At 39.7% G+C, this 129766-nt stretch overlaps 1 protein-coding gene across 6 annotated transcripts; it reads left to right on the forward strand.

Annotated features, from left to right (window-relative positions):
- Positions 1-8695: 8695 nt before the first annotated feature.
- Positions 8696-94169, forward strand: TAB2 (TGF-beta activated kinase 1 (MAP3K7) binding protein 2). 6 transcript variants are annotated; one of them, XM_049904725.1, is made up of 9 exons: positions 38428-39900; positions 44799-44891; positions 45646-45923; positions 57346-57535; positions 64771-66271; positions 88060-88220; positions 88733-88826; positions 90136-90216; positions 92227-94169. In XM_049904725.1, the coding sequence occupies exons 4-9, from the start codon at positions 57434-57436 to the stop codon at positions 92367-92369; spliced, it is 2082 nt and encodes a 693-aa protein (XP_049760682.1). In that variant the 5' UTR covers positions 38428-39900; positions 44799-44891; positions 45646-45923; positions 57346-57433; the 3' UTR covers positions 92370-94169. The 6 variants fall into 6 exon arrangements, 5 of the variants coding, with proteins under 5 accessions (XP_049760851.1, XP_049760682.1, XP_049760768.1 ...); XR_007519762.1 differs by lacking the exon at positions 38428-39900 and having other exon boundaries at positions 40349-44891; positions 92227-93029; positions 93120-94169; XM_049904811.1 differs by lacking the exon at positions 44799-44891.
- Positions 94170-129766: the final 35597 nt, after the last annotated feature.

Genomic DNA, 129766 nt, shown 5'->3' on the forward strand with positions numbered 1-129766 from the left:
CTTCCCCGCTGAGACAGCCCACTCCCTCCGTCCACTCTCTCTTTTTGTGTCCATTTTGCCAGCCTCTAAGCCCCTCTACCCTCCCATCTCCCCTCCAGGCAGGAGGTGCCAACATAGTCTCAAGTGTCCACCTGATCCAAGTAGCTCACTCCTTACCAGCATCCCTCTACTACCCATTGTCCAGTCCAATCCGTGTCTGACTAGTTGGCTTCTGGAATGGTTCCTGCCCTGGGCCAATAGAAGGTCTGGGGGCCATGACCACTGGGGTCTTTCTAGTCTCAGTTAGACCATTAAGTCTGGTCTTTTTATGGGAATTTGGGGTCTGCATCCCACTGTTCCTCTGTTGTGGTCGGGCACCATCTAGATCTTCTGCCTCTTATCCTCCTGCAGAACTGTCCAGTGGGACAGTGACCCTACACTGCCAACTGCAGGAAATTGAGGTGGTCCTGAGCAGCTGCTTCCTGAAGACTCGCCACTGGATCCTGACAGGGTGCCCTAATGTCAGCAAGATGGAGCAGGGCCATTGTGGCCAGGCCTTCCTGGTAACAAAGAAAGAGGACACTTGCGGACTCCACCTCTCTGTAAGTAAGCTGGGAGGGGCTGTCTGATAGGAAGGGGGTTGTGTGTGTATCAGAGGGGTTTGGGAGGGAGTGACTTTCTTTCCACCTGACTGAGGAATTCTCTAGAGTGGAGTCAAGTTTTAGCCATCAGACCAAACTTTTTCCTATAGCTCCAATACACAGTTGTCCTCCACCAGACAGGGAACACCTTATAGGTGGCACTATGTTTGATGGATTGGGATAGTGGTTTCCAAACTGTCGTCAGTCATGGAACACTTTAAAATAACAACAACCACAACCACAATCAATATTTAGTCATATCTTACCATATGCTAGCATGATGCGGGCCAAATCCTTTTTTACATGCATTATCTCATTAAATCTTCACAATAATCCCGTGAGGTTCCTATTTTACAGATGAGAAACTTGAGGCTCAGAGAAGTTGTGAGATTTTCCCAGGTCACACAGCTAATTATTAACAGAGCTCTCCCTGGGTGGTACATACCCATTTGTGTTGGCAGTTTAAACCCACCCAGAGGCGCCTCGGAAGACAAGCCTGGCGGTCTGCTTCCGAAAGGTTACAGGCTTGAAAACCTTATGGAATGCACACACTGGTTTCCCATGAGTCGGAATCGACTTGAGGGCAATTGATTTTTTTTTTTTTTTTTTGATGTGGATGGTTTGTGATTCTAATGCTCACTGATGCTACCCCCTCTTCTTTGGAAGGGATCTTATATAAAAACTGAATACAGTAAAAGCAAATATAGAAAAGCAAAGCAGCTCTGACTGAGTTGGGGAGAAGGAAGAGTGCCCTGCAAGGCCAGCTTCCACCAAAACCAAGGTCAGGTCTCATGTTCCTTCAGGGAGGCTCTGGGGCTCCCCAGCCTCAGTTTGAAAACTAGAGGTTGTACTGAAGAGGTGATTTAGTTCCTCCTGGCTGTCTGACATTATCTCTAGTCCTGCCACCCAGGGATTCACAGGCCTCTCCCGTGGGTTATAGAACTGAGTCAACACTTTCCACATGTGGCTAAGGCCACAGCTATACCACTAGAACTCTCTACCAGTATTCTTTTTTTTTTTTAATAATTTTTATTGTGCTTTAAGTGAAAGTTTACAAATCAAGTCAGTCTCTCACACACAAACCCATATACACCTTGCTACACACTCCCAATTACTCTCCCCCTAATGAGACAGCCTGCTCTCTCCCTCCACTCTCTCTTTTCGTGTCCATTTTGCCAGCTTCTAAACCCCTGCACCCTCTCATCTCCCCTCCAGGCAGGAGATGCCAACATAGTCTCAAGTGTCCACCTGATCCAAGAAGCTCACTCCTCACCAGCATCCCTCTCCAACCCATTGTCCAGTCCAATCCATGTCTGAAGAGTTGGCTTTGGGAATGGTTCCTGTCCTGGGCCAACAGAACGTCTGGGGGCCATGACCACCAGGATCCTTCCAGTCACAGTCAGACCATTAAGTCTGGTCTTATGAGAATTTAGAGTCTGCATCCCACTGCTCTCCTGCTCCCTCAGGGGTTCTCTGTGTGTTTCCTGTCAGGGCAGTCATCGGTTGTAGCTGGGCACTATCTAGTTCTTCTAGTCTCAGGATGATGTAGTTGCTGGTTCATGTGGCCCTTTCTGTCTCTTGGGCTCATAATTACCTTGTGTCCTTAGTGTTCTTCATTCTCCTTTGATCCAGGTGGCTTGAGACCAATTGATGCATCTTAGATGGCTGCTTGCTAGCATTTAAGACCCCAGACGCCACTCTTCAAAGTGGGATGCAGAATGTTTTGTTAATAGATTTTATTATGCCAACTGACTTAGATGTTCCCTGAAACCATGGTCCCCAGACCCTTGCCCCTGCTACACTGGCCTTCGAAGCATTCAGTTTATTCAGGAAACTTCTTTGCTTTTGGTTTAGTCCAAGTGTGCTGACCTCCCCTGTATTGTGTGCTCTTTCCCTTCACTTAAAGTAGTTCTTATCTACTATCTAAATTAGTGGTTAGATGCCACAAAGTAGGTACTGGGTATCTAATTAGTGAATACCCCTCTTCCACCCCCCATCCCTCCCGCCTTTCATAACCACAAAAGAATGTTTTCTTCTCAACTTAAACTATTTCTCAAGTTCTTATACTAGTGGTCTTATACAACATTTGTCCTTTTGCAACTAATTTCACTCAGCATAATGTCTTTCAGGTTCCTCCATGTTATGAAATGTTTCACTGATTCCTCACTGTTCTTTATCAATGCGTAGTATTCCATTGTGTGACGATACCATAATTTATTTATCCATTCATCTGTTGATGGGCACCTTGGTTGCTTCCATGTTTTTGCTATTGTAAACAGTGCTGCAGTAAACATGGGTGTGCATGTATCTGTTCGTGTAAAGGCTCTTATTTCTCTAGGATATATTCCAAGGAGTGGGATTGCTGGACCGTATGGTAGTTCCATTTCTAACTTTTTAAGGAAGCGCCAAAGTGATTTCCAAAGTGGTTGTACCATTTTACATTCCCACCAGCAGTGTAGAAGTGTTCCAATCTCTCCACAGCCTCTCCAACATTTATTCTTTTGTGTTTTTTGGATTAATGCTAGCCTTGTTGGAGTGAGATGAAATCTCATTGTAGTTTTGATCTGCATTTCTCTAATGGTTAATGATCATGAACGTTTCCTCATATGTCTGTTAGCTACCTTCCATCTTCTTTTGATGCTTCGTGCTTCGTCCAAAATTTTGCCCATAGAATCCTTCAGTGTTGCAACTCGAGGCTTCAATTTTTTCTTCAGTTTTTCAGCTTGAGAAATGCCAAGCATGTTCTTCACTTTTGGCTTTCTAACTCCATGTCTTTGCACATTTCATTATAATACTTTGTCTTCTCAAGCTACCCTTTGAATTCTTCTCTTCAGCTCTTTCATGTCATCGTTTCTTTCATTTACTTTAACTACTTTATATTCAAAAGCAAGTTTCAGAGTCTCTTCTGACATTCATTTTTGGTCTTTCTTTCCTGCCTTTTTAATGAACTTTTACCTACTTCACGTATGATGTCCTTGAAGTCATTCTACAACTCATCTGGTCTTTGGTAATTAGCGTTCAATGTTTCAGATCTATTCCTGAGAAGGTCTCTAATTTCAGGTGGGACATACTCAAGGTGGTACTTTGGTTCTTATGAACTCATTTTAATTTTCTTCAGCTTCAACTTCAACTTGCATATGAGCATTTGATGGTGTGTTCTGCAGTTGGCCCCTGGCCTTGTTCTGCCTGATGATATTGAGCTTCTCCATTGTCTCTTTCTTCAGATGTAGTGTATTTGATTCCTGTGTATTCCATCTGGTGAGGTCCACTTGCATAGTCATCATTTATGGTGTTGGAAAAAAGGTATTTGCAATGAAGAAGTCGTTGGTCTTGCAGAATTCTTACATGTAACCTCCAGTGTGATTTTGATCACCGAGGCCATATTTTCCAACTACTGATCCTTCTTGTTTCCTACTTTCGAATTCCAATCACCAGTAGTTATCAATGCACCTTGACTGCATTTTTCACCAATTTCAGACTGCAATCATTGGCAAAAATCTTTAATGTCTTCATCTTTGATATTAGTGGCTGGTGAGTAAATTTGAATAATAGTTGTATTAACTGGTATTCCTTTAGGCATATGGACATTATCTTATCACTGACAGCGTTGTACTTCAGGATAGATCTTGAAATGTTCTTTTTGATGACGAATGTGATTCTGTTCCTCTTCAATTGTCACTTCCAGCATTGTAGACCTTGTGATTGATTCAAAACAGCCAATACCAGACCATTTCAGCTCACTAATGCCTAGGATATCTATCTTCAAGCATTCCATTTCATTTTTGACAACTTCCAATTTTCCTAGATTCATACTTTAACAGTTCATGTTTTGATTATTAATGGATGTTTGCAGCTGTTCAGAAGAATTTTGAGTTGTGACACATCAGCATGTGAAGGTCCCAAAAGCTTTACTCCATACAAGTAATTAAGATCCACTCAAATTTGAGGGGAACCCTGGTGGCATAGGAGTTAAGAGCTTAGACGCTAACTAAAAAGTCAGCAGTTCAAATTCACCAGCAGCTCTTTAGAAACCCTATGGGGCAGTTTTCTGTCCTATAGGCTCGCTATGAATTGAAATTCACTCAAAGCCAATGGGGGCTACTTTAAGGAGGCAGCTCTTCCCCAGTTGTATTTTGAGTGACTTCCAACCTGAGGTACTCATCTTCCAGCACTACATCAGACAATATTCTGTTGTTATTCATAAGGTTTTTCACTGGTCACTTTTTTTTAGAAGTAGATCACCAGGTCCTTCTTTCTAGTTTGTCTTAGTCTGGAAGCTCCTCTGAAACCTGCCCATCATGGGTGACCCTGCTAGTATTTGAAATACCTGTGGTGTAGGTTCCAGCATCACAGCAGCATGCAAGCCTTCACAGTACAACAAACTGACAGGCGAGTGGTGGTCTTTACTAATAGAACACTCTATATCGACACCCCGTTATTTCTCATTTGGGCTACTGAAATGTTATCTGGTCTTTCTGACTTCAGACTCATCCACTCTAGTCCATTTCATATACCTGCGGCTTTTTTTTTTTTTTTTTTTTGAGTATACTTCTAAAGAACTATTTCCACTCAATGGCAACTGTTTTTTTTTTTTTCTTTTTAACAGAAATATTTGATCATCCTTTTGTCTAGATTCCAACTCATGGCGACCCTATTGCACAGAGTCGAATTGCCCTACAGAGTTTCCAAGGAGCACCTGGTGGATTTAAATGCCGACACTTTGGTTAGCAGCTGTAGCACTTAACCACTATGCCACCAGGGTTTCTCAAAGACCGTTAGTGACCATAATAGCTCAGAATCCATGGTTTTACACAGCCCCATCCTCCCTTGTGGAACCCCAGTGGCACTGTGGTTAGGCGTTCAGCTGCTAACCAAGACATTGGCAGTTCAAATCTACCACCCACCCATTGGAAACCCTACAGGCAGTTCTTCTCTGTCCTATAGGGTCACTATGAGTCAGAATTGATTAGACAGCAACAGAGTTTTATCCTCCTTCACATACTATGTGTATTAGTCTCCTAAGGCTTTTAGCCTTCTTTACATGCCACGTGTATTTGTCTCCTAAGGCTGCCGTAACAAAGTACCACAAAGTAGGTGGCTCTAAATAACAAAGTTATTGTCTCAGCTCTGGAGGCTAGTAGTTTGAATTCAGGGTATTGGCATAGGCTCTAGGCGAAGATACTTTCTTGACACTTTCAGCTTCTGGTAGCCCCAGGTGTTCCTTGGCATGTAGATACATCTTCACATGGCTTTCTTCTTCTGTCTCTCTTATATAAGGAGTCACTCCATATTGGATCAGGACTCACCCTACCCCATCAGGACCTCAAGTTAACTTTACTGGTAACATCATCAAAGACCCTATTTCCAAACAATGTCACATTCATAGGTATGGGGTTTAGGACTTCATCAGATCTTTTTGCTGGATACAATTCAATCCGTTACGCCACTTGTTACAAATACACAGAAATATGCCTTTCCCTTTCCTGGTTTTTCATGTTTTCTCTGCCTGAAATACTCTTGCTCCACCTCTACCTACCTGCAATCTTCTTGAAACTTTCCCTAGTTCCCCAACTCCCACCCCTGCAAAGTAATCTTAATCTCTCCTTCCCCTCAGCTTCTATGGTATCTATTATGATCTACCTTTATTGATATTATTTATATAGTACAGTACCTTGTGCTATTACCACTGTTGACTAGAACTTTCTGTGACACTGGAAATATTCTACTTCTGCTGTCGTCTACAGTAGCCACTAGCCCCATGAGGTTATTGAACACTCGAAACGTGACTACTGCAACTGAGAAACTGAATTTTTTATTTTATTTAATTAATTGAAATAGAGGTAGCTACTGGCCACTGTACTGTACAAGAGAGTACTAGACTAAAAGACTCTTGAATATAGTACAATGATATCTTATTTCTATTCAGGAAATTTAACATTAATACAATTCTTTTATCTCATATACAGTTCATATCCCAATTTCATCAATTTCCACGTTTTTTTTTTTTTCCAGTAAAGGATCCAGTTTAGGGTCACATTTTGCATTGTCATGTCTCTCTTTAGTTTCCTTTAATCTACGGTCTTTGTCTTTTGTGACATTGACAGTTTTTTAAGAATACAGGCCAGTTATTTCATAAAATTTTCCTCTATTTGGGTTTGTCTGATGCCTCACGATTAAATCCAAGTTAATGCTCTTCAATATTGGTGCATACATTTTCTGTTACATACATTTTCTCTGCCACTCACTGTTTCTTACACTTCATCTTTGACACCTATTATAGTCACACATTTAAAAAAACACATTTATATTAAAATCTGTACATACACATTTCATAAATTTCTAAAAGAAAGTATTTTTGTATAAAATACATAATTGTACCATTTCAAAAGCAGTTATTGGTTCTGTGATTTATAGGAGTTTCAAAGACAAGTGCAATTTACTTAATGGATTCAATTTGTTATCTAAAATCATTTCATCAATTGTTTATCATTATGGGCATAATGCCTCAGAGAAGACTACTGTAAAGCTTCAAGGTTCAGTGATGTATTACCAATGAATAAATTAGAACTATAAGGTGTTTCCATTTTTTATATCCTAATTTACTTTTCTTAATGAGTCAATGGAGATGAAATATTTAAATTACGAAAATGTAAATCTAAGCATTTTTGGAAGTGGTACAGTGTTTCAATTGCTTTTTCCCATGACTTCCGGTGTTTTTAAAGGATGAGGGAAAAGTATCTTAAGCTGTAGAAAAGAACGCTGTACTTAAAAGACGCTTTAAAAAAATTTTTTAAAAAGCACTCACTATATGAGTTCTCATGCTGGAAATGGAAGAATAAAAATAGTCCTTCAGGATTTTTCTGGGGAGTAAGTAAGAATTGTTTCAAGGAAGAAATTGGCAGGGATATGGACATTTTGGACAGGGACAGAAGAATGCCGTAGTGTTTTGGATACCACGAAACTGCTAGAGTTTTTAAATAAATATTTTATATCGTGAGAAATGTCTGTCTGTTAACCTTTTTTTCCTAGGGGGAAATTAAACCAGTATTTCTTCAAGGAGATAGAAACTTGAACTCTTCGCTTCTCCCCCTAAAGTCAGTGTCTTTGGCTCTGCTTCTAGGACTTCTAGGAACCTGCAATTAAAACCGAAACAACAAAGCTCTGGCAACACTTCTTTTTTTTTTTTTTTTTCCGAGAGCCCCAGAAAACAAATCGCTCCACGGTTTCTTCAAGTCTCGAAGCTGCGAGAGCTGAGGCTTCCTGGTCGTCTCATGCACACTCGGACGACTGCGGCGTCCGGCGCGGGTCACCCCGTGCGCCGGCTGCCTCGCGCGGCCCCGCTCCAAGGGGGTGTGTCCCCCGCTGCCGCCCGGCCCCAGCCGCGGGCCCACCTGCTCCCCTCGGTAGTCCTGGCCGGGCCCCGGCGCTGGGCTGTCGCTGCGCCGCGGGGTCGGGCCCGCCCCCCGCCCCGGGTCCGCGGCCCCTACCCCGTGCGTCCCTGCCGACCACCCCGCGGCCGCCGCCACCCGCTTCCGGATGGGACGAGCCCCTCCGTGACGTGCGCCTGAGAGGAGAGCTGGAATTCCTTTCTTTTTTCAGCGCAAAAGAATGTCGGTCCCTCCGGGGGCAAAAACCTGCACCCAGCCCGCTCAGCCCCAGGGTAGGTGCACGAGATAAGACAGTAGGACCTCGGCCCTTTCCGCCCCGGCCGTCGGCGCGGCGCCCCCTCCGCATGGCCCCGACGGCGCCCGCGCCCGTCTCCGGCCGCGGGGCAGCTTTCTCCCTGCAGCCTCCGCCAGCCGGGCGTGGAGTCTGGGCAAGCGCCGGGGGAGGGGTGCAGGGCGGAGAAAGCGCATCCCCGCGCCCCGCCGCCGCGCCGCTCCCCTGCCGCCCGGCTGGGGGAGGCCTCGTCACAGCCGCCGCCTCAGCAGCGGCCGCAGATCTCGCGGTGTTTGCTGGCTGCCGCGCCGCCATATTGTGTGACAGTATTTTGGTTCGGACTGGGCTGGCGGAGCCGCGGCGCAAGCGAGCAAGAGCTGGGGGGGTGGGGGGAGGGCAGGCGAGCGCGAGGGGGGTGGGGGCAGAGGCAGGGAGCCGAGGATCGGGGAGCGGCGACGCCACCCAGCCATCGTTTTTGATCTGCTGCAGCCGCCGGCGGGGCGACCCAGCCCGGCCCCCTCCCCTCCCCCTCAGCCACGAGCGGCGGCGGCGGCGGCGGCGGCGGCAGCGGCAGCAGCCGGAGAGAGTTGGCGGCGGCGGCCGATCGGAGGGGGCTGAGCGGGGAGGGAGGGAGGGCTGAGGTGTCCCCCCTGCCGGGTGGAATCGGAGGCGGCGGCGGCGCTGGCGGCGGCCGTGGTGGCGGAGGCGGCAGCGGCGACGGTGGAGACGGCTGCCCTAGTGGGAGAGGCGGCGGCGGCGGCGGCCGAGGAGGAGGAGGGGGAAGCGGCGGCGGCGAAGGGTAAGCGGACAGCGCTGCCGGGCCTCGGCGGGCTCCCCAGACCCGGCTCTCCCTGCGGCTCCCCGCACCCCTCCTTCGTCTGGAAGGGGCTCTGCAGACTCGCGAGGCCCTTGCGGGGCGTCCGCTCCTTCCTCTCACTCTACCTCCCTCCGCCTCTTTCCTTCCCCCAGTGGCGAGGCAGAGAGGGGGGCCCCCAGGTCCTCAAAACCGGGTGGGGGTGGGGAGCATCGGGTCGGGCCTGGGCTCCGGGGAGTGAGTGTGGAGGGGGAGGGGGAGATTCATTGGAGGCGAGTGCCGGCAGAGCCCCGGGTGGGGGAGGGTGCCAGGGGTGGAGTGGGCCCCTGCCTGCACCCATGCCCCTGACCCGCCCCTTAGGCATGTGTGATCTGGGGGTGGAGGGAGGGAAACTGCGTTTTGGGAACCGAGGTCCGGATAGAGAGGCCTCGGGGGCGGGAGTGTTGGGGGGCGACACAGAAGGGGGTTACGTGTGGGTTGGGTGGAGAACATCGTTCCCTTTCCAATCTTGGCTTTCCGAAGCCTTCTTTGAAGTGGGGAGCGACCCCAACTATGAATATGTGGCCCCAAGATTTCAAAGGATAATTCTAGTTTTCTGACCGGTGAACCTCAAACCCGAAGATTATGGTTGAGGCAGGGAGGCTGAAGGGTCTCTTGGTGTTGCTGAACAGGTGACAGGTGGATCTTTCTGTTGCTGACGCTGTGGGATTGTGCAGGCAGAGTCGTATACCAAAGTGTCAGAGACCGTGCGAGTTTGTATTTATGTGTTGGGCCATGTTTCAGGCCATATATAGTGTATTTGAGATGTTAGGTTTCCATTCTTGAGGTCAGCTTAATTGTTGGGGAGAAATTCTTCAAATGTTTCTGATAAGAGGGGTTTCCAGGAGAGGGGAGGGAATTTGCAGCCTCACAGGGGTTTTTCAGTAGTTCATGAAATTTAGGTCTCCAGTGCGAAGGCTCTTTTCCTTGCCTTTATTCATTGGAAAGTTCTTGAACACTAAGGTCGTATTCAAGGCAACAGGAAGGCAATACAATTTTGCATCCATTTTGTCTGTTTTAGGTAAGTTGTAAAGTGTGAAATTTTAGGGTCAGGTCGATTCACGTCTTACAAAAGGAGTTAGTTTCTCCTTTAGCTCACTCAAAAGAGTATGTTGCTCATTTTGCAATTTTAGATTTTGGCTGGGAATTTTGGTGGGTATGGAATAGAATTTTTGCTTTCAGTTTTTACACTACTACTTGCCACTCTTTTTGTACAGTAGCAGAGTATTGATCCCTTTTTAAAAATAACCTTTAAATTCTTTGTAACAATGAAATCCTGATGATTTAATCCTTGACAGTTTGAAATTTTAAATTTTGAAACCATTGCATTTTCTAATAAAGGAAGACTTACTTTTCATCTTAGTGTATGGTGTAGGCTGAGCACTTTAATTAGAGAAGCTGTGGAAAGAACTGTCAAGTACATGAGCTACAGGCTAGGTTAGGACCAAGTTAGTTTAAAAAGACTCCTGTTGTCTTTAAAAAATGGGTATAGAATGAATATGTTGAATGATGGTACTATCAGTGTATTAACAGGAAAATAGAAAATTCCACTTTCCCCCTCCCCTTAAATCTAATCAGTTCCTAATAAAAGGTGCTTACATTTTAAATCTTTAAAGAATCGAACTGAAAGTTGAATGTGTTGATTAGTAAGTCACCCACTGGATATATTCCATTATTTCATTTTTGTTTTGGGTGCGTGGAATAAATTTTCTTGAGTTTAAAAGTATTCCCAAAAGAACACTGGCGAAAGACAGCCGTGGAGAGTGTTTTGAACTGTCTCATAAGTAGAACCTGTGCTTTTGTACCTAATTACGAAGTGGGTAAGTGATGGGAATGTCATCTGATGCAGGTTTTCTGAAAAATAAATTTTAACTTAAATCAATCCCATTTGGTTGAAGTAGCACCTATATTTGGTCCTCTCTTTAGTGGAAAGAAGTGTTGCCTTCAGCTTAGGGTATTATAAGATTTATATGCAGTGATTACATCTAATGAAATGAGTGGGTTTTTAAAACTGCACAGTTAAATAGGCACCGCTCAGATCCCCAGCTGTGTGTTGAGCATTGCTTCTTCAGTGTCAGTAACACAGTGCGCCCTGGTAAATGTCTCAACACGATGAGTCTTATGTCTTGACAGACACTGTGTTACTGACACTTATTCTACTTCTGAAGAGTTGCAGTTCTGAAAAGAAAATTCTTACCTTAAGTTAGTATTTAGAATGAAATGTATGTATGTATTTATGAACGTACTACGTTTGAGGAATTGGTAGATATTTTACTCTACGTATATGCCCCAAGCCTTTGAGGAATGACTCGATTTTCTACAGCAGCATTTTTTTGTTACATAAACAGATCAAGACTAAAAGCTTATATTTTGTTTTGATCATTAACATGCTTTAGAAGGAAATTTTTGCCTTGTTATAGAGGCTTTGAAAAAAAGTTCTTGATAATCTTTACAATATATAAAGTTCACAAATTCAGTTACAGCTCCACCTGGCCAGGTTCCCGTGCCCGAAAGGAGAACAGTAGTAGCACCTAGCCTTTGTTTCACTTATGTCGTCTTTATTTGACCAGCTAATATCAAGACTTTCTAAAATAGAAGGATTATGAGATAATAACAGAGGCAAGTGTGAAGATTAGGGACAAAACAGTAATGAGAAGAGGTGATGGGGGTAAGAAGCTGATAGAGGATGAAATGCACCATTTTAGGCAGTTAGGAATATGGAGATGTGGTTAGTGGTGGCTGCCAAGCGCAGGAAAATGATCATATTATAAACTGTACCGAGGGATTTGCTCTGAATCTTGATAGGCTCTGACAGTCTCTATATGTCATCTTTTTAAAAACTCTTTGTATTAAGATGGTAAGGATTTGGAGACTAAAATTATATGGAATTTCAGTTTACGTATATTCAGATTTATTTGTCTCTGGCTCTTATTTCCAATATACTTAACAATATTTTGACTTTTTTTTTTTTTTAATTAATCATTCTGATCCTAAAAAATGAAGGACACTTGTTTACTCAGAAAGCTAAAAAGCTGAGTGAGTACTCTTAGGGGTTTCCAGGTACTGTACTTTTTGCATTCTTTTGAGCTAATCACTGAAGTTGACTGATCTCAATAACCAAATAGCTAGAGATTAAGAATGGCTGTCGGTTTCTCTGTTTTTTAAGTATCCCATCTCTCAAAACAGCACGCTTAGTAAGTAGTACTTTACTTACTTTTAGCCTTCCAGCAAAAAGGTGCCAAGGCACAATTACAGTCACCAAGCTCCTGCACTGAAGTTAGACATTTTGCTTAGACTTTTAACCTGGATTTTTTTTGACTCATTTTACAGAATATGCTTAGTTTCTAATTTTCTAATCCTTAGAAAAAGAAAGAGCTACTGTTAAAAGAAGCACAGTGAGAAGTGTCAACTTAGAAGTTGATGTTTCAAAAAGAGACCCAAGTCAGAATTGCCTCAAAGTAAAACTGTGGCTTTTAATATTAATAAAAGGATCTGTATAAAAATTGACTAAAGTTTTGGCATTAACAGTACATTCGCTCAAAATTTAATTTTTGTAGACCCCTTCTTTCTGAGGAAACCCTGGTGTCATAATGGTTAAGAGTTACGGCTGCTAACCAAAAGGTTGGCAGTTCACATCTACCAGGCGCTCCTTGGAAACCCTATGGGGCAGTTCTGTTCTGTCCTTTATGGTCGTTATGAGTCGATATGGGTCGGAATCGACTCGACAGCAGCGGGTTTGGTTTTTTTTTCGTTTCTTATTCCCGATGATGCTAGGCAGAATATGACTATTTTTGACTTGCCTTTTACATCTTAAGTGTAAAACTTTAATAAGAAATTCTATTACATTTCTAATCATCTATTCCAGTTCAGAATTTGGTATCAAGGGAGTGTTACCCTGCCCAGTCAAGAAAAGAGAAAGGAACTAGTGTTTACTGAATGCCTACTGTGTTCTAAGCTTTTCATCAATATTAATTTCACTGAGTAGTTACTATGTGCCAGACATTCCTTGAGATGCTGGCGATACAGCAGTGAATAACATAGACAAGAATTTCTGTCCTCATATAGTTTATATCCTAGTGAGGGAAGACGTAAGAAATTAGTAAAATGTAGTGTGTGGGGGGGTGGGGGAAGTACCTGGAATGGGGAATGGACATTACATGCTTGATCTTTTGAAAACTGCATAATGGGTGTTATCCTTGGTTTCAAAAAGCAAAAACTGTCCTGTACATAAAACTGTCTTTGGTTAAGAATATACTTCATAATTCTTGGGAACTCGAATATGTTTGTACTCCCATCCATTGCTGTTGAGTCAGTTCCGATTACATAGGGCTGTACTCTTTATGAAAGCAGACTGCCACATTTTTCTACCATGGAGTGGCAGGTGGGTTCAAACCGTTGACCTTTTGATTACCAGGCGAGCACTTAACCACTGAAACACCAGGGCTTCTTATGTTTGTACTTAGAAACTGGAATTTCAATTAACAGATTTCCTATTGTTAGTACTTAAGAAAGCTGCTTTCTCAGTAGATTTTGGAGTCAGCTACCCTGGCTTTGAATCCTGGTTGCCACTTACTAACTTTGTGATTTGGAACCAATTACGTTGCTGCTATGAGTTTGTTTTTTTCTCTGTAAAATGAGGATTAATATAAGGTTGTTGTGTTTAAGCTATACCTGTAATGTAAATTATCTGATACATAGTGGAGGTCTGTAAATTGTAACCTTTTTGTTTGTTTATTGCCACTCTGGAGTTCTATAAAATAAACACAGCTGAAGCTGGTGACCCTTCCAAGAAGTTGTTGTAGCATTGTATGGTACATTGTTTAATATACAGTTCATTTGAACAACTAAAGTAGTCTTGTCTAATAGCAGAAGAGTAATTAAAACACAATTGTGAATTAAATCACTAGGACCTTCTCAAGAGTCCATACGCGTTATCTGTCTAGTCAGTGTAATGTCAGAAGTAAATCTACAGTCTTCCTTTTTCTAGAGACAGAACATGTGGTGTCTTGTCTGATAGTTTGATGGTCTGGACCTCAGATTTTTGACAAACTGTTGTTGTTAGGTGCTGTCTAGTTGATTTCAACTCAAAGTTAGTCGATTTCAACTCAAAGTTAGTCAATTTCAACTCAAAACAACCCTGTGCGATGGAGTAGAACTGCCCCCACAGGGTTTTCTAGGCTCTAATCTTTTTTTTTTTAATCTTTACTGGAGGGGATCCCCAGGTCTTTCTCCCATGGAGCCAGTGAGTGGGGTTGAACCACCAACCTTTTGATTAGCAGGCAAACGTTTAACCATTGTGTCACCCAAAAAGACAAAATCAAACCCATTGCCATCGAGTTGATTCCAACTCATAGTGACCATATAGGACAGAGTAGAACTGCCCCATAGAGTTTCCAAGGAGCAGCTGGTGGATTGAAACTGCTGACGTTTTGGTTAGAAGCCAGACTCTTAACCACTGTACCACCAGAGCTCCATTGTGCCACCAGGACTCCAATATTGTGTTATTTTCAACCAACGTTGTTTAAGTTTCCAATCCATGTAAAACATTTAGAACAGTGCCTGGCACATAGTAAATATTCAATAAATGATCATTTTGCCATTATTTATTATTCCTTTATTGGGTGAAGAGGGATAATTCAAAGAATTTACAAAGATTAAGGGACTCTATAATAAAGGTGAAAGAAAACAATGCAAACTGAGTGAATTTTCTGAAGGAAGAGTTGAATGGCTATTGAAATTGCAACACTTGTTTTTCATTTGTAGACTGGGGGATCACCAAACTGAGCTTCTCAAGAACAGACCATGACTTATTTTCCTTACAGCCATTTCTTCACAGTGCCTGGCTTGTAGTTAGCAGTTAGCAGCTCAAGAAAGATTGCATGTTAAATGCTGAAAGGTTCTTAGTGTGTTACAAACCTTTTTGGTATTAAGCACCTCCTGAGTCTGAAAGGAGACTACATTGGACTGAAGTCTTTGAATCTCTAACTCTAAGCAGCCTAGGATGTCATGCAGTTTTCTGAATGCCATTTTTGAAACCAGCCAAAAATTTGAAAAAACACCCTAGAAATTGAAAGGAAGAAACCAGTTATTCACAGCCAGATTAGTGCTTATTAACCTATTCTATTAAGTTGTAGATAGCAAAGTAAAAAGTGATACAGCAGTTTTTAAAAGCAAGAGCAGAAAAAAATAATTCTGTGCATAATTATATGCTCTTAAGTAACTGTTACAGGACAAGTTTATCTTATCTCTTTAAGACAACTTCAGTGAAACAGTAGATTTGTACTGGTTTTATGAATTGAACGGCTCCTTTACTTAGATTTCAGGGACCTGGAGGGGGGTTACTGGTATTTTCACAGAAAAGAAACCCACCCACGCCTTAACAGTAACTGTTCTTCAGTTGTTCAAATCTTGACTTTTTCCTGTTCTGTGGCAAGTTATGCTCTGCCTAAAGAGTAATAATTCTGGTTTTCCTAGAGTTGCTAAGACTTCTGCCTAGTTCTAAGACCTTTAGTTGTTTACCCAAAATATTTCTTGAATTTTTAAAAAATTCCCCACAAAGATGTATAGAAACAAATTTCCTTGCTTTATATTCAGATTTATTATGGCACAATACTGTTTTGGAAATGAGATAGAAATATGTACAATTGAATACTTTGATACTCTTGTGGTGTTTTGCTTGTCTGCTTATTTTGAACAATAACAAAAATCTACCACTGAAAAGGAACATTACTACAAGGTGTCAGTTTGAGTGACTACAGAAAGGAAGTCTGATTTATCCACAAACAGGTACAACACATGACGGCAGTATAAGAATTTGTAGTATTTTAATTGCCTTGTTAAAGAAAATGGCATTCTTGTTTTCACTTACGAAAAACAGAACGGGCCTAGTACCAGTACTTCAGATTTCAAGTCACGGAAGCCAAATAATAAAGCAGAGGTTGGAAAGGTTCTGCAGAAAGAGAGAAGGCAAGAGTAAAGACATGTGAAACTTAGCAGAGATTTTGGTGGAAATAAGTGAACGCTGATTGTTAAGAATACAGTTACTCAGAAGAATTAATCTATGAAAGTATACTTATTGATTAGTAAATCTACTTACTCTTTCCTTTATTAACAGTACGTTCATCTGAATTACTAAATACTGTTGTTTTTTAGTTTTAACCTAAAGTTTTCCTCTGGCATTTATAGTCAAGAAAATTTCTTTTGTTTTCTAGTGCTAGCAAAATTGATCATATTGCAAGCTTTGCCAGCCAGTCAGGCCAAAGATATTGCTTGTTTCATTAGTGCAGTACCAGTGCTAATTCAGTGGAATGACTTTCCATTTGCCATCAATGAGAGAAAAATATTTGCCAATGCAAATGAAAACTTGAAATCAGTAGCCTGACCTTGCAAAACATGGTCTCACACCAGGCAAGTTTTTTTTTGTCAGAGAAATCAACAAAAGTAGTAATTCTGATAAGAACTGGGAAAATAGTAGTTGAAGGAAGTTTACCTGGTTTTAATTCCCTCAAATTACTTTTGATTTTGCGGGATCCTCCTTGTTAACTTATAGTTGCCCTCACCCTTTAAACAAATACCTTAATTTTACCATGTTGGGAGTCAGTGAGGTGTCATAAGAAAAGGCCTGCGTTTTAAAGTCAGATGAGCCAAGTTCAAATTTAAGCTCTATTGCTAACTGTAGCTTTGTGGTCTTAGGCTAATCATTTAAACCCTTTGAGCCTGGAGCTTTTCTTCAAAAAAAAAAAAAAAAAAAAATGCATGTAGTAATACCTACCTTGCATGGTATTCAGTCTCTATGCCGAACACATAATCCTTGAAACTGGACTGTATGAAGAAGAACACGGCATCAGGTTTGGAGGAAGACTCATTCACAACCTGTAATACGTAGATGACACAATCTTGTGTGCTGAAAATGAAGACGACTTGAAGCACTTACTGATGAAGATCGAAGATTATAGCCTTCACTGTGAATTACACCTGAACGTGAAGAAAATGAAAATCCTCACGACTGGACCGATAAATAACATCATGGTAAATGGAAAAAAAGTTGAAATCAACAGTTTCATTCTACTTTGATCAACAAGCAGTGTCCATGGAGGCAACAATCAAGAAATCAACATACTGCATTGGGCAAATCTGCTGCAAAAAAACCTCATTAAAGTGTTGAAAAGCAAAAATGTCACTTTGGTGATTAAGCTGCAGCCCACCCAAGCCATAGTCTTTTCAGTTGCATCATATGCATGGGAAAGCTGGACAATGAAAAAGGAAGACAGAAAAATTGATGAATTCACATTGTGGTGTTGGCAGAAAACCAAAAAAAAACAAACCCACTGCCGTCGAGTTGATTTTGACTCATAGCGACCCTATAATTTAGTTCATTTGTAGGAAAAACATTAGCAAATTGGAAAGGATCAGATTTTTAATCATCTCAAATATAGAGTTAAATTTGAATACCATAAAACTTGTGGCACTTTATGTAAAATGATCCTTGTTCTTTTTCTGTTTTAAATTACTAACTAGCATTTTTTCCATTATTTTGATAATACTCTGTTCTATGTCCATGTTCTACATTCAGAAGGGAAATGGTGCTCTTTCCCTGTGTTTACCACTTGATTAACTGAGTGTCTTTTGTGTGTAGTACATGTTTTATGTGTGTGTGTTTGTTTCTGGGATTGCCTTTTGCTTTGATTTTTCTAAAAGGTTTTTGTCTTAATCCATTGAGTGCAACTGATATGATTGTTGTAGGATATATTGCTCTACTAAGTAGTATCAAAGAGCCTGAGTGGTGCAGGCTCTTTGTGACTGGCTGCTAATCCAAAGGTTGGCGCTTAGAACCCACCCAGCACCTTTGTGGAAGATAGGCCTGGCAAACTGCTTCTGTAAAGAGTATAACCAAGAACACTCTATGGATCAGGGGTGCCGACTCCACAGAACCAACAACAGCAACAACAATTAGCTTTAAATGCTATTTGTATAAATGATCATATTTTAACAAATTAATAATACAGTTTGTAGTTATTGATCACTCAGTAAATTCCAGAACTCTTCTTGGTATTGTAGTAATACGAATAACTTATTACTGAAATATGAAGGCACTTTGTGTAATTGAAACAGTAAAAAGAAAAAAAAATTCTGCCATCGTTTTGTTAAGTGTGTTTTAGAATATTTTGTGGCGTATATGTGAAATCTCTAATCTTAGAGATAATAAATACTTCAGTCTTATACACATGCAGTTTTTATGCAGTTGGTGAAATAAAGCCAGATGTCAAATAGGGATGGAGACCCAGCTATTAATCATCAGATATATGACATGTTATTATTGCAGAAAGAATTGTGATGTACATTTTGGTTTTTTTCAGTCTTGTTTTTATAGCTGGGTAGTATTGCTGTTAGCAAAGTCAACATGTAATGTAAAGAATTATTTATATGTGTGTGAGACAAACATTTCATTTTCGTTTTGATCAAATACCATTATTTTGAAAACCTAATTAACAGATTTTCAAATCCTTTCAGTTGGATCATTTAATGCCAGTAATAATTAGGTCAGCAAATTAATTTTGCTTTTTCACATTTGAAACAGTTTACATGCAACAAAGTCAATAATAGATGGCAGAAAAATTTAAATGAAAGAAACCTCCCTTTAAAAGTTAATAATAATCAAACCTATGGTATAAAGCCTATTACGTAGATACTTGCTTCCTTGTTCTTGACATTCTATGGACTATTCTGTCTTTGATACATTCATACTAGTATGTCTTGATCATAGGTTTTTATTGATGGCTAAGTCATCACTGGAAGGTAATTATAGAGAAGATAGTAATATAGGCAAGAAAATTGTTGCTTTTTAAAAAGAATTCAGAACAAATTATGTGTTCCATTCTAATCCATGGAGCACAAGTTGTGGTGTAGTTGCTTGGTTAATTTTTTTTAAATAATATTTTATCAAGTTTTTGGTGAAAGTTTACACAGCAAGTTAGGTTCCCATTTGACAGTGTGCGCACAGATTGTTCAGTGGCATTAGTTACATTTATCACAATCAGTCAACATTCTCTCTCTCTCTCTTTAAAGTTTCTACATGTGCAATTTAGTGACATTGATTATATTCTTCAAGTTGTGCAACCATTCTCATCCTGCATATCTGAGGTGTTCCTCCTTCATTAACATAAACTCACTACCCCTAAGGTTCCCATCTAATCTTTTTTGAGTTGTTGTTGTAAATTTGATCACATATAGATGGATCTTAAGAGAGCATAAAGCTAAAGGTAGGCCTTTTTTTTACTAGTTAAGTTAAACTATTTGGTTTTAAGACGACTTCAGGGGAAATTTTTGGTTTAAGATGTAAAGATTATCTCAGGGCATTGGTCTCAGGGGTTCATCTGCCTTCCATGGCTCCAGGAAGTCTGAAGTCCGTGAGAATTTGAAATTCTTCTCTGCATTTTTCCCCTTACGATCATGAAATCTTTGACCAAAATGTTAGGTAACAGTAGCCAGGCACCATCCTGTTTTTTGGTCTCATGGCAAAGGAGGCAGTTGTTCATGGAGGCAGTTAGCCACACATCCATATTCTTCTCCTATTCCTGACTGTCTTTCTTCCTTTGTTGCTCCAGGTAGATACAGACCAAATGTTGTGCCTAGAATGGCTGCTTGCAAGTTTTTAAGACCCCAGGCACTATGCAACGAACTGGGAGGTAGAACAGAAGCATAAACATGTTATTAGGCCAAAAAAAAAAAAGTTACTGGGCCAATTAACTGGGATGTTCCATGAAACAATACCGTAAACCTCCAAATCAGGGAACCAAATCCCATGAGGTGTTTGGTTGTATGCTTGGTTAATTTTTAAAAGGCAGTTAGTGACCCGATAAACATTGGAGTCTGCCTTTTAGAACTTAAGCAGATGTGTGTAGGCATCATGGTTAAATAGTTACTACAGTTGAGGAGAGAAAATGTGTAAGGAAATATCTTAAGAGATCATTGTCAAATAAAAGTTGCTGGATATACAGGTTCTGTGTATTTGCATTGAGGGTAACTGTGACTGTTTACAAGTACCTTCATTTTACTTGACTGAGGTACTGTTTGTCACTTTAGTGACCAGAGTAGGTGATTTTCTAGGAAATGGGAAAATAAACAAGTAGAAATGAAGGTTTCAAAAGGAAATTTCCATTTCTACTTACAGTGATTCTGCTATTTTTACATATGAAAATGTATTGACACATATCAGTAGGGCTTTTGTGTCCTTCGAATGTTTTCTAGCTGAGATGATTGGTTGGCCCAAGTGAGGCATCCTCATTCTCTTCATGAGACTTTCCCCTCATTAACAGTGGCATGCCCTTATGGATGACTGTCCAGGGTCATTGCTTTAGTTCTGAGAGTAGAATAAGAATTACTCTTGGGAAAGTTACCTGGTTCGTGGGAGAATTGAACTGGTAATCTTAACCGAAGTAAGCAAAAGAATGAGTACTTCCGTTTTTATAGGAAATTCCAGGAGTTTCTTTCACGGGTCTTCAGTGACACATCTGTGTAGAATAGTCGGCTAACCCAAGAAATATTGCCCAACTCATTCTTCCGTTGTGTCTCATCTCTGTATTCTTTGGTTTTCAATCTGATTCACTTATCCAATAGTTTTGAGTTCCTACTGTGTGCCAGGTACTTTGCTGGGTGAAGGGGATGGAAAGATGTGTTCTTGTTCTCAAGAAACGTGTATACGAACAAGTATGGCATGCTATGACAAATGCTGTGACAGGGTTGCAAAAACCATTTTAGGAATCTACAGGAGAGAGTGTCTGACTCAGTGAGGGAAGAAGGGATGTGGCAGGGAAATTGTCATAAGAAAGGTGACACCTAATCTGAGTGTGAGTCAGATAGGCAAGGAAGAAAGGTACAAGTTGGGGATGGAGAGGCCGTTTCAAGCAGGGAGAACACGTGTAAAGGATGTGGGTGGTTAAGCACTGCATTAGCCCCTGGTGATGGATTAATAGGAAGAGAGGTGGAAAATTAGAAAGAAGACGGACACTGAACATACTGTATGCTATACAAAGGAGATTTTACTTCATCCTATAAATGCTGGAAGGCACTGATTAAATTAACATTTTAGATCTCTCTGGCTGCAGTGTAGAAAGTACTTTAGAAAAGAGGCAGGCTTGGGTGGGAGGGGCAAGCCTTATAACCATCTATTTGAAAGTTGATAAGGACCTGAATTAAGGTTGCAAAAATGGGGTAATTAAGAGTAGGTGACAGATTTGAAAAGAGAATACCAAATATGAAATAAAGAGAGGTAAAGAGTACACATGCCTGGTTTTGTGGTGCATAGTGGTGTTTGCCGTTTAGCCATGCAAAGACATACCAGGAGGAAGGAGTAACTAGGTTAGGAAGATGTTTGAGTTCTGTTTGTTGGTTTTAAGGCTTCTATGGAGGGAACCTTAATGAGTGGTGGATAAGGAAGACTGGAGAGGAATTGATGCCTCTGAATTACGGTGTTGGCGAAGAATATTGAATATATCCTGGACTCCCAGAAGAATGAACCAATCTTGTTGCACATAATTTGGACGTATTATTAGGAGGAACTAGCCCATGGAAGAGGACATCATACTTGGTAAAGTAGAGGGTCAGCGAAAAAAGGCGGACCCTCAACGAGATGGATTGACACAGTGGCTGCAACAGTGGGCTCAAGACTTAGCAATGACTGTGAGGATGGCACAGGACCAGGCAGTGTTTCGTTCTGTTGTACATGGGGTTATGAGTCGGAATCGGCTTGCCAGCACCTAACAGCAGTGGAGAGAGAGGGAGTCCCTGGGTGCTGCAGATGTTTTGGTGTGGTGTGCCCATGTGTGTACTGCACATGTCTTGTGACATTTCCAGAAACGAATTTCGGCCTCATTCACTTGTCCTCCCATATTACAGGTAAATTATATTCTGTTCATTTTCTTATTGCTTTTGGTCATAATTATATAATAAAGGTATAAGCCATGAATGGTCAAGAAGTCATGGATCAAGTTTGGTAGTCCCCTCGTAATCGAAAATAAGCAATCAGAACTGCGTTTGTTTCTATTTAAGTTGATAATTATAGCGCATTAGCTCAACAGTTGAATGTGAAAACCTTACGCGATTGTCTTAAGTGTGAAACCATTAAGTTATGTTAAAACCAAAACCAAATCTGTTGCTGTCCTGTCAATTCTGACTCGTAGCAACGCTATAGGACAGAGTAGAACTACCTACCTTTTGGTTAGCAGCCTGACTCTTAACCAACCACTGCGCCACCGGGGCTGCTTATTTCATATTCTAATTAATTATGTCTTCTTAGTGTCAGCTGAAGTCAGCAACATGTAAAAAAGGTTGGCATAGCGTGCTTTTGAAAATTACATGTGGGGGTCGCATGATTGGAAAAACGTACAACACATGGGCTATTTGCGTAAAGATACGGTACTAGCCGAAAGGTTGGCAGTTTGAACCCACCCAGAGGCACCTCAGAAGATAGGCCTGGCAATCAGTCTACGCCTGAAAGGTCATAGCCCTGAAAACCTTTTGGAGCAATTCTACTCTGCACACATGGGATTGCCCTGAGTCAGAATTGACTCAGCGACAAATAATGACAACAAAAACATGGAGAGAGAGGAGTCCCTGAGTGGTGCAAACGGATAATCTGCTGGGCTGCTAAAGAAAAGGTTAGAGATTTCCATCCTACGCAGGGACACCTCAGGAGACAGGCCTGGTGATCTACTTCTGAAAAATTAGCCATAGAAAACCCTGTGGAACAGTTTTATTCTGGCACACGTGAGGTCTCCGTAAGTTGGAATGGACTTGATGGCAACTGGTAACTAGTATGGAGGGAGAAAGAGGACTTTGCTTTTTATGCAGATGCAGATGCAGAGACCTTAAGGTATCTGGTGGGAGCATGCTTGCAATGTTCCAACATCTAGAAGTCCAGTGCAGTTGGAGCTGACTGAGGTAGGGGGGCAAGGGTAGATGAAATCTGAGTGTGGAGGAGGGGAGAGGTACTTTTCATATACGGTCTTACAGACCATGAAGGACTTCAGATTTTCTTCAGGGTGAGAAAGGAAGTCACTGAAAGGTTTTAAGACATGATCTGATGTACTCTTTTTTTCCTCATTTCTGAAAACATTATTTATTTATTGGTATTTGTGTGTGTGTGGTTCTGTGACATTGTATCATGTATATAGATTCGTGTAACCATCACAGCCAGGATGTAGAACTATTCTACCACCACAAGGAGACTCTTTATGTTACCCCTTTATAGTGACACCTTCCTTCTCCCCAACTGTACCCCCTGGGTCACTGATTTGTTCTCTATTACTATAATTTTGTCACTTTGAAAATGTTCTATAAATGGGATCGTGCATTACCTTTTGAGATTGGCTTTTTGCACTCAGAATAATGCCCTTGAGATGCATCCAGGTTGTTAGTATAGCAATAATTCATTCCTTTTTAATGTGGACAAATATAGCATTGTATGATGTACGACAGTTTGTTTAATCATTCCAGTTCGGAGCTATCGAAGTAAAGTTCCTGTGAACATTTGTATACAGGGTTTTGTGTGAAAATACATTTTCATTTCTCTAGGATAAATACCCAGGAGTGTGTGATTACTGCGTTGTGTGGAGAATACATGTTTAACTTTATGAGAAACTGCCAAACTTTTCCAAAGTAGCTGTACTATCATATGTTCCTACCAGCAGTACATGAGAGATCTAGCTTTTCCGCATCCTTATCAGCACTTGGTATTGTCAGCCTTTTATTTTAGCCATTATAGTAGTTGTGTATTGGCATCTCATCCTAGATCTGTTCAAGTCTTTTGTATATATTCTAATTGGATTTTGTTATTTTCTGACTATTAGAGAGTTCTTTATATAGTTTGAATATAAATCCTTTGTTGAGTACGTCGTATGCAAATATTTTCTCCTGGTCTTTGGCTTGTCTTTTCATACTACAAATGGGGTCTTTTGTAAAGCAAAATGTATTAATTTTGATGAAGTCCAGTTTATCTATATTTTCTTTTATGGATTGTGCCACTTAGTGTCAAGTCTTGAGAACTCTTTGCTTAACCTTAGGTCTCAAAGATTTTGTCTTGTTTTCTTCTAAACCTTTTTACAGCTGTAGGTTTTATATAAAGATCTATGATCCATTTTAAGTTAATTTTTATAAAGGTGGAAGGTTTAGGTTAAGGTTCATTTTTTTAGCTGTGGGTGTCTGGTTCCAATACTGTGTGTTCAAAAGACTATCCTTCCTCCATTAAATTACTTTTGCACCTTTGTCAAAAAGCAAATGGCGGAATCTGTGACGGTTTCTTTCTGGATTCTCTGTTCTGTTCCATTGATCTGTGCCTTTCTTTCCACCAGTACCACACCATCTTGATTACTGTAGTTATATAAAACCTGTTACCATTGAGTCGATTGCAAATCATAGCAGCCCTATAGGACAGAGTAGAACTGCCCCATAGAGTTTCCAAGGAGCGCCTGGCGAATTCGAACTGCCAACCTTTTGGTTAACAGCTGTAGCACTTAACCAGTACGCCACCAGGGTTTCCCCATAGCTGTATAGTAAGTCTTAAAATGTAGCATCCAACTTTATTCTTCTTCAGAATTGCTTTAACTCTTCAAATTCTTTTCTATATAAAATTTAGAATCTATAAAAAAACCCTACTGGGATTTTGTTAGGAAGTGCATTAAACCTATAGATCAATTTGAGGAAAATTGCCATTTTTATTTTGTTGAGTCTTTCAGTTTATGAACACAGTGTGTCTCTCCATTTATTTAGGTTGTCTTTGATTTCTTTCGTCAGCATTTTGTAGCTTTCAGCATAATAATCCTGTACATGTTTTGCTAGATTTATAGCTAGACTTTTTTTTTTTTTGGAGCAATTTTAAGTAAGTAGTATTGTGTTTTTAATTTTGGTTTCCACTTGCTCATTGTTAGCATGTAGCAGTATGGTCGATTTCTGTGGGTTAATCTTGTATCCCGAGACCATGCTAAACTCAATTCTCGGAGTTTTTTTGGTAGATTCCTTCGGTTTTGTAATGTGTCTGTGATGAATAGTTTTGTTTCTTCCTTTCAAATCTATTTCCTTTTCTTGCCTTACTGCCCTGGCTGGTACTTCCAGTATTGTATTGCATAGGAGTGGTGAGAGCAGACAAGCTTGTCTTGTTCCTGATTTTAGGGGAAAGCATCAGTCTTTCACGATGAAGTATATGTTAGCTGTAGGTTTTTTGTAGATGCTGCTTTTCAGGTTGAGGAAGTTCCTTTTCTATTCCGAGTTTTCAGAGAGTTTTTTTTGTGAATGGGTATTGAATCTTGTGTAAAGCTCTTTCTACATCAGTTGATATGATTGTATGGCTTTTCTTCATTAGGCTGGTAACTGTTGGTAACTTTTCTTTTTAAAGGTTCACTCTGGCTGGTTTGTGTGGAATAGACTATAGGGGTGGTACAAAGATGGAAGGAGGGAGACCATATGGAAGTTACTGCAATAATCTAGATAGACTATGCTGCTTTGGAGGGTGAGAAGAGGTCAGATTTTGGGTATGTTTCAAACCTTGTGTGGGCAGGAATTGCTGATGAATTAGATCCAAGGCCTAAAGGAGAAGTCAAGGATGATTCCAAGATTTTTGGACCAAGCAATTAGAAGTATGGAGTTGCTGTTGACTGAGTTAGGGAAGACTAGTGAAGCAGAAGGTTCGGGCTGGAATGGGCAATCAGGAGTTTCCTTTGGATATGGTAACTTTAGATATTTAACTGGAGATTCCGAGTAGCTGATTTGGTATCCAGAACGGAATTCAGTCAGATGTTCTGGCTAGAAATATAAATTTGAGAGTCATCAGCTGAGTTGATATATAAGAAATTATAGTGATATTTGTTAAAACTATGCGTAGCCTATTTCTGTTTGTTGTTGTTCCTAGATGCCATCGAGTTGATTCCAACTCATAGTGACCCTGTGCACAACAGAACAAAACACTGCCAGGTCCTTCTCCATCCTCACAATTGTTGCTATGCTTGAGCCCTTTGTTGCAGCCACTGGGTTCTTCCTCTTTTTTGCTGACCCTCTACTTTACCAAGCATGATGCCCTTCTCCAAGGACTGGGTCCCTCCTGATAACATGTCCAAAGTATGTGAGACATAGTCTCGCCATACTTGCTTCTAAGGAGTGTCCTGGTTGTACTTCTTCCAAGACAGATTTGTTCTTTCTTTCGGGAGTCCATGATACATTCAGTATTCTTCACCAGCATCACAATTCAAAGGCATCAGTTCTTCTTCTGTCTTCCTTATTCATCGTCCAGCTTTCGCATTCATATGAGGCGATTGAAAACACCATGGCTTGAGTGGGGGGTGGGGGTGGGGGCGGGCACCTTAGTCCTCAAGGTGACATCTTTGCTTTTTAACACTTTGAAGCGGTCTTTTGCAGCAGATTTGCCCAGCGTAATGCGTCTTTTGGTTTCTTGACTGCTGCTTCCATGGCTGCTGTTTGTGGATCTGAGTAAAATGGAATCCTTGACAAGTCCAATCTTTTCCCCCATTTATCATGGTGTTGCTTATTGGTCCAGTTGTGAGGATTTTTGATTTCTTTATGTTGAGGTATACTCCTTACTGAAGGCTGTGGTCTTTGATCTTCATCAGTAACTGCTTCAGGTCCTCTTCACTTTCAGCAAGCAAGGTAGTGTCATCTGCATAATGCAGGTTGTTAATGATTCTTCCTCCAATCTTGATGCCCCGTTCTTTTTCATATAGCCCAGCTGTTCTGTTTACTGTAATTTAAGGTTTATTAGCAAAAAGCCAAATTGTCTTAGTATGTAAAGAACTTTATGAAAGTTTAGATTGGCTTTGTTTATCAACAGACTATTGAGTATCTAACTTTAAATGCTCTAGAAATTTTGTATTTGGGAGACATTTGGAGACTGGTTGTACTATAATATGTATTTAATTATACTTATTTGATAGGAAGATGACTGTAATAGTGGTATAGACACGTGTGTCTTACTAATTTTAAGAGCTCTGTCCTAAATTTTATAAAATGAAGTAGCTTTACGAGTACTGTGAAAAGGAATTGACACTATTTAAGTGCCTGAATGGCTTTCTGTGTCAACATTTCTCTAGTAGTTAAAACAGAGAGGCAGATCAAAAACAGATGAAATAAAAAATAAGAATGCAAAATAGCTAGCAAGGAGAGACTTAGATTTCTTAGAGCCAGAAATAAATCAGTGAAAAAATTAATTTTCTGAGTTCCAGTCAGGAGTATTTACTTCATATTAAGGTATATTGCAAAATATTTTTAAAACATCACTGTTCTTTTCTTTTGTAACCAGTTTGCTCTAATGACATTTGTTTATTGATAATTTATATATTTCTAGCCCTTTGTTTTATTTTCCCCTATTGCAGGATTAGGGGCAGTGGCAGTGGCAGTGCCTTCCACACAGGAGACCCAGATTTGGTTCCTGACCGATACACCCCACGTGCAGCCGTCACTCATCTGTCAGTAGAGGCTTGCGTGTTGCTATGGTGGCGAACACATTTCAGCGGAACTTCCTGACTAAGATGAGCTAGAAAAAAGGGCTGGTGATCTGCTCCCGAAAACCAGTCAGTGAAAACCCCATGGCTAACAGTGGTCTGGTCCACAGCCAGTCACGGGGATGGCACAGGATCGGGCAGCCTTTTGTTCTGTTCTGTGTGGGGTCACTGAGAATCGTGTGTCAGCTCCATGGAAGCTAACAATTACAGGGTTGACCACATTGTATTACAAATTATCTGTTTACCTTTCAGTTTTTACCATTTAAGTTTTTTCCAGCATTAGTATAATGCCTTGGCACTGAGCTCTCAGTAAATGTTTGTGAATGAATGGATAAATGAGTGAATGAATACACACTCTACTAAAGGTCTACTAAAGCTAGTAAACTTGCTGCTTTTGGAAGTAAATGAGTTTTGAGATTCCAGAGTACTGATTATGTTCAAATGTCTTTTCTAAGTAGTACCAGTACCTTGACATTTTCAAAAAAGCATTCCACTCGTAGAGAGTTCACCCATACATAGCAACATTACTAACCCAAGGTCAGGGAAGCATACCCTTTGCTTTTTGTTTTTGTTCTTTTTTTCCTAGTGGTAATGGATTTACACAAATTCATGTAAACTTTGGCCCAGACTTCCTGTGTCCAACAGAGCACCAATTGCAAATGGTAGCCTGGGCTTGGAGTTTAGTCTAAATGTAGTAGCATGTCTCATGCCATACCCATTACCATTGAGTCGATTCCAACTTATAGGGGCCGTATAGGTCACGGCAGAGTAGAATGTTGTGTAAGGTTTCCAAGGCTGTAACCTTAAGGAAGCTGACTGCCACATCTCCTCGCGCAAAGTGGCTGGTGTATTTGAACTGTCAACCTTTCTGTTAGCAGGTGAGCACTTAACCACTGCATTACCAGGGCTGTTTAGCATGTCTCATAGGAAATTCTTTGCCTGCTTTTAAAAGAAAGAAATGTTCATCTATTTGCAACCTAGTCCTTCTCACAGTTTTCAAGTAGACAGAAATATAGGCCATGTTTCTTGTCAGTAGTAATTATACTTACAAAAGCATTTTCGTGTACCTTTTCTTCTTTGAGCTTTACAAGATGAATATACTCTGAACCTTTACTATTCCAGTGCCTATTTAAATGCCAGGAGAATATTTTTAAAGCCGTACTGTTATTTCCAAATCCCTTTTGTGTGTGTTTGTGTTAGTTCATGACAAATTAATAAAGTTAATAGGAAGAATAGAAGGCCTTGGTGGTTCAGTGGTAGAATTTCTCACCTTCCATCCATGAATTGGGCAGCTAACAACAACATGAGAATGGCTTTCTGTAATCTGAATAGGTGTGGGATGGTTTAAAAAAAAACTGTTGCTGTCAAGTCGATTCCAACTCATAGCGACCCTATAGGACAGAGTAGAACTGCCCGATAGAGTTTCCAGGGAGCACCTGGTGGATTCAAACTGCCAACTTTTTGGTTAGCAGCCGTAGCACTTAACCACTATGCCAGCAGGGTTTCCCATGTAGGTTTAGCAGAGTATATTTTTACATATGTATTTGTATGTGCTACAAGATATCCATGTATATAGTAGAGCATACAGGGGGGCAAAGTTATGATAACTCTTTAGCCATAACCAAACACGCTGAGGGACTAAGTCACTGGGCTTGAGGGCTCAGGACCATAGTCTCGGGGGCCATCTAGATCAATTAGCGTAACGTAGTGCATAAAGACAGTGTTCTACAACCTACTTTGGTGAGTAGCAACTGGGGTTAAAAGCTTATGAGCGGCCATCTAAGATGCAACTATTGGCCTCTTCCCGTCTAGAACAAAGAAGAGTGAAGGAAAACAAATCAAAGACTCAAGGAAACAATTAGTCCAAAGGACTAATGGACCACACAAACCACAGCCTTTACTAGCTTGAGACCAGAACTAGATGGTGCCTGACTACCACGACCAACCACTCTGATCAAGACCACAATAGAAAGTCCTGAACAGAGTTCATACTCATTAAAAAGACCAGACTCACTGGTGTGATAGAGACTGACTGGTGGAACCCCTAAGACTATGGCCCTTAGACACTCTTCACACCTGGAACTGAACCCACTCCTGGAGATCACCTTTCAGCCAAACAACAGGCAGGCTGATAAAGTGAACAGTAACACCTGTGAGGAATGTGGTCCTCAGAACAATCACCCATGTGAGACCCAAAAGGCAGGATTTGCCCAAAAACAAAGTTCAGAAGCAGGAAGGGGCAGGAAAGATGGGTGAATGGAAATGGGGAAGCCAGGGAGGAAGTAGGTAGAGTACTGTCACATTGAGGGGATTGCAGCTAATGTCAAGAAACAAAGTGTGTATAAATTGTTGAATGGGAAATTAATTTGCTCTATAAACTTTCACCCAAACCACAATAAAATGTTCAAAAAAAAAAAAAGTCACCCCAATTTGTAAATCATGTATTAAATAAACTTCTGTCGATTTTTATTATTGGTGTAATATATTTTTATTTTAACAAGCTTGATGAGGAAGAATGACTTAGACAAAGAATTAAGAAACTTGAGCGCTAGGAAAGATTAGATAGCCTTTGAGGGGCAATGAGTTTATGTTAATGGGGTAAGAACAACTCAGAACGGTGAGAATTGTTGCACAGCTTGAAGAATGTAATCAGTGTCAATGAACTGTACATGTAAAAACTGTTAAGTTGGCATATGTTTTGCTGTGTATATTCTCAACAAAAAAGTGAAATAAAAATTAAATTATATATTTAAAAAAATGACTTTCTCTGAGATTGTTGACACCAGCATAGGAAGAATGTAAATTGTTCAGTGCTCTGTTTTAGGCATCATGGGGAGTAAAGAAGGGGGTCTGTATAAATTAATCCTTATTCTAGTAGGAGAGAATAATATGTAGACAACTCATTCAGAGGTACCTACATCACATGGTTATTGGGTGCCTTAAATTAGTGATTCAATCGTAAATCACTTGGTCTACTGCTTAGCACATAAATGCTTAACAAATGGTAGCTTTTAATAGAAAATTTGTTGTTACAAAATTAGTATAAAAATACTAAACTTAAAACTATAATAATTATTACTCTTACAAGTTTTCATTTGACTTTCTTGATACCCGTTCTTTCCTACATTTTATCTAACTTTTCTGACTCCTTTGTTGTAAGTTCTTGGTGCTCGAGTATCCTCTTTTCCTGCTTTGCCTTTTTTCCATTATTCCCTAGCTCAGTGAGCGTCACCATCTTCTACTGAAATTCAGTACAATATAACTCTATAAAATCTCTTGGGTCTCTTGGGGAGGAAAGTGGCATACATGATCCGTGTTTTAGAAAGCTAGTAAGTTTGTTACTGCTATGAAATATAGCTTCGAAAGGCTTCAGGTGCCTAAACCAGGACCTTGTAGTGGGACTAGAGAGAGGATGAAGGCAAGAGATTTTTGTAGGAGTGATAAGTAGAATTTTGCCACTGATTTTATGTGGAGAAGAAAGCAAGAATTGAAGACCCTGAGATTTCTAGCTTCAGAATCTTGCTATTAATAATTAATACAGAAATACATTATTAGATACAAAGCAGTGAGTTGCGTTTTACACCAGTTGACTTTAGGTTGCTAGTGTGGCTGGGTCAGGCTATTTACTTGTTAGAGTTTCCTTCCTCCCCTCTCCCTTTCTCTCTTGCTCTCTCTCAGTTCCAGTTATTAGTCTGAAAACTTCTATTTAGGAAAAGTAATTTCTTTTTGGTCACAATCAGTAGTAGAGGTTGAAATGTGTGGAGAGCAATTCCTTGTTTCCTATCCACATTCCCATTATCCTCCACTTTTGGTCCCCCCGCCCCCTGGTGAAAAAGGCTATGTGGAGTAATATTTACCATCACCATTATTGCTGCCCCACCTCTAGGGTACTGGTAGATGTGTTTTTATATTTTTACATGAAATGAATAAGGTAACTTGGCAGAGCACTTTGAATAAAAACAAAGCTTCATGAAGTGTTTGTGATTAAAATATTAATCAGTGAGTAGAGTGGCACCTCATTCATCTAGCATCATCAGATAATAAGAATTCTACATAAGATAACTTTCTAAACAAAGCTTTGCATTTAAGCTTCACATGTATCTCTTTATAATGTTTTATATGATTTGTTGCCTTCTGAAATAGAGAACCCCACACATACTTATCCTTTTTTGGAAGATAAGAACAGCTGCTTCTTTCAGAGCTTCAGAATGGGAGTCAGGAGCCCCAGATTCTAGTCCAGATTCTGACACTGAGTAGTTACTGTTTGAGATACTTTGTTTTCAGCATTGAATCCCTAGCAGCTAGAACAGTGCCTGGCACAAAGTAGGTGCTTAGTAAATATTTTTGGAATGAGTCATTATTTTTATGTCTACTGTAGCACTCCTTTTCTCATTTGTTACTTGTAATTCATTGCTACCTAATAAATCAGCTCCCAAGATTTGAATATAATAGGCTTCAGACTAAGGCGAACTATACGCTTAATTTATAATGTCCGTTTGGGCTGCTTAGTGGCATTTCTGGCCTTCTCTTTAGATACTTTCTGGTGCTTAAAGTTGCCAGACAGTTTTACAGTACGTGATTTACTGATTATTGAGTTGTTGTTGTTGTTAGGTGCCATCAGGTCGGTTCTGACTCACAGTGACCCTATGTGTAAAGAAAGAAACATTGCCCGGTCCTGTACCATCATCGTAATGAGTAGGTATGTTTGAGCCCATTGTTGCAGCCACTTTGTCAGTCCATCTTGTTGAGGGGCTTCCTCTTTTTCCCTGACCCTCTACTGTACCAAGCATGATGTTCTTCTCCAGGGATTGGTCCTTCCTGAGAACATTATTATTGAGAACAGTTTCTTTACTGAGCACATTTTATGTCCGTGTATTTTGTGTAAGCAGTGTCCTATATGTAAGTACTTGGCCCATCCATGTTCCCAGAGATCTCATAACTTAGATGAAGAGGCACAGAAGTAGAACTATAAGAAAACAAATGTTGAGTCATAAAGCATTGGCCTACATATACATTAGGAGTTCTAGGAATAGAGAGATCTCTGTGACTTCAAGAAGGAGATAAAACCTGAATTGGCTTTGAAAAGCATTGAGGTCGAGAAATGACATTCTAAGCAAGGGCAATAACAAGGAAAGAAACCAGGTTGAACATGTTCAGACAAGCCTGACTGGATTCCTGTGGGTGCCGGGAGTAGCGGGCAATAAAAGTAGATGGATTTTAACCTAAGGTCTGCAACCTTGAAGGAGTCTGAGGATGGAGTTAGAGGGATCTGTGCATTCAGATGAGAGATATATTACTTCTTTATTTTCCCTAACTTCTTACTGAAATTTAGCATTTCCTTCCATTATGATTGTAAGCAATAAACCACCACAGTAATGTTAGCAGTACCTGTGACTTGGTTGTTGTTGTTAGGTGCCGTCTAGTCAGTTCCAACTCATAGCAACCGTGTGTACAACAGAATGAAACACTGCTCGGTCCTGTGCCATCCTCACAATCATTGCTATGTTTGAGTCCATTGTTGCAGCCACTGTGTGACTTCTTACTTGTAGAAAAATTGCAGATTTTTCATATTACACTACAGTTATGAAAAAAAAAATACCCCTATAATTACACATATTACTGTTTCAAAATTATGGTTGTTATTGGACTACCCTGCTAGATTTTGTTATGTTAAATGTGATATTTTAATATATCACAAATACAGGTTTTAAGAAAATATTTGGTAACTATATTTCAGTATAACTAGTTTTCTTTGTAATCCTATGTATTTTATGCATTTAAAACCATTCTGGGGCAATCTGTAGCTTTCTCCCAGACTGTAGCTTTCACTTTGACAGCAAAAAAAAAAAAAAAGCAACAACAGAGAGTAGAGGGGGAGCTAAGAACCTTGATCTAGTGGAAGCAAATTGAAGACGGCCTTGAAAACCATACTGAAGAGTTTTAGTTGAGCTAATAATCAGGAAAGGATCCTAGTAGATTTTGTTTGTTTTGTTTTAATTACAGAATAAGTATAAATTAATTTAGGAAATCTTTAAGTTTCAATAGGTTAAAAAAGGGAGGCACTCTTGGCTCATAACTATAGCTAAACTAAGGTTTAAAAAGGTAAGAAAAATTCACCTGTAATCCTACAACTACTGCTTTTAACCTTTTAATGTGTATCTGTGCCAGTTTTAATAAGTTCTTACGCAAAGGGTGAAATATTTAAGGTGGCTATGTAGGAACATTTTTTTTTTTATATATAGGAACATTTCTTAGTCTTTTGTGCTATATTTAATAGCTTGTAGTGGAAGACCTTGGTAACAGTGAGTTAAAGCAATGGGTCTGGCAATTTAGATGTTGGATGATCAGGGATAGCGTGCATGGTAGCAGTAGGGATGGAATTGGTGTTAGTTGCCGTCAACTTGATTCCTACTCATGGTGACCCCGTGTGTGTGTAGAATAGAACTGCTCCATAAGGTTTTCAAGGCCGTGACCTTTCAGAAGCAGATCGCCGGGCCTGTCCTCTGAGGCACCTCTGGTGGATTTGAACCACCATCCTTTTGGCTAGTAGTCAAGCGCTTAACCGTTTGTGCCACTGAGGGACTCCTGGGAATGAAGTATAATTGGCAATTCTAAGAGATATTTATTTGGAAAGAAGAAATTCTAAGACTTGATGACAAATATGGGGTCCGAAATGCTTAAAGTGTTGTAGGGGCGAGTATCAGGAAGAAAGTTAGGATAAGAATGGGTCCCTAAGTTAGGATTCTTGGAATATTTTATAAGCCGAAATACCTTATCTGAAATCCTGGGGCCAGGTATGTTTTGAAATTCAAAATTTTTTGGATGATAGAAAGATAACATGATTTTATACATGTAATATCCCAAGCAAGGTCTGAGGCACCAACCTGTAATTAAAAACACTACTATTTCTGCAGTGAAATGTGGAAATAATCACAGTATATGGCCTAAATAAAGCCTATAAATAGCCTCGCATCAGTTCAAGTAAGATTTTTGTTACCAGATGAGTTTTGACATGAAAATTCATGAAAAAATCTTTTCAGAACTTTGTAGACTTCAGAACTATCTACTGACTGGAACATCCAGTGAGTAGAGGCTTAGGAATTGTATGAGATTTGAAGGAGTTGGGAAAGGTCAAGGCACAGAAGAGTTAAGGTAACTTCAGTCTTCAGGCTAAAGAGAGTGTTGCTATTGGTGACAGAAACGGAGAAGTTGAGGGAGGCTAGTTTAAGGAAGAGTTTAATTTTAAACATAAGTACTTATAAGAGGAAAAAACCTCTTTTGCTTCACATTAGACTCCATCTTATTTTTCGTGTATTCTGTATCGTGGTTAAATCAGCTTAAAAATTCCAAAAGCTTGAAATGTTGGAGTAAAAATTTTCCTTTTAAAATGAGCGCTTGATTTTCAGCAATTATTAAGGAACCTACAGACTCAGATGTTGAGATCTTAAAGTACATGTTGGTTGTGAGTGGATGGAAAGGTATTCCTAGATAAATAATTGTCTCTGAAACAAAGTATATTTATATATCATAAACCTTATTTATATGCTTATATAGTTAGAAGTAGTAATTGTTGCACCAGCAGTGGTAGCTAACGTGTTAGCAGTAGTTACTAATGTGTTTTGAATACTTATCATGTGCGGGGTACTTTTCTAAGTGCTTTACAAAAGGTGATGTTAGACTAGGTCATGAATGACCCCAACCCAGGTGGGAAGCATTAGCATAGGCATGGTGTGATTTTGAGTTCCAGTTCACTTTGATAATCTAGAATAGAGATAACTAATGCACGAATATATAGGATTGGGTAGGTTTTGACTTTATTGCCATTCTGTGATTTTTTTTTTTTTAATCCACTGTGATAAATGGACTCATACGTTGAAATGGTCATATAAGTAAAATCTCTTAGAAATAGGAGCAACTCTTTAACAAAAATGAAGCAAGGCCCAATAATACTCTAAAATTTGTTTAATTTATAATTACTGTACATAAATGTACAGTAATTATAAATTACTGTACATTTATTAGTTTTATGAGTCATAAGTAATATGGAGACAAGCTTTGTCTTTATTAAACTTGTATTTGAATTCTGCTACTGACTTGTATGGTTTGAACTTTTAAGTTTTTCTTTTATTAATTTAAGGGTGTTAGACTAGATAATCTGTAAAGGTCCTTTCAGCATCAGATTCTGATTCTGAGTGTTTAAGTTTCATCAAATAGAATTGAAAATTTAAATTAAAATTTAAAGGAGATTCTCCTTAGATTGTGCTATAAATGTAGATAAGATGCCAGAAGAACAAGTGAAAGAATGAATGTCGTAACTTTGTGCCTATGCCATTTGACAGACGCTATTGTAAAGAAACTTAGAAATAAGGAACCTAGGGAACTAGAAGAATGCACAGTGTTGACCAGAAAAGGAGTTTTCAAGAAGAGAAAGATCAGCAGTGTCAAGCTAGTACAAAAGAGAGGAAGGAACTCTGGACCAGGAGCAAGAAAGCCATGAATACATTTCTGGCCCTAACTCTGCTGCTTATTGGAGGTTTGATAATCAATAAATTAGTTAATTATCTGAACCTTGCAAAATGGTAGCAATAACTAGAGCCTTCCTCAGTGGTTTTTCATGAGAATCAAATGAGGTGATGAGCTAGAAAGTGCTTCAAATATTTTATGAACATAAGTTATTGGGAAGAGGTAGATGAGGAATTGAAGAGGTTATTGGATATAGTGATTTGAATAAAACTATTATCAAGGGAGGTGCCTTGAAAACAGAATAAAACAAAATTGGGGGCATAGAGGTTTGGGGTTCAGTAGAGGTTTGGCAAGGCATGAATGGCAAGAGAGAGATGGCCTAGCATAGCATGTGCCTTACATTGCTATAGAAGTTTTTTGTGTACAAAAACTGCATGTTTTAGTTTAGTATGCCGTTTTTTGTTTGTGTTTCCTTCTAGACCGAGAGTGGGTAAAGTGGAAAAACTGCAGCTCATTCTCTTTATTTCCTTAGTGCCTTGAATAAAGTAGTACATTTTAATAAATAACCTTGTGAACAAATAAGTTGCTGAGTGATTTTAAGACTTAATTGGTAAGGAAAAATTCTGTGCTACGAGTGTGTAAATGGATGTGTGTTACAGGTAGGTTAGACTTACGCCTATTCATAAGTTAGTGATTGAAAAGAAAGGAAGATGGTTTGCCCAGAGAAATGTGAGAGAAGGGGATAGGATCTGGAACCACAAATGAAAATGCTAATCTTACTAATAAGAGACAAAAAAGCACCAGACCCAGAAGGTTTTACCACTGGATTTTTTTAAACTTCAGGTACCAGATAACTTTTAGACCATGGGGGAAAGAAGATAAGCTGCCTGATTATTTTTACAAAGCCATCATGACATGGTTAATAAAATATGAAAGAGTAAAAGAGACTACAGACCAATCTCACAAAAATTGGTGTAAAAAATGCGTGATAAAATTATCAGATGGAATCTAGCATTACATGAACAGAATAATACTGTGACCAAGTAGGATTCATTCTAGGAATGTAATGATAAAAAAAAAAAAAAGTATTAATTCATATTAGTAGGTAGTGGTGAGGTGTTAATATCTGAGGATACCAAAAAGGAAAAAAAAAGTCAACATTTATTGCCAGTAAGAATCCTTAAACAGGAAATTATATACCTAAGATTTTGTATAGCTGACTACAAGCCAGCATTTTGTTACTAGAAATGGTAAAATGCTAGAATTCCTATTTTAGTATTTAGTAAAATACGGAATTCTTATTAAAAAGTCATGAAATCTAAAAAGGTCTGGCCAAGTGTTACTGTTACATAATATTGTCTTGGAAATGCTGGCTAATGCAATTAAACCAACAAATGAAAATAAAAGGTGCAGCTATTGAAAAGAAGGAGGCAAATTCATAATTACTTGTACTTTTTTTTTCAATATTCTGTAACTGGAAAAGCCAAGTGAATCAACTGAAAAATTATCATGATTAATGAGATTTCAATATGATGTCTAGTTATAAAATAAAAATACAAAAATTAATGGCTTACCTAATGTGTTTTTGTTGATGATCTTTAAACTGAAAGCCCTAGCCGTATTGATTAGTGAATAGGAGCTTTTTTTGCCTTCTGGGGACTACAGTGACTTAATTTAATCCATCATCTGTAAATTGCAATCTATTTTGAATAAGACATTTTGCATGTTAACTTTTTAAAACTGTTTTAAAGTTATGACAGTGGATACATTTGGAGTGACTATAAGGAAATCTTTTTTTTTTTTTCTTTGTGGCTTGTGATAGTTACACTGTTACTTGGAAATGCCAGGGAAGGTGTAATCTGATCTTTTAGCCATATTTGGTAAATAATAATTTTGTGTAGAACCCACTGTTCTATCAGTAAGAGGGAAATTATTACCCAAATGTAAGGTTTTTTTCCCTTAAGATATTTTCTTACTTGAAGACCCAAGTTATATCATGTATTGATTGTTCTTATGTTTTTTTATAAAACACCATATTCCAGGTCTGTAACGTTTTACCAACAGATGTGTTAACAGAGCATTTTCTACTTTACTTGAGGGAAAAGAATTACATGTCTTCTTATTTACCAGCAATTTTCTTTATATCCTAAATGTAAATTGATTATATTTTTATTTATCATCCACTCTCATATATTTGCTTTGTAACTGTTCTGAAATCAATGTCGATAAATTAGTTATATCCCTTAGGATATGACACATTTGAGTTATTTTAACATTTTGAAGCCTGTGACCCAACTGTTGCTTTAGCTTATGTAAAAATTAGTATCAACTTAAGTATACTTACATGTTTAGAAAAGAGCATTGTGTTTCAGTCTTTAGTAATACAGAAAAATATTGAATACCTATTATATGCCAGGCTGTTAGTTGATTTATATACATTTTCTAATTCTTATGACAGTCTGGTGAGATGGATGGTGGAATCCCATTTTATAGATGGGAAACTTCTGCAGTTAATTTTAGACCAAGGCCATAATGAAGGCAAATTTAAACTCAGGTCTGTCTCTCCCAGAACTCTTTTCCTACTACCCGCTGTCACAGTAGGTGGAAATAAACATTTTTCCTAGAAACTGCTTTTACTTTATTTTGCTTTATTGTGTTGCTTGTTAATAGAATTACAGAGTGAAATTCTTTGAATCCTTGTCTTCAGCTTTTTTGGGATTTTTTGTTTGTTTTGTTTTTTGGTTCTGTTACACTTGTCACATTATCTGCCACCATTTGATAGCAACAGAGAATTCAGTTTGTTTGTCTCTCTGTTTGTTTGTTTGTTTTTACTGTTATGAATTAGTTTCTTAGAGAAACTGTTGAGGGCAGCAGCTTACCATGGATAAGGACATCATTTCCAGGTCCTGGTAATCTAATTAGTGGAACAGTCTTTCATTCTTAGGATCCTACCATTCTCTAGCCTTTATAGTTGTGCGTGCGTGCGTGTGTGTGTGTGTGTGTGTGTGTGTAATATGAACCAAACAAATTAAAAATAATTGAATCTATTTTGGTAATGGAAAAAAAAAGAATTTCCAGTGTGGTTAAGAACCACAATTTATGAGTGTTCTTTGCCTCCCTCTTTAAGAAAACCAAGTATTTTCAAAAATTGGAACTCGAAATTCAGCTTAATGCTTAGATGTATTTAAAGCATTTCCTCAGAGACCCCTGAAAGCTGATCATAGGAAATAAGGGGAGCAGGTAGAAGAGAAATGAGATGATGAAAGGAAAGCACAAAATGGCCTGAAAATGATGAGTTTACAATTCAGATTTTACCAATAAACATGGATTTTGTTGTTTTTCTGTTACAGTTATTCTGTGATTCCGTATTGGATAGTCTGTCATTAGAAGCCATTAGAGACTTCATAAAAGCTACAGGTTCAATTTCTAGAATTGGGTATCCAGAATAAAGTGGGATGGATTAAGAGAATGATTTAACTAGTTAATGTAAATAGCATCGTCTGGTAACTTGAGCAACCCTTTTCCCACTTCAGAATATTTTATATGAGAGGCTTTGGGGACTACCTCACTGCTGTTAGATCTCATGATGTTATCTAGTCAAGTTTCTTGTCTGCCTACCTCTAGTTTACTCTAGTTTCTCTTCTGCTTTCAAGGCTCCAGACCCAGTTCCTGGACCTGCCCTGGAAAAGAAGTATCCAGTAGAGATGAGCTCACTGCAGTTACTTAATTAAAAATTTGTAAGCTACAAAAATGGCAATGGGCCAACCAAGAACAGCTACAATTTGAATTTTTCTATTTCCAGGTATGCTAAAAGTCCATGGCACCAGTCAAGCTTAGCCTATGTAACTGCGTATTACTATGAAATCCGTAATAACCAAAACTTCACTTTTAAAACTTGTGGTCATCTTGCTTTAAAGTAAAATAACAGCCCTAACAGCTAGGTAACATGCAGCTAGTATTGACTTTAACACACCTTTTGCCTAAATATTTCAAATTTAACTTGTTTGCTACTAGTAGCAAACTAATACAGAACAGTTCAGGAAAAATAAACTTAAAGTGCTGCTGAGTTAAATGATACAAAAAATACTTTGGTCTTCATTGAAAAGTAAACTTAACAATGACAAAACTATCTTTTTTTTTTAAAAGTCCACATACAGTACTGTATAAGTGGTATAGGAAATTAGATGGAGGAAATTAATTCTCCTTCCTGAGAACTTTAACTATTATTACACCACAAATGCTTTCACATAAAGAGTGAATATAATCTTCAGTAATTGGAAGTTATAAGTAAGATTTTTGGGTAGAACCAAATAATGTAGTATAGTAACTTTTAACTGAAGAATTTAATCATATTTTTAATTTTTTAAGTATGGAGCTAATATTTGATAATTTATTGCTTATTGCTCAAAATAAGCCAGACAAGAAAGTCTTAAGTAGTTGAAATTGTCCTGGAATATAACAGCAAAACTAAAAACAGGTTGCCTAATGCCTTAGATGTTAACTGAAAGAAAACTCAGGAATGGTTAGAGAGCCAAGGTCAGCTAGCTTTTAAGGACATTTTTTTTCTAATTTGTGTAGTTTTAGAAACAATCTATAAAATGTAACTATTTACTAAATGGGTAGATAACCATACATGTCTTTTAATTTTAAAGTTCAATTCAGATAGGTTAGAGGTTACCCAAAATCAAATGGAGGAATCTTATATCCCATTTGTGAATTTAAAAGGTGATTCTATTAATTTATTCTTATATTCCCTCCTCCAGGGTTCATTCATATTATTTAATATCAGCCAATCTAGCTAGGTCACTGAATATTGCCCACATTTTTTTATATTGAAAGTATTATCTCTCACTGAGTGTTGAATTAAGGCTAGAAAAGAAATCTACTAGTAGAGTTTTAGAATCATTACACACTTAGGCAAATTAAGGGGGAAATTAAAGAGGAACTGTGTATTTATTTAAAATTTTATTATTACCAGTAGTGCTGTTAGTAATGGTGAATTTTTTCTGTGTTATTGAGTGCAAACTGTGTGTAAAACACTGCTAGAAACAGTAGAGATGCGGAAATCAGTAAAACCTTGCTTTCAGTGAACTTACAAATAATATGAAAGATAAATGCCAAAATACAGGTGTAAACAATGTACTTGAGATTTCTACAGAGAATCAGCTTTGTGGAGAAGGTAGTATTTCTACTGAGCCTTAAAGGGTAGGTAGGTTAGAGAGAGTGGCAAGAGCATTTCTAGGTTATGGGTATGAAAGTAGGTAATATTTTCTAGAAATGGTGAGCAGTCCAGTGTGCCTAGAGTACAGAAGGATAGGATAGGCGATGTCATACATGCTCTTGAATGTCAGGTGAAGGGGTTAGACTTAATTCAGTGGGTGATGGGAATCCGTTGAAGATTCTTAACACTGGCACACATAAGTCTATGAGTTTTTTGAAAAGGTAACTGTGGCAGAGTGTGAGGGTTGAATTGATGAAGTTGGAGATTGGGCCGTACTAATACCTAATAAAGGATGACATTTATGGTTATATGTCAGGTATGAGGTGAAGAGTTTTATCTGCAGTTTCTCATTTAATCCTTTTTTTTTATAAGAGTGCTGTGAGAAGTAACAAATAATGCATGTTAACCATTTTAGCACAGGACCTGGCCTGTAGTAAGTGCTGAGCCAGAATGATTATACTACAAGTTCAGAGAAAACAGTATGCCTTGTCCACCTTTGTGTATGATAATTTTCTCTAAGGGTATTGTGTTCAGGGGGACTCCTAAGCTTAAGATATTAACCATAAACTTACTTCTTTTTCTACTACCCCCTACCTCTTCCTTATAAACACACCACTTGGTTGCTTACTCAGCTTGAGGGCTTGTGTATTAATTCACCTTGAGTTAGCCTTTGGATGAAAAAAGTTAACTGGCTTTTTTGTTTTGACAGTGGATTATACGTAAACCCATAGGGAAAATTTTAACTAGAATGTAACTGTGAGTCACAGCTTTTAAATATCCTGATAATTGATAATTGCTGCAGCTGTTAGTTATGGATCAGTAACAGTTTCAGTGTAAATAAGATAGACTTTGAGTTATTTGAAAGTACCTGTGGTTGGGTAAGTATAATTCTATTCTTATTCTCCTATCCACATATCACAATGCAAGTCATGTTATGGGGAAATACGTAGGGCATAATTTTATAAGGAAAACATAAATTCCGCTCAAATTACCTTTCACTTGTTTATGCTTAATTATACAAGTCGTATATGAAAATTCTTATGAAAAAATTAACACTTTATGAAAATGGCTAAATCTCCTTTGACCACACTCTGTCCATGGGTCCCTCTACCAAACCCCCACCCCAGATAATCACTAGTATGTATACTTTCAGAACTTTTGCTTTGCATTCATACAGACATACCTGTTTAAAATAAATCATGGTCTGGTTTTTTGTTTGTTGGTTTTCTTACACAAAAGGTGTTATATGTGGATTCTGCATCTTGCTTTTTTCAGTCAGTAATATTTGATATCAAACAATATCATTAATGTCACACGTGTGTAAAATTTTGCTGAAAATAATTCAAAAATGGTTGCAGCAGTACCTCGACAGGCAACTGCCAGAAATTCAGGCGAGATTCAGAAGAAGATGTCGAGCAAAGGATATCATTGCTGATGCCAGATGGATCTTGGCTAAAAGCAGAGAATACCTGTGCTTTACTACCTATGCAAAGGCATCAACTGTGTGGATCGTAACAAATTATGGATAACATTGCAAAGAATGGGAATTCCAGAACACTGAATTGTGCTCATGAAGATTCTATATGTAGACCAAGAGGCAGTGGTTCACATAGAACAAGGGAATACTGTGTGGTTTAAACTCAGGAAAGGTGTATGTCAGGGTTGTACACTTTCACCATACTTAGTGTATATGCTGAGCAAATAATCCGAGAAGCTGGACTATCTGAAGAAGAATGTGGCATCAGGATTGGAGGATATGCAGATAACACAACCTTGCTTGCTGAAAGCAGAGAGAACTTGAAGCGCTTACTGATGAAGATCAAAGACTACAACTTTCAGTATGAATTACACCTTAACATAAAGAAAACAAAAATCCTCACAACTGTGCCAATAAGCAACGTCATGATAAACAGAGAAAAGATTGAACTTGTCAAGGATTTCATTTTACTTGGATCCACAATCAATGCCCATGGAAGCAGCAGTCAAGAAATCAAATGATGCGTTGCATTGGGCAAATCTGCTGCAAAAGACCTCTTTAAAGTGTTTGAAAGTGAAATGTCTCTTTGAGGCCTAAGGTGCACCTGGCCCCGGCCACAATATTTTCAGTGACCTTATATGCATGCAAAAGCTGGACATTGAATAAAGAAGACTGAAGAAGAATTGATGTCTTTGAATTACGGTGTTGACAAAGAATATTGAATATACGACTGCCAGAAGAATGAACAAATCTGTCTTGGAAGAAGTACAGCCAGAATGCTCCTTAGAAGAGAGGATGACGAGACTTCGTCTCACATACCTCAGATATGTTATCAGGAGGGACCAGTCCCTGGAGAAGAAAGGACATCACGCTTGGTAAAGTTAGAGGGTTAGCGAAAGAGAGGAGACCTTCAGTGACATAAACTGACTCGGTGGCTGCAACAGTGGGCTCAAACATAGCAATGATTGTGAGGATGGTGTAGGATGTTTTGCTCAGTTGTGCATAGGATCGCTGTGAGTTGGAATCGACTTGATGGCACCCAGCCAGAACTCAGTTGCATTTATGTGTTGCTGTGTTTGGCTTCCCCTACTAAAATGTAAATTTCCTGACCATAGGTATCTGTGTTTTTATTTTAGTATTTTCAGCATTCATTCTAGCATAGTACAAGTAGTAGGCAATCAGTAACTTTATTGAGTAAGCAAAAAACAATGACAACAAAACATATAGTACTATAGTGAAACCAGTCCAAATGGATGCATATAATTTTTAAATGGCTGATTTGACTGATTATTAGTAATTAAAGGTTATAAGAAAATAAATAATATCCATTTATACTGCCTAACTCATAAACTTCATTGCACACCCAGTGGCAACACATCACACACACAGACACCCCAGGTGGCCAGCCGTCCACTGTGGGGAGAAGTCAGCTGAGGACCATGAAGTTAGAAAGTGGGCAGAGTTAGATGAGATGAACAGGAAAAAACATGGAGCCAAATAAGGAATTGAAACTGCATGGGGATTAGTTGGTGAACCTTCTCATACCTTTCTCAACCCTTATATTAAGATGCCATTTTAAATTAATGTGTTAACCAAATAATTTTTACCCTTCATTGAGTTAGTTGTTTATTATGAATGTTTATAGCCAATGTAGCGGAAACTGGTTCTCTGAAGCAGTTTCTTTTTTCTTCTGTTTCCCTTTCACCCATAAATAGGAACTTACTATCCTACTTAGCTTCTGTTTTCTTTTAAAGATGATAATTATACATAGGATGGATTATCCAAAATTGTCAGTGAAAAAAACTCTGAAAGGTAACTTTCCATCTTAAAGTCTTCATGTATCAGAAAATAATGAAGTGAATTGGAAAATACACACAAGGTTTGTTGTTGTTAGTTGCTGTCAAGTCAGGTCCGACTCACACAAGGTAGTCAGTTACATAATATGTTTTGATGAAGTATAACCATTCTATCTCAGATTTACTACGCTTTTCTTGATCCTTAGAAAATGGTAGCGCTCACCACAAAACCACAACACTGTACGTAAATTGCCAAGTGCAGCTGACTTGCACATTCCTTTTAGAAGAACTTATAACTGGTAAGCCTTTTACCATAAGAAATGGTCAAAATTAATGGGCTGCAGGCAATGCATTATATGAGAAAATTGGGGAATTTTCTGTCTTTAAGAGAAGTATGGATCATTATTTACTTCAGCTATTAATGTTTATTGTTTTTCTTTAGAAGGGAAATTATTGTAGACTTATAAAGTTGAGAAATCCATTTTCTGGTAATATAATCTTTTGCTCCTGTTAAGCTTTTAAATAACACTGAATCTGAACATAATAACTAACTTAAATAAAGAAGTATTTGGATGAATGAGTTGGTATGCTTCTGTTCTTTTATTTTTACAAATAACTGTTCATATAAAATGATGTAGTGTTACAGCTGTTTTATGCTATAGTTTATGTGAAAGATGGATTGTAATTATTTTAATATCTTGTTTTTTACCTTAAATGGTGGTAGCATTTGAATTTTAGATTTTTAACTGCAGAGATATAATTCATACACTCTCAATTCTTAAGAAAATAATTCGACATCACAGAATTTTTTTTAAAGTGCTTTGCCTCGGTAGGGTTGTAACATCATGCTCCAAGAAATATAATTTGCTGGAAGATTAATTTTGAAATTTTTAATGACATTCGTAAAAGGTTTTAAAGGTAATCACACATGGAGCACATCAGGTATTATCTAACTGACTTATGATGCGTTACTCCAGTAATACTTCAGGAATGTAAAAGATATTTAAAATAATGTCTATACTTAGGTAAATATCATGATTCTTTTTTTTTTAGGTTTAACTTCGAAATTTTCGTTAAGGCCAAAACATTTCAAAACTTGGTTTAACTTTAAAAAATTACAGCGTTATTCAGCCGCTGTTACTGCATATCAATGTTCCTTTCTGTGGTGAAGATATTATTGAAGAACAACTCACTGCATATTCTGCTAGTATCAGCCATTCCACAGATGAGCTACACATTATAATTGGTGTTAAAGAAAACTGTCGGTATCATATGGACAACCAAGTAGATAAGTTGAAACATTCTGCCTTCCCGTTGGGCATCCTGAGGAGGTTAGTGTTAACAATTGTTGAAGTCACAGGGGTTTTGAAGTACAGTCAGTTCTGTTAAAATTTGACATGTGCGTTCCACAAAATCACCACACTGTGCGAAATTATGTAATAGAAACCACAGGACTTAAGGGCAAAAATAGGGTTGGGGTACGTACAACATTCAAAAACTTCATCAGTGAACATTCAAAAAAGATAGAAACCTAAAAAAAGGTAGGACAGTTTTACATATTAAATGATTAGGAAATATGTTAATACAATAAACATATTGTATTACAATAAATAAACAAACAGTAAAAAGACCTTAAGTTTGCTTATACAAGTGAGCATAGTTTCTGAGTCAAGTGGTAGAAGAAAGCTGATCTGAAATCAGAAGCAGAAGTGTAGCGCCAGATGTGGATGGGTGTTGACTCACAGCGCAGGGACACGGTGAGCTGAGGTAGCTGGCTGATGGTCGAGGTGTGTTCATGTGTACATTTTGTGTATTCATATGCAGCTTGTTTCACCTGGCTGTGATTTTCAACATTTACCTAGTATTTTTTACAGATGAAATCACAGTAAAATTCACTTCATGCTCAGATCGTTTCCTAATACATCAGTTGCATTGGAACAAATGTACATTTTCAAAACAAAGTATTATATCGAAACAGTTGTAGCAGAACCAACTTGGGGTAAGGAAAACTCTTTAGTTTGGGGACTTGTTATTAGTTGCCCTCAAGTCAGCTCCTACTCACCTGAACCTTCTGTAGAACAGAATGAAACATTGCCCAGTGCTGTGCCATCTTCATGGTCGTCGGTGTGTTTGAGCCCATTGTTGGCGGCTGATGTGTCGGTCCGGCTCATTAAGGGTTTCCTTCATTTTCCCTGACCGTTTACCTTATCAGTGAGAGGGATCTGGATAATACTTTATATAGTAGTCTTTAAAAACTAGATGTATTATGATCTTTATTTAGAGATTTATTGCAACAAGTGTTTCTTGATGTTTTGTCATACACTTTCTATGTACTTAGGATACAGCAGATAGTCTCCACTTTGAAGCTAACGTTACTTGTGTGAAGAATTTTGTTTGTGAGCAAGGGTTGGTTTTAAGAGGTAATATTAGATAGATGGGTGGGAGAGGAAGTCTGACAAGGAATCTACTAGATAAAAAGACTTTCTGTATCCTTTTAAATTACATACTTTGAGAAGATAATTTCCTAAGATCCTATCCAGTTCTTAAAATCCCATGTTTTACAGAAAAAAAAAAAATCCTCTCTAGTAATTCAGTTAGAAACCAGAATTGAATTCTAGGTTGGCATATATGTTAAAATTTAATAGACCATCTCCTTACCTAGTTGTCTGTAAAATGAGGAAGAATCCTAATGCATTTGAGAAGTGAATTTTAGTTATATCTTTCATCCTGTTTCACTCTGATAACATGAAATATATTTTTCTTTGTTAACAATTAAATGTGTTCCAGTAAAACTGAAAATCATATATAAGAGCGGGCAAAGATTAAATGATATGTACATAGATTTACATAATAATATTAAAAACAATTTAGTGTTAGTGTATCTCAAGGCTATCTGTAATAAAGATCGCAGTACACTTGCAGCCTTCATCGCCTGTTCTCTTCTGTAACTACTCCCCACTCTGAACTTCATAATCCCTGTCTTCCACCCTGCCCTTCTTTTACCCTAACCAGATATAGTGACTTACTGTCTCCAGAACCTGCCTACTCTTTGGTTGCCTTGCTTCATACTATAACCGTATTTAAGTACCTGTGCCTCAGAAAGGACCATTGGTGGCACAGTAGGTAAGCGCTTGGCTTCTGACCGAACAGTTGGCGGTTTAAAGCAGCTGCTCCATGGGAGAAAGATGTGGCAGTCTGCTTCTGTAAAGATTACAGTCTTGGGAACCCTGTGGGGCAGTTCTAGTCTGTCCTGTAGGGTCGCTATGAGTTGGAATCGACTCTGTGGCAATGGGTTTGGCTTCAGAGCTTTTCCAGTCCCTCCTTCAGCCCAAAGAGATCCCTTTAATAAACATCTATAGCACAATTTATACCACTAGACTGACACTTATGTACAACCTAGTATTGGTTGATTTTTCAGGTAGCATTGTCAGAGTTCCCAGTTACACAAGTTGTCCCATATACACTCAAAAGGAAGGCCTAAAAGGGTCAGTCCAACTCTTGCAGTGTTCTGCAACCAGGGTAGCACGCAACCCTGTTTGCTAAGGTTTTGTTCCTTTGTAGAAATTAAGATACATAGAATAAATAATTCTGTTATCCTATCATGATTTGCCTGAGATCGCACTGCAAGTAAGTGGCAGATTGAATTTTATAGATAAACGAACACAAAGTATAGAATCCTGGAATTTACACTTAACCAGCTACCACTGTGTGCATTATACACGTTATCTCGTTTTTGGTTGTTTAATTTTCTCACCTCATTAAGTGAGATAATGCCCACTTTTATAGAACCAAGGTTGAAATATTTAGCAATATTAGGTTATCTCTGTTTTTATCCACTAACATCTTCCTTCACCAGGAAATTTTAGAAGCACAAATGACTAAAGTAGATACTGTTTCTTTAAATTTTGCTGTCCAGTTTCAGGAAAATTGAAACCTGTCTCAGAGTAACACTTTATTTATTCATTGATTTTTTTTTTTCTTTTTTGTAGTAAGACTTAAAAAGCAAGGTCAGTATTTAACTCTCAAGTTTAAGTTGTGTAAATCTTAAGTCATTTATAGAAGACAAAAACCAATTATTTCTTTTATTTTAAAAGTTAAATCTCTGGGGATTTAACTTTGCTCCACTATTTACTTTGTGTGATACCTCCTTGACAGTAAACAAAGATTTTTTAGAGACAGACCTGGCCCAAAGGCAGTTTGTAATTTATAATATATTTTCTGCCTCTTCAGTTGACCTAAGATGATCCACATATGTTCATTGTACAAATGCATTTGTGCCAAGCTCCTAAATACATAGTTGCAGAAACTACGTTGTGTACATTTTCAGAGGAAATGTCTTAAGCATCTAGTGCTGCTATAATAGAAATACCACAAGTAGATGGCTTTAACAGAGAGAAATTAATTTTTTCACAGTAAAACCCATGGCCATCGAGTCGATTCCAACTCATAGCGACCCTAAGGACAGAGTAGAACTGCCTGATAGTTTCTGAGGAGCGCCTGGCGGATTCAAACTGCCGACCTCTTGGTTAGCAGACGTAGCACTTAACCACCACGCCACCAGGGTTTCCTCTGCACAGTAAAGTAAGCTAAAAGTCCAAATTCAGGACATCAGCTCCAGGAGAAGGCTTTCTCTTTCTGTCAGCCTTCTCTTCAATCTTCCCCTGGACTAGGAGCTTCTCCGCAGGGGGACCCCGTGGACGGAAGCGCTCTGCTGCCGGTACTGCCTTCTTGATGGTATGAGGTCCCCCCTCTCTGCTCACTTCCCTTTTCCTTTTATCTTCTGAGATAAAAGGTGGTGCAGGCCACACCCCAGGGAACCTTCCTTTACCGTTGGATCAGGGATGTGACCTGAATAAGGGTGTTAGAGTCCCACCGTAATCCTCTTTAACATAAAATTACAATAACAAAATGGAGGACAACCACACAATACTGGGAATTATGGCCTAACCAAGTTGACACATATTTTGGGGGGACGCATTTCAACCCATGACACCCTCCATCATTTATTTTTCTCATTGCAATAAATTATGTAAAAATTTCTAACCATTCCTGGTAGAGGGTCTTTTTGGCCATTGACTAATATTAATAACCCTTTTAATCATTAAGGAGCCCTGGGGCGCAGTGGTTTAAGCGCTCAACAGGTAACCAAAAGGTCGGTGGTTTGAACTCACCAGCCGCTCTGCTGGAGGAAGATGTGGCAGTCTGCTGTCTTAAAGATTACAGCTTTGGAAACGCTATGGGGCAGTTCTACTCTGTCCAGTTAGAGGGTCGCTTTGAGTCGGAATCCACTTGACGGCAGCAGGTTTATTTCATTACCTTTAAACCCGAAAAACCAAACCCACTGAGGTCGAGTAGGTCCCGACTCATAGCGACACTATGGGACAGAGTAGAACTGCCCTGTGGAGTTGCCAAGGAGTGCCTGCCAGATTCGAACTGCCGTAGCACTTAGCCACTATGCCACCAGGGTTTCCTCATTACCTTTAGCCCAGTTTTTTTTTTAACTCAAAAAATTCCACAACCCTGTCTTTTTTTCCTCCTCATTAATTCTACAGACTCCTCTTACACGTGATCATGTGACCATAGTCATTTTGATTTCTGATTATTCCCCTCTCTGTCTTTGATTTAATATATTATCAACCAGAAGTCTTACAGAACTGGAACAAACTTTATTTGAGGAAACATTCAGATGAGCAGTCCTCATCATAGGGTCCATCACAGTCAGTTCCAGAGAGGGTCAGTGAACGTACCTGGGCCCAAACTCAGGTACTCTCTAGGTCTAGGATGAAGTCAGTGATTTTGATACAGGTGGTCCAGAGACCAAACTTTGAAAAATGCTGGCCTAGGAGACATTCTTTTCTTGATGAGGAGAGTCCACAGTTTTCGTACCAAAATGTATATCTTAAAGAAATGGAAGGAACTTTTTTGACTTTTTCCCCCTACTTCCACACTCACCATGTTTGTTCTAAGATTTACCTGTTTTGAACGTCATCAGCCCTGTCAGAATAGAATTAACGGCTCATTCTCCACCCTGACTTCCCATCAAAATTACTGGTGAAGTAGTGTTTTGTTTTGCTTTGTCTTGTTTTTTAAACAACAGATGCCTAGATGGTCTAATTCATTAGGTTTAAAACACCTCTCCAACACTGGACTGTAGTTTTTCAAAGCCCCGTACATGCTGAGGGTGGTGTGGCTGGTGGTGGTGGTTCTGCTTTTGCTTCTTTTCCCTTTCCCCTGCCCTTTCCTCCTGTCTATCCTTTTTTAAATAAGTAACGTCAGACTGTAGTACACATTCCAACAAGCACAGAAAGGTACAGTGAAAGGAAAATCTCTTAGGTCTCTTTCCCTGACCTTTATTCCCCTAGGGGCCCTCTTCTCCTTTCTCAGAGATAATCATTGTTACCAGTTTTTTACCACAAGTGATTTTTTGATGTGTGTGCATATGAGATGGGAATCCACTAGTGCTAGCAAGCAAGATACTGTGCAAGTGTTAGACAGAAAAAAGTCCCCAAAGTATATACATAGATGGGGGTGGGGACCCCTCTTAGAATAAAACTGTAAAGGTTAGCCTATGTCATATTTTCACTTTGACATTGATAGTATTTAAATAAAATCTATGTGCCGAGGAAATAATCCAAATAATGGAAATGCTCTGTAAAAAAAAATTTAATGTAGCTTTCTAGAGAAGGATTGGGAGCAACTGAATTATTTCTTTATAAGAATGACTAAGTAAACTATGGTATATGTATGTACACGATGGACTTTTATGTAGTCACTTTAAACACTGTTTATTTTCTAATTTTTCTTGAAGTAAATGTATAAAAGTATGTATGTATACAAATGTGTATATTTTTTAGCCCATATGGCTCACTGCTAAAACTTAGGAGTTTAAATTATATTTATGCTTGAAAGTTAAATCCTCTCTCTTCTCTTTTTTTTCTTCCCAGTGTTGACAAATGTCTAGATAAAATTTAACTTTTAACTTTCTCCACGGTATTCTTCACTGGATGTTGATTTTGTTGTGTTATTGTTGTTAGTTGCCTTCGAGTCAGTTCTGACTCCTGGTGGCCTCATGTGTGCAGAGTAGAACTACCCCATAGTGTTTTCAAGGCTATGACCTTTCAGAAGCAGATCACCAAGCCAGTCTTACAAGGCACCTGTGGGTGAATTTGAACCACCAAAATCAAGCACTTAACCGTTCGCACCACCCAGGGACTCGAATTGTACTCATCTGGTTGGTTCCAACTCTTGCTATCTAAAATGAGATCGTGCCCCTGGCATGTATAGTTACTTACTTGTACATCTATATTCTCTGATGTGTTAGAACAGTTTGTTTATTTAATCCTAAAATAAAAAGATAAATATGTAAATGAGCAATCTACAGGGCATCATTTTGCATGGTACACATGTCAAAACCTTTATTTATTAAATAAAGTACTTAACATTTTAGGAAGCTTGTCCAGGTCGTAGAATTTAATCTTGACTGTAGACCTGCAAGTAACTGTGCACTGCATAATACTTTTAAGCATCTTCGCCACCCACCCCCCAAAGCGTTTCTTTTGAGGTGCCTTTGGGTGGACTCGAACCTCCAGCCTTTCAGCTAGTAGCCAGGCACATTAACCTTTTGCACCACCCAGGGACTCCTCATGTGCCATAATAACCCGTTGTCATTGAGTCGATCCCAGCTCATAGCAACCCTGTAGGACAGAGTAGAACTGACGCATAGGGTTTCCAAGGAGTGGCTGGTGGATTTGAACTGACAGCCTTTTGGTTAGCAGCCAAGCTCTTAACCACCGTGCCACCAGGGCTCCCTGTGCCTACAAATGAGAGATACCAAAACACTGTTCTTATTTATATGATGGTATTCCCCATGTGTTTTTTACCTCAAGATCCTTAAATATAAATGGGATCATGCCCAAATAAGTTTGGAAAGTGTTGCATCCGCCACCCCAACTCAGGATTCACAGTAAAGAAACTTTCTTAACTTTAAGTACAGCATTTCTCAAACATATTGCCACAAAAACTTAAAAACAAGTTTTTACTTGTAACATTTAATAACAGCTCTTGAAAAGTGCTTTGAGGAATGATATGTGACAAGATGAGTGATATATTGAGTTTTCAAGTAATTTCTTAAAATTGGAATTGTTAAATGTGTTTTTTTATTTCTTAATCGAATCATAATCTTTTCTAACATTTAAAAAAAAAAAAAAAACACTTTAGAGAACTCCAAATGCTTGTTTCCTGCTACCCTACCACATAGAAATATTGCAGATGGCCATTCAGTAGGTATTTATTTAACATGTGGCCTTATTAAAAGCTGGATATCTGGATTCCACAGTGACTGAAATTGAGGGTTGCTTGAAATTAGGGCACAAGTTCATGTAATACACATAGGTATGGACTGTTCAAAGGAGTAATTAAAATAGCCTGCAGAAATAAGGGATGGATTTAAAGCCCAAAAAAAAAACTTCCCAGACTTCATCTGTAAGGTCATAGTAATCTTAAAGAGAAAATCTTGTCATCATATGTTAAGTAGGATATTCACTTTTTAGTGTTACAGATACCTTGAGTGTTCAGAGATTATTCCATTTGTCGGTATTTATGACATTCGTAGCAGCCTACTACATAGGATATTCGGAGGTATGCCCCCCCCCGTTTTAACTCTTTTTAAAATTAATTTTTTCAGTGTAAAATTTCAAACAATCTTAAAATGTATAGCGTAAAGTCTTTTCGTCAGTATGTAATTGGGATTGTATTTACACTGTTCAGTAATACGCTTTTTTCCCGTCTGGCAGTGTTAATGGTCCATGTCAGTACATTTAGATGAACCTCATACCTCGCAGCATTTTTACCTAATCCAATGTGTGAACATGCTGTAACTTTTTTAGTCAATCTTCTATTTGTTTCTGAGTTTACTATAAATGGTGCTATAATAAAAATCTTTATATGTATGTCTTTGGATGATTGTTTCCTTAGATAAATCCCTAAAAGTGGAATTGCTAGGTCAAAGGTTCAGCACATTAAAATTAGATAAGCAGTTATCTGTGTGGAAAGGAGAGGAGCTAGGCTGTATGTCTACCTGAGGAACACATCATTAAGTGAGGTTATTGAATAGCCCTGATTCTGGAAGGACTTACCAGTGAACAGGCAGCTAAACCTCCACCCTCAGAATGCGTGTGTGTTATTCCCTTTTGGAATCTGCTGTTACTGATTAGGAGTTCATCAGCCTAGTTGTTATTCTTTTGTAGGTTTCAACTCTTTTCTCATTTGTTGTTTTTTAAGATAGAATCTTTGGCATTCTGTAGTTGCACTACAGTATAGGTGCAAATATGTTTTCTATTTAGAACTTAGTGTATTTTTCAACGTGAGGACATGTCTTCAGTGCTAAAAAAATTCTTAGCTCTTATCTCTGAATTTTACCTTTCCCTCATTCTCTTGAATCTTTTCATTTGGAAATCCTCTATTAGATACATGTTTCTTCATTGCTTTATCTCTGTGCTGCTTTCTGGTTGCTCTTCTGATATCTGTCATCCAGTTCACTTTTTTTGCTCCTTTCTCTTTTAACTTATGCACACTAAATACTGATTTAAGCAAAAACTTGTGAAGTAATTGGATGGATACACTGGAGAAGTATGGTGTATATGGGGTAGGGTTATAAAACAAAATCTTCATTTTCCACAGAAGCATTTTCCACTGCTGTGAAGAAAAAGCAGGGTAGGAGGAAGTGATGGCAGTGGGGGCAGAAGTGTGGCATTATTTGAGGTAGATTGGTCAGGGAAGCTGTCTCTGAGGTGGTGACATTTGATCCGAAATAGTTAAGGAAGAGGGAGCCATGCAAGTTTTTGAGAGAAAAGTATCCCAGGCAGAAGAAGCAGCAAGACCAAAAGCCCTAAGGGAGGGATGAGATTGGCTTCTTTAAGAAGGCCATTTGGAACTGAGGAAACAAGGAGGAGAGTGGTAGATGAAGTTAGGGTAGGGTCGCTGTGAGTCAGAATCACCTGGATAGCAATGGGTTAAGTTAGCCAGGAACCTTGTGATGGAGAATTTTGAGCAGAGGGAGTGATTGCTGTGAGGTACCTTGTAGAGAAAAGACTGTGGGGGTAGGCAATGAGCGCAGCAAGGAATGCAGGCAGGGAGAAGACCAGTTTGCAGTCGTTCTGTTGTTGGCTGCCCTGTGTTGAGTCGACCCTGATTCATGGCAACCCGTGCACAGCAGAATAAAACGTGGCCCAGTCCTGCACCATCCATGACCTGATCAGTTGCAGATCAGACAGTTGTAATTCACAGGATTTCCACTGGCTGATTTTCAGAAGTAGATTACTGGGAGTTTCTTTCTAGTTCACATTAGTCTGGAAACTCCACTGAAACCTGTTCAGCATCATATAACACACAAGCCTTCACTGACAGACAGGTGGTGGCTGCACATGAGATGCATTGCTAGGCATTGAACCGGGTCTCCCACGTGAAAGGTGAGAATTCTGCCACTGAACCGTCACTGCCCCCTTTGCAGTAGTAGTCTAGGTGAGTTATGACGGTGGCTTAGACAAGAGCAGCAAAAGAGGTGGGGAAAAAATGGTCAGATTCAGAATACTTTTGTGGAAACAGCCAATGTTAATTGACGGTGGGTGAGCTGTGGGATGAGAGAGAAAGGCTAACTGGATGAATGGACGGTTGGTACCATTCACTGACATGGAAAAGACGGGGAAAGAGTTGGATTGGATGGGGAGGGGAAATTAAATATCAATTTTGGACATACTCAGTTTGAAATAAGTTTTAGATATCTAAAAGGAGATGTCAAGTGTAGGCAGTTGGCTATGTTAGTCTGGAGCTCAGGGGAGAGATTGGGGTTGGAAGTATAAATTTGCCAAGTCTCAGAACATACATGCTGTCCAAAGCACTGTTTGAATGAAGTTACCTTGAAAATAACTGTAGGTGTGTGTACTCGGAAAGAAACCGTAGATACGTTCTCCATACATTTAGATGTCCAGGAGAGAAGGCTCCAGCAAAGAAAACTAAGAAGGAACAGCCACTGGGTAGGAGGAAAAACACAAGAGTATAAATGGCAGCAGCCAAGTGAAGAAGTAGTTTAAAGAATGAGGGATTTATTGACTGTGTCATAAACTGCCAAGAGGTCTAGTTAGAGGCAGACTGAGAACCATTGGGTTTGACAACCTGCAGGATTTTGGTGGCCTTGGAAAGTGTAGCTTCAGTGGAGAAAGGCTTTGAAAGCCTGATTGGGATAGGTTTAAAAGAGGTTAAGAGGGAGGAAGCGAAGACACTGAGTATAAACAACTCTCGCGAGCAGTTTTCGTCCAGAAGTATGTGGGCAGAGGAATAGGCTGATAGCTGGAGAGGGAGGGTGGTGGAGTCAAGGGAGGGTTTTTAAGATGAGCAATATTGTAGCACATTTATCACCCCGTGTTATTTTTTAGTATTATTTACTAATTTCCAGTAAGGCATCTCTATTCTCTTGCAGCCATTTATAGAAACACTACTTTGAGTGCTAAAATTGTGTGTGTTTGAGAGAGTGTGTGTTACGTGGAAATAAAGCGGTTTGGGAAATTTATAAGGCAGATAACTTGGTTGGCAGTGGTTTTAAACCTATGAGATCGTGGCTAAGTTGAAGTCACATGGAGAAAAGAAATAAAATGTAATCAATTAACAATAAAAAACTGAAGTTGACTGTATATGATATCTAAACAAGCTTTTCTTCTTTTGACTCAGGAGTTCTATGATAACTGAGTCTACTTAAAAAATTGAATACCTGCTCTTAGGCTGAAGACTCTACAGAGTGCTGGGTACACGCTCTGCATTCATGGAGCTCTGATTACAATCTTTACTTTTTTAAGCTAATGTTAAAGAGATAAAAGAGAAGTATTATAGATAAGAAATTCACTTTAAAAAGATTTTCTTGATTCTAATACGAAATGTATTTTAATTATTAATCAAATGGCATGGATTTTAAATATTTTCAATATGTTATTTAGGTTAAATGTATTTATGTGTTGTTTATATTCGAGAGGAACTTTCAAGATTAAACATGGTTTACATTAGGTCATTAAAAATAAAAATAAGGTAGTAGTTCTCAGCTTTGGCCACACACAAGAATTACCTGGGAAGCTTTTAAATATCCATATACCCAGGCCACACCCCAGACCAATTCAGTCTCTAGGATTTGGGCCCAAGCCCCAGTCTTTTTAAATACTGATTTAATAGAATCGGAGGGAATAAAAAGCTACTAAGCCACTGAGAATGAATTGATTATGCATTTAAGGATTAACTATATCTGAAAGTTAAGACAAAGTATCAAATTATTGAGTTATAGATCATTAAGTTTTAGACAAAGCATACAAAGTAATGCGTAGAACCATACATTTTCAGGATCCGAACTAAGAATTTTAAATAGGCTGTCCTCTAATCATGAAGAAAAAATCGGTATTCATTCCCCCTTTTAAAAGAATGAGGGAAGACAACCTTGACAGTAATTTCATATTTGAATGCCTTTTGACATAGCCATTGTAGACCCTGTGGACATTGAGGAATTAGACCGTATAGAAGTGTGCCATCAGGAGTTACAAACTGAAAAGACAGTATAACTGTATGGAAAGCATTATAGACCTAAACAATGTATTTATAGTTTATATTAAATGTTAGGTGCTAAGGCACATACCATTTTGTATTGAAGTTTTAAATCCACAACAATATTTATGCTCTAATCAGTTCTCATTAAAGTTTTTTTTTTTTTTCCTTTCACAGAAAATGCTTGGACAGAAGAGATGAGTACTATTTCCACTAAGGCCTAGAATTGCCTACCGTACAATAGTTCTGATCAGGCAATATACGAATGGCCCAAGGAAGCCACCAAATTGATTTTCAGGTTTTGCATGACCTGCGACAAAAATTCCCTGAAGTACCTGAAGTTGTTGTATCCAGGTGCATGTTACAGGTCAGTGTTCAATGATTTCTGAATTTATTAATACAAACCTGGTATTTATTTTAAATACTGGAAGAAAACTCTTTTAAGTTATCTTTTTGTTGGAATTAGTGTGCTCTAATGAAAAGACGTGGGCTTTGGTGTCCAGCAGTCAAGTGGCCTTTGGCAGGTTATTTAGGCTCTCCGTGCCCCATCTGTACTTTATGGCTGATACCTCCTCAGAGAGTAGGTATGAGGATTATATAGATCCAAATGTAAGCATTGATGTATGATCCATACTTACAAGCTGTGAGCTCACTTCACTTCCCTCCCTTCTATTTTGCCGGGACAACTTTTTCAAATTCCGAATCTTTACATGGAAGTGAGAAAAGCATTAAATAGTGAGTTGGGAAACTTGGACTCTAATAAGTGGACACCTGAAGTGTAGTCAGCAAGTCATGTTCGCTCTTTATAATTTAGTTTTCTGAAATCTATATAAAGTGAAGGAATTTGACTAAACAGCACTGAAGGTCCCAATTCTAAGGGACAAAAAAACCCTGTTTTTATCATTTTTATTTAACTTGTAAGTTTTCCAATTAATATCATAAGCTTCTGATAAGTTTTTGCATTGTTATTGGTATAAAAAATTTTAGAAATCTCATAATTTCAAATACTTAGTGATAGATGTGTCTTCCCATTTAATTACACGGGAAATTTTTCCAACAAAACCCATTTTTTAGCTTCTTAAAACAGTTATAAAAAGTATTTTGGGCTCAGTCGGGTGTACTTACTCTTGACAAATGATTTTTGAAGTTTACAATTGTATGAAACTTCCAAGAGGCTCAATATCTACATGGGTACCAAGTAATTATATTTTGTTCACGCTCTTATTAACCTTATCTGTACTTTTAATGGAACCCCTGATGGCATATTGGTTAAGTGCTACAGCTGCTAGCCAAAGGGTCAGCAGTTTGAATCCACCAGGCACTCCTTGGAAACTCTATGGGGCAGTTCTACTCTGTCCTGTAGGGTCGGTATGAGTCGGAATCGACTCAACAGCACTGGGTTTGGTTTGGTTTTGGTACTTTTAATTGGTCTACCTGCCTTTTGTTTTAGCCCAGTTTTAACCCCTTGGATCCATTCTCCTCACTTGTGCCAAAGTGTCTTTCTAAATGCAAATTTTACGGTTCCATACCCTTCAGAATAAAGTCCGTACATCTTGGCTAGGGCTGTGATCTAGAATCCTGTCGCCTTCTGCAGCTTGATCTCTTGCCCAGTCCCTCCTCCAGTTAGTCACCCTGAATTGCGTGGTATTCTCCGAACATGCCTGGCAGTTTCTATAGTAGAGTGGTTAAGAGTACATGTTTTAGTGATAAACTTGAGATCAATTTCTGACAGTTATTAGCAGTAATTTAATTAGCCACTCTGATCCTCATTTTCCTCAACTGTACGATGGGAGTAAAAAAAATTTCATAGAGAATTAAATACATTAATGCCTGTAAAGCAACTAGTAGGGTACCTGATTTGTTATGAGTGCTCAGTAATTGTTAGCAGCCAATACTAATAGCAGTAGTGATAGTAAAACCAAAAAAAAACAAATGCTTTGCCGTTGAGTTGATTCCAACTCATAGCAACCTTATAGGACAGAGAAGAGCTGCCTCATAGGGTTTCCAAGGAGCAGCTGGTGCGTTCGAACTGCTGACCTCTTGGTTAACAGCCGAGCTCTTAATCACTACACCACCAGGGCTCCAAAGAAGGCCCATAATAAATGTTTGGTGGATGAATCAGCAGTTCATATTTTTCAGTATAGATGTGAGAGAAGAAAGTGAGAATGGAAAGATAAAATAAAAATGGGGTCAGAAGTTAAAGTATGGGGAAGAAGCAGAGACAGTGGGGAAAAGATCACCTCCTCTAAAACCCAGGTACCACTCCCTAATTTTTCAGATAAAACAGAATTTTGTGGTAAAGTTATACTGAGAGTATTCAGTGAGTCATTAAAAAACTAATAAGAAAATACTGTAGATGCTTCAGTAAATTTTCTAAAACTTGATATTGAAAGAGCTGTCCAGAACGTTCTCTATAGCTGTGCCATAGAGATCCTGAAGTACCTTAGCTGGGAGGAAAACCTAGAGCCTTCTTTAGAATTATAAAAATATTAAATAAAAAAAAATAAGCTCTAGATACTCTGGCAGTATATGTACTTTCAGGATGTGTGAAGTCAAGGAAACAAGATGCAGGGCAGTGCATACAGAAGGGGAATGGAGGGAGGAGTGATAGAGACGTGTATATTTTCTCCTGTTTCCATAAAGAAATATGTTGTTAGGTGCCATCCAGTCGGTTCTGACTTACAGCAACCCTATGGACAACAGAACAAAACACTGCCCAGTCCGAAGAAATACTGGAAGAATCAAAAATAAAAAAGATGGCTATGCATAGTAGGCAAGAGGGAGCTGGCCTGATGGAGTTAGGAGTAGTACTTCTCAGCGTATTTTTTTCTGTTGTTTTGATCTCTGTTAATGATATTACCTATTGAGAAGATAAAATAATTAAGCATGCTTTTCAGCTTTACCAAAAAATAGAAAATAGATCATTTTGAATTTCCTTTGGGCATCCAGTAATACCACCTTCACTAGGAAACCCTGGTGGCATAGTGGTTAAGCGCTATGACTGCTAACCAAAGGGTCAGCAGTTCAGATCCACCAGGCACTCCTTGGAAACTCTATGGGGCAGTTCTGCTCTGTCCTATAGGGTCGCTATGAGTCGGTATCGACTCGACGGCACTGGGTTTGGTTTGTGTTAATCTGATTTTACCAAAACAAACCCCCTGTAGTATGCCGGGTGGAATGAAATCTGTTTGCTTGCAAATTAGCTTTTAAACTGAGTTCATAATCATCTGGACATCCAGGTAATGTGCTTTTTAGCTGATACAACAAGAAACATGACGAGGGAATGGCGGGACCTCCTATGGGGATACAACTAGGGTGCATGTATATCAAACTAGGTATATTTTTAATTGTAAAAATACAGATAACACAACACTTGCCAGTTCATCATCTTTCATGTGTACAATTCAGTAATACCAGTTACATTAATCATGTTGTGTAACCGTCACCAGTATCCATTATATCCACTGCCAAAATTTCCATCACCCTAAACAGTTACCAGTGTTACCTATAAAGGTTAATTCAGCTCTCTCTAGTTGTTGTATAACATCTGCTTATTTGGTAACAGCTCACTGTTGGGGACTGCACTCCCTTTTCATTTGGTTAGGCTTCTGTCCTTTCTGTTGAGAGGTCTTCCCTATAATTATCCTGGTTTGGAACTCTTTCTAGACAAAAAATCCTAATATATACAGTATAAGAAATTAGAGTTAAGTGATCATGCCACACTGCCATTTCACTCTGTATACACTTCCTTCTTAAACAGCTTGCTTCTTAGAACAGAAGTATCTATCATCTGTTGTCCTCTTCTTGCCTTTGTTTACTACTTAGATCCCTCATTTTGGAACTGTTTGCATCATTTCCTTGCATCGTAGATCTCTAAGATAGCCGTATTATCAGCAAATGTAATTTCTGTCTTTAAAATTTATTCTTATATTTGGTAATTAAATCTTAACCTCACACAGTATGAAAATACCGTGTAGTTGGCACTTTGTTTTTTAATAGAATTTTATTTTGCTTTTTTTTTACTTTTTAAATATGACTGAACCTATAAGTTTAAAATTTGCTATTTTATTTTTAGAATAATGTGTTAAATATTGTTCTTTCAGTATTTGTGAAACTTGGTGTCTGAGTGCCATCACCTTAGTTGAAGCCTTCTCGAATGACTTCCACCCATAGTCCTTATACATGTTTCTACAGTGACGCCTAGGAGTCCTTGAGTGGCACAGACATTTAAGCACTTGACGGATAGCTTAAACTTTGGCAGTTCAAATCCACCCAGAACCCCAGGCAGGCCTGGTGATGTGCTTCCAAAAGATCACAGCCTTGAAAATTCTATGGAGCAGTTCTACTCTGCACACGTAGGGTTGCTGTGCATCAGAATTGACTCAACAACAACATAACAACGCCTGTCATTCTGTCTTACATTCATTTGTGTACCCAAGACTGAGATCCTTGAGAGCAGGGATTATATTCCTTTCTTCTTGCCTAATGGATACCCAGTGAATGTTGGTTGAAGGAATAAATGAATTGGAGTTTGAGAAGGGTGATCATAGAGTATACTGTGATACTGCGTAATTTCTGTGTCTGTGTGAGGAGCTTGGGGAAGATTAAAGAGGAACTGGAAATAATGATACAGACTTTTTGTAGCTATGAAGGGAATGCAGATTTGTACCAAAAAAAGAAAAATGATTCCCAACCTTTTAAACACATATCTCACTCCTTTTGATATACTTAAAGGGAGTTCTCAAAATACAGTTTCCCACTAAAACTAACTAGGGATCCTTTGAAAAATGGCTGGTATCAGGTCTGAGGAAATGTACAAGGTGAACTTGCACATCTTGTCATCATCAGGAAGCTATGAAAGCTACCGGGTTCATGCCATATGTGCATAGGAGCCCACCTGAAGCTGTTCTAAACAGTGATGTGGCTGCTAAAATCATTAGATGGATCAAGCCAGCAACATCTGGATCCACCAGTCAGTTTTAAGATCACAAAAAGGCAGGCAGGCATTGTATGACTCTGTGTGGTGGATGAGAGACTTAAAGGAAGACTTTGAAAATGTGATCATCACGCTTTTAAAAAGAAGGTGTGGGATTTGATTTGATAGGGTATGTACATTTTAATTTGGCATTGTTGGCAGGAGGTTAGAGGAGGAATGGGATTTCTGTGAGTTAAGGCTAGGAAGGAGAAAGAATTTACTAGGAATATCAATAAGGTTAGCCTGAAGCAAAAAGCACCAATTAGGTTTGGCAAAAAGTAAGGCCTACTACAATGAGGAGTAATCAGTTGATAGAGATTGGGATCAATTTTAAAATTTTATTTCAAAAAGCAGGATATGTCCATTCGAAGTAGGATAGAAGAATTTTGATAGCATGAAACATTTAAATTGTTAATTATTCAAAGTTAAACCTTATTCACAAATGTTTTCTTTTGTGTTACTTGTTCATTTCTTAACAAGACCTTAAGATGCCTTTTTAGTCCAGTCCTTTCTAGTAAGATTTTATCTCATATCAAAACTATAGACATTTTGATTTGGTTATTTATTTTTAATGTCTAACATCGTCCTCTTTCTGTCAGGCTCGTGTTACTCCAGTCTTCTCTGAATTTTTCTGTCTTGTGGCCAAGTTGTGTTGACTACTTTTGTAATTCATTTCCACTGTCAAACACTCAGTATTTCATGTCTGCTAAGTGGTCTTCTCGTCAAAAGGTTTTCCCTTTCCTAATCATCCTAAGTATCAGCAGAATTACCTTCCCAAAATACCCTTATGTCTTTATTTCTCGGTCCATTTACTTTCATTGGCACTCCCCCACTGCCTGTAACAAAGTCCAAACTCTAGAATGACTCACTTTTCAGAATCCTTCATTATTTAATCCCAATCTGCTTTCCACCACCAGTTTGTAGCACAAAATTTTCGATATGAACCTTTAACTCCAGCCGCATCTGTTCCATTGGCCTTGTTCAAAACATGCCTTTATTTATTTATTTTTTTTTAACCTTACTGTCACATTTATGGAAACCCTGGTGGCATAGTGGTTAAGAGCTACGGCTCCCAATCAAAAGGTCAGCAGTTTGAATCCACCGGGCACTCCTTGCAAATTGTATGGGGCAGTTCTACTCTGTCCTATAACATCACTATGAGTCGGAATCGACTTGACAGCACCAAGTTTGGTTTGGTCACATTTACTCATGCCATCCTTTCACCAAGAATTCTTTTTTTTTTTTTGTGGCATAGTGGTTAAGTGCTACAGCTGCGAACCAAAGGGTTGACAGTTCAAATCCACCAGGTGCTCCTTGGAAACTCTATGGGGCAGTTCTGCTCTGTCCTATAGGGTCGCTATGAGTCGGAATCAACTCAGTGGCACTGGGTTTGGGTTTTTTTTTATCCAGATCTTACATATTCTATGAAACCAATCAGGCCATACCTCCCTCGTTAACCCAGTCCTTTCTACAGTGGCTTGAAGTATTAACTCTCTTTATTGAACGTCACTGCTACCTCTTATTTGGCACATACTCATGTTTTGATAATGTTACCTTCTCAAGAATGCATGATTTGTCTCCCTAGTTGAATTTCAACCTTTTCTAAGGGAAAAGTTAGGCTTTATATGTCATTGAGTCTTCTATGGCCTTGAACAGAGTGCTGCCCGTATTATAAAAAATCCAAACCCGCTGCCGTCGAGTCAATTCCGACTCATAGTGACCCTATAGGAGAGAGTAGAACTGCCCCATAGAGTTTCCAAGGAGTGCCTGGCGGATTCGAACAGCTGACCTTTTGGTTAGCAGCCGTAGCACTTAACCACTACGCTCCAGGGTTTCTGCCCGTATTATATATAGTGGTTAACAGTCTCTTTAGAGGACTTTTTTTTAAACAGTTATCGTTTTTCATTTCTTTGGAGTAGATTTGTATGGTGCTGTCTAAAGGCAGAGATATGAACTAAGTTACTCCGGAGGCTGCCTTGAGCCTATATTTCATATATATATGTGTGTGTGTATACATATACACACACACATATATTTACACATACATATTTATATTTTATACAAGTTAAGGGGAAGCATTGAGGAATTGAGATGGCTTTGGTAAGGATTTTAGATTTAAATATTTTAATTTAAATATTACAAATATTTTTTAAAAGATCATTACTTGAAAAGAATTTATGTAATACTTGAATATGCCAGCATTGATAGAATATTTTCTTCCAAATACTTCTAGAAATGTTAAATTGTATTATTAACTCTTTTTAAAAGTTTAGTTATACAGTATTATATACTTAAAGTTGAATAATTTCTTTGATGTTTATATTACATTGTTCAGTTAGGCTATAATTCACTGTATTTCATGAGTGCATTTAACTTGAAAATAGTTCCTAAAACAGAACAGTGATTTGTTTCACTTTCCACTGTTGCTAGTCAGCTTTTCCATTACCAATGAGGATTTTTAATTCAACTTTTTGCGTATAAATAGTTCTTTTCAAATAGAAAGTTTCAATATATCTGTTATAATTGTATTAACCCTTCCCTTGTTAATCACATAATATTTTAGTAGTGCTGACAGTGTAAGCATTAGCTTCTGGTTAACATCAAGCTGCTTTTATTTTGTTTTATAGAATAATAATAACCTGGATGCCTGCTGTGCAGTTCTCTCTCAGGAGAGTACAAGGTATCTTTATGGTGAAGGAGACTTGAATTTTTCGGATGATTCTGGAATTTCTGGTCTACGCAATCACATGACTTCTCTCAACTTGGACTTGCAGTCACAGAACGTTTACCACCATGGAAGAGAAGGAAATAGAATGAATGGAAGTAGGACTCTAACGCACAGCATCAGTGATGGACAACTTCAAGGTGGTCAGTCCAATAATGAACTCTTTCAGCAGGAGCCACAGACAGCACCAGCTCAAGTTCCTCAAGGTTTTAATGTTTTTGGAATGTCCAGTGCATCTGGTGCTTCAAATTCAGCACCACATCTTGGATTTCACTTAGGCAGCAAAGGAACATCTAACCTTTCTCAACAGACCCCCAGATTTAATCCCATTATGGTAACTTTAGCCCCAAATATCCAGACTGGTCGTAACACTCCTACATCTTTGCACATACATGGTGTACCTCCACCTGTACTTAATAGTCCACAGGGAAATTCTATCTATATTAGGCCTTACATTACAACTCCTAGTGGTACAGCTCGGCAGACACAACAGCATTCTGGCTGGGTATCTCAGTTTAATCCCATGAACCCTCAACAAGTCTATCAACCTTCACAACCTGGTCCCTGGACTACTTACCCTACGTCTAATCCTCTGTCACATACCTCAGCCCAACAGCCAAATCAGCAAGGCCACCAGACCTCTCACGTCTACATGCCCATCAGTTCACCTACTACGCCACAGCCACCAACGATTCATTCATCTGGTAGCTCTCAGTCTTCAGCCCACAGCCAATACAACATTCAGAATATTTCAACAGGACCTCGAAAAAACCAGATTGAAATCAAACTTGAACCCCCACAAAGAAACAGTTCTTCAAAACTGCGTTCCTCTGGACCTCGAACCTCCAGCAGTTCCTCTTCGGTCAACAGCCAGACCTTAAATCGAAATCAGCCCACTGTTTACATAGCTGCCAGCCCCCCAAATACCGATGAGGTGATGTCCCGTAGTCAGCCCAAGGTCTATATTTCAGCCAATGCTGCCGCAGGAGATGAGCAGGGCATGCGGAATCAGCCCACCCTCTTCATATCCACAAACTCTGGAGCATCTGCTGCCTCCAGGAATATGTCTGGGCAAGTGAGCATGGGTCCTGCCTTTATTCATCACCACCCTCCCAAAAGTCGGGCAGTAGGCAGTAACTCTGCAGCTTCTCCTCGAGTGGTAGTTACTCAACCCAATACAAAATACACTTTCAAAATTACCGTTTCTCCCAATAAGCCCCCTGCAGTTTCACCAGGGGTGGTGTCCCCTACCTTTGAACTTACAAATCTTCTAAACCATCCTGATCATTATGTAGAAACAGAGAACATTCAGCACCTCGCGGACCCTGCTTTAGCACATGTGGATAGAATGAGTGAAGCACGGAAACTGAGTATGGGATCTGATGATGCTGCCTACACACAAGGTAATATTAACACTGAAAGTGGGATAGTTTTCCATGCCGAGATTATTAGCATATATTTGATTTCACAGCAGAAATGGACATCGGCATAATTATTTCATCTTTTAATGATACTTTTTAAATGTTGCCCCAAATACTGTTACCTTAAGAACATGTGAGAGTATCTATATAAATTTTTTATTTGAATTTTCTTATCATATAACTTGAAGTTTGAATAGTAAGAGTTACCCTATCTTCCTAATAATAGCTTTGGATTTGGGATTTTTTTATGTTCATAACACTTTGTTTTACCTGCAGTTAATGCTGACTTTCCCTTTAAGATTTCTGCAAACGAAAATCCATAAAAACACACATTTTAATAAGAGATTAGTTGACTCTTGACTACTATGATAAATTCGCCTTCTTTGACCAGATATTGAGGAATTAACCAAGCATTCTCTTTTTTATTTTTATAATATAGTCATATCAAAGTCTAAATTGCTACCTGAGTCTTGGAATAATTTAACTCAAAGAGAAATTTGAATCCTGTTGCTCATATTTGTCTCTTTCACCCTCCCTGACATGTCACTTAATGCAACATTCCTTTTTAGTTGGAATTGTGAATGAGAAAGTTGGTTTTAAATCTGTCTCAGTTGATTATCCTCTTCTGAAATAGATTAGTTGATATTTGTATAATACTGAATTATATCTGTGTTAATTCAAATAGAGACAATGTCTGTGCTACATTTTATCTAACTCAAATAATTTAATCTTCAGTTGAAAACTAAAATTTATTCATATCAGGAGGTGGAAGATAAGTATTTGTTTTCTTGAATATTGATGAAAGTTTGTAGATTAACCATTAGTCCTTTAGAACAGGGACGTATTTGTATCCCCACTGAATGTTCCAAGTATAATTGTAGCTTGGAAAATATTATGAGGTCACCCCCATTCAGCATGTACCGCCCCCCCCCCAATCCCACTTGTCCTTTGAAAAGAATTCAATACAGTGACTTTACTATTGAATTTGTTAGTGGGGTCTCATTGTTTTGGTTTATTTTATATTTTAAGCAGTTGTATTCTAGAGATTCTCAGCCCGAACTAGACTGTGGTGCTTTCAAATGCCATAGTCACCTATGGAGCTTTCAAAAACCGAAAGTCCCCAGGCCCCAGCCCATTCAGAGTCTCCAAATGGTGAGGAATAGGCTCCTGCGAGTGTGTGTGTGTGTGTGTGCACACACGCACAGGTGTGTGTTCAGGATTCTGGGCGATTATTAAAACTTTTATGTCTGTGACTAACTGGAATCATCTTTGTTTAGTTTTGGCAGTGCATGAATTTTAATATACCATTATTTATTCCACCAATTTTTAATTCCTGTTCTCCCCCCAAGTCCTCTTCTCCTCTCCTTCCCTCAAAATAACAGATTTCATATATTTAGATAGTTGTGGATTCTTCACTGGAGAGTAAAATTTTTATGAAGATAATTTGATAAGGAAAATTTTCAGGTGAAGTAGGCAATAAGATACTATACTTAACTGGAATGTGAGCATGAAGTGTTTCCTAGATTTGCTATGTCCAGTTTCCTCCCATTCTCTCTTAAACCCATTCCTGTCAGTATTTTAACCCCTCCAGTTGACTTAACCAAGATCACCAGTGAAAAGCATTGTTACAAAAATCCAGGGGTCATATTTCAACTCTCATCTCCTCTGACCTGTATTAGCAGTGTTTGACACAGTCCAGCGCTCCTTCTCTGTGAAATGTTTTGCTCACTTGGCTTCTAGGATACTCCACCAGGATTTCCACCTCTCCTTTTTTTCATTGCTAGTTTGCCCTCATCTCTTTGCCCTCTCTCCTCTTTTTCTTCCACCTCTGTTAGCAAGTGAGAGGAGAGCCTCAAAGCTCAACCCTTGGACGTCTTCTCTAGATGATCTAGATGATCCCCTTCAACTTCATGACTCCGAAATTTGTAACTCTAACCTGTACTTCTTCCCTGAATTCTAAGCCAGTTTGCCACCCTATATAATATTTCATTTGAATGTTTAATAAGCATCGCAAACTTACCATGTCTAAAACAGCTTCTGACATTCCCCCCAACTCACTGTTCCTGCAGCTAGTCTCCCCATCTCAGTTAAAGACCACTTAATTCTTTTTCGGTTATTAGGCCAGAAACGTTGGAAACATCCTTGCCTCCGTCGTTCTCTCACATTTCACATCTAACTCAACAACAAACCCTGTCAACTGTTAACGTACAAAATATATATCAAAAATTCTCACTTCTTAATGACCGCTGTTGTCACTAATGTGGTCTCAGCCACCATCATTTCACAGATGGATTTTTGGATCATCTACTAGCTGATCTGCCTGCTTTTACCCTTGCCTCCTTGTGGTCTGCTTTCAACTTAGCAGTCAGAGAGATGCTGTTAAAAACATAAGTCGATCATATCCTACTCTGCACACGATGGCTACCTGTTTCATTCAGAGTGAAAGCTACCAGGCCTTACAGGGTCTGCTGCCCCTTGCCCCCTAATCTTTTCCGATTACTGACCACCCCACTCTCTCACTCTCTTCCCTACTGGCCTTCTTGCTATTCCTTAAACATAGAAGGCATACCTTAGGGCCATTCTATTTGCTGTTCCCTCTGTTTGAAATTTTCTTCTCCCAGAAATCTACAGCTCCCTCACTTCTTCTGGGTCTTTACTCAAAAGTCACCTTTTCAGGGAGGCCCTCCCTGGTCTCTGTGTAGACCCCTTCCCCCAGCCTCAGCATGTCCTGTGTCTCCCTGCTTGTATTTGCTCAAGGAAAAAAATTGAATAGTCTGGTATTAAAATATTCAGTAACTCCCTGGGTGATGCAAACGGTTAATGCACCCAACTGCCAACTGAAAGGCTGACAGTTCGAGTCCACCCAGAGACAAGCGCCTCAGGAGAAAGGCCTAGTGATCTACTTCCCAAAAATCAGCCTTCGAAAACCCTGTGGAGCACAGTTCTACCCTGATACACATGGGATCGCCATGAGCAGGGATCAGCTTGCTAAAAGCTTTTTTTTTAATACTTGCTAAAAGCTTTCTATGTGCTAGGCACTGTTTTGAATGCTTATTTATTTCTCACAGCCAGTGAGAAAGTAGGCATTAGTATTCCTATTTTCAGATCAAGCATTTAGGAACAGATGGGTTAGGTAACTTACCAAAGGACAAGTGGCAGAGTCAAGATTCTAACCTAGGAAGTTGGCAACAGAGCCCACACTTTTAACCACTACTGTATGTTTTTCTTCCCAGATTTTTAAATAAACCCTCTGGAAAGACACTTCAGGTTTATCTTGTAGCTTCACATAATCCCTGCTATATAAGCAGCTGGAAGCCAAAAGATCACTCAATTAAAAAAAAAAAAAAAATTCGGCAACTAAGGGGAAAAACTCATAATAAATAGAGACAATTAGAAATAATTTTAAACAATGAAGTAATAGCCTGAGAAGATAAGTGAGTGTTGGGAGCACCTTCTAAAGGCACCTGAAGGTAAAAAAAATTGCTGGTGAGTGAAGGCTCTGGTTTAAGAGCTCAGAGCCGACCAAAAAGTAAGCCAGTGGGTTTCCCCAGAATATGCTGCTCAAATTGCTTCTCTTCACTGTCAGCCTTCAGACAGCTATAACTGTGATGACTTCCTTTAAATATACCTATACCTACATTCACTTGACCTGCGTACCATATGACTCTCATGGTACCTGTGTGTGCATACTATACTGGGTGCTGTTCTGCAAGCTTTCACCAGGTTTCCTTCTGTTTGCTGTGGAAATAATAGTGATCTACTCTTTCATACCACCCAGTGACCACTTAAAATCTTGATACAGTGTTTCCTTGACTTGGTTCCAGTCAAATGAAAAGATTGCTCTTTTCTGAAAAATGCATCTTTTATGCTTTTTAACTTACACGTGTGATGATTTAGTTTACCTTTTTTTTTTTTTTTAACACAGACAATACTAAATGGAAAGGCCCAAGTATTTGTGTGTTGTGGATAATAAAGAGAAAAGAAATATCTCTGCCTCCTACAATAAAACTGATCTTTCCAAAGCTCCTGGAACATACTGTTCCAGAGTAGAAAAATAAGTTGATCCAGGTACTGAAATCATAGGAAAATATTTTTCCCAAATTGAGGAAGAAACATACATAAATAAATTTGGTAACCAAAATATGCTATTTTTCTTTTAGTCTAACATTTAACATATTCCATTAAAATTTTTCAAAGATGAAAATATGTTTATAAATATATTGTTTGATACACCCTCTGCTGTATAGTAATCAGAAGAAGAACAAGTAAATTAATAAAACTTTTTCCAGGACCCTGCTCATATTAGCACTAAGTCCAACACTCCCTGTCCTTCCTCAAAAAAAGAGAAATAAACTTGAATCGTTAAAGTACTACAGGAACTCAAGACAAAAACGAGTATCAAATAGAAAAAACAAATTAAGGTTAGAGAGAAATTTCAATTTAAAGTCTTTAGATATGAAGAAGACTCTTATTTTACCTAAGAGAAAATTACTTGTAATGAGTAAGTGAGGTTACTGACCAGATAGCTACATTTCCCCCCTTCAGTCATACTACCTGATTTTACCCAACTTCTGAAAAGCACCAGAAAATACTTTTCTCATTCACAATATTTTGAGACCTTCTGTGTTCCTCCCCCTTTATAAAGGTATGCTTTTAATAACACAACTTTTATAGGTATGGAAAACAGAATGCTTCACTCATTCAAACCAGTTTTCATGGTGAGGGAAAAAAAGACCTGCTTTCCATATTTTGTTACAGTAGCCAGGGAATCTTACTAAACCAACAGTGCTATATGTTTTAAAAGCTTATTGGTATTGTAGCATGTATCACAACTTTATTTTCTATGGCTGAATAATATTCCATTGTTTGGTTATGCCACATTTTATTCATCAGTTGGAGGACCTTCAGGTTGTTCCTATCTTTTGGCTGTTAAAGTGGTTGCACCATTTTAAAAACCAGTTTATGAGGTTTCCTATTTCTCCACATCCTTGCTGACATTTGCTGTTAATCTGACTTTTTTCTAGCCATTCTAGTGGACGTAAAGTGATATCTCATTGTGATTTTGATTGACATTTCCCTGATGGCATCTTTTCATGTACTTGTCATTTGTATATTTTCTTGGGAGAAATACCTATTCATACCCCTTGCCCATTTTTTAGTTGGATTATTTGTCTTTTTATTATTGTTGTATTAGTTCTTTGTGTATTGTAGGTATGAGTCTCTGATCAAATGTGTCATTTATAACCGTTTTCTCCCATTCTGTAGGTTGTCTTCACTTTCTTGATGGTGTCTTTCGAAGCACACAAGCTTTTAGTTTCAGTGAAATCCAATTTATCTGTTTTTTCTTTTGCTGTTCATGCTCTTTGTGTCCATATCTAAGAATCCACTGCCAAATCCAGGATCATCAAGATTTACTCCTATGTTTTCTTCTAAGAGTTTTACAGTTTTAACCCTTACATTTAGATCTTTATCCCATTTTTTAGTTAATTTTTTATGTGGTGTGAGGGTGGGGGTCTTATTTCATTCTTTTGCATGTGGCTGTCCAGCTGTCCCAGCGTCATTTGTTGAAAAGACTGTTCATTCCTCCGTTGTATGGTCTTGACACACTCGTAGCAAATCAGTTGACCGTAGACACACGGGTTATTTCTGGACCCTCGATTCTCTCCACTGATCTTTATGTCTGTCCTTAGGCCAGTTCCTCCATGTCTTGATTACTGTTGTTCTGTAGTAAGTTTTGAAATCAGGAAGTGTGAGTCCTCCTACTTTGTTCTTTCTTAAAATTGTCTTGGCTGTTCAGGGTCTTTTGAAATTCCATATAAATTTTAGGATCATCTTGTCAATTTCTACAAAGAAGTCAGCTGTCATTCTGATAGGGGGATTGCGTTAGAATATTATTTTTATGCATGTACTTGATTTTTTTTAAACTGCAACCAGAATAAGATGTATAATGAAAAATTTCTCTCACCAGAGATAACTGGTAAATATTCACAAACACTTCATTTTTTATTCTTTTAGAAATTGAAATTATATATCAAGCATATGGGAAACCCTGGTGGCATACTGGTTGGCAGTCCAAATCCACCAGGCACTCCTTGGAAGCTCTGTGGGGCAGTTCTCTGATCTATAGGGTCGCTATGAGTTGGAATGGACTTGACAGCAATGGGTTTGGTTTTTATTAAGCATCATATATATTTAAACTTACATTTATACCAGTGAAACATACTGTTTTGCTTTTTTTCTTTATCATAGTACACTTTTGAGATTATTCTATCAGTAAGTGTAGATGTACTACTTTAAAAACAGGCTATATAATCAGTCTTTTCTTGATGGGCCTTAACAAGGTAGTTACTAATCTTGCTTTTACAAACAGCGCTGCAGTAAAAATCCTTTGGTATACACATTTGTGCTCATGTCTGTATGTTGGCAGAAGAGATTATTAGAATTGCTGTGTCAAAGGATATGTATATTTTTAATTTTGATAGATGTATTATTTAGGCTTGGTTATGCCGCAGTAACAGACTGTGACTTAAAACAACAAAGGTTTATTTCTAGCTCAGACTCCTTGTCTGTCATATTACAGATCAGCTGCTGGGCTCTGCTCTGTATCATCTCACTCAGAGACCCAGGACAAGGAAAGCTCCCCATCTCCATGCTTCCATGATGTTCAGGCAGCACACAGGATATATGGCAAATCAGTATTGGCAGCTGAAGCTGCTACCCAGGCACATGTTCTTCTTTAGCCAAAGAAAGTCACATGGACACATCTGACTTCAGAGGCAATAGGGAAGTGCATTCTACCACATACCTGGAAGGCAGAGAGTCAGAAGTGTTTGGTGAACAACACTAATAACCACTACAGTAGATGTGGCAAAAAAGTACCGGTTTATGCGCCCACATTTATAAATAGGGAATCATTTTCAGCCACATTTATAAGAATATCCTCTTACCCCATCCATCACTGTTGTAGGTGAAATAATACATCTTTGTCTGGTAGGTAAAAATGTATTCTTTTTTTTTTTTTTTTCCCGAATATGAGTATATTCATTTTGAAGCCATTTGTTTTTGTTTCTTTTAATGAACTTGCCTGTTTCTGTAGGCTGCCTAGTATGGTTTTTCTAGTTTATTACAGGCCGTCCCAGATTATGGACAAGTTCTGTTCCTAAGTCTTTAAGTCAAATTTGTATGTTAAGTCAGAAGAGTTAGGTACGGTTCATATCTAACGCAGGTCAGTCAAATGTTTGTCTTAGCATATTATATATAGGGTAGCTTTCTATGCATGAATAACATTAGGGAAACACTTCCATCTTTAACATAATGATAGAGTAATAATAATGTTTTGTTATGCATTGCAGATTAGCACCTGTTATTATGAACCATTGTATGTACCGCAAATTTTTAATATAATCAGCTTTACAGGGTTTGGTTCAATACTGTGGGTTGTATGTTAAGTCGGATATTCACAACCTGGGGACTGTCTGTACTTTTAATTTGGTCAATAAAATTTTTTTGTTTTATAAATTTTTTACTTTAATATATTCACATTTATCTTTTTTATGTATAATTTCTCGGTTTTGTTTGTCTCATTTAGAAGGCTTGTCCTTTTTAAAATAGAAATCTTGTGCTGTGTGGCACTCCTTGAGACCATACTGAACTGGTTTCATTTCTCTTGCTTATGGCAACCCTTTATAAACTTGAAAATAGCTACCACATCTCCTTTTAAAGTCTAAACATTTCTAAGCTATAAACACCCCCAGTTCCTCTGTGGTTCATGCAGTTGTATTTCTTGGAGACTTTTTGGGGGTTCTACATTTCAGTTTTCTTTATCTCTAAAACAAAAGTTTTCGACATCATCACCTACCCTTAATGCCATATAATTTTATGTATAATCTTAATTATGCCCATAAGTGCCAACAAATTATTATCCACCACAGATCAGTTGTGCCTGAATGACCTAACACACCCATTGTTCATATTAACATATAAATCTAAATTTCTTCAAAATAATTACAGAGGGGAAGCATCATTCATCATAGTTTATTTATGTCTTTTGCCCAAGTTATGGGTAAAATATGATTTTAAACTTTAAATAACAAAATAGAGAGTATTGCCATCTTTAGATCTTTTGTGAGTCAGTCACCAAATAAGTTAGTGCAGTTATCGATGGTTCCAGCCATCAGTAAAGTTAGTCAAGAAAAACCTTGCTTTATTAGAATCTCACATTGTACCTTCTAAAAGACTTAAAGAAAAACCAAATCCCTTGCCTTTGAGTCGATTCTGACTCACGCGACCCCATGAGCTTCAGCGTAGAGCTGCGCTCCCTAGGGTTTTCAGTGGCCGTGATCTCGTGGAAGTAGGTCACCAGGCCTTTCTCCTGTAGCGCCACGGCATGGATTCAGACCACCAGCCTTTCAAGTCAGTAGTCAGGCACAAACTGTTTGCATCACCCAGGGACCGCTCTAAAAGTCTTAGGCATGTAAAATCATTATAACAAGATAAAAATTGAAAACGCACTGTAAATAAATATTATTGAAATAAATATTACGTTCCCAATGGCAAACTTTTTCCTTTTTTTAAATAAGATCTTTGTACCCACAAATATCTGCTACCATTTTCCAGTGGGAAAAGTATCTCTTTAAATACATTCATTCCATTCCCTGTCCTTTTATTTATTTTAACTTTTTGGAAAAATTAGATGTTATTTACACTACTGTTAGTTGCCATGGAGTCCAATTTGGCTCCGACTCCCGGTGACTTTATATGTATAAGAGAACAAAAGGTTGCCTGGTGCTGTGCCATCTTCATGATTATTGCTATGTTTAAGTCCGTTGCTGCGGCTGTTGCGTCAATCCATCTCATTGAGGATTTCCCTCATTTTCACTGACCTTCTACCAACGACGATGTCATTTTCTAGCAGTTGGTGTTTCCTGATAATGTGTCCAAAGTAAATGAGCCAAAGTCTCACCATCTTCTAAGGAGCATTGTGGTTGTATTTCTTTTAAGATTGATTTGTTCGTTATTCTGGCAGTCCACAATATATTCAATATTCTTCGCCAACGCCACAATTCCAGTACGTCAATTCCGCTATCCTCCTTTTTTATTGTCCAGCTAAGGAATGCGTAAAATTAGTAAAGTTAACACCATCTGGAACTTCAGATATATTTTTCTAATTACAAATAAAGTCGAGCAACTAAAAAATTAAGGAGCCCTGGTAGTGCAGTGGAAACCCTGGTGGTGTAGTGGTTAAGTGCTATGGCTGCTAACAAAAAGGTCAGCAGTTCAGATCCACCAGGCACTCCTTGGAAACTCTATAGGGGCAGTTCTACTCTGTCCTGTAAGGTGGCTATGAGTCGGAATCTACTTGATGGCAGGTGGTGCAGTGGTTAAGTGCTTGGCTGCTGATCGAAAGGTTGGTGGTTTGAACCCACCCAGCAACTCCGCAGGAGTAAAGACCTCACTATCTGCTCCCGTGAAGATTACAGCCTAAAAAACCCCATGGAGCAGTTCTCCTCTGTCATATGGGGTCGCTATGAGTCAAAATCGACTTGATGACACCTAACAACAGCAGCTAAGAAATTATCTTCATTGTTCCTGGGAAGTGACAAAAGTTGTAGGAAGACTGAGCTTTCTGAGATTGCTGTATAAAACATCTAGAATGCCAGTAGGAGTGGTTTCAGAGCTCTGGTCTTTAAATTTACTAATATTCAGTTATTTTAACAGCCACAAGAGGGAGTTGCACGCTTAAATTACCTTTATCCCATTAATATTTAATTTTGTCTGAAAGACGATTTAAAAGGGACTGAAATTTTTTCCTCTACCTTTAATTCCTTCTTTTTCATCTGTTTAGGAGGGTAAGGTAGACAGGTAGATTTAGAAAACTTTATAAAGAAATCAGTATATAATTGAGATGTGTATACCACCATCTGCAATGTCAGCAATCTTGAAATCTTGCCATATTTCATAATGTAATAAATCTTGCTAAGTGATAGTGAAAAATGTTAAAAGTAAGCTTTCAAGGAAACTTTAAAGTTTTTGGTTTATCAGTATTTCTATTTCTTGGGCTTAAAGTAGAATTTTACTCTACTTTTTACCCATTAAAAGGAAACCCTGGTGGCGTAGTGGTTAAGAGCTATGGCTGCTAACCAAAAGGTCAGGCAGTTCGAATCCACCAGGCATTCCCTGGAAACTCTATGGAGCAGTTCTACTCTGACCTCTAGGGTCGCTATGAGTTGGAATTGACGGGACTGCAGCGGGTTTTGTTTTTTCTGTTTGTTTTGTTTTCCTTTTTGGTTTAGTTTCTCTATTGTCTATTTCTGGAGCTTTTCTTGTTCAAATATGTAATGTCCTGGACTTTCTGTTGATTTTTCATTGACTTTCATAAACTTCCTCAATGTATTTCACATCCTTATCTTTCTATTCTCCTACATGTTAGGAGATTTCCTTAATTTTCGTTCCAACTCATGTATGCAGCTTTCATTTCAGCAGCAATGCTTTTAATTTCTAAGAGGTAGCTCTTCTCTGATTCCTTTTTCATAGCAAATTGTTGTTTTATGGGTGCCAAAAAAAATTTGGGTTTTTTTATATGTTATTTCAAATCTCTTAATGATACTAATTAGAACCAAAGTTAACATCTCTCTCCTGAGTTTTCTTCACTTATTCTGGGTTTAGTTGTTATCTTCATCTAGTTTATGTGCCAGGTGTTCCTCAAATATATGGTGATCCTTGACCGTTAGTTCATGATAACAGTGAAGTGCTATGAAGGCTGACTGAAAGCCCTGTGTATGTAAGCGAGGCTTGCCACTTGGCAAACTTTGCTTTATGACGAATGGGTTAGGAGCCAGCTATTACAAGAGAACTCTCCACCGTTACCACCCAGCGTGGGGAGAGGGGCAGGAAGATGTGTGTTTTGGGGACCTTAAGAATAAACCCATGGCAGGGGAGAAGTTGACTGTTTCATATACAGATGTCTAGTTAAGCCTCCTGTTTTCTGGCCCATTTCTCACTCTGTCTCCTATTACCACCTGAAGTTTCCAAATGTCTGGAGCCTTTTTAGGTTTCTGCAGGGCACGTTAGCTGTCTTTGCAGTGGCCTTATCTATGGGACTGCCGCTTTCTCCACTCTTCCTTTGTTACTCTGTGACATTTCATCTGCTTTCAGTCTTCTAGAAACCTCTTGAAATCCCTTGTCCATTAATTGCCTCTTTCTTATTCTTTATTGTGTTGAATTGTGCCAGTTTTATTCCAGTCATTTTCATGGGGTTTCAGAAGGGAGAAAACAAAAAAAACCAAACCTGTTGCTGTCGAGTCGATTCCAACTCACAGCAACCCTAAAGGACAGAGTAGAACTGCCCCATAGGGTTTCCAAGGAGTGCCTGGGAGATTCAAACTGCCAGACTTTTGGTTAGTAGCCATAGCTCTTAACCCCTATGCCACCAGGGTTTCCTCAGGAGGGAGAAGATGATATAAATGGAATGCTCAGTCAGCCATCTTTAAAAGTCCTAGCTAATTAAATTTTTATAGCTTGGCTTTTAAGTCAGTGTTAGTCAAGATATAGATAAATGGTGAGAACTTTCTCTTCTGCTTATCCACTCAAGTCTGTGTAACAAATGACCCCTCCTCCTTTGTAAGTACTCGCTACTGGATTGATTGCACAGGAGCCCAGTCTGTCTTTGTGTGTGGTTGGCAGTTGGATTTCTTTTATCCAGATAGTAACTTATAATGTACTTCACTGATTGTGTTTACAGCAGTTTCTTCACAAGCCAAACAAACAAGTAAAAAACCAGTATAAGGGATTTTCTCAAATCCGTTGGGTTATTTTCCATAACAGAGGTGAAAATAAATTTCTAGCTCACCCAGCAACGCAGCCCACATTCTGTAACTCTTCCTCCTTTTTCCAAACTCTTTTTCTTTTGGACCCTGGAAATGAAAAAAGTTTAGCCTTAGGCGGATTTTCATAATGATTTTTAGAAAGTCATTTTGACTCCCCTTTTTTCTCTTTAATTTATCTTTCTGAGATTTCTATCTAAAAATCCCAAACCACAGAGAAAAAATGAACTGGGCACATAAATATCCAGAAGCTTAGGAGAAAGAATTATAAGAAGTAGAGACGAGATCTCTTTCCTACTGTATTCAGAGCATTTTAGCTTGTTTATAGTCAGACATACTTAAGAGATGCTGAGTAGTCTACAAACTGGCTCAGTCATTTCTGTAATACAGTCATTATAACTCTGCTCTAACATTTTGTTTTTACTGGAAAGAAGTATCTGTTGAATAAGCTGTATTACAATGGACTTGCAATATTTTGCTTCAGAGCTTCAGTCTAAGCAGAGGTGATCTTGCCTGTACTCCCAAAGACAAGCCGCATCTTCAGCCACTGCAAATACTGCTTGTTTTGTGAAAGGATGTAATATTTTATCTATTCCAGAAGCATTCTGAAGAATTTCTTCATTAACTTTAAAAACATTCCAACAATAATACCTCCAGTAACCATGGCTCCTTCATTTCTCCTAAATCATCTTTGCATCAGATTTCTGCCTGATGCTAAAGGCTATATTAGCCTTGTATGTAAGTCTTAAGGAGCCCTGGTGGTGCAGTGGTTAAGAGCTCAGCTGCTAACCAAAAGGTCAGTGATGCAAACCTAACCAGCCACTGTGCAGGAGAAAGATGTGGCAGTCTGCTTCCATAAAGATTTACAGGTTTACAATTCTACCATACCCTTCAGGGTCACTATGAGCCGGAATTGACTTGATGGTGACGGGTGGTGGTGGTGATGTAGCTCTCGATTCTATGGTTTACTTTCCTGTTTTGAAAGAACCGCCAAGACGTATCTGATTGGGGATGACTAATGGGGCTGTTGGTGACTGGGAGAATGTTCAACCCCTGTTCCAGAATGTATGTTCTGAGATGCATTAGTTGGAAAATAAACTAGAATACTCTGATTTCCCGTTCAGAATAAGAGTTGTATAATAGCACTTTTTTTCCTTTTGTCACTAAGAATGTCTTTTTCATAACATGTTTTGCCTTAAAATCAAATTTTTCTGAAATCACTATTACTATACCAGCTTTATTTTAGTCATATATTTGCCTAGCATATCAGTTTCATTTCTCTACCTGCCTTCAAGATTTTCTCTTGATCTTTGGATTTCAGCCATTTGATTATGATGTGTCTGTTTTTGTTGTTGTTGCTAGGTGCTGTCCAGTCAGTTTTCAACTCACAGGGACTCCCTGTACCAGAGTAAAACTGTCCCTTAGAGTTTTCTTCACAGAAGCAGCTTGCCGGGTCTTTCTCCCACAGAGCCTCTGAGTGGGTTTAAACCACCAACCTTTTGGTTAGCAGCCGATTGCTTAACCACTGCACCACTAGGGCTCCTTATGATATGTCTAGGTGTCGGTTTTTGGCTTTTTAAATACTAATTGGAGATCTCTGGACTTCTTGAATATGTGATTTGTTATCTTTTTGGAAACATTTTGGCTATTGTTTCTTATTCTGCTTTGTTTTTCCCTCCTCCTCCTACTTCGTCAATTACACGTGGATTAGACTGTGTCGGGTGTGCTGATGAGCCCACCTAAAAAATTCTTTTTGTCTGATACTGGATTATTTCTAGAATTTGATTCTTTTTTATAATTTCTATCTGTCTTCTCAAATTCTCCATCTTTTCCTGCATGTTGTCCACCTTTTTTACTAGATCTGTTACATAATAATCACTATTTTACATCCCCTTATGATGGTTCAGTTTATCTCTTGATGATGGGTTGGGTTTTTCTCTTATTTTCCTGTGTGTTTTTAATTTTTTTATTGAGTGCCAAATGTTGTTTGTAGAAGAGACAGGCAGATGGCACACCTCTCTGTCTGTCAGGTCGTCAGTGTGGGGGGCTGAGTCATTTTAGTCAGGAGTGGAGCTGATTTGCATTTTGTTGTTGCTTTCAGCGCACCCCAGGCTGCTGTTGCTTCCTGCTTTCTAGAGTGGTGCCTGAAGTGCAGGACGCCTCTTTTACTTAGTCCTTTTACTTTGAGCCTCTCTGTGTTTTGATGGGTCTCTGTTTTACTCAGAGACCTTACTATAATCAACAAGGCTATACATGATCTGGTGAAATAGTAAACCTTTTAGGGTTTTGCAGTCCACATGATGTCTGTCAGCAGCTATTTGATTCTGCTGTTGTAGCACAAAAACAGCCATAGACAATAAATAAATGAGCATGGCTGTACTCCACTAAAACTTTATTTACAAAACAGGCAACAGGCCAGATTTGAATCACAGCTTTGGCCATAGTTTGTGCACCCCTTGTTTACAGCCTTATTTTCCACCTTTTCCCCTTTCCCCATTCCCTGTTACTACTGATGTGTAAGCTCATAAGGGCAGGGATTTTTGCCTGTTTTGTTCATTGATTTCCTAAATGTCTAGAGCAGCACCTGACAACTTAGTAGTCCCTCAGTTTATTAAATGAATAGATGAGTGAATTATGTTTTAAGTGTGTTTCTTATGAACAGTATATAAACGGATTTTTTAAGCCCAGTAAGATGATCTCTTATATCTCAACAGATAAGTTTAATTAGACTGTGTTGATTATGATTACTGATACGGTTGGAATTATTTCTGTCTTTTTTGTTCTCTATTTCCTTACTTTTTACCTTCCTTTCCTGCCCTCTTGATTTAATCAGATTTTATTTCTCCTTTTGTTCTATCTTTTAATTTTGAAATTGCACATCCTGTTTAACGTCTTCTGTAATGATCCCAAAATATTTAACATGCATATTTGGCTTAGCAATATTTGAAGCTAATCTTCCTAAGCAATTTCAAGACCTTAGAATGACTCACTGCTGATCTTCACACTTTTGTGTTGTTGTTCCAATTCATAGCAACCCTGTATACAACAGAACGAAACACTGCCTGGTCTTGTGCCATTCTCAAAATCTTTGTCATGCTTGAGCCCATTGTTGGAGCCACTGTGTCAGTCCATCTCGCTGAGGGTCTTCCTGTTTTTCACTGACCATTTACTTTACCACCAAGCATGATATCCTTCCCCAGGGACTGGTCGCTCCTGATAACATGTCCAAAGTATGTGAGATGAAGCCTCGCCATCCTTGCTTGTAATGAGCATTCAGACTGTACTTCTTCCCAGACACATTTGTTCGTTCTTCTGGCAGCCCATGGTATATTCAGTATTCTTCCCCAACACCGTAATTCAAAGCTATCAATTCTTTTTCTGTCTTATTCATCATCCAGCTTTGACATACGTATGAGGCAATTGAAAACACCATAGCCTGGATCAGACACACTTTAGTCCTCAAAGTGACATCTTTACTTTTGAACACTTTAAAGAGGTCTTTTGCAGTAGATTTGCCCAATGCAATGCGTCATTTGATTTTTTGACTGCTGTTTCCATGGGCGTTGATTATGGATCTAAGTAAAACAAAATCTTTTACAGCTTCAGTATTTTCTGTTTATCATGATGTTGCTTATTGGTCCAGTTGTGAGGATTTTTGTTTTCTTTATGTTGAGGTGTAATCCGTACTGAAGGCTGTAGTCTTTGATCTTTATCACTAAGTGCTTCCAGCCCTCTTCTTCACTTCTAGCAAGTAAGGTTGTGTCATCTACATATCACAGGTTGTTAATTTCTTGTTATTCTTTTCTGATATTTTAATTTTGCTTTGCTTTAAACAGTCCCCACTCCCTGCCAAGGTCTCTTTTATAGCTAGAGGTTTTTCCTGGATTTACTCACTAATCACCTTCCTTTTATATTTGATTTCCTTCTTATCAAAAAGAACTTAGTTTTCTTAATAGACAATAGATAAGTGGTAACTTCGGTGAGGGGTAAGACAGTACACAGCACTGGGGAAGCCAGCACAGCCTGTACAAAGCAAGGCCATGGTAGCTCCATAGATACATCTAAACTCCCTGAGGGACCAAATTGCTGGCCTGAGGGCTGTGGGGACCATGGTCTCAGAGAAATCTAGCTCAGTTGGCATAACAGTTTATAAAGAAAATGTTCTACATTCTACTTTGGTGAGTAGTGTCTGGGGTCTTAAAAGCTGTGAGCAGCCATCTAGGATACCCCACAGGCCTCACCCTGTCAGGAGCAAGGAAGAATGAAGAAAACTAAAGACACAAGGGAAAGATTAGTCCAAAGGACTAATGGACCACGTCTAACACTGCCTCCACCAGACTGAGTCCAGTACTACTAGAAGGTGCCTGGCTACCAGCACTGACTGCTCTGACAGGGATCACAATGGAGGGTCCCTGACAGAGACTGGAGAAACCCTGAGAGTATGGAGCCCGGACACCCTTTCAGCACAGTAATGCAGTCACTCCTGAGATTCACCCTTCAGCCAAAGATTGAACAGGCCCATGGAACAAAACAAGACTAAAGGGGCACGCCAGCCTTGGGGCAGGGACTGGAAGGTAGGAGTGAACAGAAAAGCTGGTAATAGGGAACTAAGTGTTGAGAAGGGAGGGTGTTGACATGTCGTGGGGTTGTTAACCAGTGTGATACAACGTGTGTACTGTTTGATGAGAAACTAGTTTGTTCTGTAAACCTTCATCTAAAGTTCAATTAAAAAAATTTTAAAAACTTGTTTTTTCAGCAGCTGCCTGTGTTTGGTAAACTCCCCAAACCTTGTCTGAAAATATCTTTATCCACTCGTGTTGTTGTTGTTAGTTGCCGTCGAGTTGGTTCTGACTCGTAGCAACCCTGTGTACTACAGAATGAAATATTGCCCAGTCCCGCGCCATCCTCACAGTCATTGCTATGTTTGAGCCCATTTTTACAGCCACTGTTGAGGAAGGTCTTTCTCTTTTTCACTGACCCTCTACCTTACCAAGCATGATGTCTTTTTCAGAAACCCTGGTGGCATGGTGGTTAAGAACTGCGGCTGCTAACCAAGAGGTTTGCAGTTCACATCCACCAAGCGCTCCTTGGAAACCCTATGGGGCAGTTCTCCTCTGATCTGTAGCGTTGCTATGAGTCGGAATCGACTTGATGGCACTGGGTTTCGTTTTGTTTGATGTCCTTCTCCTTCATGATAACATGCCCAAAGTATGTGAGATGAAGTCTCACCATCCTTGCTTCTAGGGAGCATTCTGGCTATACTTCTTCCAAGACAAATTTGTTCTTTCTTCTGGCAGTCCATGATATATTTAATATTCTTCGCAAATACCATAATTTGAAGGCGTCAGTTCTTCTTCTGTCTTCCATATTCAGCATCCAGCTTTCACATGCCCTCACGGTGACATCTTTGCTTTTTAATACTTCAGAGAGGTCTTTTGCAGTAGATTTGCCCAATGCAAAATGCATCATTTGACTTCTTGACTGCTGCTTTCATGGGCGTTGAATATAAAATGAAATCCCCTAACAACTTCAGTCATTTTTCCATTTATCATGATGTTGCTTATTGGGCCAGTTGTGAGGATTTTTGTTTTATGTTGAGGTGTAATGCATACTGAAGGCTGTAGTCCTTGCTCTTCATCAGTAAGTGCTTCAAGTCCTTTTCACTTTCAGCAGTCAAGGTCATGCCATCTGCATATCACAGGTTGTTAATGAGTTTTCCCCAAATCCTGATGCCCCATTCTTCATACAGTCCAGCTTCTTAGATTATTTACTCAGCCCACAGGTTGAATAAGTATGGTGAAAGGATACAACCTTGATGCACATCTTTCCTGATTTTAAACCACACAGTATCCCCTTGTTCTGTTCAGACGACTGCCTCTTGTTCTGTGTACAGGTTCCTCATGAGCATAATTAAGTGTTTTGGAATTGCCATTCTTCACAATGTTATCCATAATTTGTTATGATCCAAACATTCTAATGCCTTTGTGTAGTCAATAAAACAGAGTTAAACATCTTCCTGGTATTCTCTGCTTTCAGCGAAGATGTCCATCTGACATCAGCAGTGATATTCCTCATTCCACATCCTCTTTGAATCCAGTTTGAATTCTGGCAGTTGCCTGCCAATGTACCACTGCAATCACTTTTGAATTATCTTCAGCAAAATTTTACTGGTGTTGTGATATTGTTCAATTATTTTTGCATTCTGTTGGATTGCCTCTCTGGAATGGGCACAGATATGGATCTCTTCCAGTCGGTTCACCAGGTACCTGTCTTCCAAATTTTTTGGCGTAGACAAGCAGGCACTTCCAGCGTTGCATCCGTTTATTGAAACGTCTTGTTTGATATTCTGTCAATTCCTGGAGCCTTGTTTTTCGCCAGTGCCTTCAGTGGAGCTTGGACTTCTTCCTTTATTACCAAGAATTCTTGATGATACGCTAACCTCCTGAAATGGTTGAACATCGACCAATTCTTTTTAGTACAGTGACTCTGTGTATTCCTTCCATCTTCTTTTAATGCTTCCTGCCTCGGTCGATATTTTGCCTGTAGAATCCTCCAATATTGCAACTCAAGGCTTGGTTTTTTCTTTATTTCTTTTCAGTTTGAGAAATCCTGAGCATATTCTTCTCTTTGGTTTTCTAACTCCAGGTCTTTGAACGTTTCATTATAATACTTCGTCTTCTCAAGCCACTCTTTGAAGTCTTCCGTTCAACTCTTTTACTTAATTTTAGCTACTCTGTTCAAGAACAAGTTTCAGAATCTCTTCTAACACCCATTTTGGTCTTTTCGTTCTTTCCTGTCTTTTAGTGGCCTTTTGCTTTCTTCATGTTTGATGTCCTTGATGTTATCCCACAATTCCTCTAGTCTTCAGTCACTACTGTTCAGTGCATCGAATCTATTGAGATGGTCTCTAAATTCAGGTGGAATGTACTTTGGCTCTTGTAGATCAAAAGAGTATTCATCCATACTCTGATAATTTAATTATTTTCACTTAACACTTTGAACAAATCATTCCATTTTTTCCTGGAATCTGCTGTTTCTTATCTTTCTTCAATTTTGGGAAATTCTCAGCCAGTATGTCTTTGAATTTTACTTCTCCTCCATTCTCTTTGTCGTCTCCTTCTGGATATGTATGTTTTAGATATGTATGAGATCTCTCAACCCCTCCTTCCTGTTTTTTCTCACTTATCTCTGTGTTCTTAAATCTGCCTTCCAGGTTGCCAAGAGTGTCTGACTATAATACACTATTTATTTGACTTTTTAATTTCACTATTTTTTATTTCTAGAGGTTGCCTATGGTACTTTTTCAAATCTGCCCTTTTATTGGTACAGTCTTTTGTTATGGTTTTGTTCCTTCTGTTACCACTGTAATCATTTTAAACTTTCATGTTCTCTTTCAGACTATTTTATAATCTTTACTTTTAGGGAGCTTCTCTTCCTGGAGGGTTTTTTCTCTATGGATCCCATGCTCAACATGAACATAAACCATCACTGAGTCAGTAGAACAGCTAAAAAAAAGTGTTTAATTTTTTTCTGAACACATTTAAAAGAAAAAACCTAGAGCATTAATTTTTTAATTTTATTTGTGCTTTAAGTGAAAGTTTACAAATCAAGTCAGTCTCTCATACAAAAATTTATACACACCTTGCTATACACTCCTGATTGCTCTCCCTCTAATGAGACAGCACCCTCCTTCCCTCTGCTCTCTCTCCTCGTGTCCATTTAGGCAGCTTCTGACTCCCTCTGCCCTCTCATCTCCCCTCCAGACAGCAGAACCCAACACAGTCTCATGTGTCTTCTTGTCCACGAAGCCCATTCTTCACCAGTAACATTTTCCATCCCATATTCCAGTCCAATCCCTGTCTGAAGAGTTGGCCTCGGGAATGGTTCCTGTCTTAGGCCAACAGAAGGTCTGGGGGCCATGACCTCCGGGGTCCTTCTAGTCCCAGCCTGACCATTAAGTCTGGTCTTTTTACAAGAGTTTGGAGTCTGCATCCCACTGCTTTCCTGCTGCCTCAGGGCTTCTCTGTTGTGTTGCCTGTGAGGACAGTCATCAGTTCTGGCCGGGCACCATCTAGTTCTTCTGGTTTCAGGCTGACGTAGTCTCTGGTTTATGTGGTCCTTTCTGTCTCTTAGGCTCATAGTTACCTTGTGTTTTTGGTGTTCTTCATTCTTCCTTGCACTGCATTAAATTTTTTTTTAATGCTGCTTTAAAATAAAATAATAGTTCATTTAAACAAATTTGAAATGAATGCCATTTGAGACATACTGGTAGATGGCTGGAATTTAGAAATGAAGGAAATTATATTCCTCCTCTGATTTTCCTTTGCCTTGCTCTTTATTCCCTCTTTCTACCTCCATCTTCTCTTCTTCTTTCACTCAAAAAATAACAGCCCACATCCTCACACTTCTTTTAGGAGAATAAATGACTCTTAATGCAGAACCTCATATTTTAGAATAAAACTCTGCAGTTCAAATAAAATAAGCCATATTAATAAAAGCCTGACAAAACAATCTTGGTTAGGTGGGGTTGTGCAGAGACACAGTGGGTTTTGAACCAGGTCTACGTGTACCTCCCTAAAATACCTCCCTGCATTCACAGAAAATGTGTTAAAATGGAAGAAATGATTGCAGGATTTTAATATTTATTAGAATAGGCCATGGTTTTTAAAATTTGAGGAATAATGCCCTAGTATTTTTTTCTTTGAATGAATAAAAAAGGAAAATAACAGAGGGATTCATCTGTGAATTACATTAGCATCAGATATTTATTGAGAAAGATTATCTACTTTTTGAAGTTAATTTTGAAGTGCTTGAGCCTAATAACATCCCCACTCCAGGCAGTGATTCTGGTTCCTAAAATACACTGCTGGACCAGATGACCTGTGGTGCCTTTGCACATCATAGCCTTTTCCTTACTTTTTAGTATGTGTGCTGCTGAAGCAAGCACTTTTGTTTTATATTTTTGATTCGTAGAAATTTGAATGTAATTGAAGATGACTGTTCAGTATTAATGGAATCTGTCTAATCTATTTTACTTTTTCATTTTAATGACTTTTTCGTTTCTACAGGTTACATACCGTACTTTTCCAAATCTGCTTGTTTTCTCATGGTAGATCATCTCAAACTGTCTTTTTTATAGAAGTAGGCTGAGATTTCCTTATGTCCAGTCCACTATCCTAACATGAGACTTGCCTTGTCCAGGGATGGATCACAAAAACGCAAGACCGGTTTTTATGGTTTAGTAAGGTTTCTTCCCAAGTAGCTCGTCGTTCATGCTGCGAGATGGATTGCTTCTTTTGTTTCTTTAAAAGTCTTGGGGAAATATTTTCACAAGATGTGATCTGAGTATAAGAAAATATGAGTATTTGATTTATCTGAATAGCGTCGTTATTTTTACTTTGCAGTTTGCACCATTTAACATTAACATTTGTATGGGTTGAATTAGGCTACCTGTTTTATTTATTGCATACACCAAAATAGATTTGATCCGTTCCACATTCCCTTCTAAAGTATCTATAAAATTAAAGAGTGTTCATATTAGAATTACCTCATGCCTAGACCAAACATCTCAGACTCTTTGGAGTAGAAGGATTTGTCCTTTGGGAAGTTCAGATTTGAATTGAGTAAATCAGTTGACCTGACTACAGCCGTTAGAAAAGTAATAGGCTAAATAAAGATGCTGTCTTCAGCCATAAAAAGTGGGTTTATCCAAACCCTAAAAGTGAGTGACACTTGTCTGTTTCAATAATTGAAACAATTTTCAAGTTAAATTTTCTGAAATTTTGAATGCTCAAACTCACAGTATTCTGTTTTAATGTGGCTTTGGGATTCTTGGAAAACACTTGTTTATCACAAAACTATTCATTCATTTTATTTTGCCAATACTGCTTTTAAAAGGTTGACTGCCTAAAATGGGTGGTTACTCATGTTTATTAATGTGTATTGTAGCTTTATTGGTACACCAGAAGGCCAGGATGGAACGACTTCAAAGAGAGCTGGAGATTCAAAAGAAAAAGCTGGATAAACTAAAATCTGAGGTCAATGAAATGGAAAATAATCTAACTCGGAGGCGCCTGAAAAGATCGAATTCCATATCCCAGATACCTTCAGTAAGTCTTTCTCTAACTGTGGATGTCCTGTGTGCTTGAGCAGGAAAGAGGCGGGCGGCAAAAGTAGAAAGGCTTGATCTAGTTGTCTTTTTTTTAAGATGAAGAGCAGTTTTATTAACAAATTACAGGTATATAATTCATTAACCTTTGTAGCTCATATTATTTGCTACAACTTGCTTAGTCTTCTCAGTCTTAAAAATAATTTTTTCTACCACGTAAAATCTAGCCTTTCCTTAGACTTTTGAAAAATATTTTTTATCCCCAAGAGTTATAAAGGGAGCTGGACTTCAGTGACATCATTTGCCTGATAGCTGGGTCTTAATCTGCCTCTGTTCACAAACACTGGTCCACGGCCACCTCCAGGTCTTTCCTGTACAGCTTTTACATTGATCTGGTTTTCTGGAAATGCTCTTAAGTCACACTTTTCTGTCCGTCCCTTCTGCCAAACATCACTCTTAACTAATGACATGAGAATTAAATGCAGACCTTTCTTACGAGGAATTATTTTTCAGCTTGAAGAAATGCAGCAGTTGAGAAGCTGTAACAGACAACTGCAAATTGACATTGACTGCCTGACCAAAGAAATTGATCTTTTTCAAGCCCGAGGTAAAGTAGTCCAGTGCAGACTCACCTGAAATTCATTGTATTAATTTTCCAGTTCTTTTCCTGTGGCTGAAAATAAACTTGTCAGTCATAATCTCATTGTCTCAGAATTCTTGACTTTGGAGGCAGATCGTGCTAAAGAACTCCTGAGTTTTTATTTTCTCTTTCCCAAAAAATACAGTTATGTATTTGGTTAAATAGTAACTTGATAAATTTTGTATCATTCAAACCTACTTCAGTTATGTATTAAGGCAGTGATTAGTGTGTCTGATTGTTATCGTCAAAAGTATTGCTTTTATGTATTAGTAGAATCTGTTAAGATAATACTTAATGTTAAAATATAAAATTTACTCATATACCTTTTATCTCTTTCCCTTTTTTTCTTTTGCCTTTCAAGAATCATGCTTTTAAGAACATAATTAAAAAGGCACCTCCACCTCAATGGCACTATCTTATGTGATAAAATAGAGAAGAAAATAAATACTAGTATGGTTTATGCATTTCTAGGAGAAGGGTAATTTTTTTATACTTGAGGTATTAGTAACAAGCCATAATTACCTAAGTGTCGTAAAAAATGGTTACAATTTAATTCAGTTCTATAGACTACTAAAAGGGATTTTAATAATAGAAACATAATTCTAACCTTGGGAAGGTAACAGAAGTACATAAAATGGAGAAGGCAAGAAAGAGGAGCAAGCCAACAAAATACAAGTCCTTGGTCACACTCTAGTATATTCCAGAATCCACTAAACTCTGAAAGATGATTAGTTTTGTTTTATTTCATTTAAAATGTTGGTAATCTCTCTATCTTGAAACGTTCATAGAAAAATGCCATAATTTAACTTTGGAGAGAAAAGACAGAGTGCTGGTCTAGAAACTATGTGTAATCCTTGAACTTACTCCTTTTGTTTTAAAATCTGAACCATTACATTACATTAGTGTGAGGTTTTTCTGCTTAGCTGGGGCCAGACTATTCAGTTGCTTAAGTATATGTTTGATAATGTAAAAATATTTTTTAAATTATTAAATTTTAAGTTATTTTGACACATAGAACAGCACTCTAGTTCCAGTAATGTCTTAACACATTAATTTGACTTCTCTCCCGATTTACCACTTGCCTCTGCATATTAGTAGTGTAACAGCCTCAACCATTTGGGAAGTCTTACATGTAATTTTGAGATTAAAAGGGCTAAATAAGAGTGACTTAATTCATGTTGTGATTTTTTAGAAAGAAATTACTTGCTTTTTAAAAAATAAAATTAAATATTTTTGAGCTATAAACATTGATATATTTACTTTTTATATATTTCAGGACCACATTTTAATCCCAGCGCCATTCATAACTTTTATGACAATATTGGATTTGTAGGTCCTGTGCCACCAAAACCCAAAGGTAGTGTATCCATTAAATGTGAAAACTTACATTTTGAAAAATGAGATTTTAGAAAATTTTTATTTTTAGCCACCTTCTACTGTAGAAGTACTTCAGGCTTTGACTTTTCTTGGATGGGTTCATAATATGCATCCCTCAGGAGCCATTATATACTCTCCAAAGCAGCGAATCTTGGTGAAAAAAATTATCAAGTGCAAAAATTTGTATTCTTTAAAATTTTAAATGATGAGGAAGATGCCTATGGGGAGATTTATTTTTTCATAATTTTCCATAGTAAAAAGAAAAAAGAAATCCATTACTTAAAAGCTTTTTCACAAAAGATAGAAGCCTGTATGCTGTCTGTTTTTTGGGAAATAAGGAATCAGTCATGTTTCACCTTCAGGCTAAGATAAGGAGACATTACTTTCATTTACAGAGATTGTTAGTTCTTGAAATTAGTTCTGCCTCATGCACTGTTTTTTAACACCTAAAATGAAATGTAGAAATCACATGTTATCCTCTCAACCTGCCTTTCCCTTTTCCTCAATTCTGGTTGGCATTTAGTTTCCAGATACCTCTAATAAAAATATTTCAAGTCTAAGTATCAAATGAGATTGTGCAGATGTAAGAAACCCATTTCATTTAAAAAAAAATTTAGGCACCCTATTGATTGCCTTGTCCCTGGTTAATGCTCAGCCTGCTAACCAAAAAGTTGGAGGTCCAAGTCTACCTGGAGGTGCATTGGAAGAAAGGCCTGGCAATCTACTTCCAAAAATTAGCCATTGAAAACCCTATGGGGTACATTTCTACTCTGCCACACATGGGGTCTTCATGAGTCAGGATCAACTCAGCAGCAACAACAACAGTTCGCAGTTTGCAAATTAAGTAGCAAATACCACTCAATTTTAAATTTGGTATAAAAATTGACTTCCTATTTTGCATCTACTAAGTGCAATAGTTACTCTTTTAAAATAGCAGAAAAGATATTATTACCAAACCAGTAGATTATTTGGAATTTGCAAATACGCATTGCTTCAAGTTATAAACCTTGACAGGAAGAATTCAATAATGCATGCTCCTTTCACCTTAAACCTCTCAAAAAGTAATTTATAGGAACGCTATTCTAAATGTATAGTGGAACCCAAATAAGAAAGTCGTGTAAGTGTAATTTCATCTTAGAAACAACCTTTGAGGAGCATCATTATTTCATATACATATGACACCTCCATCCATTCAAGCACTCTAGAACACTGGCCTCGTAGAGCTGTGGTCACCTTGCAGGTTTAGGACAGGCTATTCAACGTAAAAGCAAAAAAGATGAGACCTAGAGGATATGTGATTTATGTGATTTACCTAAGATGCACAGAATACATTGAGTTTGTAACAGCCTCATGACTATTACATCTCTTCTCATGACTGTCCATCTAGTATTCTTCCTCTTACGCCATACTTAATAGGGTAAGAAATAAAGTAAGGTGGAATTTTTACACGAACTTACTTCTCCAGGGTCTCTTGTTGATACATAATTGAGACTTTAGGAATTACTTCTTATTTATATTTTGTGTTGCCCAAAGCTTACACTTTGAGCGAAGAGAGAACATTTAACAGAAACCACTGTTCCTGGTTGAAAACAGAAATGCAGACCCTATTTCAGTGGAAAACGAAGCTCGAACTTGAATGAGCCTTAAATACACTGTTGGCATTTTCACAGTGTTCGGTGACATTATGCGAAGCTTTGATGTTATTTGCATATGAAATTGATTTCCTTTTCCCCTGCTATCAATTGGAGAAAAGGATGCTCTTTTCCCTTTTAAGAAGATATTGAGGTGATTATATCCCAGAGGAAAAGTACCAGCTTGATAGAGGTTGATGATGGTGAAGCATGTGTCAGTTTAAACTAGATGCTTCCTTGGTTACGAAGCTGCCTCTTGCCATTTGGTACAGATAGTGTTTAAAGTTACGAGTACTTTTTCAGACTTGGTGATTTTGACTTCTGAAGTAAATTTTTTTTTTTTTTTTTGCTTACTTTAGATCCACGGTCCACCATCAAAACACCAAAGAATCAAGACACAGAAGATGACGAGGGAGCGCAGTGGAATTGCACTGCCTGTACCTTTTTGAACCATCCAGCCTTAATCCGTTGTGAACAGTGTGAGATGCCAAGGCATTTCTGAGCCAAAAGGCCCTATACCTTTTCTAAATCCACATCTAAGGTTCAAGAATCTAGTCCGTCAGCGGGGAAAAAGTTTCACTGCTACATAGGGTTTTGTCAAATTGAAGGTGTGACAAGATGGTGTTGTGCTAAGGTTAAATGTCAGCCCACAGAGCTAATAATACCTCAGTAGAATGTCACAGGCAGTGAAATCCACCACATGAAAGGTCATCTGCTGAAAGACTTGGTTGCCCACTGCCTGACCGTGGACAGTGTTACCAGTATCCCATCATGGATAACTCTCAGTATATTAATGCTTGGGTGTTCCCAGTGCCTCTTCCCCCTCATGTCACTACTGAATTTTGACAGGAGGAAGGAATAGAATGATGGCTTTCTTTCTTTTTAAAGCTTTTGGTGAAACACTACATACGTGAGGAAAAGGAACAAGGTTTAACTGTTAAAACTGTTTGCTGCCACATAGTGCCAACGGATAGGGGAAGGACTTCACACATCTGTGGTACTTTTGGCCTTGTCTTTGTCTTCCCTGAAAACGTCTTCACTTTGTGAAGCCAGCGTCTAAGGTCTAAAGATGAAAAACAGAGCAGCACGCATTGTCTGTACAAACGCCCAGTGAAACACCCCAGAGCCGCCTTACTGTACAGATCTCTCGAGTCTGCTTTAAGTGATTTCTTTGCTCCTTTATTATTTTCTTATATTTCTATATGTATAGTGTAATAGTCTTTTGTTAACTAATTTTCTTTTTTCCTTTTAGTGATTAAGCACGATCATGTCCCTTTTTACGCCTTACCTGAGAGAAGCAATGCCTTAAAATAAAAAAAGCATTAATGAAATGAAACTATGCACAAAACCCCTTTCCTCTTCTTCTTGTGTACCGGCCCTCACACGAGCCAGGGTTCTGTGAAGACATGCAGATGCTGCACAGTGGATCGCAGAAAGTAGTAAAGAATCGTGCCTCTAGGTCACACTCACACCGACTTCAATGGTGGCTGACACAATACAGTGCTTTGTCTTCCGCAGGGAAGCTTAAAACAGAACATATGTTTAACCCACGGACAGAGCAGCAAGGCGGAGCTGGCTTCATCTGCCTGGTGTCCTGCAGAACTTTCACAAGAGATGACGATTGGGGAAGTACAGTTTCCAAACCAGCCACAGCAGCAGTCCCCACAGCCCTTCTTATGGAGAGTTTAAATGCTTTACTGTTCTGACAGTCGGCTTCTAAACCTGACTTGGTGGCAGTATCATATGTATTTATAAAACAAGGCTAGCCATATTTAGGACAACTGAAGAAGAGCTGGAAAAGAGAAAAACAAGCAAACTTGAACACTGAAGCAACCTCAAGCATCTCTGTATTTTGATGATATATTTTTATAAGGAAAATAAATATTCAGAGGATCAGGAATGTATATAACAAAATGAAATCAAAAAGAAGTAACAGTATGCATTTAATAAAAGACAGAATTATGAAATTATATCAGTGCTTAGAAATGGGGCTAAGGGAAGTGCTGAAGTGTAAACTGTCACCCACTGTACATGTTTGCAAGTGGATGCTTTTAAATAAACAGGATTATTACAGGGGAGGTAGATGAATGCCGAAGCCTTGACTTCCAGGCTTTGCACTTCTGTATATGGAGAGAAATACGACAATCCTAGTTCATTAGACAATAGACCCAAAGCCCTTGCATTTGATGCATTTTGTTTTAAACATAGGCCTTGTTTTTCAGCTTCATCTGCAGTTCTATGTGAAGATTGATAAATCAGTTTTTACTTGTTTTATTAATAAAACGTAATTTGGATATCTTGAGTTGATGGTTTTGTGATTTTAGCTGGGTAAACTATCTTTGTAACAGATAAGTTATTTATAAAAATTAAAAAACTTATATTCTAATTTGCATTTTGTGACTTGTTTTTAAAGTTTGTGGGGCAGGAGATGATGTGTACCCACCCCAGCAGAACATTCCATGGTTTGCTGAAATCAGAAAAATGCACTCTCAGTGGGTTTCTCATGACCAGTTACATCCTGGCATTCGACTGCACTTCTTGGTTGGTTGGTTTTTTTTTTTTCTCAGTTTCCCCAGGCTGCTTTTTAACTGACAGAAGAAAGAACCACGTTTCAGCTGAGCCAGGAGAATGGATGTTGTTTTTGTTTTCATGGTTCGTTACAGCAGTTCCATTGCTGCTTGGATTTAAAAAGTGCCACCCGTTGCAGAAAACAAGTGTGATTTCTCGAACCGTTTAGCTGGAGGAGCTATTCAGTTAATTTTCGTACTGTCCCATAATGTGCAGGTGATGAGGATGGTGGTGTTTCCTTACAGAGAACTTCTGTATTCAGACTTTGCAGAAATTCATGACTCATTGTTCTTCTGAGCCTGAGAAAAGCAAGGCCGCATTTCCTCATCTCTTTATAGAGAAAGCTCTTCCTTGACTCTTCTTTTTAGATTTTTAGTGAGAAGGAAATACTCTTTGTCAAGGAATATGAGACCTGCACGTGTTGGTGGCCTAGAGATCACCTCCAGGAATTATGGCACAAAAGGTGGAGTCCACACGTCTGAGAACCCCAGACGGAAGGGTGGACTCATGTTTCTCATTACTAACCATCCTCAGGCACTCACGATCCCTGTATTTAAAAAAGAGAGAGAGGGGATTGACAGGTCATGTGAACTGGACTTGTCAGGAAAACTTAACAAAATGTCAGCTGCTGTCATAACTAGTACATTATGCAAAGATGTATTGCATGTTGCATTGCAATTTTTATGAGAATACTTTTAGAATTTACATTTTTAAATGAATCTGAATCTATAGTCTAACATTAATTACCTTTGTATCTGAGAATTGAAATTGTGCAGAAAATTATATCCACAGATAGTCCAGAACTGTATTAGCTATTAGCTTTAAATTTATATTTTAATCACAGCACTTACAAGTAGCAAAATTAACTGATATTTCATCAGTTTCCTCTATCTCAAATCTAGTGTCACCAAAGACCATTCCAGGTTTAATATCTGCACATTAGATATTAGCATAGTTCCTCATATAAAATATTTGTTTTTCCATGGCAAGTGAAATATTTTTGGCTCCAATTTTTAGAAGCTACAGTTATATCCATTTAATTTGAAATGGCTCAGGGCTACATTTTAATTTTTATTGCTTGCATCTGAAAATAGAAAACTGAGAGAGAAGTCCTTTTCTAAAGAAAACTCAATTTTGTAGTTTTATGTTTATTAGGTTTTTACCCCTTCAGTAGGTAGTAGTCTGATTTTTTTATGGAACTGTAATCGTGTAAAAATGGTTCATTATGCATTGTCTTCGCAACTATGAATTTCTTCCTTATAGGTTAGCATGCAAAAATGGAATCTCCATGTTACATTAAAATAATCAATTGACTTATCTAGTCATTTAGAGAAGTCGTAAAAAGCAGTTGCACTTTTTACCACTGTTATTTTTTAGAAATATACTCATATACGTACAGCATTTAACGCCAAGGGCATCTTGGTCTCCAGATAGACCACTCAACTCTTAAAGAGTAAGGAAAGCTGGGACCCAGTTCAAGAATCTCCACAGATAAATCTGTAACCTTGGGATAGTCCCATGCCTTTTTCGTAGCTTTTATTCCCCTGCCTTGTTGAATGAAGGTAATTAATGTTCAGCCAACCTCACAGAGATGTGAGGATTAATGTGAAACGATCTGAGCCAGCCCCTTCTGTCGCTCGGAGCTGTCGTACCCCAAAACAGCATCAGGTTTTTGCAAGAATGGGTTTTGGGGCATTTTTCTTAACAGTGTTAATAACAGGTAAGTTTGTTATTTCTCTGGATTGGTCTAGGGACATCTCCATGGATCCGAATTTGATGCTTCAGTCACTGAGGTTGAATTGTTTCCCCTTTTAATGTCAAGAGATTGGTCACTTTGCAAAGATGAAAAAACTATAGAAGGCTGACGTGAAGATCAGGTGTACATCTGCCGCATGTCCAGCTATCTGAAGAATGTACGTTTTATGACGGAGTAGAACTGATTATTTCTCCAGGAAAATAAACACTTTCTTCAAAGGACTTACTCCAGTGTTTGCATATCTGTATATTTGTTTCATGCCTAAAATTAAGTCACGATACCCTTCTGCCTAGTGCCTCCTTCTCTGTGGATCCCCTTCTTTACCTCCTTTTGCTTCCTCTTCTCTTCCCGGGACAGGACTACATCTTTCCTGCAGCCCCAGCTACATAACAATCTTTACAATTTATTGATCTTTGTTCCAGAAATGTTTATTGATCCTCATAGTACCGTGAAGAAATATTGTAGTATCTTCAGCATGAGAATGCTTTCCAGAGGTCACAAAAGGTAAAACCCTCACTTCCACTTTGGAGCCCCATCCTGAGGCCTTAGGCTTGGCGCCCTTGCACAGCATCCTAACTGGCATCCCTACCTTCAGGCTCGTTCTTTTACCTCGCACATGGCAGCTAGACTGAGGGTGTACCACCAGGTCCACCGTGCTCCTGCTCAGAAATACTGTCACCCCATTATTTCAGCATAAAACCGAACTTCACTGGGCTTGTTTGTAAGATTCTGCCCCTTACCTACCTCTTCATCGTTTGTCACTTTCCAACAGAATTCTGTTATAACTAAATTGGCCTGAGTACTTCCCAGGATAGACCTTGCACAAATCACCAATGTACTTTTGTCCATCCCATTTCCCCTGTCTTGAAAATTCCTTCAGTAATCAGGTCAAGAAGCAAGGTTATGAAGCCTTACCAAACTGCACTTGCCATATTTTGTGCCTGTTTGGCATTCGTTTCTACTCAGACCTCTTTCTGTTTATACATACGCTGACACGGTAGGTATTAGGACCTATTTGTGTCCCCACAGTAAATACCTGGGTGCACAGTGGTTAGGAGTCGTTGAGTCTCTTTCAACTGATAGCGACCCTCTGTACAATAGAACAAAATACTGCCCGATCTTGCAGCATCCTCACAATCATGCTTGAGCTAATTGTTGTAGCCTCTGTGTCAGTCCATCTCCTCAGAGCATCTTTCTCTCTCTAGTTGGCCTTCTGCCAAGCATGATGTCCACCAGGGATTAATCCCTTCTGATGGCATGCAAAGTATGTGAGACAAAGTCTCACCATCCTTGCCTCTAAGGAGCATTCTGGCTGTACTTTTCAGACAGATGTGTTCATTTTTCTGGCAGTCCCTGGTATATTCAGTATTCTTCACCAGCACCATAATTGAAAGCTGTCAGTTCTTCAGTCTTCCCTATCCATTGCCCAGCTTTTGCATGCATATGAGGTGATTGAAAACAACACGGCTTGGGGCAGGAGCACCTTAGTCCTTAAAGTGACATGTTAGTTTTTTAATGCTTTAAAGAGGTCTTTTGCAATATATTTGCCCAATGCAATACATCCTTTGATTTCTTGATGGCTGCTTCTGTGGGCATTGATTTTGAATCCAAGTAAAATGAAATCCCTGACAACTTCAGTCTTTTCTCCATTTTTCATGATGTCACTTAATTGGTCCAGTTGTGAGGATTTTTGTTTTCTTTATGTTGAGGTGTAATGCATACTGAAGGGTGTAGTCCTTAATCTTCATCAGTAAGTGCTTCAGTTCTTCATTTTCAGCAAGCAAGTTTGTGTCATTGCATATGGAAGTTGGTTAGTCTTCCTCCAATCCTGTTGTCACATTCTTCATATAGTCTAGTTTTTCAGATTATTTGCTCAGCACACAGATTGAATAAATACGGTGAAAGGATATAACCCTGATGCACACCTTTCCTGATTATAAACCACACAGCATCCCCTTGTTCTGTTTGAATCACTGCCTCTTGGCCTATATACAGGTTCCTTGTGAGCACAATTCAGTGTTCTGGAATTCTCATTCTTCGCAATGTTACCCATAATTTGTTATGATCCACACAGTCGAATGCCTTTGCGTAGTCAATAAAACAGGCAGACATCTTTCTGGTGTTCTCTGCTTCAGCCAGGATCGATTTGATACTGACAATGATATCCCTGGTTCCATGTCCTCTTCTGAATCCAGCTTGAAATTCTGGCAGTCTCCTGTAGACCTACTGCTGTAACTGCTTTTGAATGACTTTCAGCAAAATTTTACATGTGTGTGATATTGATATTCAATAATTTCCACATTCTGTTGGATCACCTTTCTTTGGAATAGGCATAAACATGGATCTCTTCCAGTCAGTTGGCCAGGTAGCTGTCTTCCACATTTCTTGGCATAGACAAGTGATCACCTCCAGCACTGCATCCGCTGTTGAAACAATTGGTATTCCGCCAGTTCCTGGAGACTTGTTTTTCACCAATGCCTTCAGTACATCTTGAGCTTCTTCAGTATCAATAGATCCTGATCATATGCTACCTCCTGAAATGATTGAACATCGATTCCTTCTATCTTCTTTTGATGCTTCTTGTGTTGTTCAGTATTTTGCCCATAGAATCCTTCAATATTGCAACTCAAGGCTTGAGTTTTTTCTTCAGATCTTTCAGCTTGAGAAATGCCAAGTGTGTTCTTCTCTTTTGGTTTTGTAACTCCAGGTCTTTGCACATTTCCTTATAATACTTTATTTTCTCAAGCCACCCTTTGAAGCCTTCTGTTCCACTCTTTTACTTCATCATTTCTTCCCTTCACTTTAGCTACTCCATGTTCAAGAGCAACTCTCAGAGTCTCTTCTGACATCCATTTTGGTCTTTTATTTCTTTCCTGTCTTTATAATGACCTCTTGCTTTCTTCATGCATGATGTCCTTATGTCATTCCACAACTTGTCTGGTCTTGGGACATTAGTGTTCAGTGTGTCAAATCTGTTCTCAAGTTATCTCTGAATTCAGGTTGGATATGCTCAGGGTCGTAGTCTGACTCTCGAGGACTCTTTCTAATTTTCTTCAGCTTCCACTTGAACTTGCATATGAGCAGTTGATGGTCTGTTCCACAGTCAGCTCCTGACCTTGCTCTGACTGATATTGAGCTTTTTTCCATTGCCTCTCCACAGATGTAGTCAGTTCAATTCTTGTGTATTCCATCTGGCGAGATCCACATGTATTTGCCATAAATTTATGTTGTTGAAAAAAGGTATTTGCAACGAAGAAGTTGTTTCTCTTGCAAAATTCTATCATGTCATGTCCAGCGTCGTTGCTATCACCAAGGCCATATTTTCCAACTACCAGTCCTTCTTCATTTCCAACTTTTGCATTCCAGTTGCCAGTAATTATCAATGCATCTTGATTGCATGTTTGATCAATTTCAGACTGCAGAAGTTGATAAAAGTCTTCCGTTTCTTCATCTTTGGCCTTAGTGGTTGGTGCATAAATTTGAATAATAGTCATATTCATTGGTCTTCCTTGTAGGTGTATGGATATTATCCAATCACTGACAGCATTGTACTTCAGGATAGATCTTGAAATGTTCTTTTTGACAATGAATGGGATGCCATTCCTCTTCAATTTGTCATTCCCAACATAGCAGACCAGATGATTGTCTGATTCCAAACGGCCATTGCCAGTCTATTTCAGCTCGCTAATGCCTAGGATATCAATGTTTATGGGTTCTGTTTCATTTTTGACAGTTTCCAATTTTCCTAGATTCATACTTTGTACATTCCATGTTGCAATTATTAATGGATGTTTGCAGCTGTTCTCATTTTGAGTCATGGCACATCAGCAAATGAAGGTCCTGTGAGCTTGGCTCCATCCATGTCATTAAGGTCGGCTCTCCTGTGAGGAAGTAGCTCTTCCCCAGTCGTATGTGGAGCACCTTCTGACCTGAGAGGCTCATCTTCTGGCACTATATCAGGCAATGTGCCTCCGCTATTCATAAGGTTTTCACTGGCTAATTTTTTCCAGAAGTAGACCTTCAAGACCTTCTTCCTAGTTTGTCTTAGTCTGGAAGTTCAGCTGAAACCTGTCCACCATCAGTGACTCTGCTGGTATTTGAATACTGGTGGCATAGCTTCCAGAATTACAGCAACACACAAGCCCCCACAGTATGACAAACTGACAGACGTGTAGGGGTGATGCATATTAAGAGGTCAGTAATAACAGGTGGTGATGATTCTTAAGTTGAATGCCAAGTTAATGTCTAATGTTTATTCAAGTTAACCAGTGGATAAAGCCGTTCTGAACTTAATGTATGTTTTCCCATAGAATCAATAATACAAATGATGGCTTCCCAGACCAGACCATTGGTTAACTGGAAAGCTCTGCATTTAAAATACTGAAATAAGGCACAGCACTATTGGGAGACTGGTAAATATAACAACAAAACTAAGAATATTTTAATTCTCTTCTATGTGGTGCTGAAGGAGGATGGGGAAGTAAAGGCCTTTGTGGTTATTCTGGAGAATTCAGAAAGTGGCTTTCGAAATTGATGCTCCTGATTCTGTTACTTCAGGTTTCACTTCAAAGCTTAAAATTCGCCTCTTGGATAATGCTGTTTGAGTGACTTCTCATTCTTCAACATGATGAGGGTCATTTTTTTTTTTTTTTAACTAATTGAAGTAGAGAAAATTGGCCAAAAGGAGTGGAAAGAGAGAAGAAAACTGAATGCAAAGAGTGTAATAACCCTTACTGTCCCCTGCTGCAAGAAAGATGGATGAGAAGAGAGGCTTCTCACTAAAGGAAGAACAGCAGAGAGCAGGGTGGTGGTTGGTAGTCGTTAATCGGCTCATGGCAACCCCAAGTGTGCAAAGTAGAACTGTGCTCCACAGGGTTTTCAAGACTGTGACCTTTTGGACCCACATGGACAGCCCTGTTCTCCAAGGCACCTCCAGATGAATCCGAACTTCCAAGCTTTTGTACTTAACTCTCTGTGCCACTCAATGTATTTGTAAATAGGGTACAATGAATGACGTGAAACAAGCCTAAGTCTTATTACATGAATTGCTTATAAGCTTATCTACTACCTTCTTGGTTTTTAATGTAATTCTTCCACATACGTGTTACTGAAGTGTCAGATTCTTTTCATAGTAGAACACTATGTACACCTTAGAACTGTGATTTACTAACCCAGGCAACTGAGCTCCGCTAAACTAATGAATAAGAAGCACTGCGTGCATTTTCATTCCAAAATTCACTCATGAATGATAACGTGATTTTTGTTATGATTGTGATATGCCCCAGTGTGTAATTCTATTTAATATCAAGTAGCAAAACCTCATCATATCTAAAGCTAAAGAGTCACAGACATCTTACTTGAAAATTTCCAGTATACTGTTGGTAGCTTGTATTTTATTTAAAACTTATTTCATATTAGTATATATACCAGTTCCTCTAATATATATTGCCACATATCTGGACAGTTTCCTTGGCAAATCCTAACACTATTAATGCTAGAGAAAGATACCTGCTTGAGGCCACCCTGTGTTGGGAGCAATGTGTTGTCTTTTGGGGAGTTCAGTGTACATGAGTCGCTTGGGAAGTGGTCAAGTGGACAAATACTCTGCTGTGTATATGCCAAGATCAGTGCTATCGCAGTACTTTGGTTTCTCTAGTCCTTCTAAAGGACCGTTCTTTCTTAGGGAGGGAAGAAGTCCCCTGTCCTGGGAGTATTCACACTCCCACCGCTGTTACTACCTGATGTTCCATGAGGATTGCCAGGCTCAAGGATGGACACCCTGTGGGCATGGCTGCTGGCCTTTTCACAGCTTGAACTCCACAGTACAAGCATGTACTCCAGGAAGCTGCCCACCTTTTGCTTTCATTAAAATATTCATCTAATTCTAGTCATTCTCTTGTATACAAAATAAATATCTCTGGTTACACATACTAGGCGGCATCTGATGCTGTTTACACATCACCAACAACTATCAGATGTTTCTACCGTCTGGAATTCAGCCTGGATTTAGCATTTCCTCTCTTATGTATTCATTCATAGTGCAGTCCTATGAGCCCAGCACACTCCTGAGCTCTGGAGACACATCAGTGAACGGGAGCAATGTTTCCCTGTGCTCCCTGTCCCCCGCTTCCTCTCCTGGGTGAAGGGCTGACTGCTTGCCATCTGTCTTATTATCTCCATTCTGTATATGCTGCTCAATTCCTTTGAGTGGTCTTTTTATAGTTTAATTTCAGATGTTCTCGTTAGGAGTATATGCTCGGATTCAGAAGAATAAAATTCTAAATGTGAACAAATCTTATCTTTGCTAACAAACTATAAGTTTAAAACTTTAATGCTTTCCTAGGTTCTGCTTTGGTGATATACTAGAGGGCCTCATTACTCAAGGACTGTTGCTAAATGCTCAAAAAATATCTTTTAATCATTTCAGTACAGTTTTGTTGTTGTTAGGTGCCGTTGAGTCGGTTCCGACTCATAGCAACCCTATGCACAACAGAACGAAACACTGCCTGGTCCTGCACCTTCTCACAATTGTTGTTATGCTTGAGCCCATTGTTGCAGCCACTGTCAATCCACCTCATTGACAGTCTTCCTCTTTTACGCTGACCCTGTACTTTACCAAGCATGATGTCCTTCTCCAGGGACTGATCCCTCCTGACAACATGTCCAAAGTATGTAAGATGCAGTCTCGCCATCCTTGCTTCTAAGGAGCATTCTGGCCACACTTCCTCCAAGACAAAATCCTTGACAACTTCAATATTTTCTCTGTTTATCATGATGTTGCTTATTGATCCAGTTGTGAGGATTTTTGTTTTCTTTATGTTGAGGTGTAATCCATACTGAAGGCTGTGGTCTTTGATCTTCATTAGTAAGTACTTCAAGTCCTCTTCACTTTCAGCAAGTAAGGTTGTGTCATCTGCATAATGCCGGTTGTTAATGAGTCTTCCTCCAAACCTGATGCCCCGTTCTTCTTCATATAGTCTAGCTTCTTGGATTATTTGCTCAACATACAGATTGAATAGGTATGGTGAAAGAATACAATCCTGATGCACACCTTTCAGCTTGAGAAACATCGAGCGTGTTCTTCCCTTTTGGCTTTCTATCTCCAGCTCTTTGCACATGTCATTATAATACTATGTCTTCTCGAGCTGCCCTTTGCAATCTCCTGTTCAGTTCTTTTACTTCGTCATTTCTTCCTTCTACTTTAGCTGCTCGACACTCAAGAGCAAGTTTCAGAGTCTCTTCTGACACCCATCTTGGTTTATTCTTTCTTTCCTGTCTTTTCAATGACCTCGTGCTTTCTTCATGTATGACGTTTTTGATGTCATTCCACAACTCATCTGATCTTTGGTCATTAGTGTTCAACGCGTCAAATCTATTCTTGAGATGGTCTCTAAATTCAGGTGGGATATACTCAAGGTCGTATTTCAGTTCTCGCAGGCTTGCTCTGATTTTCTTCAGTTTCAACTTGAACTTGCATATGAGCAATTGCTGGTCTGTTCTGCAGTCGGCGCCTGGCCTTGTTCTGACTGATAATATTGAGCTTTTCCATCTTTTCTCTCCACAGATGTAGTCAATTTGATTTCTGTGTGTTCCATCTGGCAAGGTGCATGTGTATAAAAAAAATAGTCTCTGTTTATGTTGGTGAAAAAAGGTATTTGTAACGAAGAAGTCGTTAGTCTTGCAAAATTCTATCATTTGATCTCCGGCATTGTTTCTGTCATCAAGGCCATATTTTCCAACTACCGGTCCTTCTTCTTTGTTTCCAACTTCGCATTCCAATCACCAGTAATTATCAATGCATCCTGATTGCATGTTCGATCAATTTCAGATTGTAGTTGCTGATAAAATTCTTCAGTTTCTTTATCTTTGGCCTTAGTGGTTGGTGCGTAAATTTGAATAATAGTCATATTAACTGGTCTTCTTTGTAGGCATATGGATATTATCCTATCACTATCAGCATTGCACTTCAGGATAGATTTTGAAACGTTCTTTTTGATGACGACTGCAACACCATTCCTCTTCAAGTTGTCACTCCCAGCATAGTAGACTATATGATTGTCTGATTAAAAATAGCCAATACCAGTCCATTTCCGCTCACTAATGCCTAGAATATCGATGTTCATGTGTTCCATTTCATTTTTGACGATTTCCAATTTTCCTAGATTCATATTTGGTATGTTCCAGGTTCCGATTATTAATGGATGTTTGCAGCTGTTTCTTCTCATTTTGAGTCGTGCCACATCAGCAAATGAAGGTCCCGAAAGCTTTACTCCATCCACGTCATTAAGGTCGACCGTACTTTGAGGAGGCAGCTCTTCCCCAGTCATCTTTTGAGAGCCTCCCAACCTGGAGGGCTCATCTTCCAGCACTATATCAGACAATGTTCCGCTTCTATTCATAAGGTTTTCACTGGCTAATGCTTTTCAGAAATAGCCTGCCGGGTCCTTCTTCCTACTCTCTCTTAGTCTGGGAGCTCAACTGAAACCTGTCTTCTGTGGGTGACCCTGCTCATATCTGAATACTGGTGGCATAGCTTCCAGCATCACAGCAACACACAAGCCCCCACAGTACAACAAACTGACAGACACGTGGGGGAGTACAGTTTTAGTTGTCGTTTTGTCACTACTGCTCTTGTTGAGGCCAGAGTGGAAAGGGAAATGGCCAACTAAACAGCTTTGGAGTCACACTCCCTAAAGACTGGTGTTCTTTGCTGTAGATACTGAGCTAGTTTTATCTTACGCTTGTGATGTGCATAGCAAATTCGATTTTCTTTGTTTTTAAGCTGGATGGATTTCTATATCTGACACCATTTTTCTTTTTTTTTTTCTTTAAATTATCTTTTTAATAGGGAAGAGGGAACCAAAGGGATCTCAAAAAGATTATTCCATTCCACCTTAAAGCCTGTGCCACAGAGGGAGACAATTCAAGTGTGGTTTCTTTACTTGGGCTCCACTTCCTCGCTTTCTAATCAACGCCCAGGGAAGCAGCAGTCAAGAAATCAAACGATGTATTGCATTTGGCAAATCTGCACCAAAAGGCCTCTTTAAAGTGTTAAAAAGCAAAGATGTCACCTTGCAGACTAATATGTGCCTGACCAAAGTCACGGTATTTTCAGTCGCCTCATCTACGTGTGGAAGTTGGACAGTGAATAAACCAAAACACCGAACCAGTTGCAGTGGAGTCGATTCCGGCTCCTAGCGACTCTATAGGACAGGGTAGAACTGCCCCGTAGGGTTTCCAAGGAGGGTCTGGTGGATTCGAACTGCCAATCTTTTGGTTAGCAGCTATAGCACTTAACCATTACACCACCAGGGTTTCCCTGGACAATGAATAAGGAAGACCAAAGAAGAATTGATGCATTTGACTTATGCTGTTGGTGAAGAATACTGACCATCCCAATGACTGCCAGAAGAAAGAACAAACCTGTCTTGAAAGAAGTACAGCCAGAATCCTCCTTCAGAGCTAGGACGGCGAGACTTCGTCTCTCATACTTTGGACACGTTATCAGGAGGGACTAGTCCCTGGAGGAGGATATCATGCTTGGTAAAGTGGAGGGCCAGCGGAAAAGAGGAAGGCCCCCAAGGAGATGAACTGACACGGTGGCTGCAACAATGGGCTCAAACATAGCAACGATTGTGAGAATGGCACAGGACCTGGGCAGTGTTTTGTTCTGTTGTATATAGCATCGCCATGAGTTGGAACTGAAACTCAAGGGCACCTAACAACAACAAGCACATCATGACAATGTCTTTCTGTCAGCTGATCGCTATGTGGCATGGCTCTTAACTGCTGAGTAAACAGAATAGAAGTCAAGCAAAAGGAAAGCACAAATACAGACAGAGGCATAATTACAAGGGAGCATTCTAAGTTGAAAACATTGCTCACCCGGAAAAACTTTACAGAGAAAAGTTTAAGCTGTTTTTAGTTTTCCCTTCAGAAATATTTTCTTACAAGGCTGGTATTTCCATAGTTAAAAATAAACTATTAAAGCAGGGTATTAAAGGTTTGATTAATTCCAAAAGACAGCACCAACATGGTCCTTCAGACTTCAGAGCACCTGACTACTGATCACAGGAAATGAGCACCACGCTGAGGCAGCAACAACTCCCTGGGGTGGGGGTGGGGGGATCCTGAGCCAGAGGGGGCTCACTGCATCCACACCGTTCCATGAGAATGAAGTCCCTTTTACAATAGGCATTTACCGACCATTATGTTAGTGTGTTAGGGCATTGAAACTTGAATAAGACCCTTCCCAGGAATCCCTGGGTGGTGCAAACAGTTAAGATGCTCAGGTTCTAACCAAATGATTAGTGGTTTGAGTCCACCCAGAGGCATTTTGGTAGAAAGCCCCGGTGATCTACTTCTGAAAAATCAGCCATTGAAAACCCAATGGAGCACAGTTCTACTCTGACACACATGGGGTCACCATGAATCAGAACTGACTCAAAGGCATCTGGTAATAAGACCCATCCCATAATACAAATGCAAACCTAGTACAAGGGGATCTCACTGGAAAGAATGCAACTACGGTGGGGGAAACCAGGGGGGTGATTTTTTCATACCCGTGGTTCCCAAATGCCAGGCTGCAAATGATTCCCAGTCTACCGTCTATAACTGATCTTTTTTCAGTAATCTGTAGCAAAGCAAGAAAAATGAGGACAAGGTACTAAATTTTCATAAATCTAGATTGACTTCATTTTAAAGACTGCCTTTTAGTCTAATGTTTTAAAACTTTTTTATGTACCCTCACCCTCTTGAGAAATGGCTCAACAGTAGAGCTCTTCAAACCAAACAGCATCCATTAGTTCGCATTCCCCAAGACTGGATTAGAGATGCAAGAGATTCATTGGGGGAAATGCTTGTGAACTATTGAGGGAGGAGTTGGAAGAGAGTGGGGAGCACCTTCAGAGTACAAGGCAGGTCTGGCCCTGTGAAGGAAAGAGGAAGGAAGACGTGTGTCAGCAGTCTAGACTACAGGCGAGTTCTAAGAAAGCTTCAGCCATTGGGGTGTCATCGAGTCAAAGTTGCCTGTCTGAGGAGTCCAGTATCTCACAGGAATGGGCCTGATTTGGTACCCCACTTGCTCAGCCAATGGCTGGAAACAGCCTGTAAGGAACCTCGGCACAAACATGGGCAGCAGCTGGGGCCATCAGTCAACCACACTCCCCTCAGCGGGACATCTGAACTTGCATTTTCAAGGCTGCTGGTTCATCCCTTGTGCCTCCCAGGTCTGCTTTACTTACTTTTTCATGTAGGTATGGGAAGCAGCTTCTCCATAGCTCCCGTAAACCTCCCTTCCTGAAAGGCTAGTGGGACAAACTACAGCTCCTGTTGCCAAAGTTGGTCTCAAGGCCCCCGCTGGTACTCATCCTCTCCCTCCTCCATTATCCATTCTAAATCCCCCCTCTCTCAGTTGTCACCTCAGCAGGACTTGATGGCTAACCTGGTGGTGTGACCCCGACCTTTCTTTCCTGAGGGTTCCGAGTCCTTGGCAAGCATACCCATCACAGCCCAGGGTGGTTGCACATGTCCATTCGTGGTTACAGTGAGCCAAGAGTACCAAGAGGTGGCCAGGTGGGTCACCTGGGTTCTCCACATATTCCTCCCTGGCCCCATTTTGTAAAAGCTGTCCTACCTCCCCCAGAACCCTAGTGGTGCAGTGGTTAACAGCTATGGCTGCTAACCAAAAGACTGGCAGTTTGAATTCACCAGCCACTCCTTGGAAACTGTATGGGGCAGTTCTACTCTGACTACAGTGTCATTACGAGTCAGAATTGACCCAAGAGCAATGGGTTTGGGTTTTGGTCTATCTTCTCCTGTTGTTCAGGACAAATTGCACCTGCCATGGCAGAGACTCCTCTTCTTTCCTGCTAGCCCTTGGACACAAGGAGTCAAAGTGCCCTGGCAGCAAAGGTAGTGTGTAATTCAATGAGACCCTTGCTGTGGACTCTGGCATGAGTGCACCCTTTTTGAGAGCTAGGACCTAGAACCCTGCAGAGCCAAAAGTTGCAGGGGAGAGATGCACAATATCCCCCAGTGAGGCACTGGGATGGTGGCAAATGGAGCCACTCCTGCTTCTGCCTCTTGGTTCCTAGCCCATGTATTCTTACTGGGAACCCAGCACCATATAGAGATTTCTGGCTTAATATCTAAACCGCTTCCTGAAAGATGGCATTCCATCTTTTGAAAATGTTAACCTCTATTCTGGCACCTCATCTGTGCCTTTAGAAGGCTGCTGCAGAGTTCTATGAAGCCAGCTGCTTCTGGATGGGGCAGAATGTGATGTGAACAATGGATCTCATGATCAAGGACCCACTCCTGCACCTCTTTCACTGTAAAGTGGACCCCCTTGTCATATAACTGTGCTGTGTTGGGTTTTGTGCCTAACATCGAGCATTCAGGAAGCCCCCAGATAGTGGTACTGGCTGAGGCTCTATGGACGGGAAAGACAAACTCATACCAAGAATAGGTATCTATCCTTGTGAGGAAGAACCATTGGCCCTTCCAGAACAGAACAAACCAAATGTTGTTGAATTGCTACCAAGAAGTCAGTTGTTGTCCTCTGGGAATTGTACTGTATCAGAGGCTCTGCGTTGGTCTCTGTAGCAGGCAGGATGGAAAGTCAGAGACAGTAGTAGCTAGATTAACCCTAGTGAGAGTCCATGTTAGGCACATATCAAACGTCTGTCACCACCATCATGGCCACCCCACTCATGTGCCCATCATACCAGTTCTAGGGGGCCAACAACAGAGTGTGGCTAATGTTAACTGGCCAAGTCATTTTGTCTACTTGGTTGTTCAATGCCTCTTTAATAGTGTGTACTTTCTGGCAGACATCATGTGTGTTGCAAATATTTTTATACTTCATGCCCAACCCCATAGGTCCATCCTATGACTCTATCCCAGACCTCCTTGTCTCCCACCTTCCAGTCAGACGATTGGCCACAGCCCAGGAATCTGTATGTATCTTCACCTTGGACCACTCCTTCCACTCACAGTGATGACCAGATGCACTGCTCCCAGTTCCACCATTGGGAAGATTTTTCTCTCCGCTGTCTTTCAAGACCAACCCTGAGAGTAGCTATAATGTAACCCCCATACATTTTCAACTTGCACCCACATACCTAGCTGATCCATCCATAAACCAAGCTTGGATTTTTTCCTCTTCCTTCACTGGTTATATAGGAACCCCCCACCAAGAGCCATAGGTATGAACTAGTCGTGACATGGGGTTTGGGCTACTTGTTCATGCAGCCTACTCATGTCCTCTGGCTCTGCTTGGACTTGATCCTGGATGCACCATATCCATCTTAAAGTGAATTAAGACTTGACAGGTCTGACACAACCTAGCTCCTGATGGGCCATTCTAGATGTGTGGTCACTTGTTGCCCCATGATCAAGGTCCATCCAGTGACATGCCAGGAATTATTTCTCAAAAGGAATATAATTCTCTGCTGTAGATAGCATGGCCTTATTCCAAAGTCCAGGGGTCTCTGTTGTGCTTCTGTGGGGCTCACCATAAGCTCTACCCTGCATCATTTTTACCACTGACACCTTCAACACCATAGGGTCTGATGGATCTTACTATCTCAAGTGTTGCTTTTACAGCAGCCTGGACCAGAGCTCTTTCCTGCTCCTAACCCCACTCAAAGGTGACAGCCTTTCATGTCACCTGGTAGGGGGGGCTGGAGGAGTATTCCTAGGCGTGGGATGTGTTGCCTTCAGAACACAAAGAGGCCTATCAGGCACTGTGTTTTCTTCTTTATGGTCAATGATGCAAGACACAGCAACTTATTTTTTTATTTTGAAGGAGATATTTTGGCATGTCTCTGACCATTGAACCTCTGAAAGCTTCACTGAAGTGGTCAGTCCCTGAATCTTCATAGGGTTTATTTCCTTCAGGTGGGCGTAGTATATCTTACTAAGACCTCCGCTTTCTAGTCACCTCTTGCTCTTCCTATCTGATCAGCATGATAGTAACGTAATGGGTCAGCGTGATGTTCTGTGTGATGTACAGGCTGTTAAGATCTCTTTGGACTAGATCATGACAGAAGGCAGTAGAATTAACACAGCCCTGAGGCAAAAATGTAAATGAATATGCTATCCATCCAGTATGACTGCAAATTGTTTCTGATCCTCCTTTTCCAATCAGAAGAGAAAAAAATACATTTGCCAACTCAATGGATACCTACCATGTACTTGAGGCCTTATTAACAACAATATTGTATCTGATACAACAGGGGAAATCAGGGCTATGATATGTTTGAGTTTGCAGTAGTCTACAGTCATTTTTCAGGACCCATCTGGTTTCTACAGAGGCCAGACTGGTGAATTAAATGGCGATATTGTAGGGAGCACACCTTTGCATTCTGTAGGTCTTTAATAGTGTTACTGATCTCCACCATTTCCTCCGGGATTCAAAATTGTTTTTTATTTACTTTCTTGGCAGGGAGTGGGGAAGGGGAGGTCCCACAGGCCAAGGACCCAATACAGGGGTTACTACAACTGCCAAGAATATCAGTTCCAATTTTACACTCGAGGACTGTGGAAATGGTTACTGGGTAGATCCATGGACCCTGTAAGCCTAGACATTAGCCAGGACTCATTTATTACCTCTCTAACAGGATGACACTTTGGGTCATTGGTATCAACGTCACTTTAGACTTTATGTCCAATAGTCCTCAGAATGTCTGCATAGTGTCCTTTCCTAGTGTACAGTCACCTAAGCAAACAGCCATAGTTCCCTTCAGGCAAGGACTGGGGGAATTACGGTGTATATTTGCGGTCATGTTGCAGGATCCTTCTTCCTAGGGATGTGGCCATCTCCTCAGTTAATGGATTTCAGATCTGAAAATAGGCTGTGGACCAGGAACTGAGAAAAAGATCATAAATTTTTATTTGGGCCACTGCCCTTAGCTTTCTGTTCCTCCAGTTTGCCTTTTTCTGGTTGTAGATGTTAAGTAGCACTCCTATTGTCTTCTGGGTTATTTTGCTTCTAGGACCACCATGCTCTAATATCTCCACAGCTCCATGCTGGCCAAGCCTGCTTGGCTGCCCCTCCCAGGGTGCTGGTCACTATGGGAACTGCAGTCTCCTTGTTCCTGGTGGTTAAGTGCTGCCACCCAGACTCCACTGCTTTGTGGGGATGGGGCATGAATATCAAGGAGCCCAGGTCTGTGACCATGTCTTCTACCGTCACCCCTGGGCTACAGAGAAAAGCCACCACTGAACTTCCTAATGGTGCTGGTGCATCACAAGTGCATTCCTGATGGCCTTGACACAACTTCTGGCCCGTTCATGGGACATAATCCTCTGGTGGGCCTTCTGGCTTCACATAAGATATGCTTTCCAACATGACCACTCTCCTCAGTCTCTTCAGTCCCTCCTTTACCATCTGTTAGAACAATACAGACATTTTCACCTCACTCAGTGTTGGCTGTCATTTTTCTAAGCTTTTTTTTTTTTTCTAAGAACCAGCTAACAGGAATTCGCCCATCCCCTGGGGTCCTTGGCAGGTGTTAAATCCTGTGTCGCAACAACATGCCCCCAAGTCAAAGAATTCTCATCCAGTCTCCTGGTCCCCTTACTCAAGCCCCCTCCAAACCCAATCCCAGTGGTACTCTCTGAACTCCTGTCTACAGATGCTGGCTAATTCTTGCAGCTCCTTTGGTGTCTTTTCTTCCTGATCAGGTGCAGTCTGTATAAAGCTGAATGGTGCTGGATATACCCCTTGTTATCAGCCTGGCAAAGGAGCCCTGGTGGCACAGTGGTTAAACACATTGACTGCTAACCAAAAGTTTGGCAGTTCGAAACCACCAGCAGCTCCATGGGAAAAAGATGTGACAGTCTGCTTCCATAGAGATTTACAGCCCTGGAAACCCTATAGGGTAACTATGAGTCGGAATCGACTCAATGACAGTGGGTTTGGGATCAGCCTGGGGACCTCCTCATGTGTTTCAGAGTAGAACTGCACTGCGTAGTGTTTTCATGGTTATGACTTTTTGGAAGCAGATCACCAGGTCTTTCTTCCGAGGGACTTCTGGATGGACTCAAACCTACAACCTTTCATTTAGTACTCCATGCTTACCTGTTTGTGCCACTCCAGGGTGTCAGAATCAACTTGACGGCAACTGGTTTGGTGGGTTTCTCTTTTTGGTTTTTGGTTTTGGTTTGTCAGCCTAGCAGCCAAGAGTAGAGGTTAGGGCAGCTCCTGAGGGGGGCCCATGCTGTCTTTCAGGAGAGAGGTGTCTGCTGTGTCTTTCAGCACAGGTGACACTCTAGATCTTACCTGGGAAGGGTGGGCCACGACTGCAAGCTTTCAGAATTCGGGGGATCTGCAGAGGCAATGACCTCAGGAATGTCCATTCAGATGTCCCCATTCATGTTTGTGGGCCATGTTTTCCCAACGAGAGCAATGGGCAGAGCTTAGCAGAACCGACCTGCCTTGGCTGAGCATTTGACATCTCTGGAGCTCTGTGAGTCTATCAGGTCCTCAGTCCACCGTTCAGCCGTGTCAGCTCCTCTACTTCAGGAAACGAAGACCTCTTTGTAAGCTACCAAAGAAGCTCTAGCTTTACACCTAGCTTTAACATCTCATTAAGAGCCTATACATACAGCAAAGCAAAAAAAAGGTTTCATTCAGCATACATTCAAAGAGGCAAAAGTAGGAAATGGACAAGCATGCTGCCAGAGCCATGTCTGTCCAAGTCCAAGGAATATTATAGAAATATCAGTATATATTAACATTACAAATGAGCAAAGCCATTGAAAGATTCACCTTTTTCCAGGTTGGCTAAAAACTGCCAAATCACTGTGAGTCTACATTTTGAATTGTCTTTCTTAATAATCATTGGTACAGGTTTCAGTAACGACAGTAAGGAGAGTCTTCACTGGGCCAACAAATCTTACTGTTCACTAAATGCTAATAAAAAAGATAAGAGTGGAAAGTATGTGGATCTTTCGTGCTGTTTATGATTAGTTTATGTGAAAGCTTCCTTCAAAGATGTTTTTCAAGATTGTCCTAGCTATTGTCTTTTTACCTCAGGGTCTTGTCTTTTTACCTCGGGGTCCAGTTGATGTGTCCTTGTGAATCACTGTGGGTTCTTGTGAGTCCAGCTCCAGCTGGGTCACATTTTTTATGCTCAAGGACAAGGAATAATGGGTCCAATATTGTCTCTTAAACCATTCCCTCCTTTTGATCAGAGATTGGAGATAACACTTCGGGCTCCTAGATGGCAGCCACGGCAGGCTCTTTAAACTGACAGTGCTGGTTTTCCACGAGATATCATCTGGTTCTTCACCAGGATCTTAAGTAAGAGCAACATTCTCATCAATTGCATTGCCGATATGAGCAGACTCAATGTACATCAAGATTTTAACCTGAGGTCTTCTTCTGCATTTTAAGCATGTAAGACAATGGAAGATAAGTTTTTTGATGCCTAACACTATAAGGGCGCCCTGGTGGCCCAGTGGTTAAGAGCTCAGCTGCTAATCAAAAGGTCAGTAGTTTGAATCCACCAGCTGCTCCTTGGAAACCTCATAGGGCAGTTCTACTCAGTCCTACAGGGTCACTATGAGTTGGAATTGACAGAGGGCAATGGGTTTTTGGTTTTTAACACCATCAGGATGCAGATTAAGAATATTACTACTCCTTGTGATAGTGATCTGGCCCATATACTTATTCCTGATGGAAACCAACCAAATAAATCTAGTGTTTGTAAGGGTGTTAACAGTGTGTAACCAAGTAGCTTGCTGTCTATTCTGTGTATATCCTGTTCTACTTCTCCTGTGTTATCTATTCAAATGCAACAAGAGGTATTTGCTATGGCACAGACTTCACCTTCTTGGACTAATAAAAAATCTAAAGCTATTTGGTTATCTAATGGCACCTTGGCTAATGAGGTCAGAGATCGCTGTTGTCTTTCCAGCCCACCAGCAGTGAGGGCCCGTGTTTCTATTATCACTCTGCAAGGTGTCGAAACAGTTGAGCAGTAACCAGTGAACTCCACTGTCCTTGTAGGCATTGTGCTTCCCTTATCTCTCAACTGCCTAAGGCATCGCTTCTATAAGGGTATTCTCCACCACCAGGACGTTCTTCCCCGACCACTGCTGGTGAAATCTTTAGCAATAGGTCTACCACCATGTGCAATCATGTCCCAGAGCATCTCACTCAGGATAGTGCCCTCTTTGCTCCCTGGGTGGTGAGTCACCCAGTCCTCAACCCCATCTTGTTTTCTTGGACCACTGCCGTTACCACGTGTGTGGATTCAGGACCTCCAAGAAATAGACATTGAGATGGGTTAGACATGCAAGATAGTTGGGGGAAAGGCCTTAAAGGTGAAAAAAAAAAAAAAAAAAGGAGAAAGCAGAAGACAGTAGGGAGGGCCTTCCATAGATAAATTGTTTAGCAAGTGAGCACGTCAACCATTTGCACCACCGAGGCTGGTGGATTCGAATTGCCAACCTTTTGGTTAGCACCAGAGCTCTTAAGCACTGCGCCACCAGGGCTCCTACCACCCAGTCACTCCTTCCTAATCTTAAAGCCCACTTTTTGATTGGTTGCAAGAATGTATTGATAATGAGCGACAAGCACCCAGCACGATGCCTGGGATATGGGGAACACCCAGTAAACAGAAGCATCAGGAGTTTGCTCTGGACTCCATCCTCTCCCTCCTCCTCAATGCAAGTAAACACCATCCTCATTGCTCACAGCCATATCACATGTTTGCTAAGATACTCTCTTCCCAGTGCTTCCTGTTGTCAGCTGAAGCTGTGTCCCATGCCTTACTCCTGCCCTGTCTATGCTCTACTTGGAGGAAGCGATATTCTGAAGACAAAGGAGGACCCTTCCAGAATCTCCATGGGCTCACTTTCCTCTGCGCAGTGGAGACAACCACCCTCAACTCCAGGTCCACTTGTTCGGCAGACGTTGGGCTGTAGAACACAAAGCTGCACCAGGAAGAACCTGCCCCTCAGTAAACTGTGTCACTGGCTGGAAGCATACAGTGAACAGAAGGGTGTCGGCAGCCAATCTTGCCCCCAAACAGTGGTTTCCAAAAAACTCTTAGCAACAACACTTTCTCCAAACAAAACCTTACACAAAACTCCATTATATAAAGCAGATGAAAGGTGGGATTGCTTTTTTTTTTTTAAGGATTGAAGTGAGTGTGGGCACCTGGGCTCTCTGTCTGCTTGGCCTCCTCCTCACCCCACACAGAAAGGAGAGGACCCTGGTCCAGAGGCATCTTCCTTTATTCAACCCTGTGGAGCTGTCATGTGGCATAAGCCAGTCGTGTGGCCTTATGCCAGTCATGTGAACTCTCAGACCCTCATTGTCTTCCTCAGTCGACATTCATGCACCTGACATTGCCAAGCACTGGAGATAGAGCTGGACACAAGGTGAATGGGGTCCTAGGGACAAAGACCTAGAGCCAGGGCTAGAGGGAGAATGAGGGCTTGAAGCAGGGAGACTGCTGGGAGCACAGTGCCCAGGCCAAGGAGTTGGCTTCCCTGAAGAAGGGGCATTTAGGTGGGACTTGAAAATTACTGGAGTCCAGGAGGGGACGCGGGGCACAAGTAGAGAAAACTGTGCCTCAAGGCCTTAAAGCAGCAAAGAGCCTGGCACATTTGAGGCAGTGTCTCTCTGGAATCCAGATGTGTAAAAGATGTGTGGCCCGAAAGGAGGCTGAACAGGGAAGGCAGGAGCCAGATCAAGCAACAGGCTGTGTAATGAATTTGAGGCTTTGAAACATCGAGGGATTATTTAACAGGGAGGGTGCCTGGCTAGAGCTTCCATTTCTAGAAGATGGCTCTCTAAGGATGGAGAATGAATTGGAAAGGGCAACAAACTATATTGTCAGGGCTAAGGACGTGAATAGGCAATTGACAGAATAGGGAATTTGCAGAACAGGGAAACAAAACAAAGATAAACAGAGGAGATGCTCAGTCTGTCTGGTAAACAGGAAAGTGGAAGTTAAAACCACAGTCAACTGTGATTCACACCCATCGAGTCAGCAGCAGCAGGAAGCAGTGCCTTGTTGGTGAGAAGTGGAAAGCACCCCTCAAACGCAGCAGGAGGACAACACAGCAGAGTCTGATCACGTTGAGGGCGTGTCCACCCAGCAGCTCTGCTCCTTGGGACTTGCTGGTGGAACTCACATACCAGCCCAGGGAGATGTGTGTTAAGAGGTTTGCGAAAGCATGGTTTATAATGCACACACACCCCAAACGGAAATAGTCTAACTGTCCACCAATAGGGAGACAGATCAGTGAATCATGGAATGTTCAGACCATGGAATCTATACAGCAATTAAAATAAACTGGAGCCACCTGTACTAACGGAGCTAAGCCTCAAAATATAAGTGAAAATGTAAAATATAAGTGAAAAAAGCAAGTTGCAGGCAGATGTGGCATTTGGTGCCACTATATAAAACTTTAAACACAAAATACTATATATTTTCAGGCTTATATGCATGCAGCAAAAGCACTAGAAGTAGACCTGAGGATACATGCAAGCTTTAGAATGCTAATTTTCTTTTTAATTTGATGCATACAAAAGGCTAATGTTAGCATTTATAAAACTTGAGTAGTAGACGCATAGGTATACGTGATAACATTTTCTGCACTTTTACATGTTTAAAAATATTTTATGAAGAAAGTTTTTGGGGAAAAGACTGAGTAATCCAAGAGAGAATTCCACAGAAGCAGTGACAGTGGAGGAGCCCTGGCTGGTGCCAGCCGTTAACAAACTTGGCTACTAACTGAAAAGTTGGAGGTTTGAGTCTACCCAGAAGAACAGCTGGGCCACCTACTTCTGAAAAATCAGCCGGTAAAATCCCTACAGAGCACAGTTCTGCTCCAACACACATGGGGCTTCCACGAGTTGATACGGACTCAATGGCAACTGGTCTGGGTTTTTTTTGTTTCTGTTTTTGTTTTTTTAACTACATACAGTAAGGATGGAGAAAAGAGCAGATCTAGAGACAGGTAGGAAGCAGACCGGCAGGATACTTGTAAAGGTTGATTAGGGAGCATCAACGATGTTGTCCAGCTTCTGGTGGGGCAGCCAGGTAGATGGTGGTGTCATTTACAGAAGAGTGGCGAACGGGGGGAAGGTATGTGTCAGGTTGAACGTGTTAAGTTCGAGGTGCTGCTGAGTCATCCAGACAAAGCTGTCAGGTGGGCACTGAAGCCTAGAGGCGTGTTCCAGGCCAGGGAGGCAGCTCCCTGTGGACGATGATGCAGGCGCAAAATCAGGAAGATAGCAAAGGAAAGTGTGTGGAGTGAGGAAAGAACACCGTGACCAGCTCTCCACTGCTCCAGGGCCAGGTGGAGCAGGAGAAAGGGCAGGGACTGGAAGAATTGGAAATGCTGGTCTACCAAAGCTGCAAACAAACTGAAGGAAATGTGCACAACAGAAAAAAGAGTTCTTACAATGAATTAATAACAAGCATTCAAAACAAAACAAAAAACCAAACTCGTTACCGTCAACTCGATTGCGACTCATATCAACCCTATAGGACAGAATAGAACTGCCCCATAGCCCGAAACTGGCAGTTCGAATCCACCAGCCACTCCTTGGAAACCCTATGGGGCAGTTCTACTCTGTCCTGTAGGGTCGCTATGAGTCAGAATCAACTCAACAGCAACGGATTTAAAAAGCACTGAGACCTCAATGATATAGGTGAAATACATGAACAGACAGTTCACCAAAGAGGAAATAAACGTGTTAACACACACGTGGAAAATCCCATCAAACATATGGAGCTTAAACTTCTTGCCTATCAAATCGCTGATGTGCTACTGATGGTAGTGATTTTTGGTTTTAATTAATTCTTGCCAGTGGGGGGTGACAATGTGGAGGGCCTCATGCACTACTGGTGAGGGTGTAAATACACACCACCCTTTGGAAAGCAATTTGGCAGTAGGTTTCAGAGCCTTAAGGAGCCCTGGTGTTCAGTTCCACTAGCCGCTCCTCAGGAGACAGATGTGAGAGTTGGTGTCCCTAAAGATTACAGCCTCGGAAACCCTAGAGGGCAGTTCTACTCTGTCCTGTGGAGTCGCTATGAGTCAGAATCAACTCAATGGCAACAGGTCAGAGTCAGTTACAGTGTCAGTTCTTTGCTTTCATCTAGTAAGTAATTAAAAAAAAAAAAAAAATTTTTTACTTTGGATAAATTCTGGGATCCTTGAAAAAGCTTTATGCCAAAGATATTTATAATAGCAAAAAATTAAAAAAAAAAATAATAATGTGCAATATATTAAGTCAATTACAATCTCTTTGCTGGGAAGAATATTATATAGTGTTAACAGATGATGTTTACAAAGTTTATAATATAATGGAAAAATGCTCATGTTATATAAGAAAATAACAGAATTTTTTATTATATCTGCAGAATGATAACTGTACACCTGAGCACCAACCAAAAAAAAAAAAAAAAAAAAAAACCATATTAGAAGGAAATACACTAAAATCTTAAGTGGTCGATTTTTTTTTTTTTTCTGGTCACTTTTCTACATTTTCTGTGTTTTTTATAATGAGTGTGTATTTTTTAATAATAGAATACACATACACATTATTTTCAGAAGAAAAATTCATGTTAGAGCCTGGCTCCAAGTGTGGACTTGTGCCTGGTTTAGTACAGTGAGGTATGGAGGAGGTGGCCATGGTCTTCCCACTTAAGAAAAGAAAAACGAAGCAGGAAAACCTGGAATGGCCGATGCTCCGAATATCATGTGACCTTCTCACTGCATCATGCTTTGAGTTCAGCTCCGGTAGCTTTTTATATTTCCCTAGTGAAAGCAATTGCCTTGCATTCTTTACCACATTTCACAAGGACAGACCAAGACAACGAACGCTAGGGTGGGTCGAGAAGCCACCAGCAAGCGAGAGGAACGCTGGAGTTTGTTGTTGCTGTCAGCTGCCGCTCAGTCAGCTCTGACTCACAGCGGGCTTACGTACAACAGACTGAAACGCTGCCCAGTCCTGCGCCATCTTCATGATCATCGGCATGTTCGAGTCCATTGCTGCGGCTGTCGTGTCAATCCATCTCATTTTTTCCCTAATTGTCACCCACCCTCTACTTAACCAAACATGATATCTTTTTCTAGCAGTTGGTCTTTTCTGGTGATGTGTCCAAAGTAAGTAAGGTGAAGTCTCACTATTTTGCTTCTACGGAGCACTCTGGTTGTATTTTTTCCAAGACTGAGTTGTTCACTTTGGCAGCCCACGGTATATTCAATATTCGTCATCAACACTTCAGTTTCAAAGCATCAATTCTTCTTCTGTCTTCCTTTTTCATTGTCCAGCTTTCACATGCATATGAGGCAACTGAAAACACCATGCCTTGGGTCAGGTGCATCTTAGCCCTCAAAGTGACATCTTCGCTTTTTGATACTTTAAAGAGGTCTTTTGTAGCAGATTTTCCCAATGCAATTTGTCGTTTGATTTCTTGACTGCTGCTTCCATGGACGTGGATTGTTGGTCCAAGTAGAATGAAATCCTTTACGACTTCGATTTCTTCTTCATTTATCATGAAGTTGTTTATTGGTCCAGTTGTGAGGATTTTTGTTTTCTTCGTGGTCAGGTGTCAACAAGCCACCAGCAAAGAGCCCTCTTAAATGAGAGAAACACAAGAGATAAACCCCCGGAAACATCACAAACCATCCAGTCCCAGGTGCACAGCTGGATTTTGCAGGATCCCACACTGCTCACTGTTGGTAACATGAGCCACATGTGGCTAGTTAAGCTTGTAATTAAATTAATTCAAATAAAAGAAAATTGAAAATTCAGTCCCTTTGTCACACTAGCCACATTTCAAATGTTCAGTGGCCACCTATGTCTAGGGCCCATCCTCTCGGACAGAGCAGAACATTTCCATCATTGCAGAAAATTCTACTGGTCAGCGCTAACGGAGAACACTGACTAGCTTACCCATGTGCAAAGATGGCTCAACATTAAAAAAAAAAAAAAGTTTTAAAAGAAATGCATATCAATGGGTTAAAGGACAAAGCACTCAGGGAATTTAAAACTAAATACACCAGTAATAGCCTGTGGGAAGGTGTGAGGAAAAAAAGAACCCATTCATATAACAATAACAATAAAAACTATGAAGTATCCAGGAATAATTTGAATAAAACTATATCCACACCGTTGTAGAGAAAATTACAAATCATTATTAAAGGACATAAAAGACAACTTAAGCAAATCTAGAGATTCGCCATATTCCTAGATGAGAAGAATCAATATTATAAGTATGTTAATTCTCCACAAATTATTCTATAAATCTACAAATTCAAAACAATTCTAATAAAATTTAAGAACAGGTTTTTTGTGGAACTTGACAAGCTGGTCCTGAGCTTTTACACAGAACAATGAAGGTCAACGATAGTTAAGACACTTGTAAAGAAGAATAAAAAACAGAAGGGAGACTTGCCCCATGGTCCATTCACTAATTTAACAAATACTTATTGAGTACCTACTATGTAATCTAGTTTTAGGTGCTGGAAATAACAGTCGTTAACAAAATAGGTAGGCCTTACAGAGCTTAGCAAGGTTCCAAATACCAAGGGTTACTCTAAAGCTGTAATAAATGAGATGCTGTGGTATGGGCACAGGCACGGGAACAGAACGGACAGCCCAGAGACAGAAATTTGACATTTGACAGGGCTAGATAGTGGGAAATGATGCTTGAGAGTGGGAAAAATTCCTCACCACGCACCACCCTCAAATCCCAATTCTAGACTGAATTAAAGATCTAAAGTGAAATGCAAAACTTTAAAACTTTTCAAAGAAAACATAGAATACCTTTGTGACCCCGAGATGAGGAAATACTTCTTGTGTGACATGAAAAGCACAAACCATTAAAACCAAATTAAACCCATCGCTGATGAGTTGATTCTGACTCATAGCAACCCTATAGGACTGCCCCATAGCTTTTCCAAGGAGCACCTGGTGGATCCAAACTGTGGGCCTTTTGGTTAGCAGCCAAACTCTTAACCACTACGCCACCAGGGTTCCCACAAACCACTAAGAAATTGTTAATAAATTAGGCTACATTACAATTTTTTTGTTCAACAAAAGTCCGTAGAATTGAAATAAGCCACAGACCAGGAGAAGATAGTTCCAGAGCATATAACTGAAAAAGAGCATTTATAAAGAATTGCTACAAATTAATAAGAAAAAGATAAAACAATACATTATAAAAATGGGCAAAGGTATGGATAGGCAATTCACACAAGAGGAAACTCAAAAAGCCAATAAACACTAAAAGACAGAAATTTTAAAAAACAGCCCATTGTCATCGAGTCAATTCTGACTCATGGCAACCTTATAGGACAGAGTAGAACTGCCCCATAGGGTTTCCAAGGAGTGCCTGGTAGATTCGAACTGCCAACCTTTTAGTTCGCAGCCACAGCTCTTAACCACTATGCCACCAGGGTTTCCAAAAGATAGAAATCAGGAAAATACAAATTAAAACAATATAATTACACAAGTCAGATTGGCAAGAGAAAGAACAAAAGACTAAAGGAAATAATGTGAATAATGTGGACCAAGAGGAAACCTACACACCACTGGCGAGACTGTGAACTGACTCAGCCACGCAAGCACAGCAGGCAAAATTTGAGAAGTGAAAATGAGCAGACCACGGTCTTAGCAATTCCACCCTCAGAGGTAGAGAGAAATTCTTGCGCATGAGCACAAGGAGATGTGTGTAAGGATAGTACTGCACAGAAAGTCTCTCAGCACTTGCCTGGGCTGGGACTGTGGCGTGGGGATCAACTGTGAATGGGCACAAGGGAGCTTATGGGAGTGACGGAAACGCTCCAAAACGGGACAGTGGCGATGGTTCCACAACTCAGTAAATTTAGTAACAATCATGGACTTGCATACTTAAAATAGGTAAATTAGATGGTCTGTAGATTATAATGAAATAAAGTTGTTTAAAAATTATCATTGCAGCCTTATTTGTAATGATAAGAAATTATAAACGGCCAATAATTTTGTAAATTGATTGTTATAGAGACTCCATTGGATATAAAACAGTTCAAATAAATAAAACCAAAGCTCCTTCTCTCAACATAAATAAATCTCCAAGAAGAAAAATAAAGGCTGAGGAAGAAAAAGCAGGTTGCAAAATAATGCCTGTAATGTAATGGTAACATTTATATAACATTTGAAAACATACAGAGCAATGCTAAATAGTGTTTATGAAAGCATATAAATGTAGTGATGGTATAAAATATGCACGGGAACGATAAACTCCAAACTCAAGATGGTGGTTGTCTATGGAGAGAGAAGGGAAAACGGGACTAGAAATGGGCTATCCGGGGGCTTCTGCGCATCAGTAATGTTTTATTTCTTTACAAGAAAAAAAACACTGAAGCAAAACATGGCAAAACGTTAAAATTCAGTTCAGGTGTTTGTTATAGTATTCTCCAATTTTGTGTATGTTCTAAATAGTTTATTATGAATTTAAAAATATGACATAAAAATATATTTTACTTGCCTTTTCAGTCGCAGGTGAAACCCCAGCTCTTAGATCTTCCATCACAAAAGGCTGTAGCTGGCAAAGAGCAAGCGTAGGTGAGTGTTACCTAGATTTTATTATCGTCATCAATTGTTCACTGGTTACTGGCTTCCCACTTGGCACAACTAGACCTTTGGGAAGCACGCGATGATGCCAAAAGCCAATGACGGCAAACTTGGAGCGCTTGTCAGATCAATGGAGCCCAGGTTAAGGCATGCTGTGCTACAACAGTGACACCTAATGGTCAGTTTAGGTATTACAGGCGCCCCAGCTCTGAGGGGCTGCTGGGAACTGACACAAGAGTATGACCAGCTGTGTTTCCTGGTCTGTTCTTCTAGGGCTTTTATGTGAAAAAGAACGAAGGATTCAGAACTGGTATGGACTACAGCTGAGCAGTTTCTCTCTGCATTAGCCAAAGCAGATAAACGCCCTCTACAAGACCCTACTAAGGGAATTAAGACTGTTTTTTTCCTCCCTTCCAAAAGTAAGGGAAGTCAAGCTCCACGTCCTGGAGAAGCTTTCTCCCAGCCCTTTGCCAGCACTGAGGCAGTGGTTTGTGTTTTTCCTGTCAAAGCTCAGGTGCGCTCTGAATGATTTTTTCCACTTGTGGTCTTAGGAAATGTTTGTGTGTGTGCACACTTTGTGTCAGGTGTGTGATAGTCTAAAAGTCAGTCAGTGTTGACTCATTTTAACCAAATAAAATGTTGCAAAAAAGGTTTGCACTGACTCTATTTTACAAGCCACTTCTGAATGGGTGCCAAGATGCCACTGAGCTGGGTTAAGGTAGTGGGATTAATGGACGATTTGGGTGTTTTATTTCATATATTTCCCATTAATGTCTGATAGTCTTGTCACTAAACCTCTTTCTTAATAAAACAATGAAATAGACCCATAACTGAGGAAATTGATGACGTTGACCCACCAGGGTAGGCTTGGGCCTGGAAAGTGTGGCCTGAGAAGAATGCCATTTGTTGGAGTAAATGAAGTAATGTGTATAATTCAAAAATCAGTGTGGTGTTAAATATATGTAAGACAATTATTATTGTTGCTGTTGTTATCGTGGCTGCTAAAAGAAAACTACATTTTCTGTGTGCGTACTTAAGAGACGTTCTCCTGAGTTGTGCAATGCAGGGAGCCCACAAGCCCCTCAGACCTCTGCCCACATGAATAAAGTTAAAGAGGACAGCACAACCACCTCCTCACTTAAGGGGCATGGTTCCAGAACTCTGACGTCTCCCTGCCCTCAACTCATCACCACCACCCCCTCCTCCCAATGCCTACCAACACCGGACGCCCTGCCCCAAAGCTCCATTCCTTTATTTGAAGTTTTCGCTTCTTCCACATAACTACCCGCTCCCAACTACTGCAGCAGAGCTTGCACTTGAATTTCTAATCACTTAAAAAAAAAAATTTTTTTTTTTATTTATTTTCGGGTGAGTGAGTTTCAGAGTCTTTGCTGAGAGCAGGTTTTGACAAGGACATGAAGGAGAAGAGTGGGGAGAGAATGAGGTCAGCTAAGGGCCCCAAAGTGCTTTCCAATGTCAGACTTTTGCTCAGGGCTGGTGATGACCCAGCCCTTGGCTGTTGGCTTGCATACGTCAGGTGAAGGTTGAAAAGGGAGTAGTGCAGGGAGAGAGCTAATCCATCAGGGACTGCGAACTTCATCTCTGGCCTTCTGGGCCCACAGGATGGCCCTGGCTGAGGACCACTCCCTGAGGCCGGGCTGCCCTGGCCAAGGGTCTGATTCCCTGTAGACCGGCTTCAGTGAGGGACCCTGTGTCTGGATAATAAAGTTCTTTTTTCTGGTTAAGTCAAGTCCAAAGGGTTCCTCATATTTGCATACAAGAGCCATAGCTCATAGAAAGTTCTCTCCCAACCACACATACCTGGATATGGCAATTAGACCTCAGGAGAACTTGAACACAAGACTTTTTCTCTGCCTTCCATCTCTGCATCTATGTGTCTTCATTTTTCTCTTTCTGTGTTTATTTTCTCTGTTTCTCAAACCACCATAAAAGATGACCACTCACATCTGAGTTCATACGATACACGAACATGGGGAGGCTGCCTCTCTCTCCCCTTCCCTGTCTAGATTCACGGAAGCTGCTGGTTACCCACCCAACATCCACTCCCCACTTTCTCCTTCCTGTGAGAAGCCCAATTTTGTTCAGGAATCCCTCATTCTCTCACACTACCACGAGGTTCAGGAGAAGCTGACTACATCCCCGCTTCCTACGACAGATTTTTCAGAAAGTAGGTTACCAGGCCTTCCGAGGAACCTCTGGGCGGGCTCAAACCTGCAGCCCTGCAATTAGCAATGAGCACTTTAACCCTTTGCACCACCCAGGGACTCCACGCCTTAGTTGGTCTAAGCCAAAATGGTTCCCTTCCCCCGGCCACAGAGAGTTCAGAAACTTTATCTTCCCCAATTTCTAAGTGAAATTTAGCATTTTCTTCCATTATAAACATAGATAACAAACCACAGTAGATTCATTAGCAATACCTGTGACTTTGTCACCAAATCGCAGATATTTTCGTATCACCTTAGAGTTGGCATAGACATCTGGAAATATCACTTCTGCTCATCACTACTTTGAAATAACAGATCTTAGGTTTCCCAATATGTCTTATGATTCAATGCACAAATACAACAGCAATATATTACTATAACCAACATTTGTCATTTCAAGAATCCTGATCAAAGGGTGGAAAATATAGAACAGAATTTCAAATTCTCATGACTTTATGGAGCCATGAAGGCTGGATGAACCCCTGAAACTATTGCCCTGAGATAATCTTTAAACCTTAAGCCAAAAATATCCCCTGAAGTCTTCTTAAAACCAAACAACAATTTAGTTTAACTAGTAAAGAATGTCTGTCTTGAGCACTGTGCTCTTTCAACATCTATCTATATGGGATCAAACTGACAATAGCAACCGGAAAGATTAGATAAGAAACTTAAGGGACAGTGAGTTTATGTTAATGCGGGAGGAACAACTCAGAAAAGGAGGGTGAGAATGTAATCAGTATCACTGGATTGTACATGTAGAAATGGCTGGATTGTATGTTTTGCTGTGTATATTCTCAAAAACAACAAAATAAGAAATTATTTAATTTGTCATTTCAATGTTTTGATAACTGTATTCCAATTTAATTAATGTCCTTCGTAATCTTAGAATGGGTAGACAGGCTTCACCAGACTGCTAAAAAAAAAAAATTTTTTTTTTTAAGGTTAAGAACCCATGGTTTACAGAAGAGGGGAATAAAAGGGGGGTGGGTGGGAATGGGAACCCAACAGGGCTGTCTCATGCTTGCTGCTCCACTGGACTGCAAGCTCCTTGACAGCCCAAGAAAGATGGGGTGGAGCTGGGGGCTGGATGAATCAGAGCAGTTAATGAAGAGCAAACTTGAGCAGATGGATCTCCATTGGATCTGACTTGAATCTTCCTCCTGAGCTTTTCCAACCCCACCCCCCACCCCAAGCTCCAGTGGAGGTAGAAAGGGTGGTTGGAGCGAGGCGGAAGCGGGGGTCAAAACTACTCACTGTAAGTCCAAAATTGAATCCAAGCACAGATGAGAACTTTCAGGGGCAGAGAGTCTAAATCAATGGGGATGGAACAAAATGGGTAGAGAGAGTGAGAATGGTGACACATTGTGAAGTATGCAGCGAACACCATGGAACAGCACAGGTAGAAACCGTGAATGGATATATGCTTGGTTGTGTATCTTGCCACCAAAAATAAAGATTTAACAGAAACTCTGTCACAGCTGTAGATGGAGTTTTGCATTTATTACACCTACCTCTTGGTGGAAACCCTTCAACACTGTCAAGGCCTACAGATACTGCCAGTGTCGTTTCAGCAAGTCACTGGAATGGGCAGGGTGGTTTTGTGTGTTGCAATAGGAAGAGGCAGTTGAGAAAACACAAAAATGGGATTTGGGTTTTTTTGTTTAGTTGAGGTTGATGGGGAGGGTTGGGAGAGGCAGATTCAAAGTTTCCCAGCAGAGAGGGTCCTGACTCATTTTTGTGGGCTCAGAGCTTGCACAGGCTTTCTAACTTAGTGTTTGTTTTGAACACCTCTCTTTTCACCAATTAACAATTATTTCTAACATCCCTTTTGCTAATTCACAAGCTTCTAGTATTGATGTCTAAAACAATAGTTAAAGAACCTCAGACACTGCCTCTTGTGAGAAAACGCTCAATTAAGGGTCTTCAGATGCTAACCAACCACCCTTTGGGTGTAGGTTGTTGTTGTTGTTAGGTGCTGTTGAGTCAGTTCTAACTCATAATAACCCTATGCACAACAGAACAAAACACTGCCCAGTCCTGCACCTTCCTCACAATCATTGTTATGCTTGCGCCCATTGTTGCAGCCACTGTGTCAATCCATCTGGTTGAGGTCTTCCTCTTTTTTACTGACCCTCTGCTTTACCAAGCATGATGTCCTTCTCCAGGGACTGGTCCCTCCTGATAACATGTCCCATGTACGTGAGATGAAGTCCTATCATCCTCACTTCCAAGGAGCATGCTGGCTATACTTTCTCCAAGACAGATTTGTTCATTCTTTTGGCTGCCCATGGTATATTCAATATTCTTCACCAATACCTACTTCCAGAAAATTGACCGGTGAAAACCTTATGTATAGGTTGTTTAAATTAGAGTTACTTATATACGCATCAAAAAACCAAAAACCAAACTCAGTGCCGTCGAGTCGATTCCGACTCATAGTGACCCTATAGGACAGGGTAGAACTGCCCCATAGAGTTTCCAAGGAGCACCTGGTGGATTCGAACTGCCAACCCTTTGGTTAGCAGCCGTAGCACTCAACCACTACGCCACCAGGGTTTCCTATATATGTATCAAAAAAAAAAAAACCAAACCCATTGCCATCAAGTCGATTCCGACTCAACGACCCTATAAGACAGAGTAGAACTGCCCCATAGAGTTTCCAAGGAGAGCCTGGTGGATTTGAACCACTGACTTTTTGGTTAGCAGCCATAGCTCTTAACCACTACGCCACCAGGGTTTCCTATATATGCATACCTACCACTATTTACATGGAATCACTTTAATGTAAATTACCATAAAGAAAATATAAAATCGGCCTCTGCGAATTACTTCTCTGTGCCTCAGTTTCCTCCTCTGGAAGGTGGAAGTAATAGTACCCATCTCCTAGGTTGTTGTGAGGATTAAGTGAGGTGATACACAATAGCACAGCACAGTGAACCCTGGCTTTGTTTTTAACTAGAAGGTCAGTTCTTTGGGGCAGGATTCACCTTTGTCCACCACCACGTCCCCAGGCCCAGAAGGGTGCCTGCCATAGCAGACACCTAAAACACTTGCTGGATAAAGGAATAAATGAGCCAGAGTCTTTTTCAGAAATCCTCAAACTGATGGAATGGCCCTGAGGCCACAAGCACACCCCGTGCCCTGGAGCAGTGACTCCCTGGGCAGGAGTCCCCTCATGACCTCTGAGTGTCCGTCCTGCTCTGTCGTTAGTTACCATTGAGTTGACTCCAGCTCATGGAGACCTTATGCATAACAGAACGAAACGTTGCCTGGTTCTGCCTCGTCGTGATCGTTAGTACATTTGAGTCCTTGAGTCCATTGTTGTGACTATTATGTCAATCCATCTCATTGAGCGTTTCCTTCATTTTCCTGACCCTCTACTTTACCAAATTTTTTCTAGCAATCGGTCTTTCCTGATGATGTTTCCAAAGTAAGCAAGACAAAGTCTCGCCATCCTCATTTCTAGGGAACATTCTGCTTGTATTTTTTCTAAGAGCCTTTTATTTTTTCGTTCTTCTGGAAGCCCATGGTATCTTTAATATTTTTTACCAGCACCACAAATTGAATGCATCAATTCTTCCATCTTCCTGCTCTACCATGACATTAATGTACAGTCAATTCAGCCAGTTCTAATGGCTCCAACACAGGCCTCACCTCCCGGCCTGAAGAAAGGGGACCCAATGTGAGCCTGCCTTCTTCACAAACTAGCCCAGTCTTGTCTGGTTGTGCTTATAGACTGTATAAAGAGACCAATCCATCAGAGTCTGTAATAACTCATTTTGTTCTTGTTTAAGTCCCTCAGCAATGGAGGTGCAGGAGCCTCACAGAACGTGGGAAAGAAACCAGGCTGTAGGCAACTGAGCACAGGAGAGTGGAGCTCTGGGGTATCTCCCTGGGGAGTCTCAACAAGGGCTGCGAGCCAGAGAATATGGTACTGTGGCCCAGGCCTGCCAAAGGATAACTGCCATTTCGTATGAAATACGGGGCTGAGTCCCAACCAGGGTGTGAATCCTGATGGCGGAGCCTCGAAGTCAAGTCTTCCAGTGAAGAAACAGGGAAACCTTCCTGGCCCTGCAGCTTCTAAGTCGCTCTGAGTAAACAGGCAAAGGGAAGCCTCCCTGGGGCCCAGGAGGAACTTGGCCAACAAATCAAAGGTCAACAAAGCCATAAATCAACTGCATTTGCACCAAACACATCAGGAAGAGTTATTTTGAAAATGACTTGGCCCAAAAAATTCCCTGGAGCTGAATCAACTCAAAGAGCACAACCAGAGAGCAGGGAAACGCAGTCTGTCCATTTGTCTCCTCCTCTTCCAGCAGAGGTGGCTGAGGCCCCAGAGCCCAAACCTCCACAGGGAGGTCTGACCCTTTCACTTGCAATATCACAATCCCAAATGTTACGGGCCCAGGGACAGTGGCATCACTAGGATTGGTGTCACTCAGTGGGGTAATTCATGGTGTCACCCCCCCCCCATGGACCTCCTGCCGTACCAGTCCATACAGATTCCTTAGTAATGTTTTTCACACCAGTGATACTCCTATGTCATAATTCTCATGTATCACTCCTTCTTTTCCTTTAATTACTTCACTCTCAAAAGAGTTATTGATATAGGTTCACAGATATTAATTACCACGATGTTGTAACTCAAGCATCAGAAAATTTGACAAAATCAGCCACTGTAACAACACAACAGCAGCCACGAAAACAACAGTGCGTGCTTCTAGCGCGTGCAGACGAAACCACGTGATTCGAAGCAT

This window comes from Elephas maximus, chromosome 1 (genome assembly GCF_024166365.1).
Source record: "Elephas maximus indicus isolate mEleMax1 chromosome 1, mEleMax1 primary haplotype, whole genome shotgun sequence".
NCBI classification, from domain to species: domain Eukaryota; kingdom Metazoa; phylum Chordata; class Mammalia; order Proboscidea; family Elephantidae; genus Elephas; species Elephas maximus.

Bases quoted from the DNA above. Each gene is read 5' to 3' on its own strand.
- TAB2 (XM_049904894.1), top strand. From the start codon at position 57,434: ATGGCCCAAGGAAGCCACCAAATTGATTTTCAGGTTTTGCATGACCTG. The intron at 66,272-88,059 runs GTAATATTAACA...TGTGTATTGTAG, and splicing joins TGATGCTGCCTACACACAAG to CTTTATTGGTACACCAGAAG. The intron at 88,827-90,135 runs GTAAAGTAGTCC...TATATATTTCAG, and splicing joins TGATCTTTTTCAAGCCCGAG to GACCACATTTTAATCCCAGC.